A 144,179-nucleotide genomic window follows, 5' to 3' on the forward strand; every position below is an offset into this window, starting at 1 on the left:
CTGAGGGTCTCGCCCTGGTTCCAGGAGGGTGGCTGTAACCCAAGCCTAGGGTTATCCTCTGCACATTGCAATCTTCAAGCTATAGTGATTGATATTTGGAGGTAAAAATCCACAGAAAATCAAAACTAAGAGGAACAAGGAGACTTTGCTGCAATTGCTGATGGAAAGACATGTGCTCCTTTCCTCCCCATTTCCACCCAGAACAAAGGGCGACTCAGGCTGCAGCAGCCATCTTACCACTGTGGGATGGAGAAGAGTCCTTTCTGAGAAAGAATTCACACAGAAGAAGTAAAGCTAATAACTGGAAAGACCAGCTCGGATGTAGTAACAATGAGAGCCTTAGAACCCAGTCCACGTTTTCCATTATATAAGCAAAGACCTTCTCACTTTTGTTTAGGACAGTTAGAATAGTACTTTTTATTATTAGAAGCTGCAGGGTCCAGATGATACATCTCCCATTTCCTAGACACATGGTAAGGTGATTGAAGGCTCTTAACTCCTCAAACTTCTATCCACAGGAGAGCCACTCGGTCAATTTGTATTGACTAAGTGAACAGACAGTTCTTTTCCAAAGCATAAAAACACAAGTTATGACAGAACATTTTATTTTTCCAAAGAGAAATTTTGGATACCACTGCTAGACATTCTACATGATCATATGTCAAAATAAAGCCACATTCTCAAACATCTAGGAGAGGAATTATAAAACATAAATGGGCAAAATTTATTTGATCTGTATAACATTATACGCATGATAAACTATGGTTATAAGATTTTCCCCTTATCCTTAAGAATTTGACTCTATAACTCTCTAAGAAGACTCTCTGCCAAACTCCAAATATAAAATTAAAATGAAGGGATCACTACAATTGAGTTAAGCTCAATTAAACATGCTTCCATTCAACAGAAAGTCAGTTAACAGGAGCAGCATACCTCTGTGTACCAAGCCCTAGATTCATGGATCAGATGTGAAATGTCTTATACACTATGATAAAACCAGGCTTGATAACAAGAGAAGTGATTTATACCAAATTGTTCCAGGCATTTTGTAGAAAGGAATTCTACCTATCTGCTGGATCAGCCTTCAAAGCCTCCAAGGTCCTTTCCAACCTAAATTCTAATTACTATTTAAAATGTTTCTACCTTTTTTTGTTAAGTTTTACAAAACTGGGAAAAATTATAAAAAGATTAAAAGTCAGAAACTCCGGAGCTTGTCCAGGGTGAACATACTGCATTTGGATTCTTTGGTCGCAATTGACAGAGCCCAGTTTAGAAAAGTTTGGGCAAAGGGGGCGGTCCATCAGCTCATAGTAGGCACATTTTCCTTGCAAAGGTGAGTAGATGGAACCAGGGACTCAAATGGCTTGGGGACTCTGTATCCATCTCATTCTCTGCAAGTGGACTTTACTGTCTCAGATGAGCTTAGTCCCAAGGTTGGAAACATAGCTGCCAGATACTCTGGACTTAAATCTTCATAGTTTTGTGGCCAGAAAGAGAAAGACTCCATTTCCAAAGAACTCTTAATTAAACTATTCCAGCTTAGTTAAATATTGGATGATCAACTGGCCAGTATTCCCGAGACTGAGGAGGTTTCCAGGATATTTGGGACTTTCAATTTTGAAATGGGAGAAATCCAAGCAAACCAAAACGCTTGTAACCCTAGTTAAATACTACCCCCAGGCCATTTATTGTAGCTAGGAAGGTAAGTTACAAAAACTTTGATTCAAGTCGAGTGCCTACCCTTTAATCAATCACTATTGGAGTTGACATCCATATGGACCTCATGGTGGGATGAGGGGAACACAGGGGTTCCATCAGTAAGGGGTGACTTGAGGCTCCTGGGTGGCTCAGTGAGTTAAGTGTCTGCCTGTGGCTCAGGTCATGATCCTAGGGTCCTGGGATCAAGCCTCACATCAGACTCCCTGCTCAGCAAGGAGTCTGCTACTCCCTTTCCTTCTGCACCCCATACCCCCCACTCATGCTCGCTCACATGCACACTCTCTCTCTCTCTCTCAAATAAATAAATAAAATCTTAGAGAGAGAGAGAGAGAGAGGGGGGTGGTTTGTTTTCTGACCACCATGCTATGAAACTAGAGGTCAACCACTAGAAAGAATCTGCAAAGACCACAAATACATGTTGGTTAAATAACGTTATACTAAACAATGAATGGGTCAACCAGGAAATAAAAGAAGAAATTTGAAAAATACATGGAAACAAATGAAATGAAAACACAGAAGTCCAAGATCTTTGGGATGTGTCATAAGTGGCCCTAAGATGGAAGTATACAACAAAACAGACCTACCTCAAGAAGAAAGAAAAATCTCAAGTAAACAACCTAACCTTACTCCTAAAGGAGCTAGAAAAAGAGCAACCAACGAATGCAAAGGCCAGCAGAAGGAAGGCAATAAAAATATTAGAGCATAAATAAGTAATACAAAAACTAAACAAACAAATAAACAAAAACAATAGACTGGATCAGTGAAACCAGGAGCTGGTTCTCTAAAAAAAGAATTAATAAAATAGGTAAGTATCTACCCATACCTTTCAAAAAGAGAAGAGAAAGGACCCAAATAAATAAAATCACAAATGAGAAGAGAAATAGCCACCAAAACCACAGAAATACAAACAATTACAAGAGAATACTGTGAAAAATTACACGGCAACATCAAACTGAGGGTTGATGGGGAGAGGGGGTTAGGAGAGGGGGGGTGGGGTTATGGATATTGGGGAGGGTATGTGCTATGGTGAGTGCTGTGAAGTGTGTAAACCTGGCGATTCGCAGACCTGTACCCCTGGGGATAAAAATATATGTTTATAAAAAAAAAAAAAAAATTACACGGCAACAAACTGGACAACCTAGAAAAAAATGGATAAATTCCTAGAAACATATAAATTACCAAAAGTGAAAAAGGAAGAAATAGAAAATTTGAACAGACCAATAACTGGCAAAGAAATTGAATTAGTCATCAAAAAGCTCCCAACAAACCAAAGTCCAGGACCCAATGGCTTCACAGGCAATTCTACCAAACGTTTAAAGAAAAATTAATACCTATTCTTCTCAAACTGTTCCAAAAAGATTGAAAAGGAAGGAAACTTCTAATTTTATTCTGTAAGCATTACCCTAATTCTCCAACCAGAGAAAGACACCACCAAAAGAGAGAGAGAGAGAACTACAGGCCAGTAAACCTAATGAACATAGATGCAAAAATGCTCAACTAAACATTAGCAAACTGAATCTAACAATACATAAAATCACTCACTCACCCCAATCAAGTGGGATTTATTCCTGCGTTGCAAAAGTGGTTCAATATTCACAAGTCAATCAGCACGATATGTCACATTAATAAAAGAAAGTTTAAGAACCATATGATCATTTCAGTAGATGCAGAAAAAGCATTTGACAAAGTACAACATCCATTCATGATAAAAAAAAAAAAAAACCTCAATGGAGTAGGTCTAGAGGGAACATACCTCAACATAATTAATGCCATATATGAAAAACCACCCAGCTAATATAATCCTAAACAAGGAAAATCTGAGAGCTTTTCCTCTATGGTCAAGAATAAGGCAGAGATGTCCACTCTCACCACTTTTATTCTACATAGTACCAGAAGTCCTAGCCTCAGCAATCAGACAACAAAAAGAAAGCAAAAGGCATCCGAAGCATCAGGGAAGAAGTAAAACATTTACTACTTGCAGACAACATGATACTCTATATAGAAAACCCAAAGACTCCACCAAAAAACTCCTAGAACTGATACACAAATTCAGTAAAGTCATAGGATATAAAATCATGGTACAGAAATCTGTTTCATTTTTACACACCAATAGTGAAGCAGCAGAAAAAGAAATTAAGGAATCAATCCCATTTACAACTGCACCAAAAGTAATAAGATACCCAGGAATAAAGCTAACCAAAGAGGTAAAAGACCTGCACTCCGAAGACTGAAAAACGCTGCTGAAAGAAATTGAAACTCACACAAAGAAATGGAAAGACATTCCATGCCAATGGATTGCAAGAACAAATATTGTTAAAATGTCTGTGCTACCCAATCTACACATTTACTGCAATTCCTATCAAAACACTGACAGCATTTTTCACAGAGCTGGAACAAACAATCCTAAAATCTGTATGGAACCACAAAAAAACCCAAATAGCCAAAGAAAACTTGAAAAAGCAAAGCAAAGCTGGAGGCATCAAAATTCTTGACTTCAAGTTATATCCCAAAGCAGTAGTCATCCAAACAGTAAGATGCTGGCACAAAAACAGATACATAGATCCACAGAACAGAACACAACATCCAGAAATGAACCCACAACTCTATAGCCAATGAATGTTTGACAGCGGAGGAAAGGATACACAACGGGAAAAAGATGGTCTCTTCAACAAATGGTGCTGGAAAAACTGGACACAACTGCAGGAGAATGAAAGTGGACCGTTTCCTTACACCACACACAAAAGTACACTTGAAATGGATTAAAGACCTAAATGTGAGACCTTAAAGTCCTTGAAGAAAGCACAGGAAGTAATTTCTCTGACATCAGCCATAGCAACTTCTTTCTAGATAGGTCTCCTCAGACAAAGGAAACAAAAGCAAAAAAAAAAACTACTGGCACTATGTCAAAATGAAAAGCTTCTGCACAGGAAAGGAAACGATCAACAAAACTAAAAGGCAGCCTACAGAATGGGAGGAGATATTTGCAAATGACATATCTGATAAAGGGTTAGTATCCAAAATCTGTAAAGAACTTACCAGGGGCACCTGGGTGGCTCAGTCATTAAGCGTCTGCCTTCAGCTCAGGTCATGATCCCAGAGTCCTGGGATGGAGCCCCACATCAGGCTCTCTGCTCTGAGGGAGACCTGCTTCTCCCTCTCCCACCCCCTGTGCTTGTGTTCCTCTCTCGCAGTCTCTCTCTCTGTGTGCCTGTCAAATAAATAAAACTCTTAAAAAAAAAAACTTATCAAACACAACACCTAAAAAATGAATAATCAAATTTAAAAATGGGCAAAAGACATGAATAGACATTTTTCCAAAGAAGACATCCAGCTGGCCAACAGGCACATGAAAAGATGCTCATCATCACGGATCAGCACAGAAATGCAAATCAAAACCAGAATGAGCTATCACCTCATGCCTGTAAAAATGGCTAAAATCAACAACACAAGAAACGACAGGTGCTGGCGAGGATGCAGAGAAAGGGGAACCCTCTCACATTGTTGATGGAAATGCAAACCGGTTCAGCCACTGTGGAAAACAGTATGGAGCTTCCTCCAAAAGTCAAAAAGACATCTGCCTTATGATCCAGCAATTGCCCAATTAGGTATTTACCCAAAGACTACGAGAACACTAATTCAAAGAGATACATGCACGACGGCGTTTATAGCAGCATTATCTACAATAGCCAAATTACAGAAAGTACCCAAACATCCATCAACTGATGAATGGATAAAGAATACCATTCCATTGTGTGTATGTGTGTGTACATTCTGCTGTATGCATGTGTGAGACACACACACACACACACACACACACACACACACACACAATGGGATATTACTCAGCCATAAAAAAAGAATAAAATCTTGCCAGTTGCAACAACATGGAGGGAGCTGGAGTGTATTATGCTGAGCAAAATAAGTCAGAGAAAAACAAACACCACATGATTTCACTCATATGCAAAAGTCAACAAACAAAACAAACTAGCAAAGGGGGAAAAGGAGAGAGAGACAAACCAAGAAACAGACTCTTAACTCTAGAGAACACACTGATGGTTACCGGGTGGCAGGGTGAGGAGGGTGAGACAGGTGATGGGGACGAAGGGGTGCACTTGTCCTGACGAGCGCCAGGTGTTGTGCGGAAATGCTGAATCACAATATTGGACACCTGAAACTAACATTACACTGTATGTTAACTAGGTGAAATTTAAATAAAAATGTAAAAAAAGGAGTGGCTTAGAAATGACTCTAAAAGATTACTGTCACCCGGGCAGCTGCCCCGGTCTGTTTAGATCACGCATTCCTAATAATTTGGTGATTCCCGAAACCATTCCAATCAAACTTATTTTGGAATTTTAATTCTCTAAACTCATTAAAATCTTACTCCATCATTGCTCCCAAGTGATAAATTCCACCTTGGGGAACGGAAATAGTTAATATACACCTTCAACCACCTCCCCATCCAAGAAATCTAATTCATTTCTTATAAACTATCACACTAAGTACTACATTAATCACTTGTCACGTCTTCAAAACTACCACGCTCTGTCAAAACACATCCTAGGGTTTGATGCAAAACAGTGTGAAGCATTTATAACAATGTAATGTATGCATGCTGTCAAATTGCGTTTTTCACCTTGTAGCAATTTTTCTTGGGAACTTAGTTTCCCCTCCATGTGCTTTAGAATTGCTTGAATTCTTTTGCTCATTCTTTCAGGAAACGGAATTAATATTTAAAAGCAGCAACAGTGTAATTTCAAGAATGTCTCTGTAATAACCAGAGTTCCCATAACATAAATTATCCTATCCTTTTAGTGGTCTTATTTCCTTTACCAAGTCATACAATCAAGACAAGCTGGAGAAAAAGGGTTTGAATTATATTCCATCTCCCAGGAAGACTTAGGTTTGTTGAACCAAGATGCAAAGTCAACAAATTCAGATGCACAGACGTTTGTAGGTTGCCTTTAGTAGCCTGTGCTTTTAGGAAAAGATTCAGTTACCATGTGTGCAAAATAGCAGTGTAAAGAAACACTCTGGGTTATGAAGACCGAAATTAAAGATTCTTACTCCTGTCCAAACTGTCTCACTCTCAAAATTTCTGCTCACTTCCTTTGTCCCAGCTAGACAGACTAACTGAGATTTGCAGCTAGAAGATTGTCATTCAAAGACCATGCATGGCCTCCAGGGACATCCTGACCTCTCTAGAACAAAGGATCTCTCTTTTCCTTTTTTTTTTTTTTTTTTTAATTAGTTTCAGAGATGGAGTTTAGTGATTTCTTAGTTGCATATAACCCCCAGTGCTCATCACATCATGTGCCCTCCTTAATGCCCGTCACCCAGTTTTCCCATCCCTCTACCCCCCTTCCCCTCCAGCAGCCCTCAGGTTTTTTCCTATAGAAATGGTCTGTCTCCCTCTCTGATTCTATCTTACTTTATTTTTCTCTCCCTTCCCCCACAATCCTCCGTTTTATTTCTTAAATTCCATATACAAGTATTACTCAGCCATCAAAAAAATTTAAATCTTACCATTTGCAACAACATGGACAGAACTAGAGGGTATTATGCTAAGTGAAATAAGTCGATCAAAGACAAACTATCGTATGGTTTCACACTTTTCTCCTTGATTCAGCTGATTCAAGTTTGATATTTCTCCAACAGATATTTCACAGAAACATAAGGACAAATAGAGCAGCAGAAAACACAAAAGCACAGACCCAGATACGTTTACACAGCAAAGGTGCTTTCTTCTGAGGTTACTGATACAATACAGCTCTCACTCCTTCCTGTCCTCAGCGCTAGATGACTTGGAGAGTGAACAAAACACAGGCACCCCAGTAGAAGACCCCAGTTCCACATGGTCTCTCGCCCCCTCTCACCTCACTCCCAGCACTTTGGCAGAGTCGTACAAATTAGGTAGAGAGATTAGAAAATTATTAGATTAGAAGAGAGATTGGGGGAAAGTACATGCTGGGGAACAGACAGAAAGGCTTGGAAGGAAGTAGGAATTAGAGAGTCCTAGAAAGGAAAGAAAGGGGAGAAAACAGGTGGCACTTGGCATAAAGGAGGGTGAGCACCCTGCAGGGGGGACAAGGAAGGAGCCCCCACAGCTGTGCAGAGGCAGGGCACCCATCGCATCCAAAGAGGGGAAGATCCTGTCTCCTCTAGCAGGCCCAGCTGCCTTACACATGACCTTGGCCCCCAGTTCACAACCTGCGGAAGGACACCCAGAGACGTGAAATACATTATCTAATTTTTTTTCCTTTTTTTATTGTTTTTTTTTCATTTTTTTATTTAAATTCAGTTAGCCAACATATAATACATCATTAGTTTTTGATGTAATGTTCAATGATTCATTAATTGCATAGAACACCCAGTGCTCATCACATCGCATGCCCTTTTTTAAAGATTTTATTTATTTATTTGACAGAGAGGGAGACAGCGAGAGGGGGAACACATGCAGGGGGAGTGGGAGAGGGAGAAGCAGGCTTCCTGCCAAGCAGGGAGCCCTATGCGGGGCTCGATCCCAGGACCCTGGGATCATGACCGGAGCTGAAGGCAGACACTTAATAACTGAGCCACCCAGGTGCCCCTCACGTGCCCTTCTTAATGGCCATCTCCCAGCTATGCCAACCCCCCACAACCCTCAGTTTCTTTTTTTTTTTTTTTGAGGTGACTAATTTTTTTGGACCCTTGCATCTGAAAGCAACCTGAGACAAACAAACCTAAACACAGAGAAAGGATTGATCTCAAGTGAGTCTTCGACACAGCCCTTTGAAGCCCCTTCCTTAATGGTTTAATTTTAAGGGCAAAAAAGTGACATATTAAAGTTAAGCTTCACTTAGTATCTTTATACTTTGTGAACAGATTTTCAGTTATCTGAAAGCTGCTCACTTTGTACTGGATGAGCAAGTAACAAGAAGGTGGACGGCCGCAGGTTGACGAACGCCATCCAAAAGCCAACCACAGCTCACTCCCTGTTACCTGTATGTGTTAGCTTAAATGGGAAAAAAAATTCCTTTGCAGGGGTGATCGAGTTAAGGATTTTGAGATGGGGAGACGGGCCTGGTTGGTCCAGGCGGGCCCTACATGCAATCATGCGTGTCCTTACAAAGGTAGCAGAATGGTGCTTTTGTTTCGACGAAATGTAAAATACACTTTCCAGTTTCGAGGCTTGACATGGCCTCGAAGCCCCCACTGTGCAAAGTGATGACAGCTGCAGCAACAGCAACAAAAAATGCGAGAGCCCACGGAAGCACAATGCAGCAGCAAAAATAGGTAAGTCCGTAATAATAAAAAGAGAGAGCTCAAGCAAAATTTCTTTGTCATAATCTGCTGTGACTTACTTTGAAAACCGGCAATTAAAATGGAAGAATTAAGCCTTTATCCGGCCTTTCCAGGAAAAATGGTATTTTTCAAGAAATCAATGATCTGGTTGACGGAGGAAAGTTCCGCTTTACAGAAGAATGCCGGATAATACTGAGAGGGAATTGGGAAACCAGCGTTCTGCAAAACTTGAGGAAGCCTTTGGCCCAGGCAAGGAAGTTCAGATGATGTTAAAATTGGTGTAAACCAGATATTTCTAGCACGCCAAGATAGCACCACACGGATCATTTGTGAACATCAAGGAGAAAAGTCAATTATTTGACTGGACAAATCAAGCTGTGACCATCGTGACCTGGTGGCCAAGCTCACTAATGGTGTCGTCAGACAGACACCGGTCACTGTGAAGTGCATGATGTCACCTACAATGGTTTCTAGTAATGAGTGAGGACTCCTAGACACCTAGCTTCAGGTTCATAAACGAGAGTGTGGGAGAGGATCAACTTCCATGACACCATGAGAGACAAATGCAACAAACCCAGAAGGTGGGCATCTTGCAGGAAAGCTGGCCAGACCAGCTCCATGGTCACGGTCATGAGAACAAAGAGGAAGCTGTCCCTGAGGGAAGAAGACACAGGAATCTCAGAGCACAGTCCTGGGTTGGAACACACCAGCCGAAATGGACATTTAAGGGCGATCAGAGGAACCCTGAGTGGAGACGGAGGATAAAGTAAATGGAGGGACGTGAAAAGGTGGCAATTACCAACTGCAAACAACCACCTTCCTTCTCAGCACGGGCGGTACGACCTGTGACTTTGCTTTAGGATTCAAGAGCATGCACAGATATCCACTGTCTACGCATGGAACAAGATACCCCAAGGTACTGAGAGTGTTCATCTCTGAATGATAGGAGTGATGTGTTTTTACCTTCATATTTATCTGTATTTTCTAACTTCCTAGCATGTTTGTTTACTGTATTTGCAATAATAAAAACTGTATTTTAAAGAACAAGTAGAATCCATTTAGGACTTACTTCAGTTGGCATAAGAAACCCTGGTTGGGGCGTCTGGGTGGCTCAGTGGGTTAAGCCTCTGCTTTCAGCTCAGGTCATGATCCCAGGGTCCTGGGATCGAGCCCCACATCAGGCTCTCTGCTTTGTGGGGAGCCTGCTTCCTCCTCTCTCTCTGCCTGCCTCTCTTGCCTACTTGTGATCTCTGTCTGTCAAATAAATAAATAAAATCTTTAAAAAAAGAGAGAGAGAGAGAGAGAGAGACCCTGGCTGACTCCACCAACACAATTAAAACTGCTGAATAAGCACAAACACATCCTTGTTTTTTGTTTTTTTTTTTTTTTAGATTTTATTTATTTATTTATTTGACAGAGAGAGAGATCACAAGTATTCAGAGAGGCAGGCAGAGAGAGGGGGGAAAGCTGGCTCCCTGCTGAGCAGAGAGCCCAATGCTGGACTCGATCCCAGAACCCTGAGATCATGACCTGAGCCAAAGACAGAGGCTTTAACCCGCTGAGCCACCCAGGCGCCCCAGAGACACATCTTTTAAGTGTACTCAGAAATAGCATAAAAGTTAAACTTCTCCAGGGTGGGGGGGGGGGGGCGGGGAGGAAAAGAGGGAGCCAGAGAAGCCAGAGAATTAATCTCAACGTGCATGTTAAAATGTCAAAGGTCAATGCTAAAAGAATTGTAAGAGTATAGATCTTGCAAACTAGTGGTAAGGAAAAATGGAATGAAGGGGAAAGACTGAAACGACTCAGAAGCAAATAATAAGAACCAAAGCATATGGTAGATATGAGCCCGGATACGTAGTACGACAGTAATGTCAATGGACTAAGTGTTTCAGTTTAAAGGCAAAGATGGTCAAATATATATATTTTTTACTTTTTATTTTTATTTTTATGTAAAATAGCCTAATCAATTCTGTAATATAATTAAGCTATAACAGACTTGGAAACTGTATTCAGTAAGATTAAACTACCTATAAAGAATATTGCACCCAGAAAATAGGAAACACAAATTCTTCTCAAGCATACCTGAAAAGATTTACAAAAATCAACAATATATTGGGTTATAAACTTGTGAAAGCTTGAGGACACCTTAAAGGAGTTGGAATATACAGACCTCTATGCCATCATTAGAAATCAAAAACAGAGATCAGAAAAAGTATATTTTGCGTAACTATCAAGGTCAGACTACAGTGAATTTGGTTACAGCAAAATAACGTGGGGCTGGCAGGAAGAGGGCTGTACTCTTTCGCATTCTCACAGAGGACCATGAGGGAACGACCACCAATTGTCCAAGGACAAAATTAGCGTTTGAATCTGTACATAAGGGGTTCACTTGGACCTCATGTGATCTTTTCTTCTATGGAATGTGGGAAATCATTTGTTCCTTAGCAATTCACAGTGTTTTCTGACTCAGCCCTTGTGCTTTTCCAAGCCAAAACGTTCCTTCCCACGGTCCGGCAAGATAAAGTACTCAGGACAGCTGGATTTTAAAAACACCCTTGTGAGTTGGGTCTTTGTTAGAAAAAGCAGAGAAAGTCACTAAATTTAGGTCTTCTTTCATATTTTACGTACTCAGAATTGAGCTCCAAGTACTAGCAGCAGAAAACGCAAATTAGAGACATGGACATATCAGGTGAGGTAGCCTGTAACCCACTCTCAGAAGAGGGAATCTGTGAGCCAAACCACAGTCGTACTTACTGATAAAGGCTACAGAGCTGCTATGAGGTAACGTGTTTGGTGGGATCTGTAGTTCCCTCGGCTTTTATTTGGAAGATATTCCAAAGTTTAGAGAACACGGATGTGAATTTCATGAACATCAGTGGGAAAATTCCAAAATGTCGTTGAATGCAAAAGCGCTCTTGGGAACCCTGTGGTCAGCACTGCTCTCGGGCTGTAACTTGAACCAGGAGTCATCACCCTAGACACAGTCAGGGTTTTAGGTCTGTTTTTATTGATTTGTACCAACACAACAGGAGAAATCGCAAACTGGGAGAGCTCGTCCACTTTGTTCTGTCTGCCAGTGAAAACAGATCCGAATTCCGAGCAACTGCTCAGTGACCTATGGTAGGATATTGCAGAAAAGGAAGATTCACACCAAAGAAGTGGCAACAGGATTATAGTGAAGGAATGGAAGGGGACAGCGGGTTCTAAAGCGATTTCGGGTGTAACTGTGTACACGTGGCCCACTACTGGATAATGAAGACTCTGGAAGTTTCTGGTCTTCTCTGAGCTGCTTAGCTCACGTGTGAGAGCAGCTATGGCGCAGGCTCAGGGAAGTCCTTTGCAGCCTGTGCCACACCGTGGTACACGGTCGATGGCTGTGCTTTTTGGCACAACTGCCCACGTGGACCTGCCTGCACCTGCCTCCAGCCTCAGCCCTGCCCTGCACACGCCCCGGGCCACAGAAGAGCCATATGGAAGCCAGGCGTTGAGGAGCTTGACCTGGGGGCCCTACATGGGCACCAGTTCATGTGCACCTCAAACTCAACGTCCAAGGCCCAGTTCCTCATACTCCTCCCAAGATCTGCTTCTCCCACAGATTTTCCACCACGAAGTGCAACTGCATTCTTCCCGTTGATCAAACCCGAAGCCTTGGATTGAAACGGGACTCATCTCATTGCCTCCCACCCTGCTACAGACTGAATTGTGTCCCCACCCAAAAGAAAGATATGTTCAAGTCCCAACCCCCAGCCCCTCAAGAGTGCGATCTCATTTAGAAAGTGGACCGTTGCAGACGTGATTAGTGAAGTTTGGTGCAGTAGGACTGGAGGAGGGTAGGTAGGCTCCTAATCCCGCACGGCTGGTGTCCTCATTAATGGGGGAATCTGGACATAGAGCCGGGTGAAGACGAAGGCAGAGTTTGGGATGATGGCTTGGCCAAGGATCACCCAACAGTGCAAACAAACCCATGAAGCTAGGAACGAGGCAGGGAACGATTTTCCTTCACAACCCTCATTAGGAACCAACCCTGCTGACACTTTGATCTTGGACTTCTAGACTCCAGAATGGTGAGACAATACATTTATGTTGTTTAAGCAATTCCGTTTGAGGTCCTTTGTTACGTCCATCCTAGCAAGCTAATCCACACACCTCATTCCACCCAGCAGCAAATCCTCTGAGCCCTACCCGGCAGTCTGACTGTGTCCCCCCACCACACACACTGTCCCATCCTGCTCCCAGTCTCCATCATCCTTTGCTTGGATTAGTGCAGTAGCCTCCTACCCAGTCCCCCTGTTTCCACACTAAACCCTTTCCTCCCAACAAGCTATTCCCAGCACAGTAATCCAAGGCTTCTCTTTAAAAATCAAGTGAAGTCACATCGCTCTTTTGCTCACCCTCTGCTGACGTCCCATCTCACACAGAGCAAAGGCCAGAGGCCATCCAATGGCCAAAAGGGCCTCGCATGGTCTGGTTCCCTGGTACCACTCTGACCTCACAGCCTTCCACTGTCACTGCTCACTTGCTAGTCTTCTTTGGCTGTCTCTTGCATGTGCCGCACTCATTGGCTGGACACCTGTCACTCCATCTACCTGGAACATTCTTCCCCCAGTATCCACACGGCCACTCCCTCATCTCCCTCAGGTCCAGTTTTCTCATGGAGGCCTTCCCTGACCACCTCACACAGAGCCATGACTCTCTCCTCCTCACTCTGGCACCCAGCCCCAGTCTTCTCCATAGCACGCACCCCTCTCCCCCATGGCTACACATTCTGGTGGGGGGGGGGGTGATGGAAACGGAAGGGTTTATCCACTCCATTCGCTGCTGCCCCCACGGCACTTAGAACAGGGCTTGGAACACGGCAATCCCTCACCTGCATTTACTGAATGGTTAAAGGAATAAATGCTTCTCCACCATGACCTCCGGTCAGACCCAAGGAAACCACTCTCCATCCGTGCCATGACACCAGCACTTAGTCTGACCCAAATGCGCAGGGGCCGCCTGGGAAACAGAGCACCCAGATCTGGCTGGGGTAAAGAACGCTTGCCCAGCCCACCCTAGTCTGCTAAAGGCCAAGGAAGGGGGGTTTAACAGGAAGCAGTGAAGAGTTGCATAAGATGACCAGATAAGATGATAAGGGGGAAGGAATCATCTGTGAAACTCTGTGGCACGGGAAGAGAGCACTCGAATCTGAGAACGGCTGCTCGACACAAGGATAGGTCTGCACAGTGTGGGGTTCAGAGACGCCAGGTCCATACCACGTATTTGGAACAAGTATATTAAAAAAAAGAAGATCTGCGGTTGTGACGCCTGGGTGGCTCAGTCAGTTAAGCATCTGCCTTCAGCTCAGGTCATGATCCCAGGGTCCTGGGATCAAGTCCCGCAGTGGGCTCCTTGCTCCACGGGGAGCCTGCTTCTCAATTTGCCTGCTGGTCCCCCTGCTCTCGCGCTCTCTCTCTCTCTGACAAATAAATAAAATCCTTTAAAGTTTTTTTAAAAAGAGCTACGGCAATATTGGTATAACTTCCAAAAGAAGTACAGTGTTTTTATCATCTGTATTATCATTTCATTGTATTAAGGGGAAGGCTCGAACAAGAGAAACACATTCATGGGCAATTCAAAAAAGAAACCGCAAAAAGTAATAAACGTGAAAAAAAATGTGTCTCACCTCACAAGTCATCAAAGAAACAAACATTAGAACAATAACAAAACAATTTTCCTATACACTGGGTAGGATTACTTAAATGATAATATCCAATGAATTTCAGAACAAGCATGGTGGGAATATAAAATTCGCGTAAGCTTTCAAAGGAAAATTTGGCACTATGCATCCAAAGGTTTTTAAAATTCATATTCTATTATTCAGTGACAGTGTTTATACTTTACTCCAGTTCACCCCGTAAGGCTTTTTGTACATAAAAGATCGTTGCTCCCGGTGGGTGCCCGAGTTGGGCTGGGAACTCAGGCCTGTCTGCTCCAGAGCTCAGGGACCTACCCGGGTCTCCACTGGCCACACTAGCAGGGAAGTGGACGTGCAGGACTAGAAACAGACTTGCTGTGCAGAACTCTCCGTCTAGCGGCAGATGGGGGTGAAAACGCTTTCCCTGTAAGTGTGAAATCTGTGCCTTGACCCGCAGAACACCTGACCCCAGATAATTCCCAGCCACATGAGTGCGCTGAGCATTTAAAACCCAAGCCCAGAAGGACTTCCGACTGCAGGAGCACATTACCAATTCAGATCACAATGATGTACTTAGGAAGGTTATCTTAACAAGAAATTTCCTGACACTCACATGAATAAATGCATGTACACATCTGAATAGATTTCAGGATGCCTGCCCTAGAACTCTTTGCTAAAAAGGGCTTGCACGGGAGATACAAAACCCCAATTACTTTGCGGTCTCAAGCTTAAGCAATTTAGCATTATTTTGAAAGCCCTTGTCATCAAAGCAAACAAAAAACAAGCCGGGCTTTGCGAGGCTCAGCTCCCCGCCCCGTCCCTCAGCCCAGTGCCATGGGATTTTACAAAGTTAGTTGCAAACGTGGACAAGACAGCTCTGATTCGAGCTGTTCTTTCGGAATTAATACGTTTCGAAGTCGAGAGCCCGGCAAGTGGAGTGCTAATCAGGCAAGTGACTATTAATCTCCTTTGGCTCGGCTCAAAATAGGATATGCCACAGGTGACCCCGAGTCCTTCCCTCCCCTTCTCAAGCCATTAGCTGAACATCGTATTTCTTTCTGCCGCCAATGCCGGCGCCACCAGCAGCATAATTCCAACAGGGGGAGGGAGCATACGTGACGAGAACAGCTTATTAACACCATCTGGGAACTTCCACGCTCACCTGTGGCTGGTTTCAAGGGATTCTCCCAATTTCCCAAAGTCACGAGAAGATAGCCCTCAGCCAATTAGCCTGCACGCGTTTGAGGAGGATGACAGGCTAAGAACATTAGGATTTAAATTTAAATTGTGTGTTACAATGACGACAAAGAGGCTTATGGCCAGGTAAGTTTCAGGAAGTGATTTAAATATGATCGAGCCGTCGGGAAAACACGGGCGTCGTCTTCTGATGCGTGGTTCAGCTACGACAAGGAGCTAGGAATGAACGGGAACCAAAGAATCTGATCTCTTGAGACCTGGCCAAGCTCTGCCAGGAAGGAAGGGTTGAAAGAAAAAAGCCACTATGATCGTGGGAGTCGTTCCCCATAAACAAGGGTGCCTTAGGGATTACCTCGCGATCACAGACCTAAGGTCTATCTACAACCACTTATCAAAATGGAGAGATGTCTCTCAACTCTAATGTCCACCCCTTAAAGCTCTAAGCACCCCTTGATTTAAAGGCCAACAGCCTGGCAATTTCCCTCTTAAAGGTCTTCCGTTATTTCATCCACACGCCCATGTGTCCTTCTATCCAGGTTTTAAGAATCTTTAGAATTCTTCTCTCCACGTTTGCAGGAATCCAGAATCATCTCTGAGTAGCTTACAGGAACAGGAATGGAGGTGCGGGATTCCAGCTCTTGTCAAGCTCAGAGCCGGAATCTTCTCTGCTTAGTTTCCAGACCCCAAATGCATCCTTGTTTCTCTTCTTCCTGGATCAGCCCACGTGCTTCGGGAGGACGCCGAGGCCTCTCATTCTGAGCTGCAGATTCCGGCGCAAATCTCGGGATCTGTATTCCCTTCGGACAAGGAAGTTAGGGAAGAAATTACCTTGGAAGGCCTTTCCCACACTCCTCCACTGGGCGTAACTCCATCAAGCCAGTGACCACTTGGCCCAGGGAGGGCCGATCAGCAGGCTGACCGGCGACCTAAGACAGTCTCGGCAGCGGGGGCCTTGGGAGGATGGTGAGTTCCAAGAAGGACAGTTAAGACGCAACCTGGAGACGGAACTGGATGGCTGGGAGAAGTGACACCTGCTGTTTTCATGACACACACAGGACAGCATAATGTCTGCTGGAACTTCTGGGCCTGGGGGAGGCACGGGAGCTAGTGACATGAAATCACAGGGGTTGAATATTGAATAGCCCCCCAAAGAGAGTGAGAAGGTCCCATTGAGTAGAAGAAAGAGGGTAGGACTGATGTGCCTCCTGTCAGGGTGGAGGTGGCCTTTCTCAGTCTCCCACGTACATGTGTCCTACAAGAAAACCCTAAATACCTAAAGAAACGTGAGTGAGTCGCTCCCCTTCAAGCCAAAGTGCCTGAGGAGGACATTAATTAAATGATATTTAAATTAATAGTGAAAAGTAAAAAGGGTGTCAAAATTAATTTACAACTGAATTATCATTATACAATTATTTGTATATTAGTAACTTAAATACTTTCACTTTAAAAATTCCATTTCAGGGGTGCCTGGGTGGCTCAGTGGGTTAAAGCCTCTGCCTCTGCCTTCAGCTCAGGTCATGATCCCAGGGTCTGGGGATCAAGTCCCGCATCGGGCTCTCTGCTCAGCAGGGAGCCTGCTTCCCTCTCTCTCTGTGCCTGCCTCTCTGCCTACTTGTGATCTGTCTCTCTGTCAAATAAATAAATAAAATCTTTAAAAAAATTATTAAAAAAATAAAAATAAAAATTCCGGTTTTTTAAGTTAAATTCAATTAATTAACATATAGTGTATTATTTCAGAGGTAAAGTTTAGTGATTCATCAGTTGTGTATAACACCCAGTGCTCATCCCATCACGTGCCCTTCTTGATGCCCATCCCCCAGTTACTCCATCCCCCACCTACCTCCCTCCAGAAACCCTCAGCTGGTTTCTTCTGGCTGAGGGTCTCTTAGGTTTGGCTCCCTCTCTAATTTTGCCTTATCTTATTTTTCCCTCCCTTCCCCTGTGATTCTCTGTCTTCTTTCTTAAATTTCACGTATGAGTGAAATCGTACAATTATCTCTCTCTGATTGACTTATTTCACTTTCTAAGAATGATAATTATACTTTATATATATTGAGATATATTCCTTTAACATAATGCAATCTAGGCACAGAACTAATCTCACTGTTGAGGAGTAACCTTATGTATACGAATTTCTACGGATTGTCTTTCACTCCAGATATATCTAAAATGGTCCAGTGGAAAAAGGGGAGATAATAGAGTCCAGATGTGTTTTAATAAAGGTAACTGACATGCAACGAGTGTTGACTGCTTGTGACAACTGCTTTTGAGAGACTGAGTATATAAACAGACCATGGCCCGAGCCTATGTATAAAAATAGGACTCTGACCCCTAACTCAGTAACCAGCCCAAGAAACGGGCCCATTCCCTGCATAACCAGCCCGGGAAGCTAGCCTGCTCTTTGTAAGTCAGATTTGTAGGGAGTCAACCACTATCTCTAATAACCAGCAGGAAGCCAAACCATGACTTCTGCAACAACTGGTCCAAAATGGCCAGGACTTGATTAATAACTGGCAGCTTCCTGTATTTTTTTCCCACTTTCAACTTAGGACCAACCGGAACAGCCAAATGCTCACCCCTATCCAACAACACAGAATGCCTTGCCTCCAGCTGGCTCACCTCCCGCTTCCCCGAGCCAAGGACCCAGGGTACCCCCGAGCCATCCCTGTTCTCCCTGTAAACCTTTCCCACTCCTCAGTGGGTTGCCTTGGAGTCTGCCAGACACAAGTGCTGTTGGCGGCTGACTACAGCAAGTCAGAGGAAAGAGCCTGTTCTTGTCCTCACTGAGTTGATCTTGTCTACTTCCATGCCTTCATGGACACCTCCAAAAAGAATTCTTATAAAAACAACCAAAACTGGGGTGCCTGGGTGGCCCAGTGGGTTAAGCTTCTGCCTTCAGCTCAGATCATGATCCCAGGGTCCTGGGATCGAGCCCCTCATTGGGTTCTCTGCTTGGCAGGGAGCCTACTTCCTCCTCTCTCTCTCTCTGCCTGCCTCTCCGCCTACTTGTGATCTCTGCCTGTCAAATAGATAAATAAAATCTTTAAGAAAAAAAAAAGTAAAACAGTAAAGCAAAGAAGGTAAAGGTGTGGTGACCATCACTAGCACACCCGGACACCAGAGCCTCCAGCGCTGTCCTCTGTGCCATCTTGTCTGAAAGGATGACTCGTGTCCAAATCTGTCCTCCGTGTGCATACGTTTAGGAGTCATTTCTGAAAGGCGGTGTTTCCACAGTGTATCCTCTCCTCATCAAAATTTCCAACATGCTTCCAAACAATACGATGAAAAGATTTATTAAAAAAAAAAAAAAGTTGGGCCGACCCAGAACCCCCCCACAAGTCATCACAAAAATTAGAAATAGAAAAATGCAGAAGACATCCTTACTCTATCTTCCGAATTTCTTTTTTTTTTTTTTTAGATTTTATTTATTTATTTGACAGAGAGAGATCACAAGTAGGCAGAGAGGCAGGCAGAGAGAGAGAGAGAGGAGGAAGTAGGCTCCCTGCAAAGCAGAGAACCCGATGCGGGGCTCGATCCCAGGACCCTGGGATCATGATCTGAGCTGAAGGCAGAGGCTTAACCCACTGAGCCACCCAGGCGCCCCCGAATTTCTTTTAAAGAGTCTATTAAGGGCGCCTGGGTGGCTCAGTGGGTTAAGCCGCTGCCTTCGGTTCAGGTCATGATCTCAGGGTCCTGGGATCGAGTCCCGCATCGGGTTCTCTGCTCAGCGGAGATCCTGCTTCCCTCTCTCTCTCTCTCTCTCTCTGTCTGCCTCTCCATCTACTTGTGATCTCTCTCTGTCAAATAAATAAATAAAATCTTTAAAAAAAAATAAAAAATAAAGAGTCTATTAAGAAACATGAAACTAATATTCCAATGAAAGAGGGAAAAGACCAGAGCCAGATGTCAACAACTCCCCATTTCTCACCGAACCTCAAGCCATGTCCCGTAAGGCCCCCGCTGTGGGGCTTCTTCATGCACTGGCTGCCCCGGGGTGATGACACCCCAGGAAGGGGGAGAAGAGCAAAGGACCATGGCAACAGAGAAAAAGCGCTAAAATAACGAAAGCAACACAATTTTCCTTTTCCTCCCCAGAATCATCACTCACGGAAGGAATGAGTACATAGAAATCCAGACACGGAAATTAAGTGAAAAGCCTCACAAACGGGAAACTGCGAAGGAGGAAGGCCACTGCACGAAAATTAGTTACCCAAGGATCGCGGGTCGTTAAAACCCAAGCACACACCCCGCCAACGGCCTGCGGGTCTGGTTCTGCCGAGAAACGTGCTTTTCACCACATGCCTTGAACCTGTCTGCAGGAATTACCTGAGAAGCAGAAAGGGGGCATTTTAAATTTTCGTGACACATTAACGAACAAGGTAATACTCTTGACAGAGAGAGAGAAACACTCCTCGGATCAAAATACAAGCCACGTAACCGGCCTCAGCAGGCCCGCCACGCAGCACGGTGGCTCGTCAGAGGCCACACCGACACGGACATGTTTACTACTTGCGCTGTCCTTGGCAGCTGGCTGGTAGACCTCCCCTCTCAGAAGAGTCAAGCCTTTGTCTGGGAGTCGAGAGTTACTAGGATCTCTTAATTGTGGGATCAGTTACAATAAGATCCTGCCCTTTTGAAAAGCTTAGTAACTCATTGTCCAGTTCACAACGATTCCATGTACAAAGCAAGAACACGAAGGGGTGTGGGTTTCCCATTCAGTAGGATATTTTATGGTCAGGATCGTGTCCCCAGACCTGTTCTGTGGCATCTTTTGGCCAATCACCAGAGCCAGTGTTGGGGGTGGTGGGTGCAGCACAGACACCCCACCCTGTCCCGTCACTTGCAAGCATCTTCTCAATGTGCCCAGGCCTCCTGAAGACAGCTTGAGCAGTAACTAGCTCAGGGTCACCGTTAGGGGTTGAACGGTGACCCTCAAAAATTCCTATGTTGAGGTCCTAGCCCCCAGCACCTCTGAATGCAGACTTTATTTGGAAATAGAGTCATTACAGATGTCAACAGTTAAAATGAAGCCATCACGGTGGGCCCTAATCCAATCTGATGTGTGTCCTTATGAAAGTGGGAAATGTGGACACGCAGAAGACAAAGGGACAGAGACAGACAGATACTGCATGCAATCGCTTATATGTGGAATCAAAATATATATATGTCTGTAGTCAAACTCACAGAAAAGGAGCACAGACATGATCACTGGGGGTAGGAGGCTGGGGAAACAGGGAGAGGTTGGTCAAAGGTACAAACTCCCAACTGTAAGAAGCAGGTCTGAGGATGTGTGAGGATGTGACAGCTCATGTGGCACAGGGTGATGACAATTGACAACACTGGGGACTAGCGGTCCTGAAAGTGTTCTCCCCCAGCAACATTAGCAGCAAATTCTCTGGCCCCACCTCAGACTTATTAAATCAGAAGGGGTGGGGTCCAGTTCCTGTGATGGAACAAGTCTTCCCTGTACTTCTGATGCCTGCTAAGGCATGAGAACCACTCCTACACTCAAAGCCAGGAGGCAACTTGGTTCCACCTGATTGCAAATTCAATTGAGACTGCCCCAAAATGTGGTGTTAAGAAGGATTCTGAAGCAGACTCTGAGCTCTAACTTTAAAAGGAGGAATCTCGGGGCACCTGGGTGGCTCAGTGGGTTAAGCCTCTGCCTTTGGCTCAGGTCATAATCTCAGGGTCCTGGGATCAAGCCCCGCATCAGGCTCTCTGCTCAGCAGGGAGCCTGCTTTCCTCTCTCTCTGCCTGTCTCTCTGCCTAATTGTGATCTGCTTCTGCTTCTGGCTATCAAATAAATAAATAAATAAAATTTTTAAAAAAATAAAAAATAAAAGGAGGAATCTCATGGGCAAGAAAGAGACGGGGACAGGAGCTGGCAAGCCACCCGCCAGCCATCCCATGAGTCTCACCACTGCATCTTCCTTCACATCAATGATTCCAAAAAAAATATGTCCCAAATTTCTGAAATGACTTGGACCCTCTATATACTGACATAAAAATTAAAAGAAATAAATTAAAAGCTTGCTTTCAGTTCTGAGACAAAACTCAAAATGAAATGAGTACAAGACAGCAGTGCTCTTTCTTCTACTGAATATTTATTTCCCCCTTTCCTCTCCATACTTTGCTTCTCTCTCCGGACGGCATCATTTTGGTGATGGGATAAGAGAAATGGAGTTGTACTTCACCTAATTCAGGAAAACAATGTACAAAATCTGAACTTATAGGATCACTGCAGTCAAAAGTTACTAATTTCATTGCATTTATATGATAAAGGATAGTCTTTGGTTTTTAAAAGTATTTACAAAAGAGTGTTTTAGAAGATTGTATTCCTCTGAGGTAGTTCGTATCTGATTAAATTTTTTTAACTTTTTAAAATTTATTTATTCTTTTTAAGTAGGCTCCAGGCCCCACATGGGGCCCAAACTCACAACCTTGAGATCAAGAGTCACATGCTCTACCGAAGGAGCCAGCCAGGCACCCCTGATTTGGTTTATTTTAAAAATCACCTACTGCTTCCTGTTACTTTCAAACCTGAATTTCTGGGATCAAGGACTACAGCCGGAGGGGAGCCCACCAGCGAAGCTTCTCTTCCCCCCTGCCTATAACCAGCACCCCCGCGGGGTCAGGCAGAGTCGCCGTTGTCTCTCAAAGTGTTTTCCTTTACCCTACCCAACGCCCTGCCCTCCCCCACACCCAGGTAACATCTTCCCTTCCTTTGGAGCCCCTGCTCTGGCCCCTTTGCCTCCTCACCTGCTTTCCTGTCCAACCCAAACTCTCTATCTCCGTGCGTTCCAACCTCTGCCTTTACTTCCCCTAAAGTTGCATATGTGGTCCAACGGGTCTTGCATATTTCCATCCTGCCCCACCCTCCACCCCCAGGGAGGCGTCTTCCATCGAATCCCCCACAACAACAAAGCAATGAGCCAACAAAATCAGCGCGAGAACAGATTCCTTGCTGGGAAGAGCGCGTCCAGTTTGCTCCTCTCCCATTCCTTCCTGGGAGCCTTGCACGCAAAGCACAGGCTCCAACTGGAATGACTAAATTTCTTACCTGTGAAGGGTCATTCCCAGCCTCAGAGAAGCACTCAGAATGATCTGGGAACAGCAGAGAATCTGCACGATGTGCACAGATTGAGAAAGCAGGAAATCTGGATTCTGTCACTCAGCAGCCCCTAATGAAGTATGTGGCCTAGGGCACTGTGTCTCTGGTCTGCACTTGGGCCACAGGAGCTCTCCATCACCATTCTTAGCAGTAATTCACACGAGGATCCGCTAACCTGCCTTACAGCATCAGCCAACCTCGGCACAATCTGAATGGTATTATTAATCTTTTGCCCTGTCCTCCTAAGATATTCCTCTGATCCTTACATTTTCTAGTACAAATGACAGGAGGCATCTTTATCTTATTTATAGCTCTAAATAAATTGGTATGAGCATCAACCAAACATATTTATTTTATTTCCCAAGAAATATACCCCCAGAAAATGTCAAGGAAATGATCTTTGAAAAATGCACATCCGAATGCAATATAAAATATTTAAGGGAATGACTGTGCTCTTGGTTTCCATTTTCTGTTAGATTATTCTACAGGCTCTTGTAAAAGTCAAGTCAGGGCTTTTAAAGGCGGAAAATGGCCACGAGTTAAGAAAAGGCTTCAAAGCCCCGGGGTTCTCCTTGATTTCCCTTTTACTTTCAGCATTTTGCCTTGAATGAGTAACCTCAAATAATGGAGATATTAAAAAATGGATGGGCAGTACTTAGCAAAGTAAAACTCAGACAAAGACCGTGAGAACCCAGCCAGTCACCAATGGCTTGAAAATTCATGGCTGCGCTCAGCGCTCCTTGATAAGATATCTCTCGCTGCCACTTCCGGCACATTCTTCCCATCCATCCCCTTCCCGAAACCCTCCACAGCGAATTACGAATTACGTGGTCAACAAAAAGAATTCCTGAAAAGATTACTATTGGAATCTCACCACAAATCCATTCAACTTGGGTGACCAGGGAGTGAACACTCGCGTAGGTTAACTTATGCAACCCTCCAACAACCCTGTGAGGTAACTACCATCTTACCCACCTCCTGGGTCAAGTAATGGAAGCGCAGGCAAGTCAAATATGTGGCTCAGCACAGCAGGGGAGTGGCCAAGCCAGAGTCGGACCTGCCTGGCTCCAGAGTCCGGGTGCTCGGCCACCCCGATACACCACCCCGACCAACACCGTCAACCCACAGGCGCTGATATTGGTCTCATAAATGATGCGTTAGGTGAAAATTTTAAAGGAACTGAAGTTCATCAAACTCATCTGTAAATTGCATTGGTACAAGTGGCTATCGTGCAGAGCAGAAAGACGGGGCTCATAAAAAAATGAGGACTTCCTCCGGATCTATCTGTAAGAATGACCCAGGGAGGATGAGGGCTCGCATGGGGACACTCCAAGACCAAGTCCTGTGGCCCAGGCAGCGAAAGCAGACCCGTGCAGGCAGCCTTGAAGAAGCTCCCAGAGATCAAGGTAGCACCCTGCTCGGAGCTCCTGGATGGCCAGCGTGGAGTAAGGCTCCTCTAGGGGCACAGCTAGAGGACAAGACCATAGTTTAGGGCAGCTATGAGATGACCTAACTCCAACCCTCATCTACCTGGCTGGAGAGACCTTCTCTAGGTACCTGGGAAACTGAGGCTCCTATGTCAAGACATTCTACGCTGGCCTCTTATCACTGGGACCAGGAGTGTCTAATGAGGTCCAGCCATCACCAGTCCAACAGCAGCCCCAGGCAGCTCCTGAGGTCCGCCATGCTGGCCTCCGTTCTTGCCAGCTGGATCATTATTTGCTTTGGGTCCAACCCAGTGGGGAGCAGAGATGTTCTGAGCTCTGGCCCTGGGGTCAAGGGAGCAGATCTCCAGGTGGACTGCTGGTGTTCTATGCCGCAAGCCCAGACATGGGTGCGGTGACTGCAGGCATTTCTATTGTCATCAAACAAGGCTTACGGATTATCAAAAATGGCTCCTATAAGTGCAAATAGTGACCTATTAATCATCATGATGGCTATTAGACATAAGCTCTCAATGGTGACATTAAAGGTATTCAAACAACATGGATGGGTTGGCCAAGATATTTTTTAAAACATTCTGCGGGAAGAGGTTACAAGAATCCATTGATGCCTGAACCCTTTCCCTTGGGGAAGATGTGTGACAACTGCCCTAAACCGTCCTGCCCTTCCATGGTAGGGCCTTGGACTGGGAGGATTTTGTTTGTCTAATGCTGGCAGGTCAGGGTCACAGCATTTGCTTCCAAAGCCCTGGCATTTGCCTCAAGCTTCTCTGCCCAGTGGGGACTCAGAATACTTAAGGGGCAGGAGCTGGGACTTCATTAAGCTCAGAGCTTAATGAACACTTTGGGACCTGGTGGCAAGTTAAGGCTTGTGTGGGGCCGAAACTGGTTTGAGAACGGCTATCACAAAAACCAAGGAGCAAAATGTCAAGGCCCTGAGCTGCCTCAAACTTCTCTAGCTGCTACCCAAATCAACCAAGAAGAACCCAAGACATGCACATGACCAAACTGGCCTAGGCCCATTTGAGCCATGCCTGTGCCTGTACTCTTCATGCAAGAAGATCTAGGGTGGGCGCCTGGGTGGCTCAGTGGGTTAAGCCGCTGCCTTCAGCTCAGGTCATGATCTCAGGGTCCTGGGATCGAGTCCCACATCGGGCTCTCTGCTCAGGAGGGAGCCTGCTTCCCTCTCTCTCTCTCTCTCTCTCTCTGCCTGCCTCTCCGTCTACTTGTGATCTCTCTCTGTCAAATAAATAAATAAAATCTTTAAAAAAAAAAAAAAAGAAGATCTAGGGCAAGTTTCCTCAGTTCTGGAGACGCCACCCAGGCTAAGGACAGCTACCACTAACCCCCATGGAGTCACCAGAAGAAACCCCCCAAAGCCAGGAGGTCACATTCAAGGTTGCACCATGGGGAGATGGACTAGACCAAAAAAAAAAAAAAAAAAAAAAAAAAACCAATTTCAACATAGAATTGCTTCTCCCTGGTTGACCCTACATAAGAAGCAGCCAACCTGAAACAAGTGGCGTGAGGCGTGGACGCCGGTCTCTGCTCCGCGGTATGCGGTTTGTTAATGTTGTCAAGAGTAAGACTCACTTCAAGAGATACCAGGTGAAGTCTAGAAAAGGAGTAAAACGATAACTATGTTTGGAAGCACTTGGTAATTCAGGATCGAGATAAGCCCCGTGCACCTAAATACAGGACGATAGTTCGTGTGGCCAACAGGGACATCATCTGTCAGGTTGCTGATGCCCATGGAGAAGGAGACATGATGGTCTGTCCGCTCACGCTCACACCCTCCCAAAGTCTGGTGTGAAAGCTGGCCTGACCAGTTATGCACTGCCCGTTACACCAGCCCGCGGGGGCCCGCACGCAGCTCGGTAGGTCTGGCATGGACGAGATTCACGAAGGCCAAGCGGAGGCGACGGGAGAAGAACACAAGGTAGACGGCCTTGGTGGTCAGCCTGGAGCTTTGCCCGCTACTTTTTTTTTTTTTTTTTTTTGAAGATTTTTAAATTATTTATTTGAGAGAAAGAGAAAGCATGGGTGGCGGGCAGGGGCAGAGCGAGAGGGAGAGAGAGAATCCTCAAGCAGACGCCCCGCTGAATGCGGAGCCCAAGGCGGGGCTCGATCCCGGGACCCCGAGATCACGAGCTGAGCGGAAGTCAAACGCTTAACCGACGGAGCCACCCAGGCGCCCCTTCAGCGGCTAGCTGGAGCAGAGCCTGCCAAACTCCGACTGGGAATAAGGCCTCGGAGCTGTGGGCGGGGGCTGTCCACCCCTCGTGGTACCTAACGAACGGTTCCGTGGATGACGCGGGAAGCAGGCGTTCCAGGCGGGGGGACGCCGGAAGCACGTCGTGGGCCGGGACGTCGCAGACATGCGTCGCCCCCGCGGAAGAAGACGACGATGCGCCAGGGAGCAGCTCGCTCGGTGCGCGGAGAGCAAGGGGGCTCCACACACGCGGGGGCGGGCGCGGCCGGCGCGCGCCGCCCCGGGAGCGTCGGATCCGCGAGAAGAGCCCTGCGGGAGGAGTTAAGAACAGGGGGGACCGTCCCCCACTGGCTCCGACGCAGAAGCAAGATCTGGTAGCTCAGAAGAAGGCGAGCTCCCTTAGCGCTCAGGGGCAGGCTGCTGAGCGCTAAGAAACCGGACCGCGATTTTCTTCGAAGAGTTTCCAGATACAGACAGTAATTATTCACCAAGCCGAAAGAGGAAGGGAGGAAGGAAGGAGAAAAGCTCTTTCCCTCTCCCCCAGGAAGAATGTAGTCCATAATTCCCATGAGAAACTAGAGGACTCTCCGAATTGCAGGTCCCTAAGTGGGGAAGGAGCGTAGGGAGCCCTCAAAACCCAGCTTCAGGATTTCGGGCTCTTCCAGGGTGTTTGCTTAAGCCAAGTTCCCGGGGCGGCCCCTTTATACCCAAGACCCTGCCGCAGGCTCCACCCCGGCGGCTTTCATTATCCTGGGACGTCTGTAGAAAAAGCACCGCATTTCAGGAGGAAGGCGAATGGCCCAGGCAACAAAGGAGGGTCCCAGCGACCCAGCCAGTGTGTGTCCACCGAAGGACGTTGGCCTGAGGACCACGGCGCGCTGTGGCCCAGGACCTTCAGGTCAGGAGCTCACGGGAGACACAGACCGGTTTTCTGTCAAACTTCCACAACCTTCCAGCAGTGCCCCAAGGTCTGACATTCAACAGTCTCCGAAGTCCAGGCCACAGAGGACACAAGCCAAGGGTTCACGGTCATGCGTGCAGCTTTCCAGATCCCGAATCCTGACCCAGAAGATAGAGAGGAATATATGTGTCCGTCAATCCCAGGGAAAATGCCCTTCCCCTGGTCAGACCACTTCAGAAAAGACCCTAAAGAGAAGAAGTTATTTGGAGCAAGGCGAGACCAGACAAGAAAACCCAGACTCTCGGGGGTGACCAAACCTCACAAAGGTTTTCTTGCTCGGGTGGGTTAGAGCTGCTCTGCCATCGGATCTATATGCCATCTAGGATGTGTGCAGTAAGGCGGCCACAGCCAGGGAAGAGAGGAAAAGAGGGTCACACAGGTTGGTGTAACTGCTTCTCCCCACACCTCTGGCCAGTGCCACAGTCCAGCCTACCTGCTGGGAAGCCTGGGTAAGTGGGGAGAGTCTGCTCCAGGACGGAAGGCCTCTGGATTATGGTCTGTGTACGGGACTGATCATGAAGCCGTGCTCCCCAATCCCTCTTTTCTGTCCCCTGAGTTTGCACGCCTGAGTTCCCACAGAGGTTCCTTCTGTGTAGGATCACAGTCCTTCCAGATTGTACATGCCACCTGTAAGGGATGGAACGCACGGTTATTATCAACACCACTTTAAGGTACTGACCTATGGGAAGCAATTCTAAAAATCCAGAAACCATTCCTGAGCAAGGTCAGGGTTCAAGTCAGGAGATAGAGAAAGGTAAGGAAATCCACAAAGAGCTAGAAAGAGAACAGAAGATGAACGTGAACAAAGAAAAGAGAATGAATGTGACTAGGAGCCTAACAAGGGTGGAGACAGGAAATGAACTGCTAACCCGGCAGGGGGAACCAAAGCCAGAGGCTGGTGAGTGCAGGGCCGAGGGCAGAGTGGGGGTAGGGAGAGGGGGAGATGGTGAAGAAGCAACCGAAGGAGCTGGAGGAACAGGGGTGACCCGGATGCCTGCTTTTCTGAGCTGAAGAGCCTCGGGCATCACTGAGGACCCGAAGCGTAGAGAAGGGGGCATCCCCACGCGTGCCTTGAACTGGAAATCCAAAGACCTCAATTACGAGTTCAGTTCTAACTTCGACCTCCTGCGCACCGAACCCTGCCACCCACTCCCGTGCCTGCCCACCCCTCCCTGCCTGAACTGGCCTCCACTGTTTACCCCAAAGGAAAGAAAGAATCTATCAGAACCCCTCCTCTGAGCTGGTTCCTGGGTTCCTACGCTGGTCCCCTGTTCTGGGGTCAGCCACACCTGGCATGAGGGCAAGGTCTGTCTTTCCCTTTTTTAATTGCCTACAGTATGGGCCTTCGACTTGACCTTTCATTGGAGTTCTTTCTCTCCGTCTGCAGTCTTGGATTTTTCTTAAACCACTTCAAGAAAGTGCTCTGCATCTTGTTCTGCCCGCCTTACTTTAGATATTGGATAAAACCTTGATTCTCAGCATGAGAACATTTATCCCAACAGGTCACTTTTTGAAAAAGGTTAAAGCAATTGAAAGAAGCCTTTTCCCTGATATCAAAGCCATAGACTTGGATGATTTTTTTAGGCCAAAAGAAACCCACTGGGAAAAAAAAAAAAAAAGGAAAGGGGAAAAAAAGGCATTTCTTGAAAAGAAAACCGCCTGCTGCTTTTTCTTAGCCCTGAAAATTACTAGTTCACAAGGTGAATCTCCCTATAAATAAACTCAGCACGGATGGGGAAATAAATCATTTGACTGTCTACATTCTACATATTTTTCTTTGTGACAGTCATCTTGTTGAAAAGGGCCATTATTTTTTGTGCTAATGGAAGCGCCTTGCTAGGTAAGACTCATATGCTATCTAAAATGTATGGAAAGTTTCATCTTTTCCGTGCGTTTTATTCTCTTTAGCTAATAATTTTCTGCAGAAGTGCCCAAAATTAGGTTACAGGTATAAATGTCTACATTTCAGAGGTGTGAGTAATGAAAAACCTTACTGAAGTCACCTTCAAATGACCTTGACATTGTCTTGTCCTCTCACTGTTTCAGACACTCTACTACCTAAATCAACGAACCACCAGCCTTCCAGGGATGGGTCACCCCTTAGCAACCACATGTCCCAGACTGTCCTTTCTTTCCCCCCCAGACTAAGAGTCCAAACAAGCTGTTCTACCACTTTATCTGGAAACTATTCCCACCAGAGCTCCAGCCAGAGCCGGATCTGATATCCATCAGAACGCTCCGCCAGCTGGCGGCCCTTCCGGTGGGTCAGCCCCTATGCCGGACCCCTGGCTATGCCCATTTTTGCAGATTGTCTCTGCTCCCCTCTTCTTGATCCACTCCAGCCTGGCTTCCACCTGCCATGCTCCGTCTGGACTGCTCTCCCACGATCACCAGGGACCACCATGTTCCAGAAAGCACAGTCGTTCGAGGCTTTGTCTCAAGCAACAGTCAGCAGCAGCAGACCCAGAGTGCTCCTTTTGATCTCCAAATCACTCTGCTCTATTTCTCCCAACACCACACTCCTGCGGCTTTGCTCCTGCTCTTCTGATCCCTCCTTCAGGGGCCTTTGCAAGCCCCTCACCTTCCCGTGTCCTTCCCATGCCATTTCTGAGAGCTCTGTTCTCCTGTCCTCATGCTACAGTCTCACCCACCAAACGATGCTCAGATGACCACCTCGTGCCCCAGCTCTTGGGGCTGATCGGCCCTTCTAGCACAAGACCTCTCTGGATGCACAAACTGTCCATCTCCAGAGCTCAACCCAACACCATTCTATGCTGTGATGCCCGTGATTCCAATGGCTCCCAGAGCAGCATGCCCCCTTTCTGGTGTACCCTAGAAACGGCACTCCGAAACACACACTCATCCCGATCAGCAATGGGGACGTCTTCATTAAGTCCCTTCTCTCACTTCTACCTTTCCTCCCTCCTCCTCCACATTGGTCAAGTCTGCCGGCTTTCTCCAGGCCCACCCGACCAGCCGCTGTCCTGTCTGGCCCCACCCAGCCCACCTGCCTTGCGGGCGCCCTCGCTCTCCTCCTTTCTCATCACCCCCTGTAGCAGGAGTGAACCTGCCAGAACCTAAATCCCTTCCTGGCACTCCATTGCTTTCAAACTTTGAAAGTCTTAAATATGTCTTAATGTCTTTAAGAGGCAACCTGAACTCTTGGCATGACTCAAGCTGCTCCCAGATGCGGGCTCTGCCTCCTCTCAAGCCTTGGCTCTCCACCCTCCTCTTCGTACCTGCTCCCCTCTCCCTCTCCCTCTCCTCCTGTTCTGTACAGAAGCTGCTCCGCAGGCTTCAAACAGTGCCCCATCCCCCACGCACTCCAACTCCTACACACTCCCACTCACATCTCAGGCCTGTGGCCAGTTCCCACATACACTTTGAGCTTTATTTCCTTTTTTTTTTTTTTTAAGATTTTTAAAATTTATTTGACAGAGACACAGCAAGAGAGGGAACACAAGCAGGGGGAGCAGCAGAGGGAGAGGGAGAAGCAGGCTCCCTGCAGAGAGCCCAATGTGGGGCTTGATCCCAGGACCCTGGGATCATGACCTGAGCCAAAGGCAGATGCTTAACCACTGAGCCACTCAGGTGCCCTGAGATATATTTTTAAGGATATTTCCCTTCGGCAGGATTTTCCTGAGCATCTAAGATGGGTCCCGTTGTGATGTGTTCCCTTGGCACCCATCCTAATAATCATTACACTTGATTTTGAGTTTTTTCCTAAATGTTCTTTTTTCCCATGAAACGGTATGACACATACCCCAGAACTACTTTGTTCCCTACCACAGCCTCAGGACAAAACAGACCGTGGAGAATGGTAGGCACTAGACAAATATTCTACGAGTATGGAAATGAATGAATCAAAAAGTAAATTAAATCTCACCACTTCCATAAAGCCTGATCTCACTGCTCCAGCAGAAATCAGGGTTTCTCCAACTTAGTGCTTTAATATTTTAAACCAGACAATTCCTTGTTATGGAGGGCTATCCCATGCATCACAGAGTGTCCTTAAACACCAGAAATACCCCTACCCATTTATGAAGATCAGAAATGTCTCGAGACATTGCAGCATGAGACTTGAGAACCACTGACCCATGCTGGCCTCTCTCCCTTCTCAAAACACCTTTACTGCCACTTGTAATCACTTCATCGTTCTTTGTGTGGGTCATGTGTGTAGTAGTCTGGCCACTCCAAAGGACTGAAAAGTCCTTGGGAGCGGGGCCTGTCCTCTGCCATCCCCCATAGCACCTTACCCAGGACTGAATGTAACGAAAGGAATTGGCGTATGTGTCCAATAGTGGAAAGGAGTAGAAAGCCAAGATCACCATTCTTACTGGCAGGTAGAATTCGGACACTCCATTCTAACATTATCCTCCCTAACCAAACATTTGGACATTGGAAAATTCAGTACTCTCAGAAAGCCTTTCCTGAACTCTCAGTTGTATATGGTGCTTTCGATGGGTAATTTTATGTGTCAGCTTGAACTGGCTGTAGGACAAGCATACTTTTGGTCAAACATCGGTCTGGATGTGTGTCTGAGAATGTTACTGAATGAAATTAACATCTGAATTGGTAGACTGACTAAAAAAGAATGCCCTCCCTGAGTGGGTCTCATCCAATCAAGGCCTGCATAGAGCAAAAAAGCTGACCCTCCCTCAAGTAAGAGAAACTTTTCCCATTTGACTGCCGTCAATCAAGAACATCAGTCTTTTCCTGTCTTTGGACTCGAACTGAAACATCCTCCCTCTTCAGGTCTCAAGTGTGCCGACCTTCAGACTAGAACTATCCCAGAGGTTCTCCTGGGTCTCCAGCTTGCTAATTACAGATCCTGGAACTGGTCTGTAATCTCACGAGCCAATTCCTGATAACAAATCTCCTGTACATACACACATCCTCTTGGTTCTGTTTCTCCAAGAACCTTGACAGTGTGGTTCTACATGCTTCGTAAAGAAGATTTAAAACATTGTGGAACTAATCATCTCCCCATCTGGAATTCATTAAATTCTCATTTTCTAAAAATTCAACAAAGTCAACTGAACCATGGGCGGCTTGCTATGGGTTCAGTGGTCACTCCCTTGGAATGATACTTTCTCTGGATAACAGAGCTTCCCATACCTTCTGGAACATTCAGAATGTAATCAGAGGAAATGGAGCCAACTTGTCTTTGACCTTTTATAATGACGTCTGATTTCTCTTAAACTATCCTAGATGTCTCTAAGGCTCTTTAAATAAATAATGATGATAATTAATATCAGCCCCCGAAAAACAGATGGTTAAAAATTAACCATTTGTATTAAATATTTAGCAAATGTTTATGTACTAAATGTGTTTAGCATTGTAGCAGTCCAGCATAAAAAGAACCCCAACATGCCACTTCCTATGATTACAAAAACATAATTCTATTTAGAAAATCATCTCCATTAATACATGCACATGCAGCAAAAACAGATAGTAAAAAAAAAAAATGCATCTTTCCCTTATTATGTGCTCATGCTCAAAGACATAATAAACAGGTTAAACCAAAGCCTCTTTGTAAGTTCAGCCACACAACAGGGCAGGAAGAACATTCCCCACAGCTGTAACCCATGATCTGAGCCCAGTTCTGCCACCAGTCACCCTGGGAGCTTGGGAGCATTTCCCCCTACGTCTCCTGACCTTCAGTTGACTCATCTAAAAGTGAGGAGAAAGATTCTACATGATGACCAAGGTCCCTTCGAGAGAGAAAATTTCACAGTTTTGAGTCTAACCTATGACATCATTCTTTAACCCTCAAATGATTTTTTTCTACTCTCCTCTGGAATGAAATGGCACAAGACAAAGACACATGATTTGGGCATTGGGATAATTTTTCTGTATCCAGAAGTAAGCAACGGTGGGGTGGGAGGAGGCCTTATGTAGAAATATTCACGTAGTTAATCTGATTAACTAGCTTAAAAGAAAATATGTCGACTTTCAGGGACTAAAAGGGGCAGTAGAGAGGAAAGATTTCAAGACAGAAGGACTCACCAGCAGAAAGAGAGAAAATGCCCCCAGAAAGCATGGAATACAGTTTCTCTCTGATGAGGCCAGCTCTGAAGCAGGTCACTTGGGTGCAAGTTCTCTTCATGGGCTCCCTTCCTTTACCCATTCTCTCCAGTGAACGTGGCCGATCGCCACAGACAGACTGTAGCTGTACATTGAAGCTCAAAGTTGAAAACCCACTAATGAGCCAATAAACGGATCAACTAGACCCTTCCACGCTTGCCAAGTCTGCCGCATGGGGCAGCACTCCTCTAAGGGCAAGAGAAACCACTCTAGCTATTTTAAGCAGAAGGTGACTTAATACAGCGAACTCGGTTTCTATAAATCATCAGAAGGGTTGGACAATGGAGCAGGGCCTCCAGCAGGAATTCCCACAACGAGATCGGCAGATAGAGACGGAGCTGAAAGTCAGCCCCAGGACACCTCACCTCGCTACAGGGAGCTGTGTCTCCTCCTGCTCCAAGCAAGGGGCACAGGCTACAGCACTAGATCTCCCACCTTCAAAACAAGTGAGGCCGGAAGAGTGAGCTGGCTGCCAATACTGCTGGGAGGTTCACACCACCCCACCCTACCCCCGAGAGGCCAGTAAAGCACCTGAAACAGTCCTGCGGCCAAGCCCACTGTCCCAGGACACTCAGAATGTGGGGCTCTCTGCACTGGCGCCCTCCGAGCTGCAGCAAGCTGGCTCTGAGCTTGAGAATCCAACTCATGGTCACAGCCAGGGCTGCAAGGGAGGCTGGGAATGTGACCTAGAGCCCCCCGGCCTGCAGTTCTGGATGGTGCATTCCAGAAAGAAGCTAGAATCAATACTGGGGGCCAGTCCACTGTACCCACCACAGGTGGGATGGAAAGCACCAGTAAAATCCTCGCCAGGGTCCGAAAGACAGTCACAGAGCATGCTGACCAGCAAGTCACAGCTGAATTATAACACATGACTTCTCCCACCAGTTTCTTATCACGTGTTTATCCAGATGAAGACACAACCATCTGGAGATCAAGATTTTATAGGTTAGGGGCGCCCGGGTGCTCAGTAGGTTAAAGCCTCTGCCTTCGGCTCGGGTCGTGATCCCAGGGTCCTGGGATGGAGCCCTGCATCGGGCTCTCTGCTCAGTGGGGAGCCTGCTTCCCCCCGCTCTCTCTCTCTGCCTGCCTCTCTGCCTACTTGTGATCTCTGTCTGTTAAATGAATAAAATCTTAAAAAAAAAAAAAGATTTTATAGGTTAGCATGTACTACAGTCTTAGGTATGTAATACTATCTGATTTTTTTTTCTGTAAGAGAAAGAGGTAATAAAAATAGAGTGAAATCTGTGGCTTAAAAGACACATGAAAAAGTGCTCCACATCACTCGGCACCAGGGAAATACAAACCAAAACTACAATGAGATACCACCTCACACAAGCCAGAATGGCTAAAATTAACTAGTCAAGAAATGACAGATGTTGGTGAGGATGTGGAGAAAGGGGAACCCTCCTGCACTGTTGGTGGGAATGTAAGCTGGTACAGCCACTCCAGGGAACAGTATGGCAGTTCCTCAGAAAGTTGAAAATAGAGCTACTCGACAACCCAGCAATCACACGACTGGGTATTTACCCTAAAGATACAGATGTAGTGATCCGAAGGGGCACGTGCACCCCAGTGTTCATAGCAGCAATATCCACAATAGCCAAACTACGGAAAGAACCTAGATGTCCATCAACAGATGAATGGATAAAGAAGATGTGGTACATATATACAATGGGATACTATGCAGCCATCAAAAGAAATGAAATCTTGCCATTTGCAACAACATGGATGGAACTAGAGGGTATTATGTTAAGCAAAATAAGTCAATCAGAGAAAGACAATTATCATATGATCTCATTGATATGAGGAATTTGAGAGGCAGGGTGGGGGGCCGTGGGGGGTAGGGAGGGAAAAATGAAACAAGATGGGACCTGGGGAGGGAGACAAATCATAAGAGACTCTAAATATCAGGAAACAAACTGAAGGTTGCAGGAGGAGGTGGAGAGTGATAAGGTGGCTGGTTTATGGACACTGGGGAGGGTATGTGCTATGGTGAGTGCTGGGAATTGTGTAAGACTGGTGATTCACAGACCTGTACCCTTGAAGCAAATAATACATTATATGTTTTTAAAAAAGAGAGAAAGAAAAATCTGTGTCTTCCTTCCTTCGCTTAAATATTTCGCAGGCTCCTTTGAGAGACTCAACTCAACAATAAAATAAAAGAGACTCTTAACTCTAGGAAACAAACTGAGGGTTGCTGGAGGGGAGGTGGGTGGGGGGAAAGGATAAATGGGTGATGGGCATTAAGGAGGGCATGTGATGGAATGAGCAGTGGGTGTTACGTGCAACTGATGAATCACTAAATTCTACCTCTGAAATGAACAAAAAAATTTAAAAAGTGCATATATTAAAATATGCATGAAAAGAATCTGAGAAACTCTAAAGCAAGATATTACCAATCAGGTGGCCTGGTTGAGGGTGATTTTCATTTTCTTTATGCTTCTTTATGCTAATAATTCTTCTTATGCCTATTTATTTTTTCTATAGTGTGCATATATTCATGGAATAATTTTTAAGTGTCTGAATATACAAATGGGCAGTCCTAAGGAATCGGAGGAAGTTGACCACCCACATGACACAGGCACAGGGAGAGCCCCAGGGTGCACCGTGGCCATGGGGGCCTCTGTTTCTGCCCGCGCTGGTGAATGTCCCCGCAAGCCCACTGAGTCTCCTGCTGCCAGGTGAAACCAGGAAGTTAGAGCTGACACATGGGAAGCGAGGGGAGCCAGAACTCCCCCCCCCCCACATTATTTCGGGATCATGTTTTTAACAAGTTACTAAAACAAAAAGACTGAAGGAGCATGGAAAGGCTCTTCTGCTGGGAGATGCTCCCATATCTAGTTCTTGTGTCTGTAACTGTGGTTGGTAGAATTCAAAGATGGGCTCCAAGTTCCCCACCTTGGTGCACGTGGCCTGCACACTCCCCTTCCCTTGAGTGAGTATGAAGGGAGAGCATGCCCATGATCGTGATACGTTTTATGGAAAAAGCAACTTTGTGGATGTAATTAAGGTCACAGGTCAGTTGAGTTTGAAGGAATCAAAAGGCAGATCACACTGGGTGGGCCTGACTTCATCAGGGGAACCCTTCAGATGAAGGTGAAGTACCAGAGAGAGGCTGTCCTGTCGGCCCAGGGGGAAAGTAAACTCTGCTGTTTGCGGGCCAGCGAGCCAGCGAGGGGGCTCAGAGAGCAGCATCCATCCAAGAGCCCGCAATGCCGTGGAGATTTCAGTCCTACAACCACAAGGAACTAGATTCTGCCAATAGCTGGTGAGGCTGGGAGAGAAAGCGGAGCCTCAGAGAACACAGCTGCTGTGGCCCGCGCCATGACTCCAGCTGATGAAACATGACGAGAGGACCTTGCTCACCCATCTCCAAACTCCTGACCCACAAAAACTGCACAGTAATAAAACTGTACAGTAATAAAAAACTGTACAGTAATAAACTAAAAAAAAGTGTTTACAAGGCTCCTACTAGGGGTCAGGCACTGGATAAACCACGATTCCAAGACACAGGGAAGCGGTCATGGGAAGCTCGTAGGTGTTAGCATGAAGGGAGTGCCAGTCTGCTTCCCCACTTTGCCACATGCTCTGTGACCTTGGACAAGTTCCTTGCCTTTTCCATGACTCTCTTTATCACCTTTGCAAAGGGGAATGGTAATGCCCACCTAAAAAGGCTTTTTGCGAGAGTTAAATGAGATCATACACATTGGCCCTTAGTGTAGTGCTTGGTCCCTGTATTAGTCAGCATCCTCCAAAGAAACCTAATCAACAGGCTGTGGGCTGGGGGGGGTGGGGGAGCACCTGCTTTATTTCAAGAAATCAGCTCATGTGACTGTGGGGGATGACAAGGCCAAACTCTGCAGGGTAGGCTGACAGGCCTTCTCTGGAGACCCAGAGAAGAGATGGCGCAGCTTGAGTCCAAGGGCAATCTGCTGGCAGAACTCCCTCTTCCACAGCAGGGATCAGCCTTTATCCCCTTAAGGCCTTTGTCTGACAGAACGAGGCCCACCCACTTTACAGAAGTTATGGAACATAGTTTGCTTTACTCAAAGGCTCCTAATTTTAATGTTAATCTCATTTAAAACATACTTTCATAGCAACATCTAGACATGTTTGACCGAATACCAGGCTACCATAGCCCAGCCACGTTGACACATAAAATTAGCCATCACAGCCCATCAAGGACACTCACTCAATAAGTGACAGCTGTTATCACCGAGCAGCTTACACCTAGTGGTAAAGACCCGTCACCACAAAGCAGTGTGGTCAAGACGTTCAGGACACCGGGCATACAGATAAGGGCGCACACATGCTGGAGTTACAGCCTCCTGGACAAGATCATTCAGGACACAAGAAAGATTGGAGGGACCCGGTTAACCCTCAGCAGGTCTGGGCACAGGAGGGTCTTGTGAGGACATCTCCCTGGAATCGGGAGAGATCCCCTGGCTGGTTGGAGAGAAGGTGTATACGCAAGGAATCTAAAGGCAGCAGAGGTAAGTACGGGTGGTCACAGTCATTACCAAGAGGGGCAAGGTCATGGTCAGGAAAACGGGCCAAGCATTAAGCCTGAGGGAAAGCATAGAAACAAGACTGAAAGCATGCATTCATACCCACGGTGAGTTTACTAGAGGAGTGGGGGTGATGTGACGAGCACGTACAGATGGACAAGAAGAATCACAGGCCGCTAGAACCAAATGTTGGTGATTGGCCGTGGTTGGTACTAAAGAACTTTGGCCAGTGACAGAACTCATTTGTCCAACACAACATAGACGCCCGCCATCCAGGAGACATTGTCACAGCTGTCCTGCATGCCTTCTATGAAAAAACCACCTTCTCCAGGGGCCTCAACCCCACAAACACCTGAGTGTCACCGATGTCCTTATCAAATGACGTCTTTCCCAGCCTGGTCCAGCCTAAAAACAGTTGAGATTCACTTTCAAGTTAAAATTTCCAAACGTTTTCTTGGCTGTAAATGGAGCGCTTATTACCTCAGATAACATCCCATTTGCCCAGGATGTTTTGGTGCCAAAAATTTAACCCAAATCCCCGAAGCCATTCCTCTGTAGTAGAGATTCGAATAGGCTTTGAGTGAATGACAAACATTCCACAACAAACTGAAACTTGACCGTATCTGTGTCTCCGTCACTGATGGCAAGAAACACAGAGACAGAGAGACCTCATCTTGAAGGGCATGTGGCAAAGACAGTGCATAGCCTTGGGTTTCTCCTGGAGCGCTGTGTGCTAAAAACAGTAAAGGGGTGGGGAAGAGTGACAAGTGGCCAAGACCTTTGGAGCCTGTTTTCTAAAATGCACAGATAAAATTCCCAGTGAGCACTGACGTCAGCCAAGACTGAGGTTAGTTAAACCCAAAGAAAGTCTAATGCAGCCTAGTTTCCTCAAAGTCTCCTATATTTTTTACCCTTCTGCAAATTTAGGTGGTATGAGAATAGTTTAAAGCTGTTTCTGTCTTTTTCTCTCTAAACTTCCAATTATACCCCCCGCAGCACCAAATGGAGAGGGAATTATAATCAATTTCTTAAGTAAATTCATGTAAAATAAATTTAGACTCAACGGATCTGAACAACAAAGCCATTTCATTCAACCAGGAAATCAGATTTTGACAGCCAATGCTTTTTTAAAAATTGGGTCTATTTTCCAGAGATTTATTCAAGTGTTCCCTGCCACCAGGAGCCATAACAGAACTATAACCAACCCACTGCTCCCCTGTGGGTCATATTTGTCATTTAAGAACACAATAGATGGGTGGGAAGATGGGGGGTTATCCTAGGTTGACCACCAAGAAACTGCAGACCCTGGAAATGTCACTTCATCTCGAAGCCTTTGCTTTAGTACTCGTAAAGTGGGGGTAGTTGATATATTAATGGTCCAGTTCCTCATCCCTCTTGTATCCTTACCTTTTGCCAAGTAACTTGGTAATCCTCTCCCACACTGACTCTAGACTCAGCCATGTGACTCCGGTCAATAGAATACAACAGAAAAAACAGTTCCTCAATGCCAGGTCTATGCCAAGAGAACTTGAACGTTTCTACTTGCTTTCTTCAGCTTTTGCCATCACCATGGGAAGGACATGCCCAGGCAAGCCCCCTAAAGAGGATGAGAGGCATGTGGAGCAGAGCCAAGCGTCCCAGCCAAGTCGCCTCAGCCAAGTCAAACCCACTCCCACCCTACATGCACAAACACTGCTAAGACAAGCAAAGACACCCCGCTGAGCCATCTGGGAAAATAAAGAGTCGGTTACTATAAAGCAAAGGCTAAACCGTACAGGGACAATACCACCTGTCCCAGCGACCTTACTAGCATGTTGGGAAGATCAACTGAAATTATATTTATAAAAGCACCAGAAAGACTGGAAAGTTGTCTCCCAACCTTGGAAAGGCCATTGTTTTCTCTTCCTGCATCTTGGTTCTATCTGTCCATGTGGATCCTCCATTCTGAACCTGGTTTTCACACCATGACAACCCAACTCCTATACCAGTTCTCAAACCAACAAAAAGTAAGGGATCTGAAAACTCCCTGTCAGCTCAGAAAGAATGACATGCCCTACATTTATCCAACCATTTCAAACTTTTGCCTAAGGTTCCTTGGTGAACTTTGCATTATCAGAGTTCCCAGCTACCTCAAATAGGAAGCTTCCCAAAATACATTTCTATTTTAGCAAATTATGATCAATAGGGGAGACTTGAATAGCTTGATATTTTTCTGCCCTTGTATGAATAACTATATAGAAGTGCAAATTAAACCAAATGATTCAGGTTTATATCAAATGATAAATTGGATTCCATATTAGTCTACCTAGGCTGCCCTGAGAGATTGCCACAGAATGGGGGCTTAAACAATAGACATTTATTTTCTCACAGTTCTAGAGGCTAGAAGTCCAAGAATAAGGTGCCCTCAGGTTTGGTTTCTGGTGAGATTTTTCTTCCTGGCTTAGAGACATCGCCTTCTCACCATGCCCTCCCCGGTCTCTTCTCTGGGGGTGCATGGAGAGAGGGATCGTGTCTTTTCCTCTTTTTATAAGGACCCAGCCCTATTTGACTAGGGGCTTACCCTTACAACCTCATTTAACCTTAACTGCCTCCCCCAAAGCCCCATCTCCCAATCCTAGGTTGACCACCAAGGAGCTCTAAACTGATTGATAACAATACAGTCACACCAGGGATGAGAACTTTAACACAGGAAATGGAAGAACATGGAGGAGGATCCCAATTCAGTCCAAAACAGATCCCAAATATAAATAGGCAATACAAATATATACCAGCAAATCCATATCTTCCTGCCTCAGGAAGGCAAGTCGCTCACTTTAATGAATTTTTTACAATATGCATTTATTTACCACACACATACTAAGGGTCTACCTGTGCCAAGCACTGTGTACGTTGCAGGGGATGCAACAGAGCAAACCAGACATGGTCCCACCCTCTCAGATCTTATGGCCTGAAGGGACTGCTCAGCACTCAAATACTGAATGAGGAAAGAGGGGTGGAATTGGAAAGATGAGGGGACGATAATCTCACAAAGACAGATCTTTCCAGCCCCAAATGCATTCTTTATTTCACTTGTCCATGCCATTTCACATGTTCCTCCCAAATTACTCACCAGAACAGCCACCCCAGTCTACATGCTTGTCAGCAGGACACAAAGAGCTCCCCACATTCAAGTTAATACTTGATATTTTCCAACTTCACAGGTTCTGACAGTTGCACGGCTATCTTGGCTTCATTTGCATATCTCTGATTGCTAATGAGATTGAGCATCTCTCCATAAGCTCACAAACATTAGCTTTCCCCTCTGTAAACTCCGTGTTTGTTCCCTTGGCCCATATTTCTATTGCTTTCCTCCTCTTTTTTTGTTGATTTATAGGTGCTCCTTAAATACTCTAGAAACTAACCTTTCCTTGGTTTTGTGTCTTAAAAATATCATCTTCCTAGGGTGCCTGGGTGGCTCAGTCACTCAAAAGTCTGACTCTTGATTCTGGCTCAGGTCACAATCTCAGGGTCCTGGGATGGAGCCCCAGGTGGAGCTCCCAGTTCAGCAGGGAGTCTGCTTGTCTCCCTCTGCCCCTCCCCACACTCACATGTTTGTTCCAGCTCTCTCTCTCTCTCTCTCTCTCTCAAATAAATGAATAAATCTTCCTTAAAAATTGTCTCCCAATCCATTAGCAGGTTATGGTGCTGGAGCAGATACTCGTTGCCCCTCCCCGGGGGGTGTTTACACATGCCTGACCCACTGGTAACAAGCTTAGCCACATGACTTCTTTTGGCCAATAAAATCTGAGCAGAAGTGACATGTGACCTTCCCAAGCAAAAGCCATAAGATTCACTGCATGAAACCACCGTGTACTTTACTCTCCAGAGAGGGGCTGCCTTTTGGGCCTGGATTCTGGCATGAAGAGATCCCTGTTGCAGACCCGCGACCAGCAGAAATAAACTGGTCACATGAATTTAGTTGTTTGATTTCGTCGTTGATTGTCACGGTGGAAGAGCTGAACAATTCAACGATGGACACCAGTGGTCAGGTGCTACCATAATAATGCCCCAAATATGTCCGTGGGTCTTAGGGCAGAGTGGCAAGTGGCAAGGAAACTGCCAGTAAAGACTTTTTAAGCAGTGGTGAAGCATTTGATAAAACGATCACCTGTAAGAACCTAGAAAGGCTGAGAGCGTAACTAATGAATTTGTAGCTTTAGCAAAGTGGGAAAGCAGAATATTGGTAACATTGGATATTTGCTAATGGCTGTTTTTGACAAGGCACCATAAGAAAGAAATAAGCTCATAGGAGAAACGGCCATTTTACAAGCAGGATTGAAAGAGTGTTTGGAGAGGCCATAAATTCCAAGATTTGCAGGTTAGAAAATGGAACTCTTTCTCATCTCCAACTGGTAAGAGATAAAACTGAGAAGGCCTTGAGCTACAGAGCTCATCCTTGGGGCAAAGATGAAATCAAGCAGACTGGTCAGCCCATGGTTGAAACTCTAATGGGGTACAAATGGGGAGAGAAGGTCAGGTGTTGTAGGGAACGAACACTTCAACCATCAGAGAAAGAAGCCATTCATGATGCCTAAAACTAATAATTCCATAAACAGCAACATAACCATATTATTTTTAAAAGGTGTAACTGTTTCCTATTGCTGTGTAACAAATAACACAAACTTAGTTGCTTGAAACAACACACACATACTATGTCATAACTTCTATGGGTCAGGAGTCTTGGCATAGGTTAGCTGGGTCCTCCACTCAGAGTCACATCAGGCTAAACCAAGGTGTCAGCCAAGACTGTGATCCCATCTCAAGTTCGGATTTTCTCCCAAACTCACTGGCTGTGGTCAGAATTCAGTTTGCTCATGGTTGTAGGACAGAGACCCTCAGCTCCCAGAGACTATCCCCTGTAGATTTCAGATGCACTTATCACACACACACAGATAACTATGTGAAGACATGACATGATCATGAGCTTGACTGTAGTAATCATTTCACTGTGTATATGTGGAACAAATCATCATGGTGTATACCTAAATATATAGAAAAATATAAAAATAAGAAAGAAAGCAGATTGTATGGTTATAATACAATACATGGGAAGGTTTATCATTGGACACAGAGTGTTTGTTGGTATTGACAAAAAGGCAAAATTCACAATGAACGTGTCAACCTTTGCTACATGGCCAACCACACCAGGGCTGCAGAGCCTAAAGCGACAACCATTTCTTTAGTGCACCATTCTGCAGGTTGGCAGTCCAGGTTGGGCTCAACTGAGAAGCTCTGCTGAGGGTCTCGGCTGACCTCGCTCCTGATTTGTAATCAGCTGTTGTAGTCTACAAGTTGGGGGTGGCTGACTGCAGGCAGAACTGACAGGGGCAATGGAAGAAACTGAGCCATGAGTATCTCCTCATCTGGCAGAATGGCCTGGGGCTCGTCTCTATGGCAGTGGTGGCACAGGTTCCCCGAGCAGCACAAGGAAAGCCTCAGTGAGCAGGTGCTTTCCGGTCTGTCCTTCTGCCATGCTTGCATCCAGATATGCTGGTAAGCAACGGAGTATCAAAACAAGCCAGACCAGAGCTGTCAGAAATACAAGAAGAAACAAAGAGCTCCACCATAGCTTTATCTGGAGCCCTCCATTTATACAGCTATGAAGCAAATAAAGAATTAGGATTCAAATAATATAATGAGTAAAGTCTGTGAGTATCAAACTATTGTTTCCTATAGAAAATACACATTCTTTCTCAATGTCTTTGGAACATTTACAAAAATGGGTCATACTTTTAGGCCATAAAAGAACATCTCAGTAAATCAAAAGGAAAGGAAAGTAAGAGAAAAGGAAAGGAAAGGGATTGTATAGGCAATATTTTCTGGCCAAATGCAATGAAACTAAAAATTAAAGAAACTACAAACAAGAAAATTCAAACCACAAAGAAATTAAAACACTTCCCAAGATAACCTGTGGGATGTACAATTACAGACTATTTGGAAAATTTTTAAAAATGACAAAAGTATATATCAACAACTATGGAACATTTCCTATTAGGGATCAGCCAGTGTTTTCCGGGAAGCACCTCCCAGTAAATATTGCAGGCTGTGTGGCCCATAGGTCTCTGTTGCCACTAATCTGTTCTGCCATGGGGGTGTGAAAGCAGCCATGCACAACACAGAAATGCCTGTCTGGGCAGGTGTTCAATAAAACTTTATTTGTAAAAGTAGATAACGGGCTGAATTTGATGCACAGTCTTGGCTTGCCAACTCTTGCTTTATATTAATTAAACATTAAGCACCTAAAGAGAAATTCCTAACTTTACATTTTTTTATTAAATAAGAAGAAATAGAAATCAATGAAATAAGTCCAACAACAGCAAAACAGAGGAGCAGGAACAGAATTATGATGCAGCCAAAAACAGACATTAATGAAAGAGAAGGCAGGAAAACAATACCATCGATAAATAAATCCAGTATTTGAAAAGATGAACAAAATAAACCCAAAACAATGCTAATCAAAAAAAAAAAAAAAACGGGGAGGGGGACACAGCGATATCCATTATTGAAAACTAGAAGGGATCAGAGCCACAGATGCAGAAAATGTTTCCTTTTTTTTTTTAATGATAAGCAAATACTAGGAACAACTGGATAGTAATGAAAGTTTAACTCTGGATGAAACAGCTAATTATCTAGACGTGTTCTATTTACTGAAATTGGCTCTTGCAAGGGGAGCACATCTGATTAGATCAAGAATAAGAAAATGGCCAATGTGTATCCAGCATTTGCTAGTGTCAAGGACTCTTTGGTTAGATGCTTTCCTTGTACTGTCTCCATTCACCTGCCCAGCAACCTTGTGATGTAGGTCCTATCATTATGCATGTTTGTTCAGATAAAAACAGAAAAATCTGAAAAGGTTAAGAAGCCCCTCATACTCTAGGGACTGCAGTAGGCACACTCCTCCGGGCACGCTCTGCCGGGGCTGTCCATTACTCCACGCGGCAGAAGAAAGTGACAACCCGCCGAAGAACAGCCCGTCAGGGGACAGCAGGGCTCCCTGGCCTCCTCAGCGGGCAGCTTCCAGCCATTGAGCAACTGGTCATTTCTACAGAATTTCAGCTGCCTGAGAAGAAACAAAGAGAAAAAAAAGAATTGTTCCGTTCTATTTTAAGAAGCTTGAACCACCTAAAATCAAAATGTGACGAAGTTAACTACTAACCAATTCTCACAAGGATAGATGCAAAAATCTTATTACATCAACTCTAGAAATACATTAGAATAATAATGTGCCTGGAACATATATGGTTTATCATAGAAAGGTAGAGATGCCTCCCCAGTGAGAATTAAATTCTGGATATAACACGTTATATTAACAGGTCAAGGGAGGGAAATGATTCTTTTCAATAGATGCAGAATTTAATCTCCTTTCTGGCTGTTTAAAATTTTAGAAAAATAAGGGTGCCTGGGTGGCTCAGTCAGTTAAGCATTGGACTCTTGGTTTCAGCTCAGGTCATGATCTCTGAGTCAATCAAGCTCCATGCTGGGTCTGCTTGAGATTCTCTCTGTCTCCTTCTCCCTCTGCCTCCATTCTCTCTCTCTCAAAAAAAAAAAAAATTAGAGAGATAGGAATAGACCAATATAACATGTCAGATGTCTTCTTTATTGTTGTTGTTGTTGCTGTTGTTGTTGTTAAGATTTTACTTATTTATTTGAGAGAGAGAGAAAGTGAGAGAGAGCAGGAGATGAGGAGGGGCAGAGGCAGAAGAAGGCTCCCCACTGAGCAGGGAGCCCAACAGGGGCTTGATCCCAGGACCCTGAGATCCTGAGCTAAAGGTAGATGCTTAACCCACTGAGCCACCCAAGTGCCCATGATGTCTTTTTGATGTCAACAGTAAGCATGGTGTTTACTGCTGAAATACCAGAGCAGCATTTCTCAGACTACATTACAGAACCACTTCAAAAGAGAGACATTCTTATTCTACTATTGAAAGAATTCCATATTTCAGTAAACACAGAAAATAATACATGTTGTATCCCCATTCTGGAGATCCAAAATATACCTTACTGTATCAAATCTAGAATAGCAAAAATAGCCAATAAATTCAGAAAAAAAAATACAAAGCACCTTATAATACTGTGGTAATCGTAACTGTAGGAACAGGCATAAAAAAAAAAAAAATCCTTCCAAAAAGAGTAACTACAGGATGGTAGCATGTGACAAATATGCCATTTCGAAACAGGAAACAAAGATCAGATTATTCAACAAAAGATATTCGAACAACTAGAAAAAATATGTATCAGACTTGAAGCTCATATTTTTAAAAAATGTAAATGCCTAAAGTCTTAGTTGTATGTCAAAAATGAAATATAAAGATTGCTTAAGGAAACAGAGATGGACGTCAAGAGTGAACATGGCTATTGAAGTGTACGTGTCTCTCCTTGGCCCCCCAGATGATACAAGCAACAAGAGCACTGCTGACAACACAGAAACTGCATTCTCGGTGAGACTTGGAGTAAAGCATGATCGGTGAACTTGAAGACCTACGTAAAGACTGAGGGGGTGCCTGGGTGGCTCAGTCAGTGAGGCAGCTACCTTCAGCTCAGGTTATGATCTCAAGTTCCTGGGATCGAGTCCTGCATCGGGCTCCTTGCTCAGCGGGGGGCCTGCCTCTCCCTCTGCCCCTCCTCCCGCTCATGCACACAAAAATAAATAAATAAATAAGATCTTTTTTAAAAATCACATTAAAAGCCATTTTCAAGAAGCAGTCTGCATCTGGAAAGCTAGCTTAGTCCCAAAATACCCTGTCCCCCAACTGGAAACCGCTTACCGACTAAGCAGAATATGATCACTCAGTGCCCAATGATAAAAAGGGAATTAGCACAGCATTAATACCCAGATGATCTAGGAAATGCTGGTGGACAGAACAACAAAATATATCAAAGACAAAGAAGACTCACCAGAAAAATGTTGCCACAGAGCACATAAAAATTTGAACTAAGTAGTTCACCATGAATTTTGAAATATTCAGTGTGGCCATTATCTCTATAAAAGACAATCAGAAACACAGGAACATAGGAAAGATACAATATTTATCAGAAAGAAATAAAACATGAGTGGCTATATTCCAAGAAAGAATAAATGAATAAATATTTCAAGGAGCAAAAATGAGTCTAGATACTCTGGAAATTCACCAAGAAGCAGAGAGAATAATAATGAGAAATTCAAGCATTATAAACAAAACCAAAGAAAAGATTTTTTTTCTTAGAAAATGATAGATCTGGAAGGCAGGTAAAGGAGATTCAACTCCTGCATCACTGGAATCCCTGAAGAAACACAAAGCAAGGTAACAAAGCAAATATTTAAGGACACAATTCATGAAATTTTTCAGGAAAAAAAAAAAGAATGCAATCTGGACAGTTAAAGATTATGCTGTGTACCAGACAACAAGTTGATCTAGAATGGTTAACGCCAAGACTTAATCACAGTAGAGTTTCTGGCTTTTAAAAAATAGGAAAAAATTCTAGACAAAGAACTCAATCTGGCCTCAGATTTCTCCACCATTAATTACCAAAAGATAATGGAGCAGCATCTAAGAGGTACAGATGGGAAAAGAATGGCGTGTCCTTCAAGTACAAAGCGTACTTTTTCTTTAACTGCAAGAAGTCAGGGAGCATTGTTATCAGGAGTCCTACTTGAGAAAGCTGTAAGAGAACACACTTCAGCCAACCAGAAGATAACTGGGAAAACCCTAGGGAAAGAACCCAGGAGTGAGCACCAGATATGTGTGATTGAAAAGTAAGACCAAAACAAACTCATGGACCAGAGTTACAGAGCAGGACTAAATGCCGCAGGCCATGACAGTGGAGAAATGATGTCATGACAAAACTCGGCAGAAGAAGGGGAGAAGAATGCGAAAGACAGAGAACATTTGTCGATTGCCTCATTTACAAGAACTGAAAAGCAACAAGTCATTAACTGCTGACAAATCATGGGGTAGAAGTATAAATAAGTCTACCTTACATGCATGCTAAAACAGATGGCTATTATTGACTAAAACTGGGTGTATGGGAGGGAAGCACACACGGGGATTTTTATCATTACTCTGTTGGAGGGAACATACTGTGTAAAAAATAGAGGACCGAGGGTGTTAATTTTGAATGAAATTATAGAAGCAACCATTAGAATAATAATGCAAACCTTCCTCAACTTCAGAAAGATTTTCAAAAACAATAGACCACCTGGTAAATGACTTCATATAAAAGCATAAAAATTAAAATCATAATGTAAAATAATACAAAAAAACTAAAAATTGATCCCCTCTACCATTAATAGAGGAAAAAGAGCCCAATTCATCTATGATGGAAGGATGGGAAGAAGGAAGGGAGGGAGGGAAGAGATTGGGAGTGAAAGCAAACCCAGCCACAAGCTATACACAAGAGCCAGTCCAAAACCAACATATTTCATGAAGATTTCTCAGTCTTTATGAATAAAAGTCTTTCAAAACTCAATGTGGTTTTAATTTGAATCTCTCTGATGGCTAGTGATGATGAACATTTTTTTCATGTGTCTGATAGCCATTTGTATGTCTTCATTGGAGAAGTGTCTGTTCCTATCTTCTGCCCATTTTTTGATATGATTATCTGTTTTGTGTGTGTTGAGTTTGAGGAGTTCTTTATAGATCCTGGATATCAATCTTTTGTCTGTACTGTCATTTGCAAATATCTTCTCCCATTCCGTGGGTTGTCTCTTTGTTTTCTTGACTGTTTCCTTTGCTGTGCAGAAGCTTTTGATTTTTATGAAGTCCCAAAAGTTTATTTTGGCTTTTGTTTCCTTTGCCTTTGGAGACATATCTTAAAAGAGGTTGCTGTGGCTGATATAGAAGAGATACTGCCTATGTTCTCCTCTAGGATTCTGATGGATTCCTGTCTCACATTGAGGTCTTTTATCCATTTTGAGTTTATCTTTGTGTACGGTGTAAGAGAATGGTCGAGTTTCATTCTTCTACATATAGCTACCCAGTTTTCCCGGCACCATTTATTGAAGAGACTGTCAAAACTCAAGCACAAACAAAAAAGAGCAAAGGTTGGAATCCTAGTATCACTGAAGACAGACTACAGACCACAAAGCATTAACAATGAACACAAAATGGGCACTCTATGAAGTTAAATGATGTAATCTCATAACAAAGATAACATCTCTGAATTTCTGTGCACTTCCCTCTGTCCCTCACACATAAAGCAGACATAAAATACATTACAGATGACTTAAGTAGCATAATTAAAAAATAGGTCTGTTTTATATGCACAGAAATAGACCCATGCATATATTCACACATACCCCCAAAACAGAAAATATCTTCAATTCAAGTGCCTGTGAAAGTATCACAAAAACTAGACTCAGTGAGACCCAACAAGAAAATCTCCAGAAAGTAAAGACAGGGCAGAAAACTTTCTATATCACAATGCAATAAAACTAGAAGCCAAAAATCAAATTAAAACACAAAGACCCAGCCACTTGGGACAGAGGGAAATTCTCTTACATTTTCCTTGAGTTAAAAAAATGGAAAAATAAATACATAATTTCTAGAAACTGTCATGAAATGGTCACAGTAAGAATCCATAGGAGAGAGCCCAAAAGAGCTCAGCAGAAAATACTTCAGTTCTATTGACTAAAAAGAGAAGAAAAACAAATAATGAACAGAAAATGAAAGAACCCCACTGAAAACATTGGGAAGATACAAAGGAAAGTCAAGGACGCCACATGAAATATTATGAAAGAAAAAGGCAGGACTTAGTAAGTTAGAAGAGAGAAAAACAGTAGAAAAAAATAAATCTGAAAGCAAGTTTTGCCCAGACAAGAGTTTCTTTTGACTGAGTGGGGGCTGGGGGGTAGAATTCCGCACAGAGAGACACAACTGTTTAGGGAAGCCAAGAACCAGGGTGGGCTTTTGATTTTGATGAAGTCCCAAAAGTTTATTTTTGCTTTTGTTTCCTTTGCCTTTGGAGACATATCTTGAAAGAAGTTGCTGTGGCTGATATCGAAGAGATTACTGCCTATGTTCTCCTCTGGGATTCTGATGGATTCCTGTCTCACATTGAGGTCTTTTATCCATTTTGAGTTTATCTTTGTGTACGGTGTAAGAGAATGGTCGAGTTTCATTCTTCTACATATAGCTGTCCAGTTTTCCCAGCATCATTTATTGAAGAGACTGTCTTTTTTCCACTGTTTATTTTTTCCTGTTTTGTCAAAGATTATTTGCCCATAGAGTTGAGGGTCCATATCTGGGCTCTCTACTCTGTTCCACTGGTCTATGTGTCTGTTTTTATGCCAGTACCATGCTGTCTTGGTGATCACAGCTTTGTAGTAAAGCTTGAAATCAGGTAACATGATTCATCAAAATCAAACCTTCTGCACAGCAAAGGAAACAGTCAAGAAAACAAAGAGGCAACCCACGGAATGGGAGAAGATATTTGCAAATGACAGTACAGACAAAAGGTTGATATCCAGGATCTATAAAGAACTCCTCAAACTAAAAAAAAAAAAAAAACTCCTCAAACTCAACACACACAAAACAGACAATCAGATTAAAAAAATGGGCAGAAGACATGAACAGACACTTCTCCAATGAAGACATACAAATGGCTATCAGACACATGAAAAAATGTTCATCATCACTAGCCATCAGGGAGAGTCAAATTAAAACCACATTGAGATACCACCTTACACCAGTTAGAATGGCCAAAATTAGTAAGACAGGAAATAACATGTGTTGGAGGGGATGTGGAGAAAGGGGAACCCTCTTACACTGTTGGTGGGAATGCAAGTTGGTGCAGCCTCTTTGGAGAACAGTGTGGAGATTCCTCAAGAAATTAAAAGTAGAGCTTCCCTAGGACCCTGCCATTGCACTACTGGGTATTGACCCCAAAGATACAGATGTAGTGAAAAGAAGGGCCATCTGTACCCCAATGTTTATAGCAGCAATGGCCATGGTCGCCAAACTGTGGAAAGAACCAAGATGCCCTTCAACGGACGAATGGATGAGGAAGATGTGGTCCATATACACTATGGAGTATGATGCCTCCATCAGAAAGGATGAATCCCCAACTTTTGTAGCAACATGGACGGGACTGGAAGAGATAATGCTGAGTGAAATAAGTTAAGCAGAGAGAGTCAATTATCATATGGTTTCACTTATTTGTGGAGCATAACAAATAGCACGTAGGACAAGGGGAGATGGAGATGAGAAGGGAGTTGAGGGAATTTGGAAGGGGAGGTGAACCATGAGAGACTATGGACTCTGAAAAACAATCTGAGGGGTTTGAAGTGGCGGGGGGTGGGAGGTTGGGGGAACCAGGTGGTGGGTATTAGGGCACAGATTGCATGGAGCACTGGGTGTGGTGCAAAAATAATGAATACTGTTATGCTGAAAATAAATAAAATATAAAAAATGAAAAAAAAAAGAACCAGGGTGGCCAGAGGCACAAAAAAAGGACTGAATTGCTTTATGTAATAAAGTTAGGGTGGGTCATTTGCTACTTTGCAAGGACCCCAAGAGGAGGTTGAGAATCCTGAAGAGGAGAGAAAGCAGGAATGAGAAGTGGAGGGAGACAAAGAGACAGAAAGAGATGGAGACAGAGACAGAGAGACAGAGCAGCAGTAGCATAAACAAAGGACTGGGCAAGCCCAAGCCCCAGGTGCCTCCACCATCTGTATCTCCCAGCCATCTAGTTGACCTCTTGCTCCTTACACTTGTAACTCCCTAACACAGTAGAGTAAACTGTTCTTACCCAGCTGAAAACGTCTCTAAGTGTCCCTCCTACTTGATGGATATTTTGGGCATAGAATTCTAGTGTCATTCTAGTACGAAGTCACATTCCCTCAGGATTTTCCAGGCACTGCCCTATTTGTCTTCATATCCTGCATTGAGCACTTAAAAAAAAAAAAGAAGATCAATATGTACTAAAATGGATAGTTCTCCAAGGCACAAGGCTGAATGAAAACGACAAGTCTCAGAGTAATTTATAAGGTGTGATACCTTTTATATCAGGAGAATCTGAAAAGGGACTTCCTGGTGGCTCCCTGGTGGGAGGAGTGGAGGCAGAGGAGGGGCACTGGAATTGCGAGGCTCTGGTCATGGTCACAGTCATGGCGGGCATTAGTCTGTGCATTGCCTGCGTATTTTCCGGTTTATCTTACTCATATAATTCCATCACAAATCCAAAAGTAGTTTGAACAAAAACAAGAAAATAATGTTCTAGAGCTCTTAAAATGCACACTAATCAAAAAAAAAGTTTGAACAAAAATGTCCTCCCATCAAGAGCTCCATAAGTACACAATTCTATGTTCTCACCTCTGACCACTTTTATCACTCTTTCTTTGACTTTTTAATACAGCCGGAATTTATGACTTGAATATGTATGACTTGATGCCCTACAATGACATTTTTTCTCATTTCCTTACTGGGGGTTCCCACGCCGGGCCTGAATAGTCTTTCTTTTCCCTCCTGATGGAAAGAGCTTCATAGGTATGTGTATCAAGTTGAAAAACACGTAGTATAAAAGTCAGGTTTCCTAACTCCCAACCTGGTGCCCATTCTACTACATCACTGAGTAGTTTTTAGATCACTCTTGTTTTAAACATTGTCTTTTGCTCAGTTTTTTTTTTAATATAACTGACACAAAATGTTGCATGAGCCTCAGATGTACAACAAAGTGATTTGACAACTCTGTACGGTACACTGCGTCCGCAAGTGTAGCCACCACCTGTCACTGCACTGCGCTACTCTACACTGTGGACAATATTCCCTCGGCTGGACCTTTCATCTCTGCACTCTCTTTGTGATTTTCAAAACGTTTCACATTTCTAACACCACATTTTATTCTCGTATCAAAAATCTGATTTTTGGGGCGCCTGGGTGGCTCAGTGGGTTAAAGCCGCTGCCTTCGGCTCAGGTCATGATCTCAGGGTCCTGGGATCGAGTCCCGCGTCGGGCTCTCTGCTCAGCGGGGAGCCTGCTTCCCTTCCTCTCTCTCTGCTGCCTCTCTACCTACTTGTGATCTCTGTCTGTCAAATAAATAAATAAAATCTTTAAAAAAAAAATCTGATTTTTGCCCTCTGTTATGGGGGATGTTTTGCCAGGATATGGACAAGGGATGCAGTGAAACGCTTGGGTTCCTTCACTCATCCATCCAGGAAACGTTTCTTGAGCCCGGACCATATTACAACCATATTCCCAACCCTGGGGATATCAGGAGGTGAGGGTAAGGAGCTCCCACCTCATTTTTCACATAATAATAAAATATAAAATTATTTCCACCTCTGTAGCCATTCCCTCAGTCTTTGCCATGTAATTATCCACTCCATCCACCCCATGGCCTCAAAGCCATCAACTAGCAGCTCCTTGGGGTTGGGGATGATTGGTAGTTTTGACACTCAGTGACTTTCCGTCGGTCCCCTCACTTCCTCAATTAGCTGCTTTCACCCAGGACTGACCAAAGACCAAAGACTGCCCTGCCCCATGATGAGAACATATTTCATTTTGTGCAAGTGAGGGGACAGGGCAGGGCATCTAGCCACCCACCCCTTCCTGCCTCTATCTCCACTAAAAACAGAAGGGGTTATTAAGACCTCCTGTGCACTTTCCAGAGAAGTAGCATCGATAACAGTGCAGGGAGCACTCTGAAACCTTTTCCAGTTAGTTCTGATTTATAATACAACCACCAGGCCTCCCATGGAACTCTCTGTGGTGTTCTGAATCTATAAACCAAAGAACAGACATTACCTCCAACCACAGGCATCATCTCGTCATCTGCGGTAAGCGTACCATGGACCACGGTGTGCATTTAAGAAGCCATTTAGACACAGTAAGTAGCCAGAGTACTCAGGAGGCACGGTGGGTTAACTCATTCAGAGGAACTGAACTCAGTGGAAATTAAAGCAATAGGGTATTTTGTGTCTGGATCCCCTACAAATGTAAAAAATTAGCATGGGGGTGCCCAGCTGGCTCAGTCTATAGTGCACGCGAGTCTTGATCTCAGGACCGTGAGTTCAGGCGCTATGTTGGGCACAGAGAATACCATTATGTGAATGAATGAATGAATGATTAGCATGAAGAGTAGTATGTGGCCATTACACTTCTTTGAGCAAGCGGGTTATCATTTCCTCAGGACTCTACACGTGTGAATTCCTACCTTACTAACATAATGGCAGCTGACTGAGATGCAGGTTTTCTTCTCTTTTTTTTTTAAGATTTTATTTATTTAGGGGCACCTGGGTGGCTCAGTGGGTTAAAGCCTCTGCCTTCAGCCCAGGTCGTGATCCCAGGGTCCTGGGATCGAGCCCCGCATCCTGCTCCCTGCTCAGCGGGGAGCCTGCTTCCCTCTCTCTCTCTCTGCCTGCCTCTCTGCCTACTTGTGATCTCTGTCTGTCAAATAAATAAATAAAAATCTTTTTTAAAAAAAGATTTTTATTTATTTATTGTAGAGAGAGAAAGCATGAGTAGGGGGAGGGGCACAAGGAGAGGGAGAGACTCCAAAACTGACATTGTGCTGAGCACAGAGACTGACCAATGTGGGACTCGATCCCAGGACCCTGAGATCACGACCTGAGCTGAAATCAAGAGCCCAATCCTTCAATGACAAAGCCACCCAGGTGCCCCGGTGCAGATCTTAATAAAGATAGTGACTTTGCACTGAAACTCTCCCTTAGAAGAGAGCCTCCCAAGCAGGTTTCCATGGCTCAGTTGCATCTGGCAAATAGGTTAAGGGTGGCTGTGGGGTTGGACACCCTCAGACCCAGAATATCCAGAGCCCAGACCCCCACCCGAGGCAGAGGCAGCTGTCTCCACTTACCCCGTTTAGGCTGTCATTTTCTGTACATGCCACAATGTGGAAAGAGCTAATGAAGTACAGTATAACATAAGCCAAGGAAATTACTTTGTCAATTTTATAGAAAACAGAAATGCTGCTAAGCAAATTGTCCAGCTTGAGACATTCTCAATGTGCATTCAGATTTCCTATTTTCCTCCTTGCAGTGGGTATGCTAATAAAACTCTCCTGCCTCAGGCTGTCCAGGGCCCGGAGCTGCAGTGAGAAACCTGCCCTTCATTCGAAAGACAATCTTCCCATCAACCCTCCCTTCTTCCAGGGACGAATTTCTTCCCTCGTTCAGGAAACTGTTTCCAGCTCACTCCAAGCGTGGGTTTCCAACGGCAGATGTCCCTTGCCTACAGACCCCACTCTTGTCCGTGTGGACTGGTCCACAGTGGGCACCTAACCCAGGATGGGCAGATCTGAGCCTGATCTCAGAGGGACAGACACAGGACGAAGGAGGCACGAGCTGTCAGAGGGGGCTCCTTCCCCTAGGATGGCAGCAGCATGACAGATAGAGCCAGGGGTTCCAAGAGAAGCAATAAAAGGTTGCAGACAGTCAGCCCTTCGATGCAGAGAACAGTGCCCCACCAACAGCAAGAGGCCCAGGCCCCAGGGCAGCACATTTAAGGAGGCACGCACGCCAGAGGTTTTTCCAATGCATGGTTGGCACTCCCGTGACCCTTGAGAGTTAAGTGCCTCCTTAAAGTTGTGGACTGCTGAACAGTCATCAGAAAAACACAAATCAAAACTGCAATGAGATGGGACCTCACACTGGTCAGAATGGCCAGAATCAAAAAGATGAGAAATAACAAGTGTTGGTGAGGATGCGGAGAAAAGGGACCCCCTCCACGCACCGTGGGTGGAATGTAAACTGCGAAATCATCGTGCAAAGCAGTATGGAGTTTCCTCAAAAAATGAAACGTAGAATTCCGACATCATCCAGTAACTCCACTACAGGATACTGACCCAAAGAAAGCAAAAGCACTCATTTGAAAAGCTATGTGCACCCCTATATTCACTGCAGCATTAGTTCCAATAGCCAAGATACAGAAGCAGCCCAAGTGTCCATCCACAGACAAATGAATGAAGGTGTGAGATATATTTCTATATCGCCATAAAAAGAATGGACTCTGGCCATTTGCAACAGCATGGATGGATGGATATAGAGCGTATAATGCTAAGTGGCATAAGGACAAATACCATACAATTTCATTCACATGTAGAATTTAAGAAACAAAACAAAATGAAAAAAGAGAAAGCAAAAGTCAGACTCTTAAATACAGAGAACTGATGATTGCCAGAGGGGAGGGGGGTGGGGGATGGGTGAGATGTAGGGGATTGAGAGTACATTATCCTGATGAGCCCTAAGAAATCTACAGGATTGCTGGGTCACTATACGGCACACACAAAACGAATGTAACAGTGTATGTTAATTATACTTCAATAAAAAGTTGTTTTAATTTAAAATGTGGGCACCTTTGTACATTGCTGGTGGGAAAATACAATTGGGCAGCTGCTGTGGAAAAAGTTAAACATAAAATTATCATATGGGGCGCCTGGATGACTCAATGGGTTAAGACTCTGCCTTCGGCTCAGGTCATGGTCTCAGGGTCCTGGGATCAAGCCACGCATCGGGCTCTCTGCTCAGCAGGGAGCCTGCTTCCCCCTTTCTCTCTGCCTGCCACTCTGCCTACTTGTGATCTCTGTCTGTCAAATAAATAAATAAAATCTTTTAAAAAAATTTTTTTTAATTTTTTAAAAATAAATAAAATTATCATATGACCCAGCAATTCCACTTCTAGGGATATATCCCCCAAATGGAAAACTGGTACTCAAATAAATCCATGTATGTACATGCATGTTCACGATACCACTACTCGCTACAGCCAGAGGCGGACGAAGGTTCAAACGTCCAACAGCAGATGGACACAGACGCGAACCATGGCACAGCCATGCCGTGGAGAGTATCAGCATCCGCAGGAACGACGTGCTGACATGTTACAACACGAATGAACATCCAAACGTTACAGTGAATGGAAGAAGCCTATACCAAGAGGTTGTGTGACTCCATTCATACAAAACGTTCAGAACAGGTAAATCCGCAGAGACGGAAAGCAGATCGGTGGGTGCTCAGGGGCGTGGGAGGGTAACAGGAGCCACAGCTTCATGCAGAGGTTTCCTCTTGGGGAATGGAAAATGTTTTGGAACAAGATGGAGGGAGTTGTTGCACTACATTGTAAATATACTAAAGGCCACCGAATTGTTCCTTTTAAAATGGCCGATTTCATTATGTGAATTTCGTGTCAACTTTAAAAAGAAAAAAGAAAAGAATTGCAAAAAAATAAAAAATAAAAAAAATAAAACAAGAAAATTTCATGAGGCTCCTGGCCCTGAGCATACTACCCATCAAATTGTGATTGACCCACAAGCAGGACCCAGCCCTATAGATCTCAAGTCTCCTCCTCCACACCTTGACACCTTCCTACGGAAGCTCTACAGAGCTCGATTTCTGCAGTATATCACAGGGTGCGTGCATCCTGCCATTCCCACACTCCTAATCACGTCCACGAGGCTACTAGATATAGGAAATCTGTCCTCAAGAGGTAGGAAGGAAATGCAAGGGAAAAATAAACCAGGACGCTTACTTCCACACAAAGAACATCATGCGTGTGTTTATAACAACATCAACAAAGACAGCAAAACCTACTCACATCAAATACTGAGACAGAGTGGAAAGTAAAGACAGTCAGAAGTTTGCAGCACAAAGCTGATGCCAGACTGGCGTGATCCTGGGAAACACCATTTATTGTTTCTGGATCATTCGTATTTCCAACCCACTTTACAATCATTTACGTGTCATTGGAAACTGGGCACGATAGTGGGTGATCTGGTATTTTGGGGTGGAAGACAAAGGCACAAAATGGCCATCGGGACTTGCTGAGGTGACAAATCAAGAATTAAGACTCAAGGCCATGGGCTACAAGGTCCTGGGCCCCGTTTGCCCTTCACCAGCGAGGGCTGTCTTGGTGGTGATCCTTTCTGCAGCTGGCAGGGTCGGTCCCAGCACAGAACCCAGGAAAAGAAGCCGTCCAGATGGATTTCTCTTTTTCCCTATCTGCAGGCTCCCCCCTCCTCTGATCCATCCTGCAAACTCGTATGAAGATGACAGTTCTTAGATACCTCTCCTAGCATGTCCTACAACGGCCGCCCAGGCTCTCCACCCTCTAACCTGTCCCAATGTGATCTCCCCTCCTCCCGACACCAAGAACACCCAGCTCACCCCGACACCCCATGCTTTGCTTTGTGCACTTTGTATACCTCTAAGCATCCAAACCTGCCTCATCCTGAAAGGAGGGAGCCCCCACAGCACCAGACACGGAGCTAAGAACATCACTAAGTACTTGAGTACGCTTTCTCTCATGGGACTCAGAGACCGGGAGACACTCTGCTCCAGCGAGCCCTCAGACGACAGAAAGTCATGATGAACCACCATCTCTGAAATAAGCCTGACAGCCCACAGCTTCCAACCCCAAACTAGCCTGTGTTCAGCTTCTTAACTCACTGGTGAGCACCAACTCAGCCAAGCTGAGAGACCCCGGGCCACCCAAGAAGATAAAGAAGTTTCTGGTCTTTCAAATGGCCCCCAAAGAGTTACACCTCTTCTTCTAAGAGGGTGTGGTATCTTGTAGGGCTGCCAAAACAAATTACCAAAGGACATGCTTAAAACAATAGAAACTTTTTTTTCTTGGGGTCCTGGAGACCAGAAATGCAAGGTTAAGGTGTCGGCAGGGTCATCTGCCCCCTAGAGGCTCTGGAAAGAAGCCTTTTTTGCCCCTTCTAGCATCTGTTCGGTGGCCAAGCAACACCTAGCGTTCCTTGGCTTACATGTGCAACCCCTCCAACCTCTGCTTCCGTCACCACGCGGCCCTTCTGCATCTGTGTCCCTGTTCTCTCCTCTTATCAGGACTCCAGCTATTGGATTAGAGCCCACCCCACTCTGGTATGACCTCATCCCTAGGAAATATGTTTGCAAACACTCTTTCCAAAGAAGGTCACCTTCTGAGGCTCCAGGTGGAGAGGACGTTGGGGGACGCTATTTAACCCAGGACAGAGGGGAAGGTGAGGGGTAGGAAAGAAAAGAGTTGGAACTGGGATTGAAGGAAGGGTGAGTCGGGTTTCTATAACTTCATTTCCTAAGCTGGTCAGAGCCCCCAAGAAGCGCTCCCCGAAACCCCATGTGACATCCTGGCCTTTGCTGGACCTTTCCTCCATCCCTTGCTGTCCACGGATGAGCGGCTGCCTGAGCTCACTGGTTCCTCTTCCATTCTGAAGGAATTCCCCAGCCCCTGCCTTCCTCACCTAAGTGTTCAGTTTGCAGAAACGGATATTAAGTCAGATTTTCTCCCGCTTCATTGCATGATGATTTGGAGCTACTGGGATTTTCAATTGAAAGAAAATATTTTGATACAGCAATGCCCACAGGACAGCTCTAGGAAGACGCAGTAAAGGACCCTTGAAGCATCTGGCGAGCTGTGGAATGCGAGTCTAGTACAGACATAACACTTAAAGCCCACTCGTTGGCTTGCTAGTTGGCCCAAAGGGAGATGCAGTTACATGGGAGAGTTTGGGTCAGAATTTTGATTAAAATAAAAGGCTCCAAAAGAGAGAAGGCTTCCAATATCCGTACTGCATCCCACAGACTCAGTGTGGCTCATTTTAATGCAAAATGTACTAAACCACTCAGTTGATGATTTTTTTATAGTAGCACAAACCGACTAAGACATACCATTAAAAAACACAATTTATTTTTAACAGACTCTTCTTGGGGCAGCTGGGTGGCTCCGTTGCTTAAGCTGCCAACCCTTGATCTTGGCTCAAATCATGATACCCAGAGTCACGAGATCGAGTCCCAAATCAGGATCCACACTCAGAGGGGAGTCTGTTTAAGAATCCTCTCTCTTGTTTGAGGAGTCAAGATGGCGGAGAAGTAGCAGGCTGAGACTACTTCAGGTAGTGGGAGATCAGCTAGATAGCTTATCTAAAGATTGCAAACACCTACAAATCCAACGGGAGATCGAAGAGAAGAAGAACGGCAATTCTAGAAACAGAAAATCAACCACTCTCTGAAGGCATATTTTCCTGGGGTTGTTGCCACCCTTTTAGTATTTTATTTGCTCCTTCATATACTCTTATCTGGACAAATGACAAGGCGGAAAAATTCACCACAAAAAAAAAGAACAAGAGGCAGTACCAAAGGCTAGGGACCTAATCAATACAGACATTGGTAATATGTCAGATCTAGAGTTCAGAATGACGATTCTCAAGGTTCTAGCCAGGGTCGAAAAAGGCATGGAAGATATTAGAGAAACCCTCTCGGGAGATATAAAAGCCCTTTCTGGAGAAATAAAAGAACTAAAATCTAACCAAGTTGAAATCAAAAAAGCTATTAATGAGGTGCAATAAAAAATGGAGGCTCTCACTGCTAGCATACATGAGGCAGAAGAAAGAATTAGCGATATAGAAGACCAAATGACAGAGAATAAAGAAGCTGAGCAAAAGAGGGACAAACAGCTACTGGACCACGAGAGCAGAATTCGAGAGATAAGTGACACCATAAGACAAAACAACATTAGAATAATTGGGATTCCAGAAGAAGAGGAAACAGAGAGGGGAGCAGACGGTATATTGGAGAGAATTATTGGAGAGAATTTCCCCAATATGGTAAAGGGAACAAGCATCAAAATCCAGGAGGTTCAGAGAACCCCCCTCAAAATCAATAAGAATAGGTCCACACCCCATCACCTAATAGTAAAATTTATAAGTCTTAGTGACAAAGAGAAGATCCTGAAAGCAGCCCAGGTAAAAAAGTCTGTAACGGACAATGGTAAAAATATTTGATTGGCAGCAGACTTATCCACAGAGACCTGGCAGGCCAGAAAGAGCTGGCATGATATATTCAGAGTACTAAATGAGAAAAACATGCAGCCAAGAATACTATATCCAGCTAGGCTATCATTGAAAATAGAAGGAGAGATTAAAAGCTTCCAGGACAAACAAAAACTGAAAGAATTTGCAAACACCAAACCAGCTCTACAGGAAATATTGAAAGGGGTCCTCTAAGCAAAGAGAGACCCTAAAAGTAGTAGATCAGAAAGAAACAGAGACAATATACAATAACAGTCACCTTACAGGCAATACAATGGCACTAAATTCATATCTCTCAATACTTACCCTGAATGTTAATGGGCTAAATGCCCCAATCAAAAGACACTGGGTATCAGAATGGATAAAAAAACAAAACCCATCTATATGTTGCCTACAAGAAACTCATCTTAAACCCGAAGACACCTCCAGGTTTAAAGTGAGGGGGTGGAAAAGAATTTACCATGCTAATGGACATCAGAAGAAAGCAGGAGTGGCAATCCTTATATCAGATCAATTAGATTTTAAGCCAAAGACTATAATAAGAGATGAGGAAGGACACTATATCATACTCAAAGGAACTGTCCGACAAGAAGATCTAACGATTTTAAATATCTATGCCCCTAACGTGGGAGCAGCCAACTATATAAACCAATTAATAACAAAATCAGGGGCACCTGGGTGGCTCAGTGGGCTAAAGCCTCTGCCTTCGGCTCAGGTCATGATCCCGGGGTCCGGGGATCGAGCCCCGTATCAGGCTCTCTGCTCAGCAGGGAGACTGCTTCCCTTCCTCTCTCTCTGCTTGCCTCTGCCTACTTGTGATCTCTCTCTGTCAAATAAATAAATAAAATATTTTAAAAAAATAAAATAACAAAATCAAAGAAACACATCAACAATAATACAATAATAGTAGGGGACTTTAACACTCCCCCAATGAAATGGACAGATCATCCAAGCAAAAAGTCAACAAGGAAATAAAGGCCTTAAATGACACACTGGACCAGATGGACATCACAGATATATTCAGAACATTTCATCCCAAAGCAACAGAATACACATTCTTCTCTAGTGCACATGGAACATTCTCCAGAATAGATCACATTCTCGGTCCTAAATCAGGTCTCAACTGTTATCAAAAGATTGGAATCATTCCCTGCATATTTTCAGACCACAATGCTCTGAAGCTAGAACTCAAACACAAGAGGAAATTTGGAAAGAACCCAAATACATGGAGACTAAACAGCATCCTTCTAAAGAATGAATGGGTCAACCAGGAAATTAAAGAAGAATTGAAAAAATTCATGGAAACAAATGATAATGAAAACACAACGGTTCAGAATCTGTGGGACACAACAAAGGCAGTCCTGAGAGGAAAATATATAGCGGTACAAGCCTTTCTCAAGAAACAAGAAAGGTCTCAGGTACCCAACCTAACCCTACACCTAAAGGAGCTGGAGAAAGAACAAGAAAGAAACCCTAAACCCAGCAGGAGAAGAGAAATCATAAAGATCAGAGCAGAAATCAATGAACTAGAAACCAAAAAAACAAAAGAACAAATCAACGAAACTAGGAGCTGGTTCTTTGAAAGAATTAATAAGATTGATAAACCCCTGGTCAGACTTATCAAAAAAGAAAAGAGAAAGGACCCAAATAAATAAAATCATGAATGAAAGAGGAGAGATCACAACTAACACCAAAGAAATACAGACAATTATAAGAACATACTATGAGCAACTCTACGCCAACAAATTAGACAATCTGGAAGAAATGGATGCATTCCTAGAGACATATAAACTACCACAACTGAACCAGGAAGAAATAGAAAGCCTCAACAGACCCATAAGCAGTAAGGAGATTGAAACAGTCATCAAAAATCTCCAAACAAACAAAAGCCCAGGGCCAGATGGCTTCCCTGGGGAATTCTACCAAACATTTAAAGAAGAACTAATTCCTATTCTCCTGAAACTGTTCCAAAAAATAGAAATGGAAGGAAAACTTCCAAACTTATTTTATGAGGCCAGCATCACCTTGATCCCAAAACCAGACAAGGATCCCATCAAAAAAGAGAACTACAGACCAATATCCTTGATGAACACAGATGCAAAAATTCTCGCCAAAATACTAGCCAATAGGATTCAACAGTACATTAAAAGGATTATTCACCACGACCAAGTGGGATTTATTCCAGGGCTGCAAGGCTGGTTCAACATCCGCAAATCAATCAATGTGATACAACACATTAATAAAAGAAAGAACAAGAATCATATGATACTCTCCATAGATGCTGAAAAAGCATTTGACAAAGTACAGCATCCCTTCCTGATCAAAACTCTTCAAAGTGTAGGGATAGAGGGCACATACCTCAATATTATCAAAGCCATCTATGAAAAACCCACCGCAAATATCATTCTCAATGGAGAAAAACTGAAAGCTTTTCTGCTAAGGTCAGGAACATGGCAGGGATGTCCGTTATCACCACTGCTATTCAACGTAGTACTAGAAGTCCTAGCCTCAGCAATCAGACAACAAAAGGAAATTAAAGGCATCCAAATCGGCAAAGAAGAAGTCAAACTATCACTCTTCGCAGATGATATGATACTACATGTGGAAAACCCAAAAGACTCCACTTCAAAACTGCTAGAACTTGTACAGGAATTCAGTAAAGTGTCAGGATATAAAATCAATGCACAGAAATCAGTTGCATTTCTCTACACCAACAAGAAGACAGAAGAAAGAGAAATTAAGGAGTCCATCCCATTTACAATTGCACCCAAAACTATCAGATACCTAGGAATAAACCTAACCAAAGAGACTAAGAATCTATACACAGAAAACTATAAAGTACTCATGAAAGAAATTGAGGAAGACACAAAGAAATGGAAAAATGTTCCATGCTCCTAGATTGGAAGAATAAATATTGTGAAAATGTCTATGCTATCTAAAGCAATCTACACATTTAATGCAATTCCTATCAAAGTACCATCCATTTTTTTCAAAGAAATGGAACAAATAATCCTAAAATTTATATGGAACCAGAAAAGACCTCGAATGGCCAAAGGAATGTTGAAAAAGAAAGCCAAAGTTGGTGGCATCACAATTCCGGACTTCAAGCTCTATTACAAAGCTGTCATCATCAAGACAGCATGGTACTGGCACAAAAATAGACACATAGATCAATGGAACAGAATAGAGAGCCCAGAAATAGACCCTCAACTCTATGGTCAACTCATCTTCGACAAAGCAGGAAAGAATGTCCAATGGAACAAAGACAGCCTCTTCAATAAATGGTGTTGGGAAAATTGGACAGCCACATGCAGAAAAATGAAATTGGATCATTTCCTTACACCACACACGAAAATAGACTCAAAATGGATGAAGGACCTCAATGTGAGAAAGGAATCCATCAAAATCCTTGAGGAGAACACAGGCAGCAACCTCTTTGACCTCAGCCGCAGCAACGTCTTCCTAGGAACATCTCCAAAGGCAAGGGAAGTAAGGGGAAAAATGAACTATTGGGATTTTATCCAGATCAAAAGCTTTTGCACAGCAAAAAAACAGTTAACAAAACCAAAAGACAACTGACAGAATGAGAGAAGATATTTGCAAACAACATATCAGATAAAGGGCTAGTGTCCAAAATCTATGAAGAACTTAGCAAACTCAACACCCAAAGAACAAATAATCCAATCAAGAAATGGGCAGAGGACATGAACAGACATTTCTGCAAAGAAGACATCCAGATGGCCAACAGACACATGAAAAAGTGCTCCACATCACTTGGCATCAGGGAAATACAAATCAAAACCACAGTGAGATATCACCTCACACCAGTCAGAATGGCTAAAATTAACAAGTCAGGAAATGACAGATGCTGGCGAGGATGCGGAGAAAGGGAAACCCTCCTACACTGTTGGTGGGAATGCAAGCTGGTGCAACCACTCTGGAAAACAGCATGGAGGTTCTTCAAAATGTTGAAAATAGAACTACCCTATGACCCAGCAATTGCACTGCTCAGTATTTACCCTAAAGATACAAACGTAGTGATCCGAAGGGGCACGTGCACCCGAATGTTTATAGCAGCAATGTCTACAATAGCCAAACTATGGAAAGAACCTAGATGTCCATCAACAGATGAATGGATAAAGAAGATGTGGTATATATACACAATGGAATACTATGCAGCCATCAAAAGAAATGAAATCTTGCCATTTGCGACGACGTGGATGGAACTAGAGGGTATCATGCTTAGCGAAATCAGTCAATCGGAGAAAGACAACTATCATATGATCTCCCTGATATGAGGGAGAGGAGATGCAACATGGGGGGTTAAAGGGGTAGGAGAAGAGTAAATGAAACAAGAAGGGATTGGGAGAGAGACAAACCATAAGTGACTCTTAATCTCACAAAACAAACTGAGGGTTGATGGGGGGAGGGGAGCTGGGGGGTGGGGTTATGGACATTGGGGAGGGTATGTGCTATGGTGAGTGCTGTGAAGTGTGTAAACCTGGCGATTCACAGACCTGTACCCCTGGAGATAAAAATATATGTTTATAAAAAATAAAATTTAAAAAAAAAAAAGAATCCTCTTTCTCTCTCTCTCTAGCTCTCTTTCGCCCCCTCTGCCCCTCCCCATTCATGCTCTCCTCTCCCCCCGCCAAATAAATAATTTTTTTAAGAGACTCTTCCTCATGGTGGGTTTGTCCCATGGTCCCTCATGGTTGAATTCAGGTTACTCCATTCCAGGACCCAAAAATGCCACAAGTGATGCTCTGTCCTCCTCAGGGCATCATACCCGGAAGACCGTGATATCCAATCTGCTCCTCATAAGTGATGCTGATTTTCACTGCCTGGCCAAAGCTGTGTCCAATTTCTCCCTTGGACACTTGCTCTTTGCCCCCCTGTAATCTTGAGCGGTCTGTAGAACAACACTGTGAGACCACACGGACACCTTGCTCTTCAAAGCTGCCCCCTCGGGTGATGCCTTGTGCCTGCACTGATCTTTAATGGCCAGAAGATGATAATTTTCCAACCCCAGCGTGCCCTTCGCATGGGCAATTATCTTGTGGGCAAGTGGAAGAGGCATTTCATTACAGGTGGACAGGGAGACCTGGACACAGGGTCAAGACGGATACCTCGCATCAACTCAACTGCCCAACAGCAAGGCTGCCCTCACCGAGAGAAAAATGGCACCGATCACTGCCGAGTGCCCCACCTGTAACAGCGGAGGGCAGTACTGAGCTTCCTGGAAAGAACCATCCCAAGGGGTGGGGGGTGGGGGTGGAGGGGGGTGGTGGCTACCAGCTGGCTCCCTGCTGGCAGGCTCAGGATTTTGGACTCCTCCTTTTATGCCTCATCCTCAGAAGGCACCTCTGCCCTCAGCGCTTCTGTGAGCTTCACCAGTCATGGACTTACAGGATGTCAGAAGGCCCGACCCGGCACCTGGTCTCCCACAAAACATCAGCTGAGGGACATTTTCAATAAGGGAAGTGATTTGATGGTCTCGTGCCTATAGCATTCCCTGAGTCTGGCACATGCCCACTGCCCAGAAGCAGTTGGCGTGACACAGTGACAGAAGGGTTCCCTGAAAGCCTGATGACAGCCCCAGCCGGAAGTAAATCTCTATAAGGTTGTCAGTCTGCCTTAGAGCTGGAGGATTCAGCCAGTGATCAACGAACGTATGGTGTGACCTTCCCCCACAGCCAAGAGCACAGGCCCAGGGAACAGGGAGGGGAGGTAGGAGCGGCCTCTCTCCCCATGCTAGCTGGTAACACACTGGACATTTAGCTTCCCAGGCCCATAACCTCAGCTTATGATCACAACCATGACCGAAGCAGGAAACAGTCATGGAGCAACGGGAAGCTGAGCCCCCCGCCCCACCATGAGTCTTTTTTGGCCTCCTCATGCCAATAAGCCAATCGCCAGAGTCGGGGTCCCGAGTGGAAAATGAGGGGTGGCTTCAAGAAGGACTTTGAAGCCTAGAAGATTTGTTGGGGTATCTCTTCTTTCTCCCTTGCCTCACATTCCTGGTCAGCATGAAACCACAGACCTTGTTGTTTCAAGAGAACTAGGTGACTACCAAGATCTCACATCCTGCAGGAAGAGGGTATGGGTCACCTCCCCAGGGAAGAACCATCCAGGGCAGGGCTGGCTCATGGCAGTGGGCATCAGAGACTGGGCGGCAGGAAAAGCAACCTCTCCAGGCCCCCTGAGTGACTGCTAAGTTGGGGGTGGCAGCAGCTGGGTTTACTGTCCTAGTTCTTTATGACTGCCCCCATTTCTATTTTGCTTATATGAAGCACCCAGGCCTGGCTAACAATGTAGGCTTCCCATGGAAATACGGAACAAATGAACATCACCTTGCATGAGAACAGCTGGTGGGACTTCACATGTTGTCTCTGCTGGGGAGGGGAGCTTTTCACCCAGAAGGACAAAGTGGATGCTGGGCCCAGATCCTTCCATTTGCTCTTCTGGGTCTGTCTCCCCACATCTGCACCTTGATCTCTGCCCCAGGACGCTAGACTGATGAAACTCTAGAACAGATCCCCAGAGAAGTCTGGCTTCCAGTTGGGTGCAGCCAGTGAGAACCTCAGCAGGAGAAGGAGGAAGAGGACAGTGAATCAGGTGCTTATTCTCTGGTTCCTCACCGAAGACACCTTGGACTGGTAAGGCTTCCATAGAACATCACAGAATGTTCCTCTCAAGGTGGCTTGCTTCAGCTGTAATCCCTCCTTCTGGGTTTCAGTAACCTCTCCCTTCCTCCTCCCGGAATGGCCATTTTTCCTCTGTTGCTAGCCTTGGTCCCTCTGTTACGCCGTAGTTTCCCCAGAACCCGCTATGCCTTTGTAACAAGTTCCTTATAAATAAAACCTCCTTGATTTATCCTAACAGAGCATGCCATTTGTTATCCCTGGGGGCTCTAACCAGTACATGGAGCTTAAATATTATCCCCAGCATCGTGGGTGTGAATAGGGACAGGCCGGGACTTGAGACCAAGCTCCTGCAGCGGAGCAAGAAATGGGGTTGGCTCCCACTCCAAACCCGCCCCCCTTCCAGGGGACATTCCCCTACAAGCCACCGCTGCCGCCTCTAGTGCCAAGTCCCCCATGACCAGGCTTCTCTCTGGCTGCTGGAGAGCTCACCCAGAGCACAGGAGAAGGGAGGAGGTGCCCAGGGGACCTTCCAGATATGACGCCCCCATAATGGGACTGGGAACAGGAGACACATGTCCTGTGTCTCTCCCTGTCCCCCACTCCCTGGCCGCAAGGGGGAACAACACCTGGCCTCCCAGAGAAGCCCTGTGGGACTCCCCTCCAGCTGCCTACAGGGGGGTCCTGCTCACTAGCACACCCCTCACCAGCTTCCCCGCTCCCCACCTCCCGTCACTATGCCATTCACAGATCACCACCCGCTAAGCCGTGAAAACAGTTTCCACTACACGACTATCGGAATGGCACAAATCAGGACCACAGAGAATGCCAAACACTGGCGAGGACATGGAGCGACAGGGACTCTCCTTCGTTGCCGGCGGTAATGCCAAATGGGACAGCAGCTTTGAAAGACAGCTGGGCGATTTCTTATAAAATTAAACATACTCTTGCCATGAGATCCAGTAAGCCCCTTGGTATTTACCCAAAGAAACTGAAAACTGACATCCACGCAAAGACCTGCATCTGGATGTTTCTAGCAGCTTGGAGGCAATCACAGAGGTCCACCCAGGGCCCCAAGGAAGGACACAGATTCACCCCTCGACAGAGGAGCAGGGGCAGCGGGAGATGCTGCGGGGGCCTGTCCTCGGGGAACACCATCTGCCCTGAGACTTCCTCACACTTCCTGTCACCTCTCGGCCATCCTTTCAGGCCCTGGGAAACCTCAAAATCAAATGACTTGATTCTACAAAGTAACTCATTGTTCCCTTTGATCCTCCTGGCCCTGCCCTGGGAAACCTCCCCTTTCCCACCAGAAAGTTTTCCGCAACTGTCAGGTGTGTCCCGATCGGGGTATTACCACAAAATACTCAGCCAAAAGAGTATCTTCCGTGAGATGGATAGGGACCACTTGGGCACAGAGAATTTATTTCATCGTAACTTATGGAAGCCACATTCACAAAGCTGTATTAATACTTTCCCTGTAATTTTGGGGGGGCACAAATATTTAGTAAGTGAACAGATAAATAAATGAATGAATCAAACAAGGACTATCAGCCAAGATGTGGAAATAACCTCATTACTCGGAACTGAGTGTTTTAATGTTATTCATTAAAATAGATTCTGTCTGTATTGGTGATATATGTGTGCTTAAAATTCATGGAGAAAATGAGCATTTTAATTACAAAATGCTGAAATCATTAATAATTCAAAGATCATTATTCAGCATCCCTTTCTAAGTAACCAAGCCCTTCTAGACAAATCAAACTAGCGCAAGGGCAGGGCCAAAGGTAACTGGGGACGGAGGGAGGGGGAGAGCCGGTCCCCCCTACCTGTGGACACAGATAACTTCAATCCAGCCAGCAAAATGCATGAGGCCCCCGGGGATACCCCGGGAGAAAGAAGGGCCCAGGGTCGCATGGGGACTATGACTCCCCTGGGATCAGAGCCTCTGCTAAGAGACCACAGCATTGCCCACCCTCTCCACCCCTGCTCTGTCAGCCTCCCCCGCTGCCCCAGGCCAGCCTGCACCCTCCACTCGGATTCCTTCTTCCCCTGGGCCTCCATCTCCAGGAAGCCACCTGCCCTCAATTCCCACCCACTAAAGGGTCCCACCTCTAGGACCAGTCAAACGCCATGTCACCGAGAGGCAAAAGGGCCCCCCTCACCCAGCCCAGGATTGACGGACCCTCCCCTGAGCCCCCCAGCTCTCTGCACTGTCTCAGCTCCATTCTCTCATCTCCAAAGAGGCACGAAGATCCCACATTCAGGATGTGCTCCCAATGCGTTCACTCCTTGCCGACTCTGTTTTACCCACTCAGCAGCACCCTGAGGCACCGCAGCATCGACTGTCCTCATGTCATAGAACGGAGCCCCGGAAATGAGGGACTTGCTCAAGGCCACACAGCCTGTGTTTGAAACACAGATGAATGCTGGCGGCCTGCCAGCCCATGTGACAACCAGTCACAAAGTCACCTGGGGGGGGGGGGGGCGGGGTTCCCACGCCAGGGAGGATGGTTCGTGTTCAGGCTCTGGTGGCGAGTTACGGTCATATCTGCCCATCGCAGAGGCAAATTCTACTCCTTTCGAGAGCATCCGACAATGCAATGAAATGGAAGACCACGGTTCATTCTGTTGTGTCCCCGAGATTTATGAGGGAAGGCGAGGCACTTACAACAGTTGTCAAGTATGTACAAGAGGTTAGTTACACTTAACTTGTACCAAAACAATAAGGTTTCCAAACTGGCTTGACTTCTTTAAGATAACTAGTTAAGCATTCATTGATTGTACAAACACTTTGGAAAAAAACAGACGCTCCATCTGTCCCTTCAACGTTAGAGTCACATTTCAAGTGAGAATGCCAGAAAGAGATGTTACACAGGGAGCTTCCGAGCAGGACACATGGAAATGCTTCCCGGGACGACACGACTTAGCCGCCCAACACAAGCCATGTCCCCCGTGAAACTCTGGCAATGGCACACTTGACATGGAATTTCCTCATCTGTTGAAAAGAGTATTTTCAGTGGATTTTGATCCCATATGTTTTAAGTTGCATAACTGGCGGGTGGGATTTTGAAAAAATGAATTGCATCAAAGTCATGAACCCAATTTCTGGAATTTTCTGTAAAATGGGATTTTTATGAATCTTTGCCAAACTCATACATTAACATATTCAACATGACATTTCCTTCTTCATATGATTAAGTGATTTTTTAAAAGGGGGGGGTCTTTGAGTACACGTGAAATAGATTAACAAAGCTGGCTGGCTCAGTCTGCAGAGCGCGCAGCTCTTGATCTCGGGGTTATGAGTTCGAGCCCTACGCTGAGCATAGAGATTACTTAAAAATAAAATTTTTAAAATAAACAAATAAGTAAATACAAATACATGAAGATTGAATTTTGAAAAAGTTCTTGACAAATTTGCAGAAGTTAAGACTCTCAGCATCTTATTTTCTGTCAAATAAATGAGTTTTAAGCGCACAGGCTTCCACCGTGTCCAACTTCTTATTAACAGACCCGCTAGGAGTTGCTGCTTCCTGCTTTCTCTCAGCATGAAGGGGAAGCCAAGGCCTTCCAGAATCTTCCCTCTGGCAGCTCAGTTGCTGCTTTCGACCTAACTTCCTCTTTCTCTTCTGTCACAGGGCTCAGCTCACCTTCTCCACCACACACACAACCCCCCCCCCCCCCAGAGGCTACACTTGCTTGGAGTATTTTTTATTAAAACTTTCAGAGTTCCTGTAGGGTAAATTAGCAATTTCCTTTTGAACCAAAATCCATGATACATCATGAACATGCCCCCAGCAGCCAACAATAGGAATTCTTTCCAGTATTACCCAAAAATCGATCCAACCTTCCCTCACTTATGTATTATCAGGGATAAGCACCTACAGACTCAGAGGATGTGGCCCAAAGTTGACATTCCTCTATCCCTTTGTTTCGGGCCTGACTTCGAGCTCTTCCCTTAGGCAGACTCCTGGTGCCAGGATAGAGCCCAGTGCCTTAGGTTCAGTCCTCGACGGATCCGTGCAGAGCGGCCCATGGCACAACCCAGTGCCAGCAGCCACCTGCAGAAGAGAGTGCAACGCGGTCCCCCCAGGCTCCCAGCCGACCCTGGGATAAGCTGCAGCTGAGACAGCAGAACATCACGAAGCTGGCTGGAAAGACCCACCACAATTCACTCAAAATCACAGAAGTAATTTATAATCTGAAGGATCCATCCTGAGGTGGGGTGAATTGCATCCTTCATGTTCATTTCATGTTCAAATCCCAGCCCCTGCCCCTCCCCACTCCCGCCAATGCAATCTGATTTGAAAATAAGGTCCTTACAGGTGAATAAGTGAAGATGAGGTCATTAGGGTGGGCCCTAATCCAGCAGGACTGGGTCCTTATCAAAGGGGAAATCGGGACACAGACATAGATATGCACAGAGGGAAGGCGATGTGAGGAAGGCCAGTGATGACAAGGGCAGAGGTCAGCATGGTGCAGCTGCAAGCCAAGGGACACCAAGCATTGCTGGCCACCAGCAGGAGCTGGAGGAGACAAGGAGTCATGCTCCCGGAGTCTCAGCAGGTGCACGGCCCTGCCAACAGAGTGATCTTGGACTTCCAGGCTCCAGAACCATGAGACAGTAACTTCCTATTGTTGAAGCCACACCCTCCCAGCCTATAGTACTTTGTTATGAAAACCCTGGGAAATTAACACACAGAAATCAAAGCAGAAAACGTAAACTATCCATTACTCAGTTAGTCATTGCTAGGTACTTTCTATTCATCAAGGAGATTGTCCTAAGCCACAAGATACATAATGCACAAGAAGACAAAAAAATGTTGGTGACGACTGCCATACAGAGAATGGAGAGTCATAGAATTACTATGGAGAGTGCCCAGCAGCTAGCCTGGGTGGCGATGGTGTCACCAACTTATTCTGTGGTTCCCAAGAGCATCACAGCAAACGAAGCAAAACGCAGTCACCTTCCTGTCACTCTGCCCTGATAAGGATGGCAACCAGGCCTGCTGTTATGAACTGAATGTGTGTGTCCCCCCACCCAAGATGCATTATGTTGAAGCCCTGACCCCAGTGTGGCTGTCTTTGGAGAGGTAGCCCTCTAAGGAAGTAATGAAGGTTAAACAAGGTCATCAGGGTGGGGCCTTGATCCAATGGGATTAGTGTCCATACTGGAGAAGACTACAGAGTTTACTTGCTCTCTGTCCCCAAGCATGTTCATAGAAGAAAGTCACGTGAGGGCACAGCGAGATGGACACCTGCAAGCCAGGAACTGAGACCTCACAAGGAACAGAATTCACCGGACTTCCAGCCTCCAGAGCTGTGAGAACATTTCTGTTGTTCAAGCCATCGACTCAGAAGTCTGTTGTCATGACCGTCCAAGGAGACTACACACGTGTCCATCTGAAACTCTTCCTCAGTGTGTCCAGAGCAGCATCTCTATCCAGAAACTATTTCTTCAGCTAGGTGTATCCAGAATCTAAAGTGGTGTGTGGGAGAGGAAGAGTCAAAATGCAGATTCCCTGAACCCCCACCCCCTGAAAGGCTCTGATTCAATGGGTCTGGATGGCATCTGGTCTGTTCGTGGTCAACCAGTCCCCTACCCAGCTGATTCTCTAGATTTCTTTTTTTTATTCATGTATTTGACAGCAAGAGGGAGACAGAGACAGAGACCACAAGCAGGAGGAGCGGCAGAGGGAGAGGAAGAAACAGGTTCCCCGCTGAGCAAGGAGCCTGATGTGGGGCTCAATCCCAGGACCCCAAGATCATAACCTGAGCCAAAGGCAGATGCTTCAGCGACTTAGCCACCCAGGTGCCCCATACACAGGCAATTCTGATGAAGGGATCTCTCCAGCACTCTTCAGCCAATGGCAAGAATAAGAAAAAGGAGCCCAGGAAGGAAATCCATGGAATGTGAGCTTCACTGCTCCCAACCAGAGTGTGGCCTCCTTGCCCCTGCCCCCACTCTACCCAAGAAGCCAAGGTAAGATAGGTCACCGCCAGTGCTTTACCCCAGGAGACTGCCAAGGAAGAGAGCATCTTCTGTTTTTCCTCCCACCATCCCCAGCAGGAAGCTTGCACACTTTGATCACAAGAAGGCTGCTGCACCTCCCGGCATCTTGTCTGTATTCCAAGCAGGAAAAAGTGGCTTTGTCTTCTTATCTGTTGAGGCATGCCCTCCCACCGGAATTCTGCCTGTTGCTTTGAGTGTGTGACCTTCATCACATGGCTGGCCTGAGTTGCAAAGGACACTGGGACATCAAGTATCTTTATGTAAGGATAGTGCCCACACAAATGAATTTCAGTTTTTAGAGTAAAGAAGGAAGGACATTTCTTTATACCACATGCAAAAATAGACTCAAAATGGATCAACGACCTCAGTGTGAGACAGGAATCCATCAAAATCCTTAGGGAGAGCACAGGCAGCAACCTCTTTGACCTCAGCCACAGCAACTTCTTCCTAGAAACATTGCCAAAAGCAAGGGAAACAAAAGCAAAAATGAACTATCAGGACTTCATCAAGATAAAAACTTGTGCACAACAAAGGAAACAGTCAACAAAACCAAAAGACAACCTCCTGAATGGGAGAAGATATTTGCAAATGACATATCAGATAAAGGGCTAGTATCCCAAATCTATAAAGAACTTATCAAACTCAACACCCAAAGAACAAATAACCTAATCAAGAAATGGGCAGAAGACAGGAACAGATATTTCTGCAAAGAAGGCATCGAACTGACCAACAGACACATGAAAAAGTGCTCCACATCACTCGGCATCAGGGAAATACAAATCAAAACCACAATGAGATACCACCTCACACCAGTCAGAATGGCTAAAATTAACAAGTGAGGAAATGAGAGATGTTGGCGAGGATATGGATAAAGGAGAACCCTCCTACACTGTTGGTGGGAATGCAAGCAAGTGCGTCCACTCTGGAAAATAGCATGGAGATTCCTTGAAGAGTTGAAATAGAGCTACTCTACGACCCAGCAATCGCACTACTGGGTATTTACCCTAAAGATACAAATGTAGTGATCTGAAGGGGCACGTGCACCTGAATGTTTACAGCAGCAATGTCCACAATAGCCAAACTATGGAAAGAACCTAGATGTCCACCAGCAGATGAATGGATAAAGAATATGTGGTATATATATATACAATACAATATTGTGCAGCCATCAAAAAAATGAAATCTTGTCATTTGCAACGACATGGATAGAACTGGAGGGTATTATGCTGAGCGAACTAAGCCAATCAGAGAAAGACAATTATCATATAATCTCACTGATATGTGGAATTTGAGAAACAAGACAGAGGATCATGGGAGAAGAGAGGAAGAAATGAAATGGAATGAAACCAGAGAGGGAGACAAACCATAAGAGACTCTTAATCTGAGGAAACAAACTGAGGGTTGCAGAGTGCAGGGTGGGTGGGGAGGCATGGGGTGGCTGGGTGATGGACATCAGGGAGGGTATGTGCTGTGGTGTGGGTAGGAGCATGGTGAATTGTATAAGACTGATGAATCACAGACCTGTATCCCTGAAGCAAATAATACATTATGTGTTAATTTAAAAAAACATAAAATTTTTTTAAAAAGAAGGACAGTAGCTATGCCCCCTGGCATGGTGGCCACAGGTCCATTCCCAGGTACATAACAGATTTCATTGTTATTACAAATGGGATCATTTTTTCCTATTATAACTTCTAATAAATTATTGTTAGCACAAGGAAAATTACTGATCTTTGTATGTTCAACTAACGTTCAACATTCCTACTAACGTATTGCCTCTAATCATTTATCAAGTGATTCACTGGTATTTTGAATTTAACAATTATAACATCTGACCATTGTTGCTTCCTTTCCAATTTGTATTTCTTTTCCTGAAATTTGGCTAAGATATGTAACAGAGCAGCAGTGACTTCACTTTAATCTTGTTTTCTCATTAAAAATGGTGGCTCCTCCAGTTGTTGGGTGTATCTTTTTTATCAGTTCGGAGTTGATCCACTTTCTGGGTGTTTATACCATGGATGAGGTGGGGGCGGGTAGCAACTATTGTGAAAATCATGGATTTTTTTTTTCTTCATTTAAGACAGTTAGGCACACTGGTAACTGTTCTTTTCTGAACCACCCTACTGGCTCAAGATGTATTAGTCCATTAATAAACTGTAGGATTCAATTTGCTAATATTTTCATTATGGTTTTTGCATGGATATTCATAAGTGTAATGAGTCTCTGGTTTTTTCCTTCTTCTCTCCTTGCAGAGTTCAATAATAGGGTTTTTACTAACTTCATAAAGTGGTCTGGTTAATTTTTCATAGTTTTCTTCTCTCTGGAACCATTTCACCAGATCTGGATTACTCGTTCCTTAAATTACTTTGTAGCGTTCACCTACTGAACAATATCGACTCAGCACCTCTTGCTTATCGATCTTTGTCCATCATTTCCATTTATTTTACAATCATCTCTGTATTCAAGTTTTCTACTTGTTTTGGGGTCAAACTTGATTATTTATATTAAGAAGTTTTCAATATCAGCTACTTCCTTAATGTTCTAGTATAAAAATATTCAACTCTTTGTTTTTTTTTTAAAGATTTTATCCATTTACTTGACAGAGAGAGATCACAAGTAGACAGAGAGGCAGGCAGAGAGAGGGGGGGAAGTAGGCTCCCTGCTGAGCGGAGAGCCCGATGTGGGACTCGATCCCAGGACCCTGAGATCACAACCTGAGCCGAAGGCAGCGGCCTAACCCACTGAGCCACCCAGGCGCCCCTCAACTCTTTAATAGTTTTTAAGGGTCAATGTATCCATAGACTTTTTGTTTCCTTTTGATATTTATTTATGCTTAATTTCTCTTATTGATTATAACTGCCAAAAGTTTGTCAATTTCATTAATCATTTCAAAGAACTTACTTTTGATTTTGATGAACTCTGGGGGAACTTTTGGCTTTCTGGTTCACTAATTTCTGCTCTTACATTATTTTCTTCTTTCTACCTTCATTAGATGTGTTTTGTTGTTCCTTTTTATAGTTTCTCAAGGTGAAAGCTTAGCTAATTTCTTTTCAGTCTTTCTTGTTTCTAAGAAATGTACTTCTGGCTGTAAATTCCCATGTGAGGACTGTTTTGGCTTCATCTCACCAACTGTTTTCTTGTTAAAACATTAATTATGTAGAAGATATTTTTTAATCTCTCCATGTATGTGGTGAATGTTCTGCCTATCCTTTTGTTGGTGGTTATGATCTTCATTGCATTGCCCTGAAAGGATAGGACTCGATGACTCCAGTCTTGGAAAACTGTGCGTTTTTCTTTGTTGCCTAGAACATGGTTAATTTTTATACATTTTCCTATGTATTTAAAGAAGAATGAGTATACTCAATTGGCTGTCAAGCTAAATCCTTCAAATCCCTGATATTCTTATTATTCTTTTACTTGGTCCGTCCTCTCTTGAGAACTATGTTTTTTCCTGGGGCTGCCGTCACAAATCACTACAGAGGTAGGGGCTCACACCAACAGGAATTTCTTCTCTCAAGGTTCTGGAGGCCAGAAGCCCAAAATCAAGGTGTCGGCAGGGCCACACTCCTTCCTGAGACCCTGGGAGAGATCCACCCAGCGCCACCTCTGGTACTCTGGTATCCCAGGCTGGTGGCCACATCACTCCCATCCCTCCCTCTGGCTCCATGTCACCTTCTCCGAGCCTGTCTGGTGTCCCTCTGCTTCTCTCCTATAAGGACACTTCTGATGTCGGGTCCACCTGGTGGATCGGGAGGACCTCACCTCAAGACTCTGAACAAATTACATCTGCAAAGACTTTTTCCTAACAAAGTGATACGCAGACGTTCTGGGGACTGGGACATGAACGTGTCTGCAGGGCTACCATTCTGCTCACTACCGGTGTGTGTGGCGGGGGGGTGGTTAAAATCTCTTCCACTCAGGGTTTGTCAATTTCTCCTTATAATTCAAGGAAATTTTGCTCTACAGATCACAAGGATGTGATAGCAAGTGTCTACGGTGCCCCAACGATGTTATCTCCCTGGTGCCTTTTTACTTTTATTAACATGAAATGTCTGTCTCTGTTCTTCTTAGTACCTTCCATCTTGAGTTCTAATTTATCTGTATTATACTGCTACATTATCTTTTTTAATTAATTTTGAAACTTTCAGAGTCATTTTGTCTCCACTTGATTTCATTTTTATATCATCACAACTGATAAATCTGGCCTTATCTCTGCCATTGGGATTACTTTTCCTCCTCACCCTCTTCCTCTAAGTCCCCCGTCACCCTATCTATCTTCCCCAAACCAGGCCTCTACTCACTCCTCCGCACTGCTGACACCACAGGCTCAGTTGGGTGTTTGCAAGTTCAATTACAATGTCCAGGGTTGGTTTGGGTCATACGAAGGAAGCCACGGCTCTCCCCGAAGCACACCAGTCACGCCCTTCTTGCAAGTACGAGTTCCGAGAGCAAAACCAGTTACAATTTCCATTTTGCGAGAGCCGTTGTTCCTTCCGGCCCCAGCAATAAAACCCCTTGGTCTTTATGGTCTTTATGAAATGGTCTTTATGAAATGGTCTTTATGGTCTTTATGGTCTTGGTCTTTATGAAATTTCAAGGGAACTCACTATATATATCCCGTCACGCAGCTCTTTGGTTGAAAAATAATAATAATAATAATAATAAAAGTTTTGAAGTATCCTGCAGACACAGCCAAAGAACACACATTGAGGGTAAGCTGGGAAAGGTGCTTAGTTTCAAGGCAGCGAAGGAAAGCCAAGGAGCCCCGTCGTTTGAAATCGTCACGCACTGCCTTTTTGTTAACCACGCTGCGGAGGAGCAGACTCTGAAAAGGACAGAGTTACATAAGGGACCAGTGTGCTCGGAGGGAGCAGGACCACGGAGGCAGAGCACGTTTCTGTGCCACCCAGAGCAAGTGTTCTTGGCTCAATTCACCTGCAGCTGCTGAGCTAGTAAAATCCGAGAAGAGAAGGAACACAGTGACTAAAGAAGACAGAAATGAAAGAAGAGAGTGCAGCCAAGAGAATCCCCAGATAAGGCAGAGGCATTAGAGAGAAAAGGAATTTATAACCCAGAGAACACACTTAGCAGGGCCTTCTCCCTTTTCTCCTATCTGTGTTCAACTCATCCGGGTTCAAATAAAAGAATGCTCTGTCCCGGTCATTATTCATGTTTCTTTTAAAGGCAGAAATTCCAGCATAGGCAATTTCAGTGGGAACTGAACTCTTCATTTACCAGAGTCTTTGCTTACGACTGTTGTAGCCAGGCGAGCACAAAAGGACCCAGCACGTGCGGAGAGTGGGGCTGGTGTCCTCTCTCCTATGAGGCCGAGAGGGCCTTGCCTGACCCAGAATGAGTGTGCGTTATAAAATCTCGGCAAGGCCAAGGGCAGAGGAAACACCACTTGGTGAGGGAAGCCATAAACCAGAAAGACATCCTCCGCCCGCTCTGCCAGGACAATTTCAGGCCTGGCGTTTAAATCATTCTGTGAACCGATTTCCACATCTGTAACCAGGTGACAGAGCAGCCACAAGCTCAGAACTGCTGGGAGGAGCTGCTGGAAGCGCCGGGGAGGCACACGGTGTCCCTCACCCCAAGACGGGCACCCCCAGCTTTGCCCAGAGGGAATAAGTAAGGGCCTCGGGGAACAGCCAGTCACCTGGCTCCCTGAATGGCCAGAGCAGGGCTTTCTCACGACGGGTATCTCCAAGCATGAGACCAGGGGTGAGCCCACCCATGCCATCTGTGCCCTGGGGAGCAGAGCAAGTGCTTCTTTGCAAGGGACTTTCCATCGGACTCCAGAAACCCTCTGTAAGGGACAGAAGAGGAGCTGGGTAAGGGCTTCCAGCTGCCTCTGTCTTCAATAGGACCATGTAGCTAACGCTACATGACCCTGTTCTCTCCAGGGCACTCCGGGCAGGTCCTTCCAGAACATTCTCCAAACTTCCCTGGGAGACAAAGCTGTCTCTGATATATTCAGGGCCCAGCTGTGAACCCCCCTGCTGCCCCAGTCTCCTCCATGGCATCCCTATGGCTCTGCTTTGCCAGGGAAGCCATCCCCCCACCCCTGACTCCAGGACTGTACCATCCACCTCCTTCCATGGGGACTCACACTGGTCTGGGCCCTTGTGATGGACATGGGTCATGTGAACCAGCTAAGCACCATCCCCCGTTTCTAGCAGATGCCGGGTCTCCTGCTGGAGAAGCGCCTCTCCCACGGGCTGCCTCCTTTGTACCACGGTGCTGAGACAGTAAACGCAGGAGCTGGAGGGTCCCTGGTGCGCCCCCACTGGAGCACTGGGGATGCTGACCGCAGGGGGCCTAATTTTCGGCAACCACGTGGGACGTAAGAGGCCCACCCCTACCCTTTTGCCGCCCCCACCCCGTCTGCAAAGGTAGTCATTGCCCCGGACTCCCCCAGAGGAACAGCCAGGGTCCCCGAGTCACCAGGTGAGCCTTGCCCGGCCACCAGGAATGTCTTCCCCAGACTCGCACAGAACGCAAGTACCACTAGGTCCAACCACTGAGACGTGGCTTTTTACTTGCTACACGAGCTAAAGCTGCCCAACGAAGGTGGGCAACAAAGACACCAAAAAGACCGCAGGCAGAAGAGTGGCTCGTTCTGAGAGAGAACCAGTCCGACTCCGGGCTCTGTTTTGCTCCGAACGTTCCACGGTGACCGTCTTCCCGGTCTGTGGGATCTGCGCCTAGTCCCCCTGCTCCACTCCGAAATCTCTCCCTGGTTCAATCTGAAGTCACAAATCCGCAACCGCCCCGTAGTCCCGGGCGGCCCATGGTCTCAGGGTTCAGCCGGCCCTGGGGCTCCCGGTAGCGGGGAGGGCGCCGTCCCGCCAGCCCCACCCCGACTCTCCCCTGGGCCGCAGGAGCTGCCTAGACCTACGGGGTTTCCCAAGGGCCGGGGAGGGTGGGAGACCTGGAGGAAGTGTTGGGGGGACCTCCACGGGGAGGAGAGGGAGCAGAGAAGGCCCCCCAGACGCTGCGAGGCCTGATTTGGGGCAGGGAACGTCAGCGGTATGGGTCCTTCTTCCGCCCGGTTTCCTCTCTCCTATAAGGCACAGCCGAGCTCGGGCCCCTCCGTCTCTGAACACTCGGAAGCGCCCACATTCACCAGGAACTAGGAGGCTGGAGCTGCCCTTCAGTGGAGCTAAGCTTCCAGCCCAGTTCCTGCAGGACCGCACAGCCTGGCTCCACTCTGACCACCTGCCTGTGCGACGGCCACTCCCGTCCTCCTGCACTCTCTAGCCAGCCGGCCCTGAGTCCCCAGCCCTGCCTCCCTGTCCACGGGACCCGGTGTCCTAAACACCGGCCAGAGACACAGCACTGCAAAGGAGTTCGGTTTGTCCAATCATTTTTTTTTTTTAATTCTTTGTATTGATTCTATATCCTACAACTTTAGGGAATTTATCTGTTCCAACAGTTTTTTGGTGGAATCATAGGGTTTTCTATCTCATGTCATCTGCAAATGGTGACGGTTTTATTGCTTCTTCCTTTACCATCTGGAGGCCTTTAATTTCTTTGTCTTGCAGACTGCTCTCCAGGTCCTTCTCCTGTGAGCATTTATTGAGCACTTGCTGTGAGCCAAGGGGAGTGCAGGCGCCCCAGCCCCAAGGACGGTGAGGCACCCACGTCCCTGTTCCCAAGAACCACAGTTGTGAAGGCCCCGGGGGAAGTAGTTACAACGCAAGCCCCATAGAGGCCTCACACAGGCAAGGAAAGGGCTGGGACAGGGTGATGCAGCTGGGGGGAAACCCCAAGACTTCCCCACACACAGCCAGTCCTCACGTCCTGTTCAAGGTGCCCAGGCTGGTCGGCCCTCTGCTGACCTGTATGGTGGATTCAGTCAAGCAATACACCTCCTCGATGTGACACGACAACATCCTTGGCCTGACATGACGACATCCTTGGCCAGGGCCTGTGGATGAGGCCTCCATGTCCCCAGGCTGGAGACACTGTGGAGAATGGTCTTTCCACTTCCTGGGCTGCCCACAGGGCTGAGTACCCTCCAGACCTGCTCGGTTTTCCCGGCACCCTGTGGGTAAGCAATGTCTTCTTATGTGGCAGAGTGTCCTGCACACGTCCACACTTCTCAATCCCGGTGTTTACGTCTAACTGCCACACTAGGATACTTGCATGAAATTAACAATAATAAATTCCTAGAAAAGAGAAAGGGAAAGAAAGACATGCAAAACACACACCTCAATTTTTTATGATTAGCCTCAGTAGACATAACGTTACTCTATTGAATCGCCGCAGACGTTTCCAAACACTCTCGGTTCTGAGCTTATCTATCTCACTGCAGAAAGTGTAACAAATAGTTCTGGAGCCCTCGGGGAGGTGCTGTCCCAGACCCGGGGCAGACGGGTCCATTGTCCCCTCACCCACGTGTCCTCTTCGGCTGCTCTCACGGACCACAGAGCTGAGTGGCCGAGACAAGCATTTCCTCTCTGGCCCTTTACAGAAGGTGTTGCCTACCCTGGCCTGGACTGCCTCAAGGGACACTGCCTGCCCATCCCAGCATGTCAGGTCTCCTCCCCTCCAGGGACGGTGAGAATGTTACATCAGCAGCAACAACGAGATCACGTGCACGAGTGTACCCTCTCCCCGGGCTGCCGGAACTAATGACCACGCACTGGGTGGCTTACAGTGACGGGAATTTCTTCTCTCCTGGATCTGGAGGCCAGAAGGCTGAAATCAAAGTGTTGGCAGGGCCATGCTCCCTCCTCTAGAGGAGGATCCTTCCTGTCCCTCTAACCCCAGCTTCCTGGGGCTCCCTGCAATCCTTGGCTTCTGGCCACATCACTCCAAACTCTGCCTCGTCTTCTCACCACCATCTTCTCTGTGTGTCTATTTTTTCCTCTTCTGTCTCTTATGGGGCCACTGAATTTGTATTGGTATCACCCAAGATGATCTGATCTCAAGATCTTCAACCTGATAACATCTGTGAGGACCCTTTTTCCAAATAAGGTCATATTCACACATTCCTGGGGTTATAATATGGACATATCTTCTGGGGGCTCCCATTCAGGCCACTACATGGAGTGTTTGCTCCATGCCAGGCACTGTTCCCATGCTAATCTCAGCCTCATAACATATTGATGAAGAAGGGACTATTGTTGTCTCCAAAGTTAAATGAGGAAAAAGGAAGGTGCCTCCAAGGGTTGGTCAGCAGAGACAGTGGGCAGTTGTAGTCCAAGGCATTGCTAGCCCACGTGGCACTTTCCTGCAAATTATTCAAAAGGACCCCTTCTTCAAGACTTTCATCCAAAAAAAAAAAAAAAAAAAAAAAAAAAAAAAACTTTGTTAGAACAAGACATTTACTGCCACCTGCTGTAAAACTTTAGTAAAATACACAAATCCCCAATGTCTGTGATGCGGGTGGTGCCCCCTGCGAATGAGTACCATTGTGCAATGCACAACCTGCACAACTGTACAGAGCAGCTCTGTGTTGATGATGAGGCCAGAGGGGCAACAGAGGCCAGGCCAATCTGAAAAGCGGGATCCAAGGGTAAGAGGGGACCTCTGGATAGGCCAAATGATGCTGGTATCAGCCTCTGGCATTTTAACTGCTGGTGGAGAAGCCTGAAGGGAAGTGGAGGCACAAGCAAACACATCCTTTTCGTAGACGCTGTGGTCTGAAAGACTGCACGCCAGGAGCTTGTGAAGCAGACCTGCCCCTGCACGCTGCTCTCTAGCTGCCCGCTGGAGCAGGGCCCACCTTCAGAGTGCACGCATGAACCCCAAGTCTCAGAAACAAGTACAAGAGAGTCATAAAGAAAGCAGCAACTTTAAGGTTGTCTATCTGAACTTGAACTGACTGTGCAAGTCTATGAATTGACTCTTATCCATCTGTGTTCCCACCACAGTGCAGCCTCTAGTCCACACCACCCGGGGCAGCTGGGGTGGAGGCAGGTGCCCTTTACCCTGGCATGGAGGAGGCAACACCAACTCCTCTGCGGGCTCCATGACAAGTCAGGCTGTCCTAAGGGCTGGCTACCCCCATCTCCTCCTAGGGCCCTCCAGACTGTTGGCCCATAATACCATGGAGTTTTTCAAAGTCCCCTCCCCACTCCAATCATTGTTGTGACATAGTACTCTTCTGGGTTGGTTGGTCTCTTTTCTTTATGTTATTTTTTTTCCTGATAAGTAGGTTTTGGGGAGCACTTTCGGGTTCACAGCAAAACTGAGCACCAAGTACAGAGGTTCCATAAACCCACACACGCAGAGCTTCCCCTACCATCAACAGCCCTTTTTAAAATGTGTAAGTCTCTTATCAGCACGTTTTCACGAAGGAGAAGTAAAATCAACAGCAAGATACACTTCGCAAATGGGGGCAGAAAATCATGAGAGGAGCCGAGCACTTACAATAATTCACATACACACACGACACGCAGCACGGCTAGGACACACGTGAGCTATTTTTACAAACTAGTAGGTGCTTGGACAATTCCGGATCTGTCAAGGTTCTCAGTTCTCTGAGAGTACCTACTGGGTTGTCTCTGGGGTAACCCAACGACATCTGCAAAACTTGAGGTTGACTTTTTACGGAAGTGACAGTAAACAGAGGAGAACCCTCAGTAGTTCTACTTTTCTGCATCCACGTAAGCCCCGCAGGATGGGAGATGGGCCCTCCGCACCAACGGGCCGCTCTTCTCACCCCAGCCCTGGGTATAATGGACATGGGGGGATCTCGTCCTAGGAGTGCGGTGAGGAGTGTCTGAAGAGTTCAGGACATCGTCAGAAGACATGCTACTCTAGCCACCTGCTAGAAGATTCGTACATTTAATATGACCGGAAGCAAATGACCGTTCAAATTTCACTGCATCCTCTGGGTAAGTTTTGTATCTGCGGTCATCACCAACAAAGCACAATGACCACCTTTGTGAGAGGGTCCCTGGAAGACAGGGGTCCTGGACGGTGTTACTGACGACACAGCATCACAAGAGACAGCGAGCCGGCCTGCGGTCCGTGGAGCGGGCAACGGCGGAGGCAGCATGGGCTGCGCCACTCAACACGCGTCCGTCCTGGAGAGCCACGCTGTTGCGAATAACAGGGCGGGAGACCGGGAATTTTCAGGGACCGGTGCTTTTGGCAATAAAGACAATCAGGGAGAGATGGTGCCTGGAGGGAAGAACCATTAGGTACGCTGACTGGGAAATAAATACGTGTGTGAGTATCTCTTTTCTACCCATTATTCTCAGTCTTCATTGACAAATCAGTACAGCTCAACGGGCCCATACATTTTATAACACATTTTTCAATCACATGGGTAATATGGACAGGGGCCACAAAGGAATATTTGCCTGGGATCCCACACAACCTGGGGAAACCCTGGTAAGTACCACAGCAAATACCGTGGGGGTGCGGAAAATAAATGAACGGGCTTTCTGGTGCTCTGTTAGCAGGAGTGCAAACTGGCACAGCCACTGTGGGGGTTCCTCAAGAAGGTAAAAATAGAATTACCATATGATCCCCTAATTCCACTTCTGGACGTTTACCCAAAGAATACAAAAACACTAATTCAAAAGGATTCATGTGCCCCTATGCTTATTCCAACATTATTGACAATAACCAAACTATGGAAGTAACCCAAGTGTCCACTGACTGACGAATGGATAAAGAAGATGTGGTGTGGGGACACCTGGGTGGCTCAGTCAGTTAAGCTTCTGCTTTCTGCTCAGGTCACGATCCCAGGGTCCCAGGATCGAGCTCCATGTTGGGCTCCTTGCTCAGTGGGGAGTCTGCTTCTCCCTCTCCCTCTCCTCACTTGTGCTATCGGTCTCTTTCTCTCTCTCAAATAAAATAATCTTTAAAAAAAGATGTGGTGTGTGTATATATACATAGATATGTATATATACACAATAGAATATTACTCAGTCATAAAAAAGAATGAAATCTTGCCATTTGCAGGGACATGGATGGAGCTAGAGAGTATTATGTTAAGTGAAATAAGTCAATCACAGAAAGACAAATACCATATGATTTCACTCATGTGTGGCATTTAACAAGACAGATGAACAAAGGGGAAAAGAGAGAGAGACACCAAGAAACAGACTCTTAACTATAGAGAACACATTCATGGTTACCAGAAAGTGGGGGGATGGGTGAAACAGGTTATTGAGATTAACAGAACACTTACCCGGACGAGCACTGAGGAATGTGCCCGGACGAGCACTGAGGAATGTGCAGAACAACTGAATCACTGTATCGTACACCTGAAACTAATGTAACACTGTGTGTTCACTACACTGGAATTAAAATCAAAAATTCACTAAAAAAATTTTTAAAAAGAAATTAATGGCCTCAAACATGAGCGCTAGGAGAAGCCAAGAATGTACATCAGAAGGAAAAGGCAGAATGATGTAATAGGAGTAAGATTCTTTTCCAGATAAAGAAGGATTGGTGTTATGCTTTGCATTTGAGAGTAGTTATGTTGTCCCCACGTCTTATATTTTGGATGGGAAAGAAGTAAATCGGCTCTGTTGGTTGTCAGAAAATAAGTACACTGAGATTTAGAAAGTATACACACGGCTGGGACATTTTCTTTTCTACTAATATACCACCAACCTAGCCAACATAACCAATAGAGACATTAATATAGGTTTAAACAAGTGTATCTCCTAGGCAGATCCTTAAATTCCTTTAATTTTCATTAGGATATAAAATCGCTCATTCTAATGGGTTAGTAAATGCATAGTCCTTCAGAAGCCCCATTGACAAAAACACAGCATAGGCAGAGGGAAATATACTGTTATTTCTGCTCTGGCTGTATTTCCATTTCCTAATAACAATAATGAACTTGAAGCATTGTATTTGCATACAGATAGGTCTGGATTCCTGTTCCGCTGTGGCTGTACAGTTAAGCATGTCACTGATGCACACTTCCCAGCCTCGAAACACAATTTAATGACCACTTTATGGAGAGTCGAATTACAGCAATGTGTTTAAGCATTAGGGCTGTGGCTTTTCCAAAAACTGTTGGCAACAGGGCAGAGTTCTATGGCACATCAAAGCCGAACACAAAGTTCAGAGCTGTTACAGCTCATTGATTGTAGCTGTTCTTTCGATTTCTTAATGTCCCAGCCACGGTATACTGCCACCCATTCCATTTCCGTGACACTGCTCCTTCCTTCCTTCCCACCCTCCTTCCTTCCCCACTCCTTGCTCACACACATACAAACGGCTACAGGGGCCATGCACAACCCCACACACCAGTGCAAAGACAGAAATGCACACGCCCTACCCTCCAGCAGTGCAGAGCCTACCTTAGGCTGATGGGAAGACAAACAAGAACAGTATGGGGAGAATGCTGGTGTGTTCCGGTCACCATGAGCACACGGGGACTGCAACATGTGCCATCGCCCATGGAAACCACACCTCTGTGAACATGAGTTCAATGGACAGATACTGGGATGCGGAGCAAGAAATGCATCTCCAATTGGTGTAAAAGTACAGAAGTGCATTTGAAAACATAACAAACACAAAGACACAACTTTCCTAGGAAACAGGTGGTTGAACTGTGAGGCAGGGCAAGGAGCCAAAAAGCAAAGGCCAGATGATGAACGTTCTTTAATGTGAAGCCAAGAGGTGGTCGTACAAGCAAATGAGGGCCACCAAAGACGTCGTATTGGTTTTGTTGACTGGTTGGTTGTTGCTCTTGTTTCTTTGCAGGAACAAAGAAAAGAGGCAAAAAAAAGAAAAAAAAAAAGAGTAGAGGCAAGAAAATCAACTAAAAGTCCATCACAGTACTGAGCCACACACCCCAAGTTCTGAATGAAGGCACTGACAGACCAGTGGCTGGCTTTGAGTGACATTTATGGAGAGGACTCACCAAGGGCTTGGCATCCAAATGCGAGGAAGGTGAGAGAAACAAATGCCCACAAGGTTTTGACCTTGAGCCAAGAGACAAAAAACCATGCCATTTTTTTAAATTCCAGAATGTCAAAGAAAAACAGAATTGGGGGGGGGTCAGAGTAATTTTTACTTTCAACATGATTTTGAACATCCCCTGGAGAGCTCCCAAAGTCAAATTGAGGCAGACGAGGCTGCAGGTGTGGAATCGGCTTGGGTCCCAGGGAAGGGGGGAGGAGAACACAACCCTGGAGTAATGGCCTTGCCAGAGAACGCCAAAGCTGAGACCTCAAAAAGGGAAACCAGGGTAGAGATCTTAAGGAAGGCCAAGAGGTAAAGCCAACGAGAGTCACGTGTTATTGACAAAGGACTAAAGCCAGGAGAACACACCATGGCCACAGGCCTTCCCCAAAGGCCCCAAGCCAGGTCACAAGTGAGGAGAGGAGGTGCCAGGGCCTGTCGCCGGGAGAGGAAAGACCTGAGGTTCGCTTTATCAAACAGGGTGTGAGTCGAATGAGCTCAACTGAGGATGGGCCCTAAAGGGTCAGCAGAAGCAGCAGACTGAAATCCCAGAGAAGTCTGAGGCACAGGGATGCCTTCGGTAACTTGCATAGTACTTGAAGAAAAGGCATGCTGGACACAATGGGTATGGCCAAGGGAAGGCCAGCTTGGCCAGCAGGAAAGCCTCCACCCACCCTGGTAAATTCCCCATGGTCTGGGCTGGCCTTGGGCCGGGCAGCCCAGATGCTTGTCTGCACGTAGTGTCAGAGGGTGTGGAGCTGTGAAGCTGACCCTTGCTAACAAGGCAACAATATATGTTGGCTAACTGAACATAAATAATAATAAAAATATTAATAATAAAGGAACTCAAAAAGGGGAACACCGGTTGATGAATGTATAAAGTCATTTAGTCACATTAAAAAAACAAACCTAGATCTAGACTTACCAATTCACGATGAGAAATAGAGATGTCATGTGGCCTGAACCTCTTGTTTAGGGACAGCTTAGCAGGACCTTGTTGCCTGGTGACAGGGAGGCAGCCTCCATGAGCTCCGTGGTCTCCTGATGCAGTGAGAACAGGCTGGGGGTCCACCAGATCCCCACCTGGCATGCTGGACGAGGCCCAGTGAGCCCTTCCTATCTCCTCCTATCTCCTTTCTCTCTGTTCCCCTCCCGCCAAGGTCTCTCTCCACCAAATCACACTCCCTAAATCCTACCCGATCTCCCCAGCTTCGAGAATCTTCCAAGTTCCCTCGTGCCAACACAATGGAGCCCAGTGCTTTAATGAGGCTATCTGGGATTGCTACACCCCTACCCTTCCGGACTCCCGACTTCCCACACCATCACACACATCTGATTCACTAGGAAAGGCGGTCGATGCGTCTTTGTCTCCCACCTGATCTGTAAGCCCTGGGCCCTCATTTCTGTGTGCTAGTGATGGCAGTTCACACCAGCTGAGCTCCTTCTCTGCTCCATGCACTGAGCAAAGGTCTGAGTACCTGTCTGTCCATCTAATCCACATCTGGTGTGTCTAGTCCTCAGCTCCAGAGAGTTGGTTTGACCATCAGATTTGTTTATAGATGGGGAACAGAGACTCAAGAGATAAAGAAATATGCCCAAGGCCAAACAGTTATCAAGCAATGGAATAAGCCTGGGAACCCACCCCTGAGCTTGGAGTCTACACTCTCAGAGTTGCCACCTACTCAAGGCACTGACATGGCCTGCACTGCAGATGTTTATTTAATCAATTCGTAAATAGTTTACATTTGTAGTGTGAAAAAATGGGGATTATAATCATGAAAGCAAGGCCTTAAAATACTTTATTGCTTTTTTAAAAGATTTATTTATTTATGTGAGAAAAAGAGAACATGAGCAGGGAGAGGCATGGAGGGAGGGAATCTGAAGCAGACTCTGCATCAAACGCAGAGCCCGTCAGAGGGCTCCATCTCTCCACCCTGAGATCATGACCTGAACCAAAATCTAGAATCAGACGCTTAACCAACTGCACCACCCAGGCACCCCCTGAAATACTCTGTTATTTTATTTTATTTTTTTTAAAGATTTTTATTTATTTATTTGACAGAGAGAAATCACAAGTAGGCAGAGAGGCAGGCAGAGAGAGAGGAGGAAGCAGGCTCCCTGCTGAGCAGAAAGCCCGATGCGGGGCTCGAACCCAGGACCTGGGATCATGACCTGAGCCGAAGGCAGCGGCTTAACCCACTGAGCCACCCAGGCGCCCTACTCTGTTATTTTAAAGACCATTTTTCTTCATTGTAAAAGGAGATCTTCAAGACTGCATCCCTCATTGTAAAACCTTCATGTAATCTCCTCCATCCACCATCTCTCTGGAGGTATAAGATTGCATTTTTTTTTCAAACATCCTGTCATTCAGACTGCTTCTCCCCCAAGTTCCCACATTGGTCTGAATTGATGAGGCTTTACTGTAAAAAGCAATCTTCAGCTGACATGCAGCATTGTGTAGAAGCTAAACGTCTCGACTCTAGAGTGTGCTTTCCTGAGTGCAAACGTTGGCTCCATCACAACATTACTGGGTGGTTTTAAGCAAATTAATTAACTCTCTGACCCACATTTCTACATCTATCAAATGGGAGTGATCATCCTAGCTCATCCTCCCTCCAGGGGTGTGGTACACACATAATCCGGGTTATCAGATGGCATAGAGTGAACTCTCAAAAAACACAGCCATTACTGTTCTGCGCCATACCCTACGGACACTGCCAGGGTATTTCATCTGTATTTAGAAATGAGATGTGCGCTGTCTTTTTTCCCATTCTATTTAAGGAATTCTTGGGGAAATTGCTAAAAAGTAAAAAAAACATGTGCTAGCTTGGACAAATGGCCAGTTCTTTTGTTTCCACCTTCATTGCTCTCTGGGAAGAAGGGAGCCATGGCACGTCTGTGCCCACAGCAGCAGCAGCATTCCCTCACTGCTAAAAGAGAGGAAAGCTCAGGACTGTAAATTCTGAATCTCTCAGTCCCACCGTTTTCCAAACATTGCACCAACATCACAAAACACTTTAAAATCAATAAAAATGAACGTGGCAGCAGAAGGCAATTATTCATACATTATCTGAAAACAATAAAGTAAAATATACCATCCACTCAATTTTTAGGATTATACGTACTACAGGTGAGTATTTATTTTTAGCTGCCTTTCCTCCCTCTTTTTCTTTTTTGCTCCAATTGTTAGTTTCAGAGGGTCAGAGAGAGTTCAGTTGTATAGAGAAAGTACTAACTGCTGAATGGGTCTGTCAGGCTCCTGTATTTAAGGAGACGGAACTGCATATTACAAGAAAATGATTGTTCAGCTACCTTTTCATTAACAATTTGTCTAAAAGGAGACAGACTTAACTGCTTCCATTGAAGTTGGGAAGCAACAAATTGAATGTGTTCCATAAGGATTATGTCATACTTCAAACATATGGTGAGCTACAAACACCGAGATAGTGTGCTCGGAAATGGTGGTGGGTTCACTGTTGTTTGGTAGCAGTTTAATTGAATAGCTATAAATACTACTTAAAAAAAAAAAAAGGAACTTGTCATTATCTGCACAATCTCAAGTGAAATACTGTAATGATTTTCTTTTATATATATTTTTGGTCCCTGGCACGTTAAAGAAAAATTTCTTTTGGGGACCGATACTGAAAGTTATTAAGGAAACATCAGCTACTAAATGCATCCCAGGTCGGTTTCCTATAATGGCTTTCCATGTTTGAGCACACAGAGGAGACATCCAAGGGGAGAAGAGAAAACTTCAGAATGAGCCCACGGCCAATGCAAAAGGGATTTCCCTGGGCGGACCCCAGGACAACGGTCCTGGGACACACGGGTCAAGCAGGCTTGCTTCTATGTCTGCCCAACAACAAAAAAATCCTGTCACTTCCCATAGTCACCCACAATGCCCTACCGTTTGGGGGTTTTTTTGAGATTTTGTTTTAACTAATCTCCACACTCAACATGGGGTTCAAACCCATACCCCCAAGATCAAGAGCCACAAGCTCCAACAACTGATCCAGCCAGGTGACCCAACAGTGCACTTTCAGCCTTCTTAACTCACCAAATGATGACATTCCTTTAGACATCTGCAGAAAACTCTGTGTTGGTACTGTGTTGTCCTAACTTATACAGCCAACAAATTTAAAACAGGGAAATCCCCACAACCCCAACCATGGTTTCAAGGGGTCCAGATTTATTCCTGTCCACCAGGAAATCCACTCTAGCTCAGTCATGGAAATATTACTCATTAACACTCATTATATATATAATGTTCATATGGTCGATGCCAAAACAGCTATTCTAGTCTCCCGCTTAATAGAAAGAGATCACTAATTACTGCAAAGGGAAAAAATATATACTAAAAAAAGAAAAGTCCATGCAGAACAAAGGAAAATCATGGAGGCGGAACTGGGTAAATAAAGCTGGCTCCAAGGACCAGGTGTGGGAAAAGCAGAACATTGCTAGAGAGAAAGAAGGAAGAGGTTGCTTTCTAACAATTTTCTAAAAATAACATATTGATGAAAAAGACTACAGATGGCCAACAGGCACATGAAAAGACATTCAACGTGACTAAATCAACAGGGAAATGCAAATCAAAACCACAATGAGAAACCACCTCACAGGAGTCAGAATGGCCAGTATCAGAAAGACAAGAAATAATAAGTGTTGGCAAGGATGTAGAGGAAAGGGAACCCTTGTGCACTGTTGGTGCGAATATAAATTTGGTGCAGCCACTGTAGGAAACAACATGGAGGGTCCTCAAAACATTAAAAAAAAAAAAAAAAAACAGAAATACCACACGATCCAGTAATTCCATTTCTGGGTATTTACCCAAAAAAACCCAAAAAACACTAAATCAAAAAGATATGTATCCATATGTTTACTGCAGCATTATTTACAATAGTAAAGATATGAAAGCCACCCAAGTGTCCACTGATAGAAAAATGGATAAAGAAGAAGTGATCTATATATATACCATGGACTGTTACTCAGCCATAAAAAAGAATGAGATCTCGCCATTCGCAACAAATGGATGGACCTAGAGGGTATTACACCAAGTGAGGTAAGTAACAAAGATAAATAACATGATTTCATTTGTATGTGGAATCTAAAAGACAAAACAAACAAAAAAGCATAAACAGACCCATAAGTGCAGAGAACAAAGTGACGGTTGCTAGTGGGCAGGAGAGTAAAGAATGGGCAAAGTGGGTGAAGAAGAATGGGAGATATAGGTTTCCAGTTACGGGATGAATAAGTCATGGGAATAAAAGGTACGGCACAGGGAATATAGCCAATGGTATTATAACTGTGTTGTACGGTGACAGAAGATAGCTACGCTACCTTTGAACACGGCAGGTCGTATAGACTCGTCAAATCACTGTGTAGTACACTCAAAACTAAGGCAACATTGTGTGTCAACTATATTTCAACAAAAAGATAATAAAAAACTTAAGAAAAAGATAGTATGTTGACATGACTGTTAAGACCATAAAGACACAAGAGCTACTGTCATCAACCCGTTATGATAACAAATACTTTATGTGCACCACTTTCTATCTGGAGATAGAGTTTGTGCAAAATATAACGTAAAACAACACTCACCAGGATAACTTCTCTCAAAAAAAAAAAAAAAAGAGAGAGAGAGAGAAAGAAAATAACAAGTGTTGGCAAGGATATGGAGAAACCGCAACACTCCTGCACTGCTGGTGAAAATGTACAATCATGCAGCCACTGAGGAAAACAGTACAGAGGTTCCTAAAAAATTAAATATGGAACTTCTGGCTCAGGTCATGGGATTGAGCCCCATATCGGGCTCCACACTCAACATGGAGTCTGCTTTTCCCTCTCCTTTTTCTCCTCCCCCTCTCTCTCTCTCAAATAAATACATAAAATCTTTTTCAAAAAATAAAAACAAAATGGTTAAGATGGGTAAAATGTGTGTGTGTGTGTGTGTGTGTGTGTGTGTGTAACATAACACAAACAATTTTTAAAATACTCAACACAATGTCCTAATGGTGAAAAAAGGGGAGAAAATAAATTTGTGACACATGTCCATACACTTTGAGACAGCTATGTTCACAGAACACAACCCTAGAGGGTGTAATGCAGGAGTCAGTGCTTGCTGCTACCCTAGCATCTTCAAGGACACAACAGCCACAATGGCAGGTAGACAGAGGCGATAACTCCCAGCAAAGCTGCAAGCAAAATGATTTACCTGGCGGCTGCCTTCCTGGAAAATTTAGGGCACATCACACCGGGATGTATGGAAAACAGAGTATTTTCACCACATGAAAGTCCCATGGGACATCTGAAACTGACAGGACACAGCAGTCTTCTCTGGACAGTACTGGACCACACATGGCAGGATGCTAAGTACTCCTCTGTTGTTGTTGTTGTTGTTGTTGTTTGATCATTTTTTTATTTATTTTCAGCATAACAGTATTCATTGTTTTCGTACCACACCCAGTGCTCCATGCAGTCCGTGCCCTAATACCCACCACCTGGTTCCCCCAACCTCCCACCCCCCCTCTTCAAACCCTTCAGATGGTTTTTCAGAGTCCATAGTCTCTGATGGTTCACCTCCCCTTCCAATTTCCCCCAACTCCCTTCTCCTAACTCCCCATGTCCTCCATGCTATTTGTTATGCTCCACAAATAAGTAAAACCATATGATAATTGACTATCTCTGTTGTTGTTTTTTTTTATTTAATTTTATTTATTTATTTATTTGAGAGTGCCCACCAGGCAGGGGTGGGGGGCAGAGGCAGAAGCAGATTCCCCACTGAGCAGGGAGCCCAGCTCAGGGCTCTACCCCAGGACCCTGAGAGCATGACCTGACCTGAGCTCAAGGCAAACACTCAACCCACTGAGCCACCCAGGCGCCCCAGAGGATAAGAGCTCCTGCACTTCAGTCACTCAATGCTGGCAGAGCCCTCCAGTCACTCACAAACAAAAACGCCCCCTCCAAGTTCCAGCATGTAGAACCCCCAGGGGAATACCACCCCTAGCGGAGGTAGTGAGGACGGACAACTCACCCATGAGACCCAGAGAGAAAAATCAAAGGGCAGGGCCTCTTATTTGGGGTCCTGTCCCACCCCTCACCAGCCACACAGCTCAGGCCTCACTGCCAGTCCCTTGCCCAGGGGTGACTTTCAGATGTCTCAGGACGCAAGCGAAAGGCCCCTCTTGGCAAAGCTATCGGGGGACAAAACTTGGATTTTCTGATTTCATTTCTTTGACACTGGGTTTAGGCCCTCCCCCACACGGGTGCCCGTCAGGGGATTTTATTGACTTAGACTCGTGAAAATAAAAGGCTTCAGCCTCAACGGAACGAAGCACTAATGGTGAAAACGCATGTGCTGTCCCACCAGCAAGGAACCATCTTTGGTCTTCCTGACGCTCCCCAAATAGTCCAGAGTCTGGGGCCACCCACCTAGCCAGCAACGGGGGTGCTCCTGGATGGACCGCGCGTGTCCCCGCATCTCCACGTGGTGATGGGCCTCGCCCTTCCTGCTGGGCCGAACAGCCACAGCAGGCACCCCAGCCTCTCCCGGCTCCGCGGGCCACAGCCTGAACCAGGGCTTGTTGGAGACAGAGGCAAAGGGCCTAACGAGGAGTTACTTCAAGGAGAAAATGGGGCTCAAATGCCAATCCGACACTTGTTAACATCTGGGCCACATGCCCTATATACAATAAGGGGGTGACAGGCTCCCTTCCAGGGTCAAGACCATGTCAGAAGGATCTCTAGAGGCTTTCCTGCCGGCCAGATCCCCCTGCGCTCATGCACTGAACGAGGTACATGCCGGCGTCCTCGCTGGACCCTGAAGATGAGACCCCATCCCTTCGCCCAAGCAGTTCCAAGTCAGGATGCAGGACCAGAGGCAACTATGGCATCTTCGAGAACCTGGGGGTCCCACAGGGCCAGGATTGGCAGGAGGCAGTAAAAACTTCCTCCCAACTAAAATGCCTGAGGTCCGGAAATGACTGGGGCAAACCGGTTTCATATGCCTGAATGACCAAGAACGTCAGAAACCATAAGCAGGTTTTGTGTCTAGACAGATCCCTGTCTAGGAACCGCATAGGATATCCAATTTTCTACTTAGCAAAGCAGGTACGCAGAATTCAATTTGGGGATGATCTGTATTCTATTCAGCTTCCACAACAGCAGTCAAATGTAGGCAGGGGCGGAGGAATTCATCTTCCTGAGAATTCAGTCCCTAGGGGTCCGCTGGCTCATGGTGGGTCCAGTGCTAGCTCGATGGGCGGCTGAACGGACAAAAGCAGGAAATTACAGCCACAAATTGCCCTGTGGGAGCCTGGGTGCTAGGACCGCCGGCTTGTGCCGCCTCCTGTAATTCCAGACCCAAAACTACTGCGAGAGGAAAGGCCTCCCCAGCTCCCCACCGAGCAGGAAATCTTTTCTAACATATTTCCTTGAGCTAAAACATTCTGCCATTCCATCACATTTGATCATTTCTGAAATCTGGAATGTTCTGCGGTCAAATTGTCCGTTTTAACTGGTATTTCACTCTTCTCATCGCACACACACACGCAAGTACTATTAGTAAATCAATCATGTGTTTTGCAATCAGTAACCTCTTAGGATTTGGAAATTCAGCTATTACCATGATCTAAAATGTATTCCGTAGAACAACTAGAAACAGAAGTTAAACTGGGAAGCTAAGCATGGCTTCCCACTCACACCCACGTTATCGAATGTCTTTGGGTCACACCTGGTCCACCCAGTGGTTCAGCTTTTGGAATCCCCAGGGAGCTGAGCCTTCCCAGGGGACCTCTGTCACACCCAAGGCTCCACAAGGGAGAGAGCCCTGTCAAGCTCTCCCCAGGCGGGAGCGACCAGGCTCTCGGTGGGCTTGGGGTACACTCGAAGAGCAAGCCAGGTTGGAAGGTTGGAGTCACACCCCCAGAGCTCAGCCCATGTTCAATCTTTCATCTTCAGAAAGATGGGGCCCTGGCAACACGGACGTTTGCCTCTGATGGGGCTGGGGGACGAGGATCCTGCATTAGATGTGCGAGGCCTAGCGTGTGTCAGTGCTGCAGGAAGCCTATGCAGCAGCCAAGCTCCGCCAGCGTCCAGGGACAGTGCATTGCTTGGAAGCAAGTGCTTGACCATGTCGGTCTTGGGGAGGAGGTATCAGAGACGACCTGGTCCCGAGATGGAGCCAATGGGTGGTGAGTCACTCGCCATGTGGTGGGTCTACTTCTACCTCGCACCCTCTCCGGGCTCACCCTTCATGGCTCTTGAACTCAGGCCCCTCACCTTAGGCCCCAAAGGGGCTCACCAAGAAAGAATGGGTAACGGTAAACAGGAGAGGTTCCTTTCCAATGTCTTGATCCCAGAACTAGTTAGAAATTGCTTTGTGTTGTTTTTTCCCCAACCGATCCAGGGTTTTCAGGAGAAGCCGCTAACTGTGGAACAAGGTCCTGAGAGCTTTAGGAAGTGCTAGAAGCATCGCCAGCTGTGGCCGACAAACCTGAGGAGTCCAGGGGTGACTTGAGAGCTGAGGTTTGGGGCATCCATTGAAGGAACTGTTAATAGTCTGAGTGGTAACATGGGGAGCAAGAAGTCTCCCTTCTCCAAGGAGCCGGTGTGAGCCAGGCACCAGCCCAAACACCCACAGAAGCCAGCTCTCAGCTGGGAAATAAGAAGGGGAGCAATGCAGGAAACCAGACATCGCCAGGAGGCGTAGTTTTACTGTGAAGAAGTTGAAGGAAAATGCAAGGCTAACATGGGAGAGCCTGGAAAATGCACTGCTTCCCTGACACTTTTTTTTTTAAGTAAAAAATTAAGAGACAAAAACCTATATGAAGTTTTACAAAGCATGTATTTTATAAAATACAAAAATCATCACAGGCAAGCACGTCTATGGCACACCATAGCCATAGGAAGAAGTGGGATTCTGGAATCATAAAAAGACATTAGCTTGGGTAGAAGCCAACTGGAGACTGAGTGATCCAAGATCCTAGAAATAAAAGAACCATAAGAAAGTACTTGGGGACAAAAGCTACCCACCAACTAGGAACCGCTGACTAGGTTGTCATTTGAGCAAGAAACGAAGGTCCACATGGTGAGCTCTGAAATGTAGAGGTTTACTTATTCAGCAACGAGTGTGACCCTGGTAAACACCAGCCCTGTGCCTATGGGGGCTTGATCTTAATGGTGCTTCCTAAGTTCTCTGGGCCTCAAAGTCCGTACCTGTAAGATGAAATCGCACTGTTCCTTCTCGGGTGTGCTGCAGTCATCAGACTGAGAAGGGAGTAGGGTATGAACCTGGAACGCTGTAAGCCCTCAATAAAGGTTTGGATTTACTCGTTTTTTCACAAGGAACAGAGACTAAGAATGGCCAGGAGACGCAATGAGGCAAATAAAACTTTAGAGCATCACTAGAGGGGCGCCCGGGTGGCTCAGTCGGTTGAGCGTCTGCCTTCGGCTCAGGTCCTGATCCCAGGGCCTTGGGATCAAGTACCACGTCAGGCTGCTTGCTCAATGGGGAGACTGCTTCTCCCTCCACCACTCCCCTGCCCCCACTCCCCGCTCATGTGCTCTTTCTCTCTCTAGCAAATAAATAAATAAATCTTAAAAAAAAAAAAAAAAGAGCATCAGTACTAGCAAGAAAGAGCTTACTGGAGGAGCGCCTGAGTGGCTCAGTTGGTGAAGCGTCCAACTGTTGATTTCAGCTCAGGTGATGATCTCAGGGTTGTGAGATCAAGCCCCGTGTTAGGCTCCACACTGGGTATGAAGCCTGATTAAAATTCTCTCTCAAAAAAAAAAAAAAAAAAACCTAAAGAAAGAAAGAAAAGGAAATAGATATGAGGAAAATAAAACATTTTTTAAAGACTTTATTTATTTATTGACAGACAGAGATCACAAGTAGGCAGAGAGGCAGGCAGAAAGAGGGGGAAGCAGACTCCCCGCTGAGCAGAGAGCCCGATGCGGGGCTTGATCCCAGGACCCTGGGATCATGACCTGAGCCGAAGGCAGAGGCTTTAACCCACTGAGCCATCCAGGTGCCCCAAGGGAAATAAAACATTTTAAATATGGTTTTCTTCCATGTAACAGGAGGCACATGCTTCCATCTAAAAGTTTTCTCCCTCTGAGCAGATCTTAGTGTCGAGCGATTTGGAATGGTGAAGTGCAGGCCGTCAGGCCGGAAACTACTGCCGAAGCCCTACTCCACCTCTGCCTTCGGTTCACACGCTGTTCTTCCTCATCAAACAGCGCGTCCTAAGAGGGCAGCCAAGAACTTTCTGGAAGAAAGATCTATGAGTAGAAGTGATGCCTGTCACTTGCAGGTCTGGTTCCTGAAACCCTGCATGTGTCCCCCACACTCCTTCCCCTTCCTGCTGGCGGAAGTGCCAAGGATTAGGGTGACCCCGAAAGCCATGTGTTGAGAACTGCAGAGCCATGGTCCGCGGAAGTCCCCGCGTGACCACAGGGAACAGAGCCACCACCAACCCGCACTGTTCCAAACTACAATTCTGTAGTTTGCCGTCTCTGTCACAGCAGATAGCGTCACCCGAAGCAATACAGACCTGCCCATCTGTTGTGCCTACAACAGAGCGTGGCTCTGTTACTCGTTGAATAATCGAAACGCAATGTCTCTACCTGTAAAGCCGGGCTTCGCAGAACTGCTCCCAGTGCTTGGAAAGACAAAGTGAATTTTTACTCCTCATGATGAGGAAGAAAGGTCATAAAGCAAGGAAAACACCGGAGTTGGCAAGTACCGGGCTGAGCCATCTGGAGTGCACGTGTAATCTGGAAAACCTCAACCCATGAAATTAGTCATCTGCCATTCTCCCTCTCTATTCGAGGTACAAAATGCCAAAAGTCTTTACAAACCTCCCCTCCACCACTCAGCTCCATGGTCGAGACAGACCCCTCTGCCCTCCCTGCCCCACCCCCAACACTGGCGCGCTGGCCCAAGTCCAACAGGTGATTCCGGCCCCCGAGCCATGGAGATTGATCTGCGCCTGATCGGGGGAGCTAGGCCAGACCACGACGTCAGGGTATTAAGATGGACTAGAATGGAAAGCATGAGGTCAGGCCACCTCAGTGTACCTGCCCAGACGGCCAGCATGCCGAAGGTACTCCGGAGCTACGGTCGCCCGGGTGCGAACGAGACCCGCTGTGACCTTCCTGCGGCCTCCAAAATTCCTTAAGTCAGTGCGGCCTTCATGGAGTAAGCCATCCCCCAGGTCGCGGGGCTTGGAGCCCGAATTCAGCATTCAAGGGCCACGTCAGCAGACAAGGCCCTAAGCACCGCGATAGAGAGGCTACCATACAGATAGCTGCATGTCCTGTGTTCCATGTCCTACAAGTCACTGAGCCTACGGTAGGCCTGGCCATGGCTTACCACAACCCACCCCTTTGTGAAGATGGAGACGGACACTCTGGTACCCCACTGTGTCCCATTGCGCCCAGCGACACAAACAAGCATTACCAGGGCACGGCAGAGCGTGGCAAAAATATAATAAGAACCCAACACTAAATGAGCACGTGTTATTACAGTGCAAACCCCTGCTCTGAGAGGGTAAATGACCCAATTCCAGCAGTGATACTTGGACTCCTAAGCCTGCTGGAGGGTGTGAACTTCACCGACGAAGAAGTCGCGGCTCTATGGCCTCACCTACAGGCAGCTTGTCAGGTTTTCCCAGCCAGACTCATCTCAGGGGAACCCACATTCAGAAATGTGTTCTTGAGGCCACCAGCCGGGGGAACCACAACATCATCCATCCCCTGAGGAACCGGCTGGTGGGAATCACTAGCGATCCCAGTGACAGTAAGTCTCCCGCAAGAACTCTACTACACGGTCCTTGCCCTCTCTCTGCCATCCAGGATGTCATAGGTTAAATAGTGAAAAAATTCATGTGTACCCCAAAACTCAGAAGGTGACCTTATTTGGGGAAAAAAGGCTCTTTGTAGGGCGCCTGGGTGGCTCAGTGGGTTAAGCCACTGCCTTCAGCTCAGGTCATGATCTCAGGGTCCTGGGATCGAGTCCCGCATCGGGCTCTCTGCTCAGCAGGGAGCCTGCTTCCCTTCCTCTCTCTCTGCCTGCCTCTGTGCCTACTTGTGATCTCTGTCTGTCAAATAAATAAATAAAATCTTTAAAAAAAAAAAAAAAAAGGCTCTTTGTAGAAGTCATTAGCTAAGGATCCAAGATGAAATCATCCCGGGTTTGGGGGCAATCCCTATCCTACATTCAATGGCTGGTGTCCTCATAAGAAGAGGAGAGGACACAACGACACACAGGCCTCCATCCCCCTTAGCTAGCTGCCAAGAGCCCCCCAGATCTCACCTCTGGGACGTCTTCGAGATTAATCTCACAGGCTTCCAGCGAGGGCTGGAGGATGACAGGCTGGGTGTCCCAGTGCTGGCTCCCCCACTTGGCAGCCCACCCACCCCCATGTCCCCAATACCTCAACAGAGGACACTCGCAGGGCCGGACACAGCCACCAAATGCCCTGGGTTCCTGGAGGCCATCCCAGTACATGAGGCTCTTGCCTTGATGTCCCTCCTTCCTCGTCTCCCAGTCAAGCTTGCAGTCATCCTTTGCCAACCTGTTAACTACGCCAAAAGCTCGTCCTGACCAACACCATCCACCCCGGGTTTGCACTCTGGCAAGAGTAAGGACAGGGCCTTATTTGAGACTGTCTTCATCATGGTTTATCAGGAAGCCAGCCACTGAGCAGCACCAAGGGCATGGGTGAGAGAGGGACACAAAGGGGAGTCAGGAGGCCCCCCCAACGGCCTCCCAACTTCTCATGAAGGGACCTAAATGCCAACAACTCCCACACACGGTGAGCTTCTACCAGGCCCTGAGAGCTCAGAGCTCTGGGCTCACTTGCTTTACACCGCAAGGCTGGCAGACGGGGCACATCGACCCTCCAGGGTTTAAGGAAGGAGTGGTTGTACCACCAACATTCGTGCTCCCACCATAGGCACAAACAACCCCCGTGACTTCACAGAAGTGATGGCTACCATTTAGGAGAAGCCCGTGCACACATGTGCATGGAGGTCGTCATCACAGCGATCATTATTACCCTACTTTCCCACCGAGGCACAGGGCAGCTGAGCAACCGGCCTTTTCCAACTCTCCTTAGACATGGAAGATGGGGACACACGGGTCCCCCAGACCTGTCCCTGTTGGTCTGGGGCATCCCTCCAGTATCCTGTCTTCAGAAATGTTCTGGTTCAAGGACAGCGTTCCATCCTAATTTTCCAGAAGTGTCCTGAAACGTTAGGAAGTCACATTCAACACTTTCCCTCCCAGGAGTACAAGCAGGGGTGCTTAATTCCACAAACGCTCTCTCCCCTAAAGGAAGACTGGTTTTGCCTCTCCCTAGACCGCTCTGACGTCCCTTCCCAGAGGGATTCGGTGCTCTGGTCTCCTCCAGCGTCGTCACGTTCCCTGACGAGACCCCTACAGAGCCCCCATCAGAGACTGGCAGAAGGTGGCTGCCAGGCCTAGCAAGGCTTCCGAACCTTTCAGTGACTACACAAGAAGCCACACAGGGCCTGTGGTGAGGGCGGAGACAGGCCTGCCCTTGCTGAAACACCCCCGCAGGGATTTGGACGGCAACCCTCTCCCAGGTGAGCTCCAGAGGCAAAAAGTGAAATCTCACCTCCAAATCCATGCTTCGTATTTGTGTTTTTTTTCTGATGACAGGAAATACCACATGCTTTTTATGATTTTTTAAAAAGTAAGGGAGACAGAAAATGGAAAGCATCCAAAATCTGTCCCTCCCTCACAAAAAAACTCCCTCATAAAAAAGATAATAGGGGATATGTACCCCATAGGGATTTCTATACCTGTACGAGTATATTGGTATATCTATTAGATTATTCCTAGATTATTATTAGATCAGATGATTTCTAATTAACCACTTAGCCAAGCCATCATTGTGTCTTAATGTTCTAGCAGTAATTTGGGCTAATAAGATACCAAAAGGCAAACTAATCATTTACTATATATTTAAGGGTAGGTCAGTTCTTCACAATAATTGTTCTGGCTTCTGGTATTTCCCTACAGTTTTTTCTTTCCTACTGACCTCCACGTGGAGCAGAATTCTCCCTGTTCACCCATCTCTGTGCATAAAGGTAATACGGTTGGATGAAGCAGTCAGATGACACGTTCAAGCTGGGCTGGTCCCTCCCTGGAGGACAGGAACATCTTCTCAATCCTGGGAAGTCACTCACCTGGATGCTTTCCTTCACAGGAGGACAGCCACCGTGCCTTCTGGTCGAGGGTGGCTGAGGGCGCTCCTGGTTCCAGAAAACAGATCTGGCTAAAGTGGTGACCGAAAGCTGTAAAACGCCCAAGTTCAACAGGTCTCTCCTTCCCCAATCAAAAGGCTCGCAAAGCCGTGGGAGCACGTGCTGTGATGGGCCCAGCCTGGTGCTGGGAATCGAGAGCCCGCAGTGGGTATCGAGAGGCCGATCAGAACACCCCGTGCCCCAAGGGCAGGCGAGATGCTCATTTGCTAAGCCTTGCACTCTCCCCTTTGCTGAAATAGCTACAATGTCCAGGCACGTGGCCAGTTCTAGCTACCATTAACTGACCATGTGAACACAAACCGTCTTCCAGAAAATATACTGTACACAAGCTCATGCTGCGTCTCACTGAGCCTCAAGCCCAGTCTGGGCCGGACAGACAAGGGCACGGAGTGTCTGGATTCCAGGGCCAACTCCATCACTTCTTAGGCCTAACTTTGGTCGAGTTGCTAACATCTGAGGCTCCCTCACCAGTAACATGGGACTAAAAATACTTCTCTCCGAGAGTCCTTATTAGAACAAAAGCAAGCAGAATAATTTTTCTTTTAAACAGGCAGGAAAAAAATATAATAAAACTGTGTGTAGAGCAGAGGAGGCCCTCTGTAAAGGGCACCTTCTTCCCAAATAAAAGCAAGTCCAGGGAAGGCAGGCACAGCACTCAGGAGAGGAATGCAGAGCGTGGACCGAAGATTCTCCAGAGGAGACAGCCTAGTGCCATATGCCTGGGAGGACCAGCAGAGCTGGCTGGCCCGGGGTTCAAATCCCAGCTCCCCACTCCTCCCCTCGCTAGCTGTACACCCATCGGCAAGTCACTGAGCCCCTGCAAGCCTCAGTACCCCATCGGGAAGGGGATTCTTAACAGGACCCTCCTCACAGGGTAGTTAGGACAATGACATCAGGCCATGCATTTCAACGGCTAAAAGCAATTTGCAAAATGCTGAGGATTGCTGAAGCTGGATAAGTCCAGGGAGGAGCCTTTCACTATACTCCCTACTTCGTGTGCGTTTGAAATCATCCCTAATAATTTGCAATCAAGTTCTTAAAATAGGCCTCACACATAAGGGCTTATTAAACCCGTCAGCCCTTATGGAACAAAGAGAGACGTCGCATGCTGCTCTTAGCATTTGGAAGATCATGGGCCCCTCCAAGGATGTGATGAACGATGTGGACATTCTTCACATCAATACACCACAACTCTTGCCCCACCTTGTACATAAAGCCTGTCTGGAACCCCTGGAGGCTCCACGGATCCCAGATTCAGAAGCCCTGCCCTTCCACTGGGGGGGAAAGACAGAGGTGCAGTAACTTTCTGTCATGCTACCCAGAGTTTCCCAACCTCCCTTAGATTAAAGTGTACTGTGGGAAATCACTGAAGGAAGAGGAGCTGCAATGATGGGCCAGCCCTCACTAGGAGAACCCCCATTCGGCACCCACAACAAGCAAGACATGTCTCATCTCTGCGGTTGGTAGTTATTTTTCTGCCTTGGGTCATTTAACCAAACATGGAGTCCTTTTCATTTCCAGCCAGAGTAGGAGAGAAGTTTTAGCTCCGTAATTGATGGGGTTTGAAATTTTGATACACCTGTATCAGCTATCATATTCTTGGGTTGAATCTTCTCCATAACAATAAATCTTGGAAAAAAAAAGATAAAAGCAAGATGATGACGTGTACCACTTCTGATTCCAACAGGATTCTTGGTTTAACATAGGACTTTTTGTCTTTGTTAACATTTTTTAATCTAGTTTTGTGCAAATAGATGGGAAAATATCTAATGTAGTACAAAATACAAGTGTGACATGAAAGCTCTATTAAAGCCACAAGCAAGAAAAATTGGCTACAAAGATATCTCTCAAGTTGAATAAAATAGTTGAAGTTTTGGCTGAACTGTCAATTTGGAACACAATTACAGCCCAGTAGTTAGCAGATCACTCAGAAATGGATATTTTAGTGTTCTACTTTTCAAATTACAATGTGGAACTTCAGCAATAAAGGGCCGTTTGAAGAAGTGAAAAGTCATAAAATGGGAAATGTAGCACCTCGAGCATGAACAAGGGGGAAAGGGAAATGTGTGGAGCATTAAACGGGACTGGGATCACTGTGAAATTTTAGGAATAGCAACACTCTGATCTGAAAATCCCAAGATAGTGTAAAACAAGGGAAGGCTGGATCAGTTAAGTTTAAAAAAAAAAAAAAAAGGATAAACAGAACAAGTCCTCTGAAATAAATGTGGAGGAGACCAGTACAAACAATGTCAGCTAAAACCAGGTCAGGGTAGTCAGTGGGAATTATCAATAGCGCCCTGCTGGGGGGACAAGCGCGAGCCCAGGATTGTTCACACTACCACGTAAGAGTGGTTCAGTACTCAAGAGGAGTTCATGAATGATGATTTGCTTGAATTTGCTCAGCTTCCTGTCCAAATGGTACTTCCTGTGTTTCAAGCCAAAAAAAGACAAAGCTGCGCTCCAAACACCTCCCTCCGCAAACAGGAAAAGCAGTCTCAGTGCTCTGAGGATGGCATGCTGAAAACCCCAAGGGAGTCACATCTCTCTCTTCCACAGCGCTGAGCAAAGCTACTGCTTGTTCTGGAAGGAAGTATCATCTCTATCTTGCCAGGCTGTTTGCTCTAAAAATCTCCATAGAAAGGACAATCCTAAACAAGGGCTGTCAGTGCCTCCTTTGCACGACATTCAGAAACACAAATGATATTTACAATGATGCAGACTTCTCTCCAACAGCATTCCATGTAGGGAGACAATGGAATGACATCATTGAAATGATCTAAAAAACAAATAGTCAAGAATTTTATCCCCTCAAAAGTAAAACCAAAACACACATCTTCTCAGAGAAATGTAACCTTTAGGATGAACTACTCCAAATTCTGGGATGCACTCATAAAGCAATGGAAACTTACTAACATCCATTTTCATCTCATTTTTGCTTTGAAACTGCCAGTGGACAAGTTCCTCTTCTACTCCTGGATAGAAACTCAGTCCCATCAATGTCCTGGTCATAATCAGATTACAAAAATCTAAAAAGGGATAAATCACAAAAGATCAATTCCATATTTTAAATGTCCATTTCTGGGTAAGTGTCGAAATTCAAACCACTGCTCCAAGCTGTGGTTTCTCTGTTTCCCCCACACATGAGGCTGTGCTCTGCAGTTAGGAAAGGGGCTGCCTCAGCCTCTGCTCTCTCACTAGGCTTAGGCTTCTATCCTTGCTTCTGACCCCTGCAGCCAAGCGGGAAGGAAGAAAATGCAGAGAGCGGAGGAAAGCTCTTACTGACTCGTAGGGGAGGTGAGTAGCATAGCGCTCTTGGGGTTCAGCGAGTGTCCATGTCTGACCCTTCATCTCATGGTGTATTATGAACTGTGTCCCCCCCAAGATCACAGGTTGACTCCTCACTCCCAGTGTGATGGTATTAGGAGGTGGGGCCCTTGGGAGGAGATTTGGTCATGAGGGTAGAGCCCTCAGGAATGGAATTAGCACCCCTACAAGAAAAGACGCAGAGCTTCCCCTATCTCTACCCTACTCCCAACTTGTTCTCCTTCACTCTTCCATGTGAGGATATAATCAGAAGACATCCATGACATTCTTGGAAGTAAGGTTCTTAAACCCCAGTGAAAAGATCAGTGCACCCCAGGAAAAGTGGTGGCACATGGCAGGATCTATAGACTCTTCACAAAATGGCGGTATCCCTACATCTTCACCATCTGGTCAACGGACACACACACGGCCCTTCAAGGCACACAGAGCCCTGATCCCCTTTTAAGTGGCCCGTCCTTAAAAATTAGCCACCAGCCCAGGATCTCTAGACCCATGAGAAAAGCCTCTTTATGACTCAACTACAGCTGTTTGCAGATGATATGATCTCATACACAGGTAACCCTAAAGACTCCAGCAAAAAACTGGGAGAATTAATAAATTCAGTAAAGTTGCAGGATATGAAATCAACATATAGAAATCAGTTGCATTTCTACACACTAACAATAAGGTAGTTGAAAATGAAACAATCCCATTTATGAGAGCATCGAAAACAATCAAGTACCTAGGAATAAACTTAGCCAAGGTGGTAGAGATCTTTACCCTGAAAACTATAAGGCTTCAATGAAAGAAACTGAAGATGACACAAATAAGAGGAAGATACCCTGTGCTCATGGACTGGAAGAATTAATAGTGTTAAAATATCCATACTGCGCATAGGGATTCCCAGATTCAATGCAATCTCCATCAAAATTCCAATGGGATTTTTCACAGAAATAGAAAAAAAAATCCTAAAATTCATATGAAACCACAGAAGATTTCCCTCCTTTGGCTAACTGAATTTAAATTAAAAAAAAAAAAAAACAAAACACAAAACACCTTGAATAGCCAAAACAATCTCGAGAAAGAAGAACAATGCCAGAGACATCACACCTCCTGATTTCCAACTTTATTATAAGGTTACAGTAATCAAAATAATATGGTTTTTAAAAAAAATGTGTTTCAGTAGTGGCATAAAAATATACATATAGACCAATGGAATGGAATCCAGAGCCCAGAAATAAACCCACAGGTATTTAGTCAGCTAATACTTGACAAGGGAGCCAAGAACACTCAATGGGGAAAAAATAATCACTTCAATAAACAGTATTGAGAAAACCAGATAATCCCTTCTTACAACACTCACAAAAATTACCTCAAAATGGGTTAAAGATTCAAACACAAGAACTAAAACTGTAAAACTTCTAGAAGAAAACAGAAGAGAAAATCCATTGACATTGGTCTTGGCAATGATTCTTTGATAGGACACCAAGAGCACAAGCTACAAAAACAAAAATAAGTAAATAGGACTAACATCTGAGAGGTCTCACCTTGAGGAAAGTTGGAATAAAGGTTGGAGGAAAGAGCTTGCTGAGTGTGTAGAAAGATAATGCCAAGGAGATGAAGGAAGACAGAAAAGGGAGAAGAAAAATGGCAGTTCCCAGCTGAAAGAATCAAAAATGCACAGGAAAGGAAACAGAATCACTACGATATAATTTGTATCATCAACACAGCTAAGGTAAGGAAAACACTACCTAACCTCTCCATCCCTAAGGTGGGGAAAGGAATACGTACACTACAGGATATGTGATAGTGTAACAAATCTTAATTCTGAGTTTTCTTAATATAAATTCAACAGTAATAAAATGGTACTCAAAACTAAAAGTCAAGAAATTGGAATAAGCATTATCTTTAGAATTATGGTGGTAAGAAACATAAGAAAACAGCAAAAAAAGAAAAAAGTGGAAAGCATCTGCCAATGGGGGTTAGGGAAGGATAAGGAAAGGGAAGCTCTTTTTCATTAGAGATTATTTTGGTTAACTGTATGTGTCAACTTGACTGGGCTAAGAGCTACCCAGATAGCTAGAAAAACATTACTTCTAGTTCCTATGAGGGCATCTCCAGAAGAGATCAGCATTTGAATCAGCAGGCTAAGGAAAGATCATCCCCACCATAGCCAGTGGGCATCACCCAATCTGTTGAGAGCCTGAATGGAACAAAAAGGCAGAGGAAGGAAGAATTCATTCTCTGTGAGCCAAGACATCCATCTTCCCCCGCCCTGGGACAATGGTACTCTTGGTTCTTGGCCTTTCCGACTCAGATTGGGACTTACATCAACCCAACCCCCACCACACTCAGACCCTCTGACTTCAACAGAAAGACACCACTGGCCTTCCTGGTTCTCCAGCTTGCCGATGGAAGATAGTGGAACTTCTCCATAAATGTGAGCCAATTCCTATAAGAAATTTCATCTTACAAATCTCTATATATCATACTGATTCTATTTCTCTGGAGAACCCTGACTAAAGCTACAAGCAAAACTCTTGCAAGCTTCTGCTGACCTCCCATCTTCTCCATCCCACTGGTCAAAACAAGTCAACGACCAAGCCCAGCTTCAGAGTGGGAGGAGGGTAAAAAGTTACGGGGGGCAGGCGGGGCCATTCAGTGGGCCATTCGTGTGACCAACCCACCCACTGCCCCACTTCGTGGGTTTGTTTCAAGACCAGAATGAAGCTACCATAACAGGAAAGGAAAGGTAGTACTCAGGAACAGAAGACTCTGTGATGGGTACCTGAGCTCAGATACCCAAGGGACACAGCCAGCCTGCTCTGGCCTCGCTCAGTTGTCTTTGAGCTAGAATGCTTCAGATTTAAGTAACATTACAGTTGGACAAACACCAGGAGGACCATACGTGGACCTAAGCCAGGAGTTCTCAAGCTTTGCACCCTGGGGCCCCAGAAGTCGGAGGGAGGATGGGCAGGGGTACAGCGGTTGAAACCCTTCTGTTTTGAGTACTGGTTTGTCTTACGTTTTGGCTCGCAGACTGCTGCATATGATTTAATGTGAACCCAGTTCGAAACCCACTCCTCTAAGCACTGTCTTTAGTGCCAGGCTGTCAGGAGAAACAGGACCCTCCCGTGGACCCTCCAACCGATGTCACTGAGCGGGGGCCGTGTAGGACAGGATGCTGAGAGCCCCGAGGAAACAGGCTCACAGAATCTTGGAGGATAAACAAGGCAAATCTGGAGCCAAGGCTCTCGCTGCAAGTTTAGTTTCCCCCTCTCCCTCCATAACTGTGCCACTGCTTTAATTATGGTTGTGGATGGTTCTAGCAAGGAAGAGAGCGAGAGGTCAGAGAGGTGCCTGTAGAAAGATGGGGGGTGTGGCAACCTATATGCAACCTTATCCAAGTCTGCCCCTCGCCCCTTGGCCACCAGTACTGCAGCCCTAAGACACAGGCATGTAACTGTAGGGCAATGAAGTGTCCTATCCCAGGTCTGCACAAGTGTCACTTGCCACGTCATCTCAGGCAGGGACAACGATGGGATCTGTGAGACTCAGGGCAAAATGAAGAGGCAACGCTCCTTGTTCAAAAAACCATAAGACTCTGAGGACAGCGAGCGACAGCAGCGTGTTAAAGCAAGCACAGAGCCCTCTGAAGTGTGGGACCCTGTATGACCACCTGCGGGGGGCGAGCCCAGGTAGCCAGTCCTGATTTCCAGACCCTGGGGAAGACCACTGCTGGTGAAGGGTGAGAAAGTGCTTACAGACTGTTGGCTCCCTCCCTTTCATATAAACATGGCTGGCCAGTTTTATATAACCTCGTTTTTCTTATCAAATAATTGCACAAAAACAGCAAGTGAACGGAAGGGTTAACATTTCTAAGAGAGGCCACCTTTTCTCCTGCTGTGGTCCAGAACAAAAATCATCACATATCTGCTGCGTGCCTTGCAGAGGACGTGAAAGATGAAGAGGAGCAAACAGTGGCCCCAGCCTTTAGTTTTAAACCTTATCTCTGAAGAAAGCCTTGGTCTCCCTTAAAAGAATCCTGGGCATCTGTGTGAATCTGGAAGAGGTATTTTGGGAGAGGAGTGTTTTCTCCAAAGAAGCTCTTAGAACCTTTCTCTGTAGGCAGTGACGTGCTTAGACCAGAATGTATGTCAACAATTCAGAATCACTTATATTTTTATTAACATATAATGTATTATTAGCCCCAGGGGTACAGGTCTGTGAATCATCAGGCTTACACACTTCACAGCACTCACCATCGCACATACCCTCCCCAGTGTCCATAACCCAACCACCCTTTCCTTAACCCCCAACCCCAGTAACCCTAGTTTGTTTCCTGAGATTAAGAGTCTCATGGTTTGTCTCCCTCCCCAGTCCCATCTTGTTTCATATTTTAAAAAATATTTTATTGATTGATTTGAGAGAGAGAATGCGTGCACATGAGCAGAGGGAGGGGTAGAGGGAGAGGGAGAAACAGGATCCCTGCTGAGAAGGGAGCCCGATGCGGGGCTCCATCCCAGGACCCCAAGATCATGACCTGAACCGAAGGTGGATGCTTCACTGACTAAGCCCCCTGGGGCACCCCTAAAATCACTTGTTTGTAGATTCCCACACCTGGGTACATTTTGAACTGTAAATGGACAGTTTATATACGCACATAAATCTTTGCCCTTGGCTCGTAAGCCCCAGCAGAGGGAAAAGTGTGCTGAGCCTGAGTCACAGAGGCACAGCTAGTGAGTGGTTATGCGCTCTGGCTCTGGGGACAGACACCTTTCCCGAGCCAACTCTACGTTCTCAATCCCTGTGACCCCAAGTAAGCTAGCTAATTTCTATCAGCCTCCATTTCCTAATCTACAAAATGGGGGTGAGAGCAGGCAAGGATTCCATGAGATCTGAATGTAAAACTCACCTACAACAAGGCATGTTGTCAACTCAACAAATGTTCAGTTTCATCACTGAGCCACAGATCCCACAAGGAAACATGGTCTGATGTGAAGTTCTCAGGGGTCAACTCAGGAGAAATGGGGCACCTGGTCCCCAGATCTCCTGGGGAGGTCCTGTCCTAAGTCCAGGGATGCTACTGAAAGTCCTGGTCTGACACCTGTCCCTGGTCAGCAGACACCCCCCCACCCGCCGACCCACCAGCCTCGAGGAAGGAGCCCTGAGCTCATCCCAGGCTACGGCTCTGACAGTGACCTCCACGCAGTCCCCCCGACTCTGTCGTCTGCCTTCCCCAACCCACTACCAGGCCAAACTTACCAAAACACAATGATCACAGTTCACTGCTCAAACCCTTATTCCTCACCACCTTGGCCTGATATCGACCAGCTTCCATAGGACTCCCTCCTACCGGACAGATCGCATTTCTCCCTCTGCTCCACATCCTCAACCTCTCCTTGGCGGCCAGTGTTACTCCCTGCTGTGAAGATGCCCAAGTTCACGGCTGCCTCCAGCACCGCCCCAGCCTGGAGAGTCTTTTTTTTTTTTTAATATTTTATTTATTTATTTGACCGAGAGATCACAAGTAGGCAGAGGCAGGCAGAGAGAGGAGGGGAAGCAGGCTCCCCGCTGAGCAGAGAGCCCGATGCGGGCCTTGATCCCAGGACCCTGAAATCATGACCTGAGCCGAAGGCAGAGGCTTAACCCACTGAGCCACCCAGGTGCCCTAGAAAGTCTTTACCAGTCCTCCACCTGCCCAACCTGACCTGGGACCGCCCGAACCTCTAGGTGGGATGTCTGGCATTGAAAGTACCTCTAGGTGGGATGTCTGGCATTGAAAGTATAGATTGCTCTAGGCAGTACAGACATTTTAACAATGTTTATTCTTCCCATCCATGAGCATGGAATGCTTTTCCATCTTTTTGAGTCTTCTTTGATTTCTTTCATGAGTATTCTGTAGTTCCTCGAGTACAGATCCTTTACTTCTTTGGTTAGGTTTATTCCCAGTATCTTATGGTTCTTGGTGCTATAGTAAATGGAATCGATTCTTTAATTTCCCTTTCTGTATTTTCATTGTTAGTGTATAAGAAAGCCACTGATTTCTGTACATGGACTTTGTATCCTGCCACGTTACTGAATTGATGTATGAGTTCTAGTAGTTTGGAGGTGGACTCTTTTGGGTTTTCCATATAAAGTATATGTCATCTGCAAAGAGAGAGAGTTTGACTTCTTCATTGCCAATTTGAATACATTTTATTTCTCTTTGTTGTCTGATTGCTGTAGCTAGGACTTCCGGTACTATGTTGAATAAGAGTGGTGAGAGTGGGCATCCTTGTCGTGTTCCTGATCTCAACGGGAAGGCTGTCAGTTTTTCCCCATTGAAGATGATATTCAGTGTGAGTTTTTCAGAGATAGATTTTATGAAGTTCAGGAATGTTCCCTCTATCCCTATACTTTGAAGCGTTTTAATCAGGAACGGATGCTGGATTTGTCAAATGCTTTTTCTGCATCAGTTGAGAGGACCATGTGGTTCTTCTCTCTTCTCTTATTGATTTGTTCTATCACATTGATTGATTTGCGAATGTTGAACCACCCTTGCAATCCATGGATAAATCCCACCTGGTCATGGTGGATAATCTTTTTTTTTTTTTTTTAAGATTTTATTTATTTATTTGACAGACAGATCACAAGTAGGCAGAGAGGCAGGCAGAGAGAAAGGAAGGGAAGCAGGCTCCCCGCTGAGCAGAGAGCCCGATGTGGGGCTCGATCCCAGGACCCTGGGATCATGACCTGAGCCGAAGGCAGTGGCTTTAACCCACTGAGCCACCCAGGCGCCCCATGGTGGATAATCTTTTTAATGTGCTGTTGGATCCTATTAGCTAGGATCTTGTTGAGAATCTCAGCATCCATATTCATCAGGGATATTAGCCTGAAATTCTCCTTTTTGGGGGGTATCTTTGCCTGGTTTGGGGATCAGGGTAATGCTGGCTTCATTAAAAGAGTCTGGAAGTTTTTCTTCTGTTTCTGTTTTTTTGAAACAGCTTTAGGAGAGTAGGTATTATTTCTTCTTTGAATGTTTGGTAGAATTCTCCAGGGAATCCGTCAGGTCCTGGGCTCTTGTTTTTCGGAAGGTTTTTGATCACTGCTTCAGTCTTGTTACTAGATATTGGTCTATTCAGGTTGTCAATTTCTTCCTAATTCAGTTTTGGAAGTTTATATGTTTCCAGGAATGCATCCATTTTGTCTAGGTTGCTTAACTTATTGGCAAAGACTGTCATCAGAGATAAAGAAGGACACTACATCATTCTTAAAGGGTATATCCACCAAGAAAATCTAACAACTATAAATATTTATACCCCCAATACGGGACCAGCCAACTACATAAGACAACTGTTAATCAAGATAAAGAGTCATATTGATATGAATATTAATAGTAGGGGATCTTAACACACCACTCTCAGTAACAGACAGATCATCCAAGCAGAAAATCAATAAAGAAACAAGAACTTCGAATGACACATTGGACCACATGGACCTCATCGATATATACAGAACATTCCACCCTAAAACAACAGAATACCCATTCTTCTCAAGCACACATGGAACTTTCTCCAGAATAGACCACATATTGGGTCACAAATCAGGGCTCAACCAATATCAAAAGATTGAGGTTATTTCCTGCATATTCTCAGACCACAGTGCTTTGAAACTTGAGCTCAACCACAAGAAAAAGTCTGGAAGGAATACAAACACTTGGAAGCTAAAGACCACCCTGCTTAAGAATGTTTGGATCAACCAGGAAATCAAAGAATTTAATTCATGGAAACCAATGAGAATGAAGACACTTTGGTCCAAAACCGATGGGATACAGCAAAGGCGGTCCTAAGGGGGAAATACATAGCCATCCAAGCCTTCCTCAAAAAAATTGAAAAATCCAGACTATGCCAGCTCTCTTTACACCTTAAAGAACAGGAGAATCAACAACAAATTAAGCCAACCCCCCACACAAGAAGGGAAAGAATCAAGATTAGAGCAGAGATCAATGAGATAGAAACTAGAGATACAGTAGAACACATAAACAAAACTAGAAGCTGGTTTTTTGAAAAAATCAATAAGATCGATGAACCAACCATTGGCCAAACTAATCCAAAAGAAAAGAGAGAGGACCCAAATTAATAAAATTATGAATGAAAAGGGAGAGAGCACGACTAACACCAAGGAAACAGAAACAATCATCAGGTGGGACATCTGGAATGGAGAGCTTCCAGAAAGCATTAGAGAGACTACAGTTTAACTGAGAACACTCTGTTTCCCTTTAATTCATGTGGGGGAAATATTAAGTTGGACACCTATCGCACTCTTCATACCAAAGTAAATTACAAATGGGTCAAAGGTATAAATTTTTAAAAATCCATAGGTATTGTTGAAGAAAACACAGGCAAATTCCCTGATGTTCTCCAAGTAGGGAAGACATTTTTATGCATGATACAGAATTGAAAAGCTATAAATAAAAGATGTTTTAAATCTGAGGAAACAACATTAAAATTTTCTGCATGGCAAGAGAAAACCACCAGCCCTGGTCTAAGTTCACAGCACTCTGACAAAGGGCGCCTATAATATAAAAATGGGCAAAGGATGTGAATGGACAAGTCACAGGTGGGAAAAAAAAAAAACGGTTTCCCAAATATGAAAAATCCTCCATTTTATTCAAAATTCAAACCAGAAACTACAAGAGGATAGCCATTTCCATGATGAGTTTAGCGAAGATAAAGTTTTTGTGTCACCCACTTGTGCTATCCCAAGTGTAAGGAAGGAGGCAACCTGACCGAGGTCTCAAGGCTGAGAGGTAAGTCGGTACGAGCTCTCTGAGCAGCAGTCAGGATCTCAAGTTCACGTGCCAGCAGACGCAGCCCTCACCCGCACGTTGCTTGCTCTGGATTGTCTATTGTTAGTTCTTGGCCGCCAGCACCCACTTGGGCATCATCAAAAGAAAAGTAGGGGGCTCCCTCCCTAGCACCCGCTTCCAGGGTGGTCCTGAGTTATTCCTCCCTTGCAGATGAAGGACATGCTGGAAAGCGGGAGACTGGTGGTCCAGGCAAGCTCCTGAGGACCACCCACGTGGCGCGGCACCCAGAAATCCTCGGTGAGAGCAGCAGAGATTGCTGGAAACTGCCACCATCTCGCTAAGCTCACAAGGACCACCCACTCAGCGGCTTGCGGCTGGACTGCCGGCTTCATCCTCCCTGACCCTCACTGCCCGCATGTGTTAAAGATGCACGTGCTCTCGCTCCTCTGAAAACCTCTAGCCAGAACTTTTACAAAGACCGGCTTCTGTTTCCCTGACCGACCCCTGTCACACAGAGGTCTGGGGAGATATTTAGGGAATGTATCCTAGAGGTAGACTCACTCAAATATGAAACCACGTCTATATCCCCCAAATTCATTGTTTCTAATTGCAAAAGGTCGTAAACAACTTAAACAACAGCCGTATGACAGAGTGCCATTTCCCACCAAAAAGTACCATGCTTTGTGTCTTCAGACAGATTGCCAAGATGAAAAATAATTCGTTTATATTGTATGTTCCTGCTGTATAATTTAAAAAAAAAATACAAAGACTATCATCAGGAGTATACATAAGGAACCAGTGAGTTTGAGTGCCTCTGGGGAGAACTTAGGCAATTAGGAGAGGGAGGTGGAGCTATGTTACTCCAGCCACCCTTTCTAGAAACTCCTGAGTGATCTAACACGTGCATTTAGTTCAAAGACAAAACTACTAATTAGTAGTTAGTAAGATTACATAATCCTTGCAAAATGGCAGGACATCAACAGAACACTGAGCTTTCTTCCCTTTTGCCCTCTTTCTCTTCTTTATTTCTTCCTGAAATGTAAAATGAACTGGAGATAGGGAACTTTCGGAATAGTGTCTCCTTGCCTTTTTTGGAGATGAGCTTCCTATGCTCATTTATGGGACCAAACACTCGTTCCTCACACCCCAAAGATGAAGCAGGAACTGGGTGGGGATTTACGTGCCTCCTTGTCTTATTCTAACAAAGAATTAGTTAAACTGCAAATCCTCATACTTGATCTTACTGAGCTAAAGTGCCTACTTTCGGATGATAAATTCTAGAGATTGATTTGACTGTTCCGTATCTTCTCAACCTTGTGTAGAAACGGGTGTCCAAATGGACATCCTCCACAGAAGGCTGACTACTGGAATCCCAATAACACTACTGAAACTCGAGTTCAACATCATGAGCCCAAACACTTGCAGCTTCAAGTCAACCCGACCCTTGATAAACATCTTACCTGATTCATCAGACAAACGTAGCTGATATTTTAACTCTTCCCTGAAACCTTTCCTATTCCAGCAAAAAATCCTTCCTTCCTTCTTTAGACCCTGTCATACTGCATATAATTTAAGTAATTAGTGTCACCTGAGTTTAAAAACTGGCCATTCACCAATATATTTAAATACGTTTGGGTGCCTGTTTTTTTTAAGTATTATTACTGCTATTATTAATTTCTAGACAGTACTAATGAGAAATATCCTGGCTCTTTCTGATATTTCCGCATAATGACCAATGGTTATTGCTTTATGCGTAGTCCCTCCCGTCTTCCCAGCTACATGAGTCAGTAATCCTTTTCTCACTTAGGCAGTTTTGAGCTGGGTCTCTGTCTTCCAAAGGCAAGAACCCCAAGAGCTCTCATCCCATCTTACCGTGGGGTTGGCAGCGTACGCGGCTGTGCATGCCCGTCCTCTGAGCCACTCTGCTAACTCAGCTCCTAATCAAACAGTCCTCCAAGCACCGATCAAACATTGCTCCCCACAGCTCACACTGGTGTTCCTCCCCTCACTCCCACTCTGTTTTAGGCTCCCAAGTTCTGCCTCGGGGGTCTTCCCTGCTTCTCCAAGTGACATTGCAAGAGACAGAAGTCACTTCCAAGAAGCTTCGGGAAAAAGACGTATCACAAGGTATTATGGGTTGAATTTTGTCCCCTTGAAGGATACGTCCAAGTCCTAACCTCAACCCTTGTAAATGAGACCTCATGTAGAAATAGGGTCTTTGCAGATACGATCAAGTTAAGATGATGTCATCAGGGTGGGCCCTGATCCATCATAGCTCCCCCCACCACACACACATCACACACACCCTGAGAGTCTCTGCTTTGGGAAGTATTGTTGGAGAACAAACATCAACCATCGACAGACAACAGTGCGTTCTATTCTACAGAATGTGTTAATCTAGTCTCAACTCCCTATTATAACAAACCAGACTACGGTCATAGAGCTTTTTTTTTTTTAAAGATTTTATTTATTAATTTGACAGACAGAGATCACAAGTAGGCAGAGAGGCAGGCAGAGAGAGAGAAGAGGGGTAAGCAGGCTCCCTGCTGAGCAGAGAGCCCGATGCGGGACTCGATCCTAGGACCTGGGATCATGACCTGAGCTAAAGGCAGAGGCTTTAACCCACTGAGCCACCCAGGCACCCGGTCATAGAGCTTTATTTTTTTTTTTTAAAGATTTTATTTATTTGTCAGAGAGAGAGGGAGAGAGAGCGAGCACAGGCAGACAGAATGGCAGGCAGAGGCAGAGGGAGAAGCAGGCTCCCTGCTGAGCAAGGAGCCCGATGCGGGACTCGATCCCAGGATGCTGGGATCACGACCTGAGCCAAAGGCAGCTGCTTAACCAACTGAGCCACCCAGGCGTCCCCATAGAGCTTTATTAAAGAGCCATTGGAATCATCATGGGGTTAAAGTCCTTGTAAACCTCATCATGCAAAAAAGTATGCAATGGCTCTTCCTCCGTCATTATACCCTGATTTTACAAATGTCAGCAATTCGTGAGTCACCGTTCCTTGTTCCTGGTTTGTGGTTCACGAGGAGGCAAACCATGATCTGAAGGTTCACTGAGGACACTGCCTTCTTGCTGTCAACTAACGGTTCATGCCCATTTCTTGCAACTCAAAGTGAATGGGACTGACAGTGTGTGTTGGAGGCCCAGGCTTGCTCTGATCAATGGTTACACATCACCGTTGTCCTACTAGAGGCTGCTGAGTAAAGAAGACTGAATGGCTTTAAGAGAATCCATGACCACTACTGACAAATTACCTTCAAGCATGTTCTTCCCATGCTGATTCAAGAGCATCACCTTTGACTACAAAGGAGAGCTCAGTGACTGATACACATCCTGATGTCAGCTCGACTTCACTACGTAATGAAGGACAAACTCCAATATACTGATCATAGTACACAAATTCTGTGAAAATTTTGGAAATTTTCCTTCTCTTATTAGTGATTAAATCAGTTGAGCCAGACTATAGGCCATGCCACCATCATAACAATCCCCAAATCTCACAGCTGTAAACATTATTTCTCGCCCTTGCTCATGACTACTGCCGAGGCGCTGGGACTCTGCTCCGTGTCATCTGCATTCAGGGACACAGGCTGACAAATACTCGACCATCTGGGACGTCACAGATGCTGTGGCAGAGGGAAGTAGGGGCGGGGGGGTAGCAAACTGCACATTAGCTCTTAAGTGAGTCTGCCTAGACGAAACACCTGTTGCTTCTGGTCACATTTCATCAGCCAAGTGAGCCACGAGACAAAGCCTATCTTTAAGGGGTCCTGGAAACACAATCCTCGCGGCTGAAGAGTCCTCATGGTAACTGCCATGCCCCTCTCTGGTCGAGAAAGAGCTCAGTTCTCTTCCCTTAAACACAATTCACCTCCTCCTCTCCCCAGGAGAGACGACTCCGAAGTCCCTCCCGTGGACCAGTTATTTCTGGGGGACGCAGGGCAGGCCCTTCCTCAGGAGAGGTATCGGTCGACTCAAGGCAGCAGAACAAGATACCACAGACTGTGGGGCTTAAACCCAGAGCCTGTTCTGTGTGGTTTCGGAGGCTAGAAGGCCAAGGCCAAGGCACAGCGGGGCTGGTTCCTCCTGACGGTCTGTCCCAGCGGACTGGGGCCCACCCTTAGGACCCAGTTATCCTTAACCAGCTCCTTAAAGGCCCTGCCTCCAAGTGTCGTCCAAGTGTCGTCCCACGGGGGTGGGGGGTGGCTGGGCTAAGGCTACAACATTTGACTGCGGGGGACACAATTCGGTCCCCAAGAGAGGACACACAGTTTAGTCACGGTGTGCCTAAACTTCTCATCCCGGAGCCTTAGGAAAGGAAAAGACAAATTATCCATCTCTCACACCTAAGCTACAGAGACGAAACAGGAAGCAGACAGCTCTGTTGTCTGCTTGGGAAGAGACGCGGAGACCCCGGTCTTTAGCAATGCTGAAATCCCCCACACGAACACACGGAGGCCTACCCCGGGCCTGAGGACTAGGAGCCCCTGGTGTGCTCTCTGCGAGCAGCCTCACGACCCGAAACCCTCCGCGGCCCCGGGTCCCTCGCACAGCACCCTGTCGTGCTCCTGCAGACCGCGGAAGCAGGCGTTAGGGGATACGCTTGGCTCGAGGGCTGAGCTGGGTCGGCCCACTTCCTGCCCTAAATATTTGGGGCCCGAGGATTGTTTTCGGTCATTGGCAGTTCCAGTCTCCTGTGGTTCAACCTGGTGATCCTTTTGGAAGCACAGCTTCTGCAATCACATCGGCCTCTTATCTCTCGGATCCCAGAAAACTTCCATCTGCCAACAGTCATGCCCGCAGTTATCTGAAAAACAGATCTTATTTGGATCTTTACTCTAGTAAAGAGGTCTTAATAATGCAGGGGTTTGAATAATGTAGTGATAGCCAAGGAAATACAATCAGCTGAATGGTTGTTAACGGGAGGCAAAGAGGTCGCACACCTCGCTGCAAGACTCAGAGGTAACATTCTTCTATGAGCAAAGGCTCTCCCAATTGTATCTTCTGCTGTTCGGAGTCATTCTTCGCAACACTGCAAAGCCTCAGATCTCCCCTGAACTCCTGACGAAAATCCAGCTGATTCTCTTCTGACCTTGTGTCCTGTACTACATAGTCAAAGGCAGCCAAGAGAAAACAACACACATCATTAACATTCTGGTTTCCTGCCTTTGCTCCAGAACTACAAATTCATTAGGCATAAAATCTGCCTCCCAAGTTAGCTGGACATTAGTTTCACCAAGTTTTTTGCCACTCCGTAACATGGGCTGTCCTCTTTCCGACTTTATAACAGCTCCTTCGCTGTCTATAACTTGATGTTCAAGCCAATGACAAATTACAATTTTCTCACTACATCAGCACCCCACTCCTGGTAGCAATTTCTGTATGGGTCAGAATTAGCTAAATTATGCTACAGGAAGAAACCACCCCACAGCTTCCACGGCTAGAAAAAAATCATTCTTTCTCGTGTTACACGTCTCTTATGCCTTAGCCGGTGAGGCTCTGCCCCTTAGTGGCACCGCGAAGGGACACAGTCCGACAACAACTCCGCCACCTGGAACTATTACAGCAGGAAGAAATAAACATAGCACCTGGCGCAGGAGCTCATAAAGACTTCTGCCCGACCAAGTCAAGTCACGTGGCCATGACCAAACTTAATTCAATCCTACCATGTACCAAAGCAGGGTACCAAAATAATAGTAAAATGTCCTTAAGATTATCACATTGATTTTTTTTTTTTTTAGGTGGAGATGTGTAAGAATAAGTTCCAAGAAAGTTGACAAAAGGTTACATCCAAAAAGACCTCAGGAACAGCTCATGGAACTGGTGTCCCTGGACATATACTTTGGGGAAAATGGCTTTTGCGTCTAAAAATACAATTTGGTTGGTGAACTTATCCTGTATTTTGCTAAGTTTTCATTTCTCAGGTGAGTTATGTCTAGGCTTGGCTATCCTAAAGGATATGAGCTATGAGTCCCAAGAATCTGCTGAGACCAACTAGAGAGGGTGTCTGTGTGTTACAAAGATACCTCTAGCATGTCACGTTCATATTCTGAGTGCCCATCACTTAGGGTGACTTCAGGTTTCGTATAGATAATTCTCCTATTACAGCTTCTTCTGCTCTCTACTTCCTACCATTGAGCAGGCAAAGGTTTGGGGTTGGTCTTCTCTTCTCCACAACACTCGACTTGCCCTTCAGGCATTCCTCTCCCATAAAGACCGCCTTGACATTCCTATTAATACAATTCTACTCATCCAACACTAGACAGAAGCCACACCTAGATTTCAGGACCTCCGTGAGTCTGGTGCAAACTCCCAGGGACCATCTCATTGATCCCAACCTATTCCACGTCTCTCACCCAACTATTACTGGAGACTTCTTTGCTTTCGACCAGAGTGTAACTTTCAAGTCCTCATTTTCTCTTTGGGTCTATGAGCAGGTCATAAACACATACCCACTTATGTCTAGTTACCATTGTGTTTATGACTTTACAAACGCAAGACTGATTTATCTCCTGATACTAAGCTGCATTATGAACAATTTAATGTGTGATACACTCTCAGGAATGAGTTTCCTCTCTTCTTGTTCTCTTGCCTTATTTATTCCGAGAAGAACACCGGGAGCTTACTCAAGAAGGATACTGCTCCGTTGGTTATGTCTTCTCTGGGAGTTGCAAACAAGACTCCATCAGCCTGCCAAGCATATGCACAGTTTTCCAACATGCAACAGAAGCTTCACTGATCAGTGAACAGAACAACCCACAGCTGCTAGCTGAGTTCTGGCTCCAGTCAGAAGGTGTGACTTACGCCATCTCCAAAGGCTGGTTAAGGCTCTGATTCACGCATGAACTTCCCAGTCCATATGCAGTAGATGACTCAGCTTGAGCTAAAACTTTCCACTAGAATTTAACAGAGTTCAGGAAAACAGGACTCTCACACCAATCTATTGCCAGTTTTGTTGAATGATGATTAATTGAATGGCATCATTTAAGGCCATGCACTTTTAATCTCAGAAGAAGCAATCTGACCTGCCCACAGGTAAAATTTGTGGAGAGCTGCTAACAGTTACCCTCCCAACCAAACTACCATCTCCATCTCTTTAAATGAAGACATGAGGGGCTCCTGGGTGGCTCAGTCAGTTAAGTGTCTGACTCTTGATTCCAGCTCAGGATCTCGGGGTTGTGAGATCGAGCCCCACGCTGGGCTCCAAGCTGAGCATGGAGCCTGCTTAAGATTTTCTCTCTCCCTCAGCCCCTCCCCACTCCCTCTCTAAAAAAATTTAAAAAGTAAATGAAGGCACAAGTCTCTGGAAGTCTCCCTCCTAGCACTGATAGGTACTTGTGAAGAACTCATTAAGCCTATGCTTCTCAAACTTCCCCACCAAGGTACCCCAATAGAAGACAATAAAGGTGTTTTGAAAGGAATGCAAGAGGCATTTCTGAAGAGGTGTGAAATTCCTTTGAGGCTATTTCTGTTTTATCTGTTAAATGTAAATAAATTTTCTGTTCTACTCCAAAGATATGACAGTTATTTTAATCTCATAGTAAATACTGATTGAAGTACTTGGGTCAGTCTGGGTCTGGTCAGGACAGAAACCATGCCCTACTATTTTAACAGAGAATTTAACAAAAAAGTTGACAACCAAGCATTGGTGACCTAAAAACGCAGAGAGGAGACACAGAGGTTCCCAAAGGTCATGATGCAAAAGGCAGCTACCACACTGAGGTTGGGAAATAGAGAGAAGAGGCTGAGATTACAAAGCTCTGGAAGGGGAGAGGAGGAGCCCCAGGAGGGATCCGGGTCTCTGAGAAGGGGACACGAACAGCCAGGGCTGTGTTTCTAGGGAGACCCAAGACACCGGACCCGAGCACGTGGAAAGACTGCAAATGGCAGGCAGCCATCGCTACTAGATCCTGTGAGGCTGCGCGGTAAGGACCCGAACTGTCCCTGGGAGGCGAGGCACAGGGAACAGAAGAACTGTGTCACTTCTCCTGCCCTGCAGCCACCCTCCAGCACCCCCACCCTTGACAGCACCTGAAAAGGAGCAGTTGACAATGCAGAAGTGTGCAATCTCGGTCGCAACACCCCACACTGAACACAGAAGGGCAGAGGGAGCTGAGAGACACAGCACTCCATTCTCTTCGAAGAAAAGTCCCCCTTGCACTGATACTCCCAAGATGCGCCATATTGATTCGCCCAATGGCTTTCTAGGGTCCTGCAAATCCCGAGCAATGCGTGAGCACTGGTTACCACCAGCCGGGTGTGCAGGAACTTAGCAGGCACTCAGCCAGGTTCAAGGGCACTGGCATGAGCATTCCAGTCCAGCCACCTTTTTATGCCTTGACACATCACTTTCTCGGTGACCTCTCACTTAGGACTTGATTCATTTTCTTGAAGTCTAGTTCAGCTTTATAATCACCGGAGATTATTATGGGAAAACCCGCCTTTTAGACGCCTGCTTTGTGCAGAGAGAGGAGTCCAAACGCGGCGAGACTGCTAAAACTCTACCGGGCCCCAGAAGTAACGTCAGGGCACTGGGAGGAGGAGAGCCTTGAAGGAAGGGGATGAGAGAGAAAGAAACACCGCAGGAATGGCAGAGCGCGGAACAGAAACCCGTCAGGGGCGTTACGGTAAGAGCAAAGAAGCAGAGGCGGGAGAGCACCTGCCACTCTGCGATTCTCAGTGGCTCATCTCATGACTTCCGCTGGTTGTGAAATGCAAGTGTGTGCGATGATCTGTGTGCGCACAAGACGGAACAGGCAAGCACAAGTCCACTCGGGGGGAAGCCAGCCTTTCCTGTGAAGTGAGGAATTAGCGTCCAAGCTGGAACACTTAATCCCCTCTTCCCTCCAGGACTGGAAGAATGGGAGGTAGGGGACCTGGACGCATGGCCATCTGCCACCGAGCATTTCTTGACATCAGATGCCCTTTGTATAGATGAAATACTTCGTGCTTCTTGGTAGAATGGTGTTATTTCAGTGCGACGTGTAACTCCCTGCCACGCAGGGGAAAAGCCGCTTCTAACTGGATCACAGAAAAGACAGGTGAGCACCAAACGGTAGACGGTGTTTGTGGCCAGATCCTGCGTGCGCTGCCGTCTTGAACTCAAGATGCTTGCAATTCCCCCTACAACTCTCCCCTGAATGTGGTCACAAATCACTCAGTAATTAAATATCCGCTTCAAGATATCACGGCTGATTTAATGAAGGCCAAACCCATCATAACAGATTGTAAATCTGAGCTGGTGGGGGTTTTTTTCCCTTTGTTTCATTTTCAAAGATCTTTATTATGGTAAGATATTTGGTAATATTCTTTATTAGGTTGATAAGTTTTGAATTGCTTTCCATTTTATTATCACATTAGTTCCTTCTTAATGGTTTTACTAGAACTCAGAAGTCTCCCGAGTTTTAATAACCTCCCTTTTTTCAGTACTTATAGTCATGGAATTAATTGTATAAAACCACGATCCTTCACTGAATGTGTCACTGGGCCCAAAGAAGAAAACTCAGTAGGAAGAATTAGACCTTGAAGAATGAATGACCATTCATCTTGCTACAGATTTTTCACTTGCGGACTTTCATTTGCGAACAGTAACACAATTTCCTCCCTTTCCACCTCTAAGAACAGCCTTCAGACTGAGGAATGCTTTGGATTTCTCTGAACCAAGGTTTATTAAAGTGAAACTTTTTAGAGATCAGTCGACTTTTTTAAAGTATATGAAACGACATCTTTTCTTCACCTAAGGATACTCTTTTTATAGTTGGCTTGGTTTAAAGGAGAGATGACAATAAGGTGAACTAGAAGAAAGTATCAGATTAGCAAGCTTTCTTTAGGCCTTATTTCCATGTTCATCTTCTTTCATCCATGGTAGTAGCAACTCTTTTAAAAACAAATGGCTATTGGGGCGCCTGGGTGGCTCAGTGGGTTAAGCCTCTGCCTTCGGCTCAGGTCATGGTCTCAGGGTCCTGGGATAGAGCCCCTCATCAGGCTCTCTGCTCAGCAGGGAGCCTGTTTCCCTTCCTCTCTCTCTGCCTGCCTCTCTGCCTACTTGTGATCTCTGTCAAATAAATAAATAAAATCTTTAAAAATAAATAAACAAATAAATGGCTATTAATTAAAGTCCTGAGGTCAAATCACCTTTGTTAAATTATAATTAATATAAATTAATATTAAAACAACAAAATGCCAGATATAACAGGCTCAGAAAGAACAGAAATTTTAAATCATCTTTTGTCTTAGATTTTAAAAACAATGAGACACTCAAGAGGAAAACAGTGGCCGGGCTTTCAAAAAGGAATAAATAATTAAATGCTCCAGAATAAGAGTTGGGCAAATTAAAATCAGTTTACAAATTCATTATCAAAAACGAGTCACTGGTCCACAAATAAGTGAAACCATATGATAATTGACTCTCTCTGCTTGACTTATTTCACTCAGCATCATCTCTTCCAGTCCCGTCCATGTTCACTTATTTGTGGAGCATAACAAATAGCATGGAGGACAAGGGGAGATGGAGAGGAGAAGGGAGTTGAGGGAAATCGGAAGGGGAGGTGAACCATGAGAGACTATGGACTCTGAAAAATGATCTGAGAATTTTGAAGGGGTGGAGGGTGGGAGGTTGGGGGCACCAGGTGGTGGGTATTGTAGAGGGCACGGATTGCATGGAGCACTGGGTGTGGTGCAAAAATAATGAATACTGTTATGCTGAAAAAATAAAAAAAAAAAACTAAAAAAAAAAAAAAAAGAAAAAAATGAGTCACTGGCAAATGAATAAATATTCTGGATGACCAGAAACTTTCGCTCTCACCAATATACAACTGCCTACGTACATTCCAATGAAGCCGCTCCACAGCAGCAAATTAGAACATCATCTTCATGTCAAAATTTCTCTTCTAAATCTAATTCATAATAGATACGCAATAAATGTCTACTGAATAAATGGGCTTGTTCAGTTGATGGTTTTAATCAGTTAAAAGATACCTGAGTTGGGGTGCCTGTGGCTGGCTGAGTGTCAGCCTTCAGCTCAGGTCATGATCCCAGGGTCCTGGGATCAAGTCCCACATCGGGCTCCTTACTTGGCAGAGAGCCAGCTTCTCCCTCTGCCTCCTGCTCCCCCTGCTCATGTTGGTGTGTGCGCTCACACTCTCTCTGACAAATAAATAAATAATTCTTAAGGGAAAAAGAATAGATACCCGAGTCCATCAAACATGATTCCTTAGTCTAACCAAGCTGTAAGTCTTGAAATTAGTCAATTATTAATGGATCTGATTTTTAACAATTCATTTGGGAAGGTGAGTTACTTCTAAAGATACTCAAATAAGCAAACTATTAAGGTGATAACCAAGCTGTGATGCAAACTATTAATATACTGGTCTTTGATGTATATAAGACTAAGTATGGATTTTATTTCCCGCAAAAGCATTAGGTAAACAGATGGCTTCACTGGTGAATTCTTTTGAATATTTGAAGAATATATAACATCAATCTTTCACAAACTCTACAGAAACTAGAAGAGGAAGCAACATTTTCATAGCTCATTCTATGAGTTCAGTACTATCCTGATACAAAAACCAGACAAAGACATCATAAGGAAAGAAAGTTACAGACCAATATCCCTTGTGACCATAGGTACAAAAGTCCTCAACAAAATGCTAGCAAACTGAATCCAGTAACATATAAAAAAAATTATCCACCATAATAGATTTATGGGATACAAGTTTAATTCAATTTATGAAAATCAATCAATGCAACACATACTACTGATAGAATTTTTTTAAAAAGACCATGTCACCATCTCAAAAGATACAGGAAACACATCTGACAAAATCCAACACCTTTTATCACAACACTCAATAAACTAAGCATAGAAGATTTTCTCATCCTGATAAAGGGTAGTTACAAAAAAAAAAAAACCCATAGATAACATTATAGCCAATGCTCAAAGACTGAAAACTTCCCCTCTAAGATGGGAAACAAGACAAGGATGTCTATTCTCACCACTTCTATTCAACACTCTACTAGAGGTTTTAGCCAGGGCAATTAGACAAGAAAAAGAAATAAAAGCATCCAGATTAGATGATATGATCTTGTGCAGAAAAATCCTAAGGGATTCACCAATGCACTATTAGAGCTAATAGACAAGCTCAGAATGGTTGCAGGGCACAAGGTCAATATACAAGAATCAAGTGCATTTCCATACACTTGCAATGAATAATCTGAAAAGAAAATTAAGGAAATTCTACTTGTAATAGCATAAAAAATAAAATGCTTAGGAATATGCTTAACAAAAGAAATGTAAGATTTGAATGCAGGAAACTACACAACATTGTTGAAAGAAATTAAAGATCTAAATAAATGGAATAACATCCCATTTTCATGAAGGAGAATGTAGTATTGTTATGCTGACAATATTCCACAAACTGGTCTTCAGGTTCAAAATCTATCAAATGCAAAATCTATCAAAATCCCAGCTGACTTTTTTTTCTAACAGAAACTGATGTGCTGATCCTAAAATTCACTTGGAAATTCAGAGACCCTGATTAGCCAAAACAGTCTTGAAAAAGAAGAAAGTGGGAAGACTCACACTTCTTGATTTCAGAACTTACTAAAAAGCTACAGCAATCAAGACTGTGGTCCCGGCAGAAGAACAGATTTATGGATCAATAATAAAATTGAGAGTCCTGAAATGAAACTGTACATTTCCAGTCAACTGAGTTTTGACAAGGGTGCCATGACCATTCAATGGGGAAACAGCAGTCACCAAATGGCGCTTGGACAACTGGATGTCCACGTGCAAAAGAATGAAGCTGCAACTCTATACCATACAAAACTTAATTCCAAATGGATCAAAGACCCAATGTAAGAACTACATCTATTACACTCCGAGAAGAAAACACAGGAGTAAGTATGCACAACCATGAAGGAGGTGATGGTTCTTAGATGTGAGACCAAAAGCACAAGCAGTGAGAAGATAAATTGGATTTCATCAAAACTAAAAACTCTTGTGCTTCACTTTTGTGCTTTTGACACTGTCAAGAAAGTGAAAAGACAACCTACAGAATGGGAGAAAGTACTTACAAAATCATGTATTTGATAAAAGCTTATTTTCCAAATAATTAAAGAACTCTTACAATTCAACAAGAAAAGGATATATAACCCAATGTTTTAAATGGGCAAAGGAGTTGAATACAGATGTCTTCAAAGAATATATGTAAGTGGCCATTAAGTACATGAAAAGATATTCAGCATCATTCTTCAGTGGAGAAATGCCAATCAATGCCACAGTGTGGTACCACTTCTCTCTCTCTCTCTCTCTCTCTCTCTCTCTCTCACACACACACACACACACACACACTAGGATGGCTAAAATAAAAAAGAGGAACAATAACAAATGTGGGTGAGGATACAGAGAAATTGGAACGCTCACACACTGGTGAGAATATAAAATGGTGCAGCCATTTTGGAATACAGTTTGGCAGTTCCTCAAAAAGTTAAATGCAGTATTACTGTATGACCCAGCAAGAGAACTGAAAACACGTGTTCTACAAGCACTTGTACATGAATGTCCACAGCAGCATTATTTATAAGAGCCCAAAATGGAAACAACCCAAATGTCCATCAACTAATTACTGGATAACAAAACTAGACATATCCGTACAGTGGAACATTACTCAGCCACTAAAAGTAATGGAGACTTGTTACATCCTGCAACATGGATGAACACTGAAGACATGATGCTAAGTGAAAGAAGGCAGGCACAGGAGCCCAGATGCTATGGTTCCAGGTAGATGAAATCTTCGGAATTCACAAATCCATGGAGACAGAGAATAGATTAGTGGTTTCCAAGGGCCAAGGAAGTGGGGTATGGCAGTCACACCTAGTGGGTAATTTCTGGGGTGTAGAAAATATCCCGATATTAGATAGTGGGGACGATTGTACAACTTTGCGAATATACTAAAAACCACTCAATTGTACACTTAATTTTTAAAAAAAATTAATGCTTTAACAATAAAATACACATTATTTTTAAAAAAAGCATCCGAGGGGTGCCTGGGTGGCTCAGTGGAGTATCTGCTTCTCCCTATCTCTCTGCCTCTCCCCCTAGTTGTCCTCTTTCTGTCTCTGTCTCCATCTCTCTCAAATGAATAAATAAAATCTTTCTAAAAATGCTTCACATAAAATATTAAGATATGTGAAGGGCACCTGGGTTGCTCTGTTGGTTAAGCGTCTGCCTTCGGCTCAGGTCATGATCTCAGGGTCCTGGGATCAAGTTCTGCATCGGGCTCAGCAGGGAATCTGCTTCTCCCTCTCCCTCTGCTCCTCCTCCCTGCTCTTGACACCCCCACAAATAATCTTTTATAAAAATAAAATAAAGTATTAAGATACATGAAAATGTGACTATGTTCAAAAAAAATTATATAAAAAGTTATAGCTCTAAACCCAAAACTAATATTGCACTTAGGTTAACTAGGTGGAATTGAAATAAAAACCTGGGGGGAGTAAAAGATGTAAATGTTAATAAATAGAAGTAGGAGGATAAAAAAAGTTACAGCAATTAAGATGAAAATACTAAAAATCATATTTTGCTATGTCACATCTGTTCTCCCTAAATAGAGAAAAAATTTTATCCCTAGTTTCCTGTATCATATATTGTTGATACACATCATTTAGTGTCACATCATTCCTGTAGAGCAATGACTAATAAAATGATCAAAAATCACTGTCTTCCTTTTCATTGGATTAATTATAATAAAATACTCAGCAATGATTTTTTCAGAAGGTAAATCACACCCATTCATTGACTATGCTCCAACTTCTCCCTTCCCTGAACATGTTTTGCCATTTTACGAAGTAGTTGATCAATTAAATTTAAATAAAGCACCAGCCACAGTTAAGACTGATGTATGTCAAGTACTGAGAATTCTTCAGTTTCTGCACCTTGCATCTAGTACTCATTGATCCATCAAAAATCGCACATGGCCCCTTTTAAAAATACTGCATATGTGTGTTTCATATTGGAAAACCATTGCAGTCATGCCAAGGAAATAACTATAATCTCATGTTCATTAAAACAAGGGTCAATCTTAAAAGATAATTACAAAGTTAGGACTTAATTATCTCATGATGTCCGACGGTATAAGCATCTCCAATCTTTCTTTACCTAAAGAAATCTTTATCTAAAGATCAATCTGCTTCTTTATAAGACGGCAATGGAAACCCCCAGAGAGGCTCCCGAAGGCTTAAAACACAGGAATATAAAATCCCCATTATGTTCAACATCATTCCAGCACTGACACTGGAGATACGTAATAAATTTGAGAGGGTAAGGATTATATTGGACTTGAATTATAATGATAAAATCTATGCATTGTTATTATAATAGGTTTCTTAATTAAAATGCATTACAACTATAATGTTTATGACACCTTTGGGTTTAGTTTTTTATTTAATTTAATTTATTTATTTGACAGAGAGAGAGTACAAGCAGGTAGAGTTAACAGGCAGAGGGAGAGGGAGAAGCAGGCTCCCTGCTGAGCCAGAGCCAGACATGAGGCTCGATCCCAGACCCTGCGATCATAACCTGAGCCGAAGGCAGTTGCTTAACCAACTAAGCCACCCAAGTGCCTCTAGAACACCTTTTGTGTGAGAAGCCAGCTCTTCAGAGTTTTTCCACTAGTCATGAAAAGGGAGGAAGAAACCGGGTACTAACAGCTCCATTTCATATTTTCAGTAAGAGAAAATGAGAAATGTCTCGCATGATGTCAGCATACATTACAAATACTTTCAAGAGTAGGCCAGGTAGAGAGAAAACCAAGCCGAAGGAGCAAATTAAGCCATGCGGCCCCTATCATTCAGGAACTAAAACTTCCTGCTCTAAATCAAAGATTTTCCAAACACACTGGGTGTGTATGAACACAGCAGTACTGAAACCGATGCAGTCACTGCGTATTGAAATCACATTTCTACATGACTAATTCCAATAAGGTAAAGAAAGATTGGAAATGCTCTCTTAAAACCGTAATGAGGAGAAAGATAACAGGGGCGCCTGGGTGGCTCAGTTGGTTGAGCATCCAACTCTTGATTTTGGCTCAGGTCATGATCTCAGGGGCCTAGGATCCAGCCCTGCGTCAAGCTCTATGTTCAGCAAGGAATCTGCTTGGGATTCTCTCTCCCTCTCTCGCTATCTCTCGCTTCCACATTCCCTCTCTAAAACAAATAAATAAATCTTTTTTTAAAAAAGGTAATGGGGGCACCTTGGTGGCTCAGTTGGTTAAGCCACTGACTTCAGCTCAGGTCATGATCCTGGAGTCCCAGGATCGAGTCCCACATCGGGCTCCCAGCTCCACAGGGAGTCTGCTTCTCCCTCTGACCTTCTCCCCTCTCATGCTCTCACTCTCTCTCTCTCAAATAAATAAATAAAATCTTAAAAAACAAAATGTAAAGATTCCCACAAAGCTCTTTTTAAAAGGTATTCATAAGGATTTCAAATTGTCCAAAGGAGAGGATGTTTTGAAGATAAAGGTAACAGAAGAAAAAAAACCCTTAGAGCCATGTAGGATCTATCTAGTGTCCCTCCAACTAGAGAGAATTTTGCAAGGATATAGGTTTAAGACTCAGTAATGATACCACTTTGGCACTTTTTAAATTTCTTTTGGTATTTATAAAGGATGGTATATTTGTTCTATTAATTATTATCTTATACATATATATTTTTACATATTATTAGATTTAGTGCAAACCCTTTAAAAATCCCAGTAGAGTTTTTTTGTTGAAATGGACAAGGTGACTCTAAAATTTACATGGAAAGGCAAAGGAACTGAATAGCCAAAATAATTTTTAAAAGATTGAAGGTGAAGGACTCACCATCCACTTTTTAGACTTATCATAAACTAGTACATAAGACTGTATGGTACTGAAGAAAAGATAGACATATAGACCTGAGAAACAGAATATATAGTCAAGAAATAGACTCACATACATATAGATGGCCAAGGACAAATGAAAAGATGCTCAAAATCATTCAGTGCAAATCAAAACTATAATGAGTTATTAATTCACACCTTTCAGAATGGCTAAAATCAAAAGCACAAGAAACAAGTGTTGGCAAAGGCATGGAGAAAAAGGAACCATTCATGCGCAGTTGGTGGGAATGCAAACTGGTGCAGCCACTGTGGAAAACCAGTAGGAGGCACATCAAAAAAATGAGAAGTAGTGTTACCTAAGATCTAGTAATTCCACCACTCAGTATTTACTCAAAAAATAGGAAAACACTAATTCAAAAAATATATGCACCCATATGTTTATTGCATTATTGTTTATAATAGTGAAATTATGGAAGCAGTCCAAGTGTCCACTGATCAATGAATGGGTAAGAAACATGTATTATATATACAATGGACTATCACTCAGCCATAAAAAAAAATGAAGTCTTCAGGCACCTGGGTGGCTCAGTCGGTTAAGTGGCCTTCAGCTCAGGTCATGATCCCAGGGTCCTGGGATCCAGCCCTGCATTGGGCTCCCTGCTCACAGAGAGCCTGCTTCTCTCTCAAATTCTGCCCCTTCCCCCAGCTCATTTTCTCTCTCTCTCTCTCTCTCAAATAAATAAATAAAATCTAAAAAAAAAATAAAAAAGATTCCACTTATTTATTTGAGAGAGAGTGCAAGAGCACAAACCAAGAGGGGAGGGGTGGTGAAGGGCAGAGGGAGAGGGGGGAAGCAGGCTCCCCGCTGAGCAGGGAGCCCAATGTGGGACTGATCCCAAGACCCTGAGATCATGACCTGAGCTGAAGTCATATGCTTAACCAACTGAGTCACACAAGCACACCTAAAATCTTTTTTAAAAAATGAAATCTTAAAAAAATAAAAATAAAAATAAAAAATGAAATCTTGGGGGGAAAAAATGAAATCTTGGGGCACCTGGGTGGCTCAGTGGGTTAAGCCTCTGCCTTCGGCTCAGGTCATGATCTAGATCAGGTCATGGGTAGACCTAGAAAGTATAATGTAATGCTAAGGGAAATAAGCGTGTCGGGCTCTCTGCTCAGCAGGGAACTTGCTTCCCCCCCTCTCTCTATGCCTCCCTCTCTGCCTACTTGTGATCTCTGTCTGTCAAATAAATAAACAAAATCTTTTTTAAAAATTAAAAATTAAAAAATTAAAAATAAATAAAAAATGAAATCTTGCCATTTGCAATGACATGGGTAGATCTATAGAGTATAAAGTAATGCTAAGGGAAATAAGCCAGTCAGAGAACAGAGAAGCCAGTATGATTTCACTCACATGTGGAATTTAAGAAACAAAATAAATGAGCAGAGAAGAAAAAAGAGAGAAAGACAAACCAAGAAACAGACTCTGAACTACAGAGAACATACTGATGGTTACCAGTGGGGAGGAGGGGGAATGGGGGGAACAGGTGAAGGGGATTAAGGAGTGCAGCTGCCATGACCAAGCACTGAGTAAGGTACAGAACTGCTGAATCACTGTACTGTGCACCTGAAACTACGGTAACACTGTGTGTTAGCTGTCCTGGAATTTAAAATGTTTTAATTTTAAAAAAAAGAAATAGAGTCACATATATTTTGTCAAATGATTTTCAACACAGATGCAATGGCAAATCCATGAAGAAAAAGTCTTTTCAACAGAGGCTGCTTGAACACTCCCAGCCACATGCAATTAAATAAGCCTTCACCTACACTTTACCTCGTAAACAAAATTTAACCTAAATGGATCACAGACCTAAATATAAGTCTGAAACTATAAAACTTGTCAAAGTAAACATAAGGGAAAATCTTTGTGACCTTAGCAAAGATTGCTTAGCTATGATACCAAAGCCACCAATTCAGTAAATATTAAACTGGACTTCGTCAAATTTAAACCTTCTACATTGCAAAGGACGCTCTTCCTTGAATGAAAAAGAAAAGCCACAAACTGAGAGAAAATACTGGCAAAAGACATGTACGATTAAGGATTCGTACCCTAAATACATACAGAACTGTTAAAATCCAATAGTAAGTAAACAAGCAACCCAGTTCTGAAAAGAGGCAAAAGATTTGAACAGACACTTCACCAGAGAAGACATATGGGTAGCAAATAAGATTACAAAGAGACACTTCACAAAATGCAAACTGAGACCCTAATAAGAAACCAGGACAAATCTATTAGGATGGAGGGAAGAAAACTGAGAAAAGCAGATGCTGAGGAAAACGCACAGCAATGGGAATTCTCATAGACCACAGTGTCATACAGCTAACATTCAAGGCAGCAATCCTACTCCGAGGGATTTGGCCCATTTCAAGAAAATTTGTGTTCACAAAAGAAAGCATGTACACAACTGTGTATAGTGACTCTATTCATAATCATCAAAAACTGGAAAAAAAAAAATCAAATGTTTCTCTACTGGTGTATGATGACGTCAGGTACATTCATCCAGCGGAGCTCTACTTAGCAAGGAAAAGTAATAAACACCCAACAACAGGGATGAGTTTCAAGTGCATTACACGAGGTGAAGGAAGCCAGACACAGAGGTTATGTTCCATATGATTCTGTCTCCGTGACATTCTGGAAAAGGTACACTACAAGGACAGGAAAGAGATCAGTGTTTGCCAGGTAACGAAAGTGGGACAAGGCACTGACCACAGTGTGGCAGGTGGGAATTCCGTGGGTAGTGGGATTCTATCTCTATATTCTCTAGCTTGAGAGTGTCATAGTACAGGACTGTACATACATCTGTCAAAACTCATAGCACTCAAGACCAAGAAGGGTAATTTTTCCATATGCAAATCCTACCTCAATTTTTCTTAAGTTTCTAGCTTTCCTCCTCTACCATTAACACCTTAAAGTAGGATGTTAAAACCTTCCTGTGTTGTACTAACATATGTCATCATTACTGGCTGATACTTGGAGGAGACTTATTTTCTTAGGCCAGAATATTGTTTTTTCTGGACAAAGGTTTGTCTGACAAAAATAAATACCAAACCCACTTGGAAACTTTCTCCCACTGTGGGGGAAAAAAAAAATTGCAAGTAGCAAATCACTGTCCTTCCTCATTTTCCTCCACATAAAAATTGAGCAGTAAAATCCTCTTTCTCGTTTTAATTCCAGCAATAGTTCATTTGCTTCTGGGAAAGCATTCATCATCATCAGTCTGAGTTATTTTCATGTCTCCTAGCCATCTGCAGGATTTGACCAACAGTCATATGGATAATTTGAAATATTTGTTTTTTCATATCCATCTCCACACAATTCATTGTGTTCTGTAGCAAAGTAATTCTTTATGCCTGGAAAAAAAAAATCAAAACCTTCTGTTTTTACGAAAACCTTCTTTATATAGGATCAAAATTCATGTCTTAAAAGGCATTGAGTAAAAGCCTGGACAAGTAATCACCAAACTATTGAAGATACAAAATGCCAACAAGTGAACCAAACCGTGAAGCAGATTAAAATGCAAATCCATCACGTACTTATCTCATCTCAGAGAACTGCTGAACACTCGAGCTTTTTTCTCTTCCCTTTGCCTAACTACTAAGAGGGTGGAAATGTTTTCCATTCATTTACTGGAAACAAAAGTGATGCTACATCAGCAGATAGGCAACAGAATAAAACATAAAAAAGCAAGATGATGCCTAGTTAAATGTGAACAAAACAAAACGACAAGAGGCTTCATTAGGGCACAAATTTTGCAATCAAAAATTATATTCAGGGGCGCCTGGGAGACTCAGTGGGTTAAGCTTCTGCTTTTGGCTCAGGTCATGATCCCAGGGTCCTGGGATCGAGCCCCGCATCGGGCTCTCTGCTCAGCGGGGAACCTGGTTCCCCCTCTCTCTCTGCCTGCCTCTCTGTCAAATAAATAAATGAAATCTTTCGAAAAAAATTATATTCAGAAAAATTAAAATGTAGGGACGCCTGGGTGGCTCAGTCAATTAAGCGTGTCTGCCTTTAGCTCAGGTCATGATTCCAGGGTCCTGGGATTGAGCTGCTCAGCAAGGAGCCTGCTTCCTCCTCTGCCCCTCCCTGTGCTCATGCTCTCTCTCTCCCTCTCTCTTTCTAATAAATAAAGTCTTTTTAAAAAGAAAAAAAATGTGGAAGGACGTGTGTCCCCCAAAAAGAAAAAGAAAAATGTGGAAGGATCTGTGTCCCTCTTCCCTGATGTCCTTCACTCACACACTTACTCAAGGACACAAGGACAGAAGGAGCACAGGGTCCAGGATGCAGCAGAGAGTGGACGGGAAAAACATGAAGGTGAAGGTCAGAAGGAGGAAGAGCGTAGCCAGCTCAGCTGAGCTGATGGATGGGGAAAAAAAAAAAAAAACTATTAAATAGAAAGTACTTTGTAAATTGTAAATAAAAGCAGAAATGTGCAGTAAATGTGAAATTCTATTTTGTTCTATTTTGGCAACCCACCACCCCCGAAATACTTGGGATTTTAACTGACATATTAAAAATGAAAAATTGTGAGTAGAAAGAAATGTTCTCCCAATTAGTACTTAGGCTAAGAGGAAACTTTTTTCATTAGAAATTCCAAATTTAGACTGATTTACTCAGGAAGAGACTAGTACTGCTCGAATTCCAGTCTCAAAAACCAAAAGGAAGTTTTTTTAAAAAAATAAAAACGGGGGTGGATAGCAAGACATATTCAAGACAAGAAACAGCCTTGTCAGTTAACTGCTCTAAATGAATCCGAGTTAGAATGAAACAGTGTCCAGAAAACGGAGAAGTTGTGCACATGAGACACTGAAATTACTGTCGGGGACATTGGAGAGATGGCGTGGAACGAAAGCACCAGAGATCCAGGCGGACACCAACATCGGTGACGTCCCGAAAGGGGAGGAAGGTCAACTGTCTGACCGACAGACACACAAGTGTGGGTGTTAGGCTCGGAAAGACCGGCCTTGAAGGTCCGCGCGCGTCTGCAGGACGGCAGAGAAGGTTCCAGCCGCATGTGACCGCACCGCTGGGCCTGGAGAAAGGAGCCAGTCACATGGGCCAAATGCTGCATGACCCCACCTGCACGAGGAATCGGAAAGAGCCAGACTCCTAAGAGCAGAGAACAGAATGGGGGCCGCCAAGTGCTGGGGGAACAGGACATGGGAGCGGCTGTTCCGGGGCCCGAAGTTTCAGTTATGCAGGATGAAGTCTGGGAGCTCTGCCGATGACACGGTGTCTGTGGTTAACAATCCCGTGTTGTAGGGGCACCTGGGGGCTCCGTCGGTGAAGCAGCTACCTTCAGCTCAGGTCATGATCCCAGGGTCCTGGGATCGGGTCCCACATGGGACTCCCAGCTCAGTGGAGAGCCTGTTTCTCCCTGTTCCTCTGCCTGCTGTTCTCTCTCTCTGACAAATAAATAAATATAATCTTTTAAAAAAAAAATTCAGTGTTGTACACTTCACAGTTTTTTTCTTTTTTTTTAGATTTTATTTATTTATTAGACAGAGAGAGAGACACAGGGCAAGAGAGGGAACAAAAGCAGGGGGAGTGGGAGAGGGAGAGGGAGAAGCAGGCTTCCCATGGAGCAAGGAGCCCGACACAGAGCTCGAACCCAGGATCCTGAGATCATGACCTGAGCTGAAGGGAGATGCTTAACGACTGAGCCACCCAGGCGCTCCAACTTCTAAATTTTTAAGAGGACAGATCTCACATTGTGTTCTTATCCCCAAAACAAAACACAAAAAACAAAAGAGCAGAAGGAACCTGTTGGAGGTGATGGATATGTTTATTACCATAATTGTGGTGATGGCTTCATGGGTGCATACATATGTCCAAATTCATCAAATTGTACACATTAAACATGCTCAGGTTTGTTATGGGGTTTTGTTTGTTCTTGTTTTGGTTTTGGTTTTTTTTGTTTGTTTTTTGCTTTTCAGTTATACTGCAAAAAAGCTTTTTTTTTTTAAGAAAGAAGAAAGAAAAATGTGGGAAAGCAAATAATAAAATAAGAGTCAAAAAAAAAAAAAAAAAAGAAGAGGAAACTTCAGGAGACACTATGGATTGCTAGGAAAGGATTCTGGAGGTCTTCTTTTCTAACCAGTGCACCAACACGACTAGGTTGGAACAAAGAGAAAACATAACGCAGCTAGACTTCAGTAAGAGGGATCCACTCTCCCCCGACATCCTTCACTCACACACTTACTCAACAAGTATTTGTGGCCTAAGACCCAGGTGCACAGTGATGAAGCCACACGGAGGGGACATCAGGCTATGTTCTCATGGTCCACTCAAGAGCATCAATGAGTAGAGCTTTAATGAATGAACCACCACCTCCTGGCAGTGCTGGCCCACAGAGCAAATGATACAGTTTACAGAACAGATGGATCCCAGGGCTCTGTCTTACTCGAAATTTGTGGCTTTTCTTTCAAATGGGGTAGATAAGGACACTAATTTCCTGGTTGTTAAAGTTGTATGTGGCATCAAGTACACGGGAACAACCAAATAATTAGACGATTAAATTAAGATCCCAAATAAATCCCTTAAAATCCTGTGGCAGTGGGACAAATCTAACAGGACAAAACTTAAGAAGGAAAATATTTAAATTTTTCACTTGCTTCAAAAACATAACATGCACTTGGGTCCAAAAAAAGAAAAATAACTCCAGGGACACCTGGGGGGCACAGTATGACAAGCGTCTGACTCATGGTGTCCACTCAGGGCATGATCTCAGGGTCACAGGATCGAGCCCCGCACCAGGCTCCACGCTCAGCATGGAATCTGCTTGGGATTCTCTCTCCCTTCCCTCTGCCCCTCCTGCTCATGTGTGCGCGCTCTCTCGCTCTCTCTCTCTCTCTCTCTCAAATAAATAAATCTTAAAAAAAAAAACCAACTCCATGGACATGGTTTATACAACTGCATAGTACGGGACAGATGACTTATCAGAAGCATAAGTAGAAATTCCGCATGAGTCGAGGATCAGGTGTCAGTCTGAAGACAAAGGAAGGGGGCTGTCTGTTCCTCTCTGCGCTGGGGGGGCCACACCTGACTCTCTGACTCCAGAACCCACACTCCAGAGAGAGAACCCAGCTTGTGTGAACAGGAGAGTTCGCAGACGAGGGAGGGTTGGGTTGGTTTACACGAAGAAACACGCCAACAGAAGAGCCCGCAGAGAGAGCCTCCGCGTGTGTGGATTTGGGATTTCCCACGGAGGCAGCAGATTTGTTCGTGGTGGTCCCCGGGTGGCCGGGGGGTTAAGTGCCAGCGAGCATTTCTAACGGGGTGCCCTAAGGTAAGACGAGCTGCCTAAAAGTTAGGGGTGCATGGCCAGTCCCCACAGGCCTGACGCAGGGGCACCCTAACGGAAAATGAAGCGTTTCAGTCCACAGCTGATGGTCCTTTAGAATCAACAACAGAAACGCTCAATTCATAGCTGTCTGTGTGTGTCACCTGCCAGTCTACCTGGTTCGTCCTCTCACACGATACAAACAGCAAAGAAGAGCATGTGCCTCGGCTTGGAACTTGCTATCCCAATTTGGTGTTGAGCACAACCAGTTCTAAAAGTTAACGCCAAACTCTCAGAGAAGGCGAGAAAGAGCTGTGACAATGCCAGGGATAGGAGCTGGACAGGACTACAGAGGCCAGGGAAGAAGGGCAGAGGGAAAGGTGTCCCGGGGAAGAGGTGCCCCCCAGAGCTGCTCACACACACCACTCGCGAGAGCCCACACCTCATCCCTATGACCCCAATGCTGCAGTCCCTTCTGACTCTGGGGTCCTGCGACCTCCTGACCTAAACCTCGCAAACCATGTGTTTCTCCCTTCGACTTTACGACAAAGTGTGTATCACGGAACAAAGGAGAAAAGATTTGGAGGAAAACACATGCATGCGCACAATATTTAACCATTAATACAAGTCCCTGGAATTCAGTTCCCACCTTCACAAAAGCTTAGCCCAGAATACCAATGGGTGTGCCTTGAAACATGCTAGCACCCAGGTGACCCGGAGTCTGACTCCCCACTGTGTGAGGTCACACCTGCTCAGCCCGGTCAGACCCGCCCATCACAGTTACACTGGGTCAGCACCATCACAGCCACTCACCGTCACAGCCGCTCAGCACGCTCATACCCGCTCAGCACAGTCACTCAGGCTCAGGAGGGTCACACCAGCTCAGCACTGGTCAAGCAGGGTCACACCAGCTCAGCACTGGTCAAGCAGGGTCACACCAGCTCAGCACTGGTCAAGCAGGGTCACACCCACTCAGCATGGTCAAGCAGGGTCACACCAGTTCAACACTGGTCAAGCAGGGTCACACCAGCTCAGCATGGTCAAGCAGGGTCACACCAGCTCAGCACTGGTCAAGCAGGGTCACACCAGCTCAGCACTGGTCAAGCAGGGTCACAGCCGCTCAGCATGGTCAAGCAGGGTCACACCCGCTCGGCGTGGTCACACCTGCTCAGCATATGTCAGTCCCACATCATCATCAACCAGTTCTCTCCCACATGTGCTTTCAGAAGGGGCATCTCATGTGTGAGCAGAGCCAGTCTTCCACCCGTGCATGTAAGCTTTAAAGAATTAACGTTTCATTGAAAAGTTATATATGGTTAAAAAAAAAAAAAAAACGCAAAAAAATATTTTAAATCTATAATCAAAGGGGTCTTGCCCTCATCTCAGATCCCAAACCCCAAGTCCCAGAGGCTATGACCAGTTTCTCGTACCCTCGCAGATGATTTCCAGGAGGGTATGCGTGGGTGAGACGGGGAAGGAGAGGGCACACATATGACAGCATGTGAATGCCCTTACGAAAGTGGAGGCAAATGTCAGTGTCCCACCCCTTGTCTCCGCCCCTCCCCCCCCCCGCCCCCGACAGACAGCACTCTGCTCTGCCGCAGCACCACTGCTGTGACACCAGTTAACTCCCATGCCACGGCCGCAGAGGGATGACGCCAGAGTCACCTAAAGTTTCGCTGGCCACGGCCGCAGAGGGATGACGCCAGAGTCACCTGAAGTTTCGCTGGCCTCCGGGAGGTTCTTTCTGCAAGAGGAGCTCAGCTTTGAATCATGCGAACTGGAAACTTCAGCAGGAAGAGAAGTGACCTTCAACACAGCAAACCGTCAGTCGATTTTTAGAAAATGTACGGGTGCCCACCCCTCCCTGGAGAGGGGCCCCCCAGCCTGGCAGTCCTGGGCTTGTGGCAGGGGACAAGGCCTCCGGGGCTCCTCTGCACTGTGTCGTTTCCCCAAAGCAGCATTCCCAGGCTGGTTTTGTTGTTGTTGTTGTTGTTGTTTTTTAAAGATATTATTTATTTATTTATCTGACAGAGATCACAAGCAGGCAGAGAGGCAGGCAGAGAGAGAGGGGGAAGCAGGCTCCCCGCTGAGCAGAGAGCCCGATGCGGGGCTCGATACCAGGACCCTGGGATCATGACCTGAGCCGAAGGCAGAGGCTTTAACCCACTGAGCCACCCAGGTGCCCCTCCCAGGCTGTTTTGTTTTTTTAATTATCACCCCCGCAGGCAGTCTCCAGCGCACTGAGCTGCCTGCTGGACCGCCAGCTTCTCTCCACACAGACCAACGACTGCTGCTGTTAATGCTGTGACTTCAAGGTTGCCGCCATTCCCAGTGGTCTCCCATTAACCCTGCTTTTTCCATAAGACCGGCGAGGCTCAACATGCATCCTCGCAGAAATTCCAGCCTCTCCTGGGAATCACACATGCACCAGTCCGTGTCACTCTGCCACAGCCTTTCCCCAGCTGCTCTGCACAGATACATGGTGTACTCAACTAGTCTCAGCTCATGTCCGCTTAGGCCATGTCCAATTACTTGCTTACAAAAACGAGGCTGTTGCTAACTTGGTAAGATGTTCTTATGGACTGATTGGTGCCCCCCTGCCGCCACAAAAACTCATGTATTAAAGTTCTAATCCCCAGTATTCGGAATGTGACTGTATTTGGAGACAGAGCCTTTAAAGATGGGATGAAGCTAAAATGAGGCTGTTGGGGTGGATCCTGACCCAACAGGACCAGCGTCCTTGTAAGGGGAACAGACATCAGGGAGGCCAGTGCACAGAGGCAGGGCATGGGAGGACACCGTGAGCAGAGAAGGCGGCCACCTGCAAGCTAGGCAAAAACCAAGGCCAACACTTTGGTCTTGAACTTCCAGTCTCCAAAACTGTACAGGAATACAGATCTGCTGGCTCCGTGCCTGGCCGCGCTGCTCTGAGGACAGCCCCAGCGGGTGACGGAGACGTGTGCAGTTCTACAAGCTGCTCTTTGTTCGACACGGCCAGGCTGCGATATGTCTGCACTGACCCACCTTTGGAGGTAGACCTCCCAAGCAGGTGACAAGTCAGGTCTGCCTGGGAGGCATTACCTCCTCTACCTACTTCTGAGTGAGCGACAGCTCTGAGAAACTGGCTGCTGGATCCTTTTCCCTGGCTTATGCTTCTAACCCAAGGACCACCTTGTCCCTCCAAAAACAAAGATTTATTTTGATTCAAAGCGAGAGGAGACCCAAGCCTCAGAGTTATTCAAATGTTGCTAATATCTAAGCTACTGGGTAGACAGGATTGAAATTGGAGCAGCAGAGCCTTCCCCACACACTGGCCAGGCAGTGATAGTGGCAGGGGCGGCGGGGCGCGGTGGCGGTGGGTAAAGTCACACTGGGTTTGAATACCAGCTCCACTCTTTGCTAATGAGTGCAGGGGCCTTAACAAAGCAATTACCCTCTAAATGCCTCAGTTTCCCCCACTGAGAAATGTCATACCTATACAGCAGTTAGGAGGAGAATTAAAAATAATGCATCTATAAGACCTATGACAATCAGCGCTTAGAGAGCTATCCTTGCTATCCTGGCCTCTGGTCTATGAATTTCCATTCCTAATTAACATGTTCTGGTCAAGAGAAACTTGCAGTGAGCACGGTCTGCCTTTCTGAGCCGTCTCGGATATGCTGGCTGGGTGGTTTGGGCTGGGGCCAGAGCAGGGCCCTGAGAGTTAAGTGTTGGATTACAAATCCATCTTTTACTCTCACTGAAAATTCAAATTCATACCATAGCACTCCTTAACAAAATGCAAATGCCCTTGAAAACGGGACTATGTAACATAATTCCTAGAGAGCAGCGGACACATAGCAAAAAGGTGACGGGATAAAGGATAAAGTGGGGGTGCCCGGGACAAGTAAATGTCAGGGGCAGGAAGAAGGGACCATCACTGGAAGGGCAGAACTCCCGCTGCCTCCCAAATACGCTGACTGTTCGCCACGCGCACCAGCACGTACCTAATGCTTTGTGACAAGCTGCCTCTGTCGCTGTCACGTTCCCCATGAATGACACTGCCCAGCTATCTTCCCGGCAAACCCCACAAGACCTCACCCCTCGAACGTATCCACCAAGTCTGGGACATTCGTGGGGTCTTGTGGATTTTCCTGACGTTTAGATTCGTTCTCATAAATGGTAATTTGGTTGCCCAATTCTTTACCCTACAATATTCCAGAGAAGAAAATGCACTTGATGCCTCCTTTTCATCCTTGAGTTAAGCCTTGTGATCAACGAGCTATTGTTTTATCAGTCGTTCTCGGGTAATGTTCTCACCATATTAAATTAGAAAAAATAAGATCGAATTTCCCTCACCTATGAAAGTTTTATGGTTTTTTTGTTCATGTCCAATTGCATCAGTCCATTGGGTCACCAGTGTGACAATTCCAATGTAGCCGTAATGTGTCACTATTACAGGAACACTTCACTCTACCTGAGAGGATCCCAGAAGACTCAAGTTTTCTATTTGAGCGTGGAAACTTCATTGTGTTACTCAGAAGGGAGAATTCCTTACATTTATGTAAGTATCCATTTTTCTACTTAAATATATGGCCTGCCCCATCTTTGGGGATAATAAGTTCCTAGTGTTTAATATCCACCATGACAAATGCGATTTTCACTCATCATAAAATAACCTACCTCATAAACGGAGTTGTTCAGAGAACGTGACACTCCACTGAATCCTCTGAGAGGGGCTGAGATGTTCAGGACCGCGAGGGCTCCACTGGCCACAGTCTGGCTCTGCTCCTGCCCCAGTTCTTGGGCCCTCTGGGGTGGCGGAGGGCAGGCCTGTGGCAGGTCCTACTCCACAGGACTGTGGTCCGCTCCTTGGGACTGAGCCCCTCACCCAGAGAGAAACCTGTTACTCTCATCTCTCACAGCTCTCCAAATTTCTCTGGCCTCAACTTCAAGACCTTAACTTCCACTGGGATGTCCCCGATCTTTCTGTCCCCCACTTTATGGAATCTGCAGGGCTCATCTCATCTCTACAGCCTCTGGCTCTGATGCCAGACTCGGCCCCAATCATCCGGAGAAGGGTTAG

The sequence above is a fragment of the Lutra lutra genome, chromosome 5, assembly GCF_902655055.1.
Source record: "Lutra lutra chromosome 5, mLutLut1.2, whole genome shotgun sequence".
NCBI classification, from domain to species: domain Eukaryota; kingdom Metazoa; phylum Chordata; class Mammalia; order Carnivora; family Mustelidae; genus Lutra; species Lutra lutra.